This window comes from Rattus norvegicus, chromosome 1 (genome assembly GCF_036323735.1).
Source record: "Rattus norvegicus strain BN/NHsdMcwi chromosome 1, GRCr8, whole genome shotgun sequence".
Classification (NCBI taxonomy): Eukaryota; Metazoa; Chordata; class Mammalia; order Rodentia; family Muridae; genus Rattus; species Rattus norvegicus.
Window position 1 is genome coordinate 191,214,369 of NC_086019.1, and position 138,065 is coordinate 191,352,433.

Consider the following 138,065-nt stretch of genomic DNA (forward strand, 5'->3'; position numbering starts at 1 on the left):
GGTTCCTCAAAATGCTAAAAGCCAGGCTGGGAAGTGGCTTGGGCAGAGAGTTTGCCTTGCATGAGAGGGTTTAATCCCTAGGAAAAAAGAAAAGTATCATTTGAAAGGCCTTGGGATAGTACTCAGAGCTGAAATGATATGGAATGAGAGCCAGGCACAGTGGAACACATCTGTAACTCCTGCACTAGAGAACAAAAGCAGAGGGAAGTTCAAAGCCAGCCTGGTCTGGATTATTACCTGTCTGGGAACAGGTACAGTCATGGCTCCACAGCTTAAACACGAAAAGCAGACAGAGTACCATTTGATCTAACAATCTGGCTACTGGGTAAATTGACAGGGGAGAAAACCTGGGTCTAAGAGCTTTCTGCACTATCACACCGTCACAGAAGAGGGGATTTGCCTTCTCCAAATGTCTAGCAGCCTTGGGGTCTGGTTAGTTTTGTGTCACAGGCTAGAGTTTTCTGGAAAGAAGAACGTCAATTGAGAAAATACCATTGCAGGCATAATGGTAGGAGAATTTTAGAATTCTTGTATCTCACATGAATCTGAAGTGATGGCACGTAAGCTTTGAAGTAACCTTTTGTTGGTAATTGTCGTCTGAGACTTTATAAAGTTGTTCTTTTGAAGGATTCTCAGAGCCTTTGCATAACCTAGTCTGGGTATGTGCGGGGCAAACCAGGAAGTGTGACTGAGAATTGCTTAGGTCTTTCAAGACAACTGAGGAGATCAGATAAGACGTTTTGGTGTTTGGAAACTGACTTGCTAAAGGTGCCTTTTGAATAACAATTAAAAAGAGCGAGGACGCGCTCAGTCCCTGCTAGGCTGGTCCCCCTGCCGCTGAGAGTGTCATTTCTTTTTTGATCCATCCTCCCAGTAATCCAGAACACTGACGCAGTTCTGTAGGGCATTTTCTCGGTTAAACTTTAATGTGGAATGGCCCATCTTCCAGTGGGTGGGGCCACCCCTGGACAAGTGGGCCTGGGTTATAGAAAAAAGGCTGAGCAGGCTGTGCGGAGCAAGGCAGTGAGCAGCAGCCCCTCCCCCACCCCCACCTCCCCTCCCCACCTCCCCCCCACCTCCCCCCCACCTCCCAACCCCCCACCTCCCCCCCCACCCCACACCCCCGACCCCCACCTCTACTACCGCTCCTGCCTTGAGTTTCTGCCCTGACTTCCCTCAGGGATAGACTGTGATGAAATGAACCCTTCCCCTCCCAAGCTGTTTTTAGCCATGCTGTTTACCACAGCAATAGGAACAACCAGGGCCCCAGCCCAGCTCTGCCTGTCGGCACGTTGCTCAGCCTGTCCCGGCATTTGTCCATATGCTAAGGCTCTTGGAATTCTATTTTCCTGTTGCTAATACTCCACAAAAGGAAAACTGATCTATGACGTTTCGGTTTCCGTAAAACCCCACAGCAGTTGTGGTGGTGCACGCCTGTAATCATAGCCCTGGGGAGGCAGAGGCAGGAAGATCTCTGTGAGTTTAAAGCTGCCCTGGTCTACCTAACAAGTTCCAGGGTGGGAGGGCTACATAGTGAGACCCTGTTTCAAACAAAAAACAAACTCACAAAACATTTTCCCTGGTTGAGTTTGGCATCCAGGGTCCTGCAGCCGGCCAGCGTGAGCAGTCCCTGAGCAGGAAGTAAGGGTCTCCACTAAGGACACCACATCATGACTCAGAGGGCCCAGTGCTCCTGGTCAGAGCCCAGGGGGTTTTCTTTACACCTTGGGATCCTGTGTAATGCTTGGGGAATGAGGCCAGGGGAGGACAAGCCTTGAGGACAGGCAGCATCCTTTAGGTATCTTTCTTTCTCAGGGAAGGGAAGGGGCAGGGGCCTCTGCTGGCCTGTCAGGGTCGGAAAATCCGTAGGTTCTGGGATCTCATCATTTCTTCTTAAGTTTCTGGGTGCTTTGACTGATATCTCCCCCCCTCCTTGTGTCTATATATCTGTGTATCTGTGTGTGTAGGATAGTAAAGGGCATAAGAGCTCTTGGAGCTTCAGTGATAGGCAGTTGTGAGGCATCCCATGTCGGGGCTAAGAACTGCACTTGGTCCCAAGTCCTAACCCCCAAGCCATCTCTCCAGCCTCCCAGCTCAGTTTTACTTTCTTGGTTCTGGGGATGGAACTCGGGTGCTCTCACGTTTGTGCATCTAGCAACTTAGCAACCAAGCCATCTCCTCCCATTTTTTAAAGACTCATTTATGGGGTTGGGGATTTAGCTCAGTGGTAGAGAGCTTGCCTAGAAAGCGCAAGGCCCTGGGTTCGGTCCCCAGCTCTGAAAAAAAGAAAAAAGAAAAAAAAAAGATTCATTTATTTAGACATGTTAGTGCTTTATTTGCATCTATCCTACATGACAGACGAGGGCATCAAATCCCATTACACAGTTGGGAGCCATCATGTGGTTGCTGGGAATTGAACTCAGATCCTCTGGAAAAGCAACCAGTCCTCTTAACTGCTGAGCCATCTTTCTAGCCCCCAGCCTGTCCCCTTTTTCTCTTTTAGAAAACTTTTTTCTTTTTCTGACGTTAATATTAGAACTGACCCCATTCTTAATATCATCATCACTTTGAGCATCTTGTGCTGTGCATTTGGTCTAATGCAACTTATGTTAATTTGGTTCCCCAAATTCTCAGGAGTCCGCACATCTGCACATAAGCTGCCGAAGGACCTGCCCCCAGTTGGTTTTGGTAGGTAAATAAAGTTGCTGGCAGCCACTAGCTGGGCAGTGAGACAGAGGTGGGACTTCAGGACTCCCGAGCAAGGGACAGAAGGAGGAGGAAGAGGACATCTACTATGCGGGAAAGGAGTAGTGCCACACCTAGAAGGCAGAACAGAGAGACAACCAACACGGAGGAACTGGGGAAGAGCGGCCCCAGCGGGTCTGAGGCAACAAGGATAGAATATAGACTTTAGGAAGTAATAACTCAGGAGTATAATATTGGAGGGATGCGTCAGCAATCAGTCCTCTTAACCACTGAGCCGTCTCTCCAGCCCTCACATTCCTTCTTATGTGCGTCAAAATTCATACTGGGCGCTGGAGAGATAGTTTAACAGATAAGAAAATGTATTGCTGTGCATGGACCTGTCTTAGGTTTTCCATTGCTATGAAGAGACACCATGATCAAGGCAACTCTTATGAAAGACAACATTTAGTTGGGGGGGGGGGTGCTTACAGGTTCAGAGTAAGTTTAGTCCATTATCATCAAGACAGGAAGCATGGTAGCATCCAGACAGGTGCAGAAAAGTGGAGAGTTCTACATCTAGACCTGAAGGCAGCCAGAGGAGACTCTTCTGCATCCAAGGGGAGACTCCTCAAATCAACATATTCCATTCCCTGGCCCCCTTGGCTTATTCAAACACATGAGTCTAAGGGGGACCATACCCAGCCATAGCATAAATGCAAAATACATTTAATCCACCTTCAAAAGTCCTCATAGTCTATCACAGTCTCAACAGCCTCTAAACTGGAATCTCCTATAAAGTCAAAAGGCAGATTACACACTTCCGACATCACAGGATATACATTACCATTCCAAAACATAATAAGAAGGTGCTGGAGAGATGGCTCAGTGGTTAAGAGCACTGACTGCTCTCCCAGAGGTCCTGAGTTCAAATCCTAGCAACCTCATGGTGGCTCACAACCACCTGTAATGGGATCTGATGCCCTCTTCTGGTGTGTCTGAAGACAGCTACAGTGTACTTATAATAAATAAATCAATAAATAAGAATAAACTGGACAAAAGCAAGACCAAAAACCAGGTGGGCAAATACTAAACTCTGCATCTCCAGCTCTGATGTCCACCTCCTTTCATCTTTGACTGCAACGAATTTCTGTCTCGTGATCTGTTTGCATTCCCTGTTACCAGATATCCCATGGCTCTGTTATTTCTAACATATTGGAGTCTCCAAGGCAACTGCAACCTCATAGCTTCTTGTTGCAACAGCTGGAATGCACATGATCTTCTGGGCCCCTTCAAAGGGCCTGGGCCACATTTCCAGCTCCACCTTTTGTAGCACTCTAGGCTCTGGTTGACTCCACTTCCCTGATGCTGCTGTTCTTGGTGGTCATCCCATGGTACTGGCATATGCTGGGGTCCATGCCAGTCCATGGGGCATATGACTCCAATATGCTGGGGTCTTCTGCTGCAGCCGGGCTTGACCAGTAGCCTCTTACTGGTGCTCTTCATGGTTCCAAGACTCAATTTTTTCAGTCTTGCGATATCACCAGTAACTGAGGCTGCAACTTTACCAATGGCCTTTCCTGGCCTCTCACAGTGCCAAGCCTCAGCTGCTCTCTATGACCCCTTAATGCTTTCAAAACCAGTACCACTTGGGTAATTGTTACATGTTATCAAGTCTGGCTGCCATCATGATGTCTATCTCTGGAACATGGCTTCTTTGTTCAGAAAGTACCTCCTAGAAGATTTCTCCTCCACCAGGCTGGCCTCTTCCTATTCATTGCTAATTTCTTAGCTAATTTCTAACCAGCATCAATTGTCCCAGTAACTCCTCTATTCTTGGCTCTAAAGCCAGAGCCACATGGCTGAAGCTGCAGAATTCTGCTGCTTGCTGGGGTTGGGACATGACTCCCTTGTTCTGTTACATCATCACCAGCTTTCTGTTTTCAGTTCTTCTCTTCACTGCCTAAGCTTGGCTGTTCCGGACCTTGCTCTGTAGACCAGGCTGACCTTGAACTCAAGATGCCTCTGTTTGAGTTCTGGGATTAAACGTGCACCACCATGCCTGGACCTAAGCTTTTCGCTACCTCTACTTATGTCTAGCTTTTTCTCTCTCTGCAAGCTGTCTCTATAAAAACTCTCCTTCTTATCTCTCTCCCTCTGTGCTCTCTTAAGTAGCCTCCTTTTCCTCTACCCTCTAGTGAGAGTTGGGCATATCCTATTCTGCAACTTTCTCTGATTTGTCACTTAGTCTGCCACTCAATTAGACATCACTTTCAAACATGGGTACTTTCTTCTACAAACTAACTTGATCTTCATTGTTTGGTATTAAGGATGTGTACTAAGAGTGTGTTTGTATTCTAGACAGAGGGATTAAAGGTGTGTGCTAAGGCTGAGCCACCCCACAACCAATAACAGGGTTTTTCAGTAAATAACACAATTCTTGGGGTTCACAGTGTGATCCATTATCCTGCAACAGTAGGTGGTTTGAATGCTTGTCCTGGGTAATGGCACACTATTAGGAGGTATAGCGATGTTGGAGTAGGTGTGGCTGTTTTTTTGTTTGTTTGTTTGTTTGTTTGTTTTGAGCTGGGGACCGAACCCAGGGCCTTGCACTTGCTAGGCAAGCGCTCTACCACTGAGCCAAATCCCCAACCCCTATGTGGTGTGGCTGTTTTTAAGATGGGGTCTCACCCTGGACCAGGCTGACCTCTGACTCACCTCCGAGGTGCTGATGGTCATTGCTCATGCCCTGAATGAGATCTCCTGAACCCCACACTTTCTTCTTTCAGTCAGGACTCCCTCCCTCAACTAAGCTCATCTCCAAGGCACTTCCTAAGACAGTGTGACTCCGTAAGAAGCTGGTGAGCACTCCAAGGAACTTCGTTCAAACGTGCCTTTATCTTACCCTCTCCCTTACCTGCCAGGGGATCCTGCGGCTCCTGGAAAACTAGAGGCGTTATTTCATTCCCACGAGGATCTGGACACATAGAGCCTGGCTGGTGAAAAGTCTGACGTTGGCCACAGAATTGTTCTCTAAGAAAAAAAGAGGCGTCAAAACCTAAAATAGCTGTAGTGGCACACACCTTTAATCCCAGCTCTCAGGAGACCCAGGAGGGTGGATCTCTGTGAGTTCAAGACCAACCTGATTTACAGAGTGAATACCAGATCAGCTAGGGCTACACAGAGAAAACCTGTCTTAAATAAAAAACAACAACAAAAACAAACAAACAAACAAAAAAACACCAACCAGACAACCACAGAGAAGAATAAATGCAGTAAGTCCCTGACTGTGTAAACAAAGAAGCAAAAGCCCAGTTTGCCCTTCAGTGACTTCATTTGGAATCTGAGCTCTAGCACACGCCTGTGGTTGGTCCATGAGGTGGATGGGGGCTAGCTTGGGCTATATAGCAAGTGCTATCTCAGAATAAACAAACAAACAAACAAACAACGAAACACACCATCACCACTAAAACCAGAGGTGCAAACATTTGAAGGACCCCAAGCGTGAACCGAGAGCACCAAGACAAGCAAATCTCCCATCCTAACAGAACCCCAACATGTGCACCTCCACACACATTAGGGAGGCTGGCCCCTCCCTTAGCACTAGGAAGGGTGAAGCTTGATTAATCTTTTATTTGTGTATGACCCTGAAAGGCTTACATGTGGGAGTGTAGTCTGCAGCTGGTGATATACTTAAATGCAGTTGGACCATTGTGTCTGTCCCTCACTGAAGGGTGGGGGTCAGCTGCCTGTCTCTGTACTAAAGAGTCAGTTCAGCTGCCTGTCCCTGCTCTGAAGGATCAGATCAACCCCCTGTCTCCGTACTAATAGGTTAATTCATTGATGGAATCCAAGCCTAGGCCTGTTCTGTTCCAGTTTGGATTTGCTTGTTCTCCAGATGATGGTGACAATGCAGAAGGCTGTGGCGTATTTAGGACACGGTGTCTAAATGGTAGATTACCAGGGGAACGGCTTTGAAGGTTTTAACTCAGCCCCTAGTTCTGGCCTGGCTGGCTGCCTCCTAGTCTTCCACCATGTAAGCAGTCTCACCCTCTGCTCCTGCTGCCAGAGCTGGATTTTCTGCCTGGCACGATGGGGTGAAACCATGAACTAGTGTGCTTTCCTCTCTGGAGTTGTTTTTCAGGGCTTCCTCCCATCAGTGGTGTGAGAGCAGCTAGCACAATGGCTGACTCATCTATGGGATGAGACCCGATTGAAGGAAATAGGTCAGTGGGTGTCTCTAAGATATGTATGTCCCATCTGCAGTTCCTCCAGTTCCTTGTGGCCTCCTTCTGTTTTCAGACCGCTGTGAAGTGAAGCTCTTCCCTGACAAACCCTTCCTACCATATAAGTCTGTGAGGCCGTGGAACTGTGGGGCAGGGAGAAGCAGGCCTGGAGTGGGGTCGAGGTGTGTCCAAACCTTGGAAATCTGGAACTCTCCTCCTGAGAGAAGCAGGAAGTAGTCTTTCTCCCCGCCCCCGTCCCCCCCACTCCCCCACCGCCCCACCCCGTGTCCCAGGCCCGCCTGTCCTTGCACGGGTAGCCCTGTGCTCCTTTCTTTGTCTCACCAGAGGAGGCCATGTAGCCCTGTAGCCAAGTTAAACGTCCTCTCCCCTTAAAATATCATGTCCAGGAGCATCCTCCTCATGGGAACGGGGCATCCCCAGCACGCTGGCCCCTGCCAATGACAATGATGTGTGCTCACCCGAATAAACCCTACTCACCTCAAAAAGTTTAAATAGCGCCCCCGCCCCCAATAAATGGAACAGGTTCTCCCACACTGTTCCTGGGTGCTGTTCCTGGGTGTGTTCTCTGCCCTGTACTCACTGTGGACCAAGACCGCACTCACCTGCCCCCCTGAGTTCCTCTAGTCTGGTGCACAGTGGGCTTGACTACCCTGAGGGAGAGGCAGATACCAGGCAGCAAAAGTCCACAATTGGCCTCATCCTAGACCCCAAGCAACAAGACCAAGAAACCAGGGGCTAAAACAATGAGGCAAATATGTGTTTTGTCTTTAGCATTTTAAAGGGTTTTGTTTCATTTGGAGTCATTCCTTCCCTTTGACCCAAGGTCCCGTATAACCTAGGCTGGCCTCAAGCTGCAGTGTTGCCGAGGCCGGCCTTGGACTCCTAAGCTTTCTGACTCCACCTCCCAAGACTGGGACAGATCATAGATGCACACCGGATTGACACTGACCCCTCTCCAGCCTTCTTTTTTTTTTTTTTTTTGGTTCTTTTTTTTTCGGAGCTGGGGACCGAACCCAGGGCCTTGCGCTTCCTAGGTAAGTGCTCTACCACTGAGCTAAATCCCCAGCCCCCCTCTCCAGCCTTCTTTGCGACACTAGCACATCCCCCATGACATCCCCAGCTCCAGCCCCTGAGACGGAGGAAGAGACTTCTTGCCAAGTTTGTCTACTCTGAAGAGAATGAAGGAGGGATGCCTTCTCCCACCAGACATGACTAAATCCACATCCTGAAACTCTGAGAGGAACTAGCCCAGATGGATTGTGGGTGGCAGCGCAGGGAGAAAGAGCACAGACACACTGAAACACTGCCTCGACTCCTACCTACCTCTGTCTAGGGCTTCCTAGAAGGGGAATTTTTTAAGTTATTTAGCCAAAGGCATCCTCAGTACCCTAAGGGAAGTCGAATAGAGGGAAAACTAGAAAAATCTGATATTTTTGGAGAATTCTGTAAAGTTGCTTGCTCCATAGTGAGAGTACAGGTGACAAGGCACTGCCCACACATAAGCATGGCGACCTGAAGCTTATCTCTGGAACTCGCATAAGAGAGCTGGATAGAGTGGCACCTGTAATCACAGCAGTGTGGGGACAGGGACAGGAGGCTTTCTTGGCCACCAGCCTAGTCTACTCAGAGAATTCCAAACTGGTAAGGGACTCCTCAACAGACAAGACAGACATGCACCTGTGGACTGTCCCGCACCCACAAGTATCTGGGCAGCAGAAACTGGAATTAGTAGGTTTTTAAAAATGAGGACACAGCTGAGTGGTGGTGGTCCATGCTTTAATCCCAGCACTCAGGAAGTAGAGGCAGGTGGATCTCTGCGAGTTAAGGCCAGCCTGGTCTACAGAGTGAGTTCCAGGACAGCCAGGGCTACACAGATAAACCCTGTGTCAAAAAAAGAAAGAGGGGGGCTGGGGATTTAGCTCAGTGGTAGAGCGCTTACCTAGGAAGCGCAAGGCCCTGGCTTCGGTCCCCAGCTCCGAAAAAAAGAACCAAAAAAAAAAAAAAAAAAAAAAAAGGAAGGAAGGAAGAGAGGGAGGGAGGGAGGGAGGAAGGAAAGAAAGAAAGATGAGAAAAGGAAGAAAAATGAGGATATGAACTTGCGAGAGGCTGGGTGTGGATCTTGAAGAGCTGTGGAGGAAGAATGAGGTCAAATGAATATGGAAGAATATGGTCAAAATACATTGTGAGGAGCTGGGGGTTGGGGATTTAGCTCAGTGGTAGAGCACTTGCCTAGCAAGCACAAGGCCCTGGGTTTGGTCCCCAGCTCCGAAAAAAAGAAAAAAAGAAAAAAGAAAAAAAAAACATTGTGAGGAGCTGAAGAGATGGCTCAGTGGTGAGGAGTATTTGCTGTTCCTCCAAAGGACATGGGTTCAATTCCCAGCAACCTATATGTTGGCTCATAACCATCTGTCTGTAACTCCATTTTCAGGGACTACACTACCCTCTTCTGGCCTTTATGAACACTGCATGCATATGGTGCACAGGCAAACACTCATACATTTTAAAATAAATATAAATATTAAAAAAAATACATTGTGTACATGTATGAGATTTTAAAAGAATTAATAAAATATTATATTTTTTAAAAGCAAGATGGGTGCCCTGAGGAATAATACTCATGAATGGCTGTGTACTAGTTATTTTTCTATTGCTGTGACTAAACACCATGACCAAGGCAACTTACACAACAAAGTGTTTAATTGGGCTCATGGTTTCAAAGGTATAGAATCCATAATGGTAGAGCAACAGCATGGTGGCAGGATTAGCTGAGAGCACACATCTTGATTTCAAGCAACAGGTATGGAGTTGGTTGGGAAGGGGAGAGAACACAGAGGAAATGGCCTGAATCTTGACATCTCAAAGGCTGGCCCCAGTGACACAATTCCTCCAACAAGGCCACACCTCCTAATCCTTCCAACTACAGACACTATATTCAAATATATGAGTCCATAAGGACCATTCTCATTCAAACCATCTCAGCCTTTGTCCCCACTTAGACACACACTTGCATGCAAGAATGTACACACACACAGAGATGATAAATATTTAAAAAGAAAGAATGCTAGAGTTGCTAAAAATTAAAAATATAATACTAATTACTGAAAGTGTTCCTACAAAAAGTCAAAGGACTGCCCTAGAAATAGAACCACACCCCTAACACACACACACACACACACACACACACACACACACACACACGTAAGAATAGGAGATGAGAGAGAAAGAGAAAGCGAGAGAGAGAGAGAGAGAGAGAGGAGAGAGAGAGAGAGAGAGAGGAGAGAGAGAGAGAGAGAGAGAGAGAGAGAGAGAGAGAGAGAAAGTGAAAGCCAGTTATGGTGGTTCATGCCTTAAATCTCAGCACTCAGGAGGCAGAGGCAGGCAGATCTCTGAGTTCGAGGCCAGCCTGGTCTACAGAGCTAGATCCAGGACAGCCAGAGCTACACAAAAAAACTCTGTCTCGAAAAACCAGTAGAAACAAAAAAACAGAGAGAGACAGAGAGACAGAGACAGAGAGACAGACAGAGACAGAGACAGAGAGACAGAGACAGACAGAGATAGATAGACAGAGAGACAGAGACAGAGAGACAGACAGAGACAGAGACAGAGAGACAGAGACAGACAGAGATAGACAGAGACAGAGAGACAGACAGAGACAGAGATAGACAGAGACAGACAGAGATAGACAGAGACAGACAGAGACAGAGACAGAGAGACAGAGACAGAGAGACAGAGACAGACAGAGAGAGACAGAGACAGAGAGACAGAGACAGAGAGACAGAGACAGACAGAGAGACAGACAGAGACAGAGACAGAGACAGAGACTATATTATCCTAGGTAATCTGCACTTCAGGACATACTAAAGTCCCAATAAGGTTGTGGCTCTGAAAACAAACCAGACGGCCCCCTGCACCACTCTTCAGTGTTTGGTTTAAGCTTTCGGAGACAGTTTCTCTGTATAGCCCTCGCTATCCTGGAACTTGCTATACAGGCCAGGCTGACCTCTACCTCACAGGCCTGCTCCTGCCTCAGCAGTTCCGAGGTTGAAGGCATGTGCGGCCATGTCTGACTTCAGATTACTTCTCTTGATGGAGATGTTAAGTGGTGGCAAGGAGGCAGCTCCTGCTTCATTCATGGGCTCCAGTCTCTTCGTAGTAATTTCTCTGCTACCCAACAGGGCCCTGTAGTCGTCTGTGAGAATCTGCAGTCTAGAGTTCCACAGCAGGAAGGGAAGGATGAGCACTAAGGTAGCTGAATCTCTTGAAGCCTAAACCTGGAAGTCGCGCTCCAGTCTTACAACCTGAGCTCCGTCCCAGGACTCCAGTAGAATTCATTCCTGAAGTTCTGACTTCTGCGCCATCTTCCCTACAGAGTCACAGCAGCTCGGGCCAGGACCCGACCTACAAATGTACTAGCAAGAGAGAACTGAGAAAATGGAAGGAGAAATGATTAGAGACATATCCTAAGAGATCTTCAGGAGGCTAGATCCATCTCTGGTCTAATCATCATGTTAGTGCCTGCCCAATGCAAGAACCACACCCCAAGCCAGCAAAACCACAAAAGTGTCATTTATAATTTAGCATCCACAGGAAGCAGCTGGTGACAGAGTTGACATAAACAAAACACACATTCACAGATACACGCCCAAGCCTGAGAAAGCGCTTTTAGAGTCATAGGCTCTATGCTCAACCTCCAGTTTCCTGAGACTAGCCTCTGAAGGGAGACTGACATGAATTATCAAGTCAAAAATCAAGAAACTGGCTGTGTGGTGGTGGTGGTGGTGCACACCTTTAATCCCAACTCTAGAGAGGCAGAGAGCTCTGTGAGTCTGAGGCCAGCCTAGTCTACTGAGTCAGTTCTAGGACGGCCAGAGCTACAGAGAAACCCTGGGTTAGGAAAAAAAGGAGCAGGGTGGAGAGGAGGAAAACAAGGAGAAGGGAGAGGGGGAGAAGGGGGAGGGAGAGGAGGAGGAGGAGGAGAAGAAGAGGAGGAGGAGGAGGAAGAGGAGGAAGAAGAGGAGGAGGAGGAGGAGGATGAAGAAGAAGAAGAAGAAGAAGAAGAAGAAGAAGAAGAAGAAGAAGAAGAAGAAGAAGAAGAAGAAGAAGAAGAAGAAGAAGAAGATCTTGTTACCAAACAAACTCCAGTTTCACTTTGTTTCGGGTGACTTCAGAAATCACTGATTGGGGGGTAGGAGGGCAGGAGAGATGATGTAGAGAACCTTGTACATTGTTTGGATGTATCACCTATCAATTAAAAACCTATGGTTCGGGGCTGGAGAGATGGCTCAGCAGTTAAGAGCACTGACTGCTCTTCCAGAGGTCCTGAGTTCAAATCCCAGCAACCACATGGTGTCTCACAACCATCTGTAATGGGGCCTGATGCCCTCTTCTGCTGTGTCTGAAGAGAGTGACAGTGTATTCATATTACATAAAATAAATTAAAAAAACTTTTTTTTTCTTTTTTTTTTTTCTTTTTTCTTTTTTTCGGAGCTGGGGACCGAACCCAGGGCCTTCCGCTTGCTAGGCAAGCGCTCTACCACTGAGCTAAATCCCCAACCCCAAAAAAACTTTTAAAAAGAAAAAAAAAAACCTATGGCCTATAGAAAAGGGTAGAATAGAAGGTGAGACATCTGGAAGGTAGAAAGAATTCTGGGACAGAGCCAGGCACAGAATTCTCAACCAAGATGTGATGAGGCAGACACGTGGTACCCAGCCACATGGCAGAATGTAGGTTAAAATAAATGGGTTATTTTAAGTTATGATCTAGTCAGAGTAGAGCCTAGCTATACAGCCAAGGTATTTGTAAATATATTTTGAGTCTGAATTATTTCTGGGAGCATGGAGGGGGAAGAACCAAACCAGACTTTTATAATTGGCACCCAACATGGGGCTTGAAACCATGACCCTGAGATTAAGATTCTCATGTTCTACCAACTTAGCTAACCGGGCTCCGTGTAAAAGCTTCTCCTATTTTATTGTAACCACTGCTCTTGTAGAAGACCCTGGTTCAAGTCCCAGCATTCACATGGTGCCTCACAACCATCCAAAACTCCAGTTTCAGGGCTTCTGACAGCCTCTTCTGACCTCCACGAGTACCAGACATGCATGCAGTGCATATACGCACATTCAGGCAAAGCTTCCATACATATAAAAATAAGACCAACAAATCTAAAAGTAACTATTAAGTACTAATTTTGGACATCTCAGAGCCAGGCAATATATAAACAGCTTCTTATTAGCTTTGTCGTAGGGAGCATCTCTGCTGTGTGGACTGTGTTGCCAACACGTGCCTAGGTCAGTCTTCAGGGATTCGAAGGCTGCTTTTACTAGAAATGCTGTGAAGGGGAAGAGACGAACAGACTGGCCTCTCTGTCTGAGTATCAGGTCTGTGTCTTTTGTTGCCTCTGCCCTTCGGTCAGATTCTGTTCAGCTTTAGATCTGTTGAGCCCTGTCTGGAACTAGACTCAGACTTGCCCAGTATCTGCTCTCTTCGCCCTTCAAGGCTAAACACACTTAGCAACTGCATGGCTGGACCTCCAGGCCATCAGAGGATTGGAAGGAGGCCCTCCTGACCAGAACTCCTCCACCTGACCCCAGGAAGAGCTCGAGTAACCTTCCCTTTCCCAGCCTGCCTGCCTGCCTGCCACTCTTGAGGCCTGCCTTCTGGAATGCCTGATCTAGAAGCCGAGGTCTCCATCAGCCCCGGCCACTGTCTCCAGAAAAAGAAAATCATAGTTCTCACCTCAAGGAGAGTAAGTGATATACTACAGCTGAATTCGAGTGAGTGAGTGTGGCCTGCGGAACATGAGACTAGGTTACCTCAGGTTCCACATCCCCAATGGAAGCAGATTCATGACATTTATAGTAACATGTCAAAGAAAGTCAAATCCAGGCAAGGTTAAAATCCGTGGGTGGGAACGTCAGAGAGGCGTATGAGGTAGGGGAAGTCAAGATGCCATCTGATGACGTTCTTATCTTTTGGGTTGGTGGAAGCTAGTGGTCTGCTAAGTTACTATATCCCGAAGGTTTCTATCTATCAGTCACAGGGTGTTAGTTCAGAGACGGGCAAAGGTTGTTGTTTAAGGGGCTAAAACTTCTGTCTCTCCACCTTGCTGTAGCCCTTCCTTTTTTTTTTTTTCCCCCGGAGCTGGGGACCGAACCCAGGGCCTTGCGCTTGCTAGGCAAGTGCTCTACCACTGAGCTAAATCCCCAACCCCCCCCCTTTTTTTAAAAAGATGTATTCACTTATTATGTATATAGCCTTCTACCTGCATGTGCTGGAAATTGAACTCAGGACTTCTGGAAGAGCAGACAGTGATCTTAACCTCTGAGCCATCACTCCAGCTCCCCCACCCCCCTTTTTTTTAAAAAAGCAAGATCTTTTCAGTGTATCCCCTGTATGTATTGGAACCCACTGTGTAGACCAGGCTCAAACTCACAGATATCCACCTGCCTCTGCTTTCTGAGTTCTAGAACTAAAGATACATACTTTCTCCTCCCCCCCTCCAAATTTTATGTGTATGAATGTTTTTGTCTGCTTGTGTGATGTGCATATATCATACTGTATATCATTTTGTATATATCATACTGTACTGGTATGTGTACTGTACTTACGTGCAGTGCCTGAGGAGGCCAGCAGGAGGTATCTGATCTCCTGGACCTGGTGTACTGAGTCCTGCTGTGCCTCAAGGTGCTGGAAATCAAGCCAAAGTCCACAGGAAGCGCAGCCAGTCCTTTGCCGCTGCACTCACAGCAGTTCTAATCAGTCTTTGCAGACACCGTTTCTTTCCCAGAATTCTCACATCCCTGTGACAACTGTCCCTTGGACATTCCCCCGCCCCCACCCCCTGACTGTGGGATGAACTTTTAGACCTCAGTCGCACTTGTCCTCTTAGGACTGACTTCTCCTGAGACAAATCGTAAACAAACATGCTGCAGGCACTGTGGAGCAGGTAGGAAATGTTCTTTCCTGTAGGCCAACCAGAGAAGGTGAGCCCTGACAGAGGGAGGGAGGGAGGGAGCCCTGACGGAGGGAGGGGGCCAGCCATGGGGTATTAGGAAGAAGGAATGGACTTCTGGAGGAAAACGACTCCAATTCACAGCTCCTAAAATGAGTCAGGCTTGGAGTGATCTGGGAAACCCTAAAGGGGTGTGCAAGGAAGGGGGTATATGGAAGGAGGGGAGGGGAGAGGTTGACTAGCCAGCCTAGCTGAAGGAGTGACTTCCTCAGCCAGTGATAAGAGTTCAGAGATGGTTGTGTGGGTAAAGGAGCCTGCGACCAAGCCTGACAACGTGAGTTCAATCCCAGAACCCACAGGGTGGAAGGAGAAAAATTAACCACTGCAAGTTTTCTGCCAGCCTCGACATTCACATTGTGGCGATGTGAGCTGTACTCATGCACACACATCTTCCAAATAAATAAAGATGGAAAATAAAAAAAAAAAAAGTTAGAAAAAAGGTTCCCCAAAAGCTGGCGCTGATCACAGGGCTCTACACCAAAGACAGAGCTTGTGGGGCGACAGATGGGATGCTTGCCTAATTAAGGGCGTAAGAGCACTTGCGGGTCCAAAGTTTGTTATTGCCAGAATTTTTAAAAATTAATTGAAACTAATGCTGTTAAAAAAAATGGTGGTGAATCCTTGGGGAGATATTGTTGCCAGATATGGTGGCACATCTCTTTAATCCCAGTACTCAGGAGTCAGATCTCTAGGACTGAATGAAGAGGGCGGAGAGCTTTTGCAACAGCCCTGACCCTGACGGCAGGGAGGACAGACAACTAACGGCCAAGTTCTTTTTTATTTGCTTGTGTTTTAAAGATTTACTTATTTCATGTACGTGGGCACACTCTCTCTGTCTTCAGACACACCAGAAGAGGGCATCAGATCCCATTACAGAAGGTTGTGAGCCACCATGTGGTTGCTGGGAATTGAACTCAGGACCTCTGGAAGAGCAGTCAGTGCTCTTAACCACTGAGCTACTCTCTCCAGCCCCCTAACAGCCAAGTTCTTCTTTTTTTCCCCCCCTGGAGCTGGGGACCGAACCCAGGGCCTTGCGCTTGCTAGGCAAGCGCTCTACCACTGAGCTAAATCCCCAACCCCCTAACGGCCAAGTTCTAACCTAAGTTCATACAGCTAGAATATGCTAGACCCAGGTTCAAAACTCAGACTTAGGTCAGATTTCTTTTTAAAGATTTTTTTTCCTTTTAACTCGTGTACAGGTTTGTGTGTTCCTGTGATTGTACTCCCTGTGTGTAGTGTGTCCAGCGGAGGCCAGAAGAGGATATTGGCTCCCCAGGACCTCTGGGACCTGTGTCTTCAGCAGTAGGGACGAACCCTCCATCTCTGGAGGGCAACCAAGGGCAGTACTGATAGCCTAGACGGCAGTAGAGGGCTTCTCATGCCTGGGGGCAGAGTTTTGTTGAGAGGCATTGTCTCTTGGACAGCACTGTCAGCACAAGTGGGAAAATTTCATTTGAGATATTTTTGTATATGTGAGCCACATGGTTGCAGGTGTGATCCGCAATTTTAGCTGGATATGACTTTCTTCAGATTCTCATTGTTATTTTGCCTTCCTCCTCAACATGGCTGCCCAAACCTGAACTGGATAAGGAGGACAGCAGGCCCGCTAATGCAGATAAAGGAGAGCTCATGAGGCCTCAACCCTAGACAAAGAACAGTAAGGATGCAGAGGGCAGAGAAACAGCCTCACCTGGGTAGAACACAACAACTGGCTATCCAGTCCCAAAGGGTCAGCCTCGAAAACATACGTGCAAGAAACTTGTACGGAATGAGCAGGTTGCATTTATGTGTTTGGGAATATCTATTACAGACATATATGTATGTAACAAGAATTACAGACAAAAGAGGCCATGAATTTGAAAGAGAGCAAGGGAGAGTACGTGGGGGAATTTGGAGAGAGGAAACAAAAAGGAGAAATGATGTAATTATATTGTAATCTCAAAAATATGTGAAAAAACAACTCAATGCTAGTGTTTTTATGTCAATAATACTTCCTGAATAGAGAACTTTTCTAGTTCACAGGGCTGTGTGTGGGAGAGCAGACTCCATGGAAAGCCCCTTCATTATTGTCATCTTCCGCAGAAACAAGGTCACATCCCTAGGTTCTCAAAGAGCCCTGGGGCCTTATGCAAAAAAAAAAAAAAAAAAAACCAACCCAGGAATCTTAATTTGTTTGAGAGAAATATAGAAATCAGGGGAAAAAATAATCCATGTGCATGGATTGGTACTTCCTCTGTTTCTTTTTTTTTTTCTTTTTTTTTTTTTTTTGGTTCTTTTTTCCGGAGCTGGGGACCGAACCCAGGGCCTTGCGGTTCCTAGGCAAGCGCTCTACCACTGAGCTAAAGCCCCAACCCCTCCTCTGTTTCTTTTGCTTTTGGTTCATTGAACTTTCCTGATGGGGCTCTATGGAATGTCACTTATTTCTAAATAGACCAGCTTACTTTTTTGTTGCTAGATGACAATATCCTTGCTACAGTCAGATCGTGAACAAGGCCTTGGGTTCCATCTGGGGCGGAGGTGGTAGCGGGAGTTGAATTTCCTGATTTAGGCTGGCATGACATTTGCTTGTAATTGAAGCCAGGCCATGTCTCAAGCAACAGAGAAACGGAAACAGGTCTATACCTCTTGCTGCATAACTCTTGGCCCAAGCAACCCTTATGTCCACCCCCCTTCTTCAGTTACCTCGCCATTCCCTCAGGAAGCACTCCTGAAGGTCCCACACTCCAACTACTAAGAGGGTAACATTCGTGTAACAATCCCTCCTCACCACCAGAGCAGAAGTGCATGAAAAGTGACGAAGATGTCTAAGTGCATACTACTAGGTCTACATACATGATCACTAGGGAACTTTCCGGAACAATCCTGTCAGGAGAATTGGCTCAGTGGTTAAGAGTTCTTGTTCTGGGCTGGAGAGATGGCTCAGTGGTTAAAAGCACTGACTGCTCTTCCCGAGGTCCTGAGTTCGAATCCCAGCAACCACATGGTGGCTCACAACCATCTGTGATGGGATCTGATGCCCTCTTCTGGTGTGTCTGAAGATAGCTATGGTGTACTCATATACATAAAATAAATAAATAATTCTTTAAAAAAAATGAAATAAAAGAGTTCTTGTTCTTTCAGAGGACCCAGGTTGGATCCCTAGAACTTTCATGGCCACTCACAGTTGGCTGTATCTACAGGGTCTAGAGCCCACAGACTTCATACTTCCCGGAGTGAGGGGTCCAAACCTCCACATCTGTAAGGACCCAGATGAGTCGGTGACAGGAGGGCTCCACACAAGCCTTCCACGGTGGTCAGATTTCCCAGAATTGCCTTCCTCTCCACATCTGTCCCTAGCATACACTGTATTCACAGAGAATGGAGCCCCCTGCTGACCTCCACAGAGAACTTCAGAGATGTCAGTAGGAAACCTAAGGATACAACTTGGGGACAGGGTTGGGGACAAGTCAAGCATGGTGGCTTACACCTTTAATCTCAGCACTCGAAAAGAGGCAGATAATCTCTGTGCGTTGGAGGCCAACCTGGTCTATACAGTAAGTTCCAGGCCAACCAAGGCTAGTGAACCCTTGTCTCAAAAACGAACAGGGCTGAGAGATGGCTCAGTGGTTAAGAGCAGTCAGTGCTTCCTGAGGTCCTGAGTTCAAATCCCAGCAACCACATGGTGGCTCTCAAGCATCTAATGGATGTGATGTAATGGGACCTGATGCCCTCTTCTGGTGTGTCTGAAGACAACTACAGTGTACTCATATATAATAAATAAATACATAATCTTTAAAAAAATAAAAATAAAACAAGCAAACACCCACCCAACCAAAACAGTAGCAAATGGCAGGTGTGGTTTTTTAGGCCTTTAATCCAAGCATCTAAGAGGTAGCGGCAGGTGGATCCCTGAGTTTGAGGACAGCCTGGTCTACAGGGCGAGTTCCAGGACAGCCAGGGCTACACAGAGAAACCATGTGTCTCGAAAAAAATGGAAAAAACAAAAAGGCACGGGGAGTGACTATGACTGAAAGCATCTTGTCAGGGTCATCCGTACAGAGGGTGTGTTTGCCTGTGGAGAGATACAGCCTGAAGAATGGGCTTCATCTTGGACTGTCCTCAAAGTGTCCTGAGATCATTCATGTTTCCCTAGGAGCCTGCCCTGCATCTTTAGGGATAAATATTTCCACATCCTCACATCTGGCCGTGCCATTTAGTGCACACAGTGCACAGGGTTGCAGCACAGGATCCAACTGGTGGGTGTGTAACAGTTCTAACACTCTATACTGCTGGCACGACTGTATAAAAAATCAGAAAGCAATCACCTAGTACCATGTTGCTCAGATGGTGTCCCCCACTTTTTTCCATTTTACTTTGTGTGTATGGTGTTTTGTCTGTTAATATATCTGTGTTTCTTCCACATGTACCCCTACTGCCTGAAGAGGCCAGGTTACATGTGCCCAGATGGTTGTGGATCTCCATGGGAGTGCAGGAATTGAACTCAAGCTCTCTATAAGATCACCCAGTGCTCTTTTTTTAAAAAATTTTTTTTATTTATTTATTTTATGTATATGAGCACACTGTCGCTGTCTTCAGACACACCAGAAGAGGGCATCTGATCTCTTTACAGATGGTTGTGGGCCTCCATGTGATTGCTGGGATTTGAACTCAGGACCTCTGGAAGAGCAGCCAGTGTTCTTAACCAGCCCGACACTGCCTCTTCTTAAGCACCATGTGACTATAAAACTGAACAGAGTTGTGGGTTCAGCTTGCCTATCACCTCAGTATGCTGAGGGCCCTAGATTTCCCAGCAAGGAGAGAATCAGGTGGAGGCTGAGAGGGACAGACACAAAACAAAACAGGAGATACTCATTTTTAAAACTGAAAAGAAATTGCAGGGTTGTAGTGGCGCATGCCTTTAATCCCAGCACTGCAGAGCCAGGCAGCTCTATGTGAGTTTCAAGGCCAGCCCAATCTATAAAGTAAGTTCCAGGACAGCAAGGACTACATAGGAGACCCTGTCTCAATAAACAAACAAACAAACAAACAAACAAACAAATTAATAAATAAATAAAAGTAAAAAGGGGAGGGCTGAGGATTTGTTTCAGTTGGTAAAATGTTTTCCCAGCATTCATAAAGCCCTGAGTTCAATACCTGGAATCACGTAAACCAAGTATAACAACACATGCCTGTAATTTCAGTATTTGAAGACAGTTGTAAGAGGAACACAAGTTGTCTCAGAAAAGAAGAAGGAAAGAGGAAAGAGAAGTTACTGCCTGAAAACACTTGACAGCAGCGTCTAACCATGACTCATGTTTGGAATATAGAAATGTCTCTCATATCTCAGTAAAAGGAAGATAACCTACTTCTAAAAATTATAGTTAATTTGATACGGGGCTGTGCTATGTAGCACAAAATAGTCTCAAACTCATAGTGTACCCCAGTCCAGACTTGAACTCATGAGCCTCCTCTTGTTTCAATTTCTGACTGTCCGGATTACACGCATATGTCACAGTCTCAACTACAATTTTTGAAAAATGGGCAAAAATATAAAGAAAAAATTTAGTTTTCTTACTAAACTTTAGGGACAGGCAGATTGATTAAGATCTTTTTTTTTTTTTTTTTTTTTTGGTTCTTTTTTTTTTTCGGAGCTGGGGACCGAACCCAGGGCCTTGCGCTTCCTAGGTAAGCGCTCTACCACTGAGCTAAATCCCCAGCCCCAATTAAGATCTTTTAAGGCTCACAAGCTGAGGAGTACTGGGCTTGTGGCTTCACTTCAGCATTCTGCCTCTCATCTGCTTCCTCCGCAAGATGCGGAAAGTAGGCATTAAACAGAGTTGGGACTAATGTAGGTAGGGATGCCTCAATGCCAGACATCCTCGTCTTCCTTGTCAGATCACAGGTTGAGACTCTGAGGAAGGACAGGGTGGACTGGGTGAGAAACTCAAGCCCTTGGCAAGCATGGGATGGCAGAGGTAAATGTGCTCAGAGCAGGGCACTGGAGCTGGAGAGCCTGAAGCCACTGCAGGGCAGAGGCTGGCCGGCAAAAGTGAGGGTGGGAACCAGAAAGTCAGAGCGAGACTGACGGCATCAGAACAGGAAAACAGAAACTGCCCCAGCACCTGCAGTATGGCAGCTGAGTCTTACCTTAGAGACAGTCTAGGCCAGACAAGCCTCTGAAGAACAGAGACCTGATAGGGAGAGGCCTGCATTAGCTTGGATTAGCTGACTGTAAGTAGATTGTATATAGGTACTAGTGGTGGCCTGGGGTTGCTGAAACCTTGTTTTTAACACCATAACCTTGAGCCCAAATAGGACCCAAATAGCCTCCAGGGGGAGTTCAGAATTGACCTCATACTCCCCAGAGCATCAATGCCTCCCATCTTGTGTACACCTGCTTATAAATCAGACCTGAGTCATTCACTGGGTCTCAGTATCATGAGAAGATGGACATTCCCAGATAATCAGCTTGGTGCTGACTCCATGCAGACAACCATGGCCTAAAACCTAGGATCAGCAGCAAAGCAAAACGGCTCACCTCGACAGCAGAGGGTGTCAGACGCTGTCACCCACAAAGATACCAGTGCTCAGAAGGAAATGCGAGGGTGGGGCGTTTGAGGCCAGTTTGTTGTCTCAACAAAACAAGAAAAAAGACAGCTCAGCAGTAAAGAACACTTGCTTCTCTCTCGGAGGACCCAGGTTCACTCCCCACTCACAGGTGGCTCACATCTGTAACTCAAGTTTCCAGGGCTCCAACATCTTCTTCTGGCCTACGTACACAGTGCACATACATACAAGAAAACATGGAAACAAGTAAAATCTTAAAAGACAAATAACCCCCTCACACACATACACACACATGCAAACCAAAACCAGCAGATATGCTGTGGCCTAATTCACGTCAGAAGGAATGGTGGGTCAGACACTCTTGCAGAACGAACCATTCGTTTTTGTCTAGTTGGGTTTTTGTTGTTTGAGGGGCTAAGACAGACCTCATGTAGCCCAGGCTATCCTTAAACTTGCTAGGTAAACTAAGAATGATTTGAACTCCTGATCCTCCCGCTTCTACCTCCCAAGTGCTGGGATTACAAGCAAGAGTCACCACTCCTGGCTTGATTGATCTGGTTCAGTTTTCCTGAAGTGCTAGAATCATGTGTGTCCCACCTCACCCCATCTGGTTTATTTTAGCAGCGTTTGGACATCACTCTACTCCTTGTCCCCATGAGTCCCCAAGATGCCCAGGGCAGAATCCAGCACCCTGAACCTCACCCAGAGAGTCCAGACTCCCTGCCTTAACCTGGCTCCTGTTACCTCTTTGGAAACAGACAGCAGTCAAATCAGATGTATTGAATGTGATGTTGTCACCTATGGCTTTGACCGGAAGGCCTTCTTGTAAGTATGCCCATGATACAAGGCTTCTCCAGAGTAAGAATGCAAAGTCACTTGGGAAGAGGGACTCTCAATTAAAAAGCCTCTGTAAGGGGGTTGGGGATTTAGCTCAGTGGTAGAGTGCTTGCCTAGCAAGCGCAAGGCCCTGGGTTCGGTCCCCAGCTCTGGGGGAAAAAAAAAAAAGAAAAAGAAAAAGAAAAAGCCTCTGTAAGATTTGCCTGAAGGGTGTCTTAGTTAATGTTTTCCTTGCTGTGATAAGATGTGACCTAAACCAGGTGGAGGCACACACCTTTGATCCCACAGCTCAGGAGGCAGAGGCAGGAGGATTTCTGAGTCCAAGGCCAGCCTGGTCTATGGAGTGAGTGCACCTTGACTGATGGGAAGGGCTCAGCTCATTGAAGGGCTGAGTGTAGGCCATTCCATGCCTGTGCTGCTGGTCCTGGGTGCCAGCAGAAAGCAGAAAGCAAGCTGGCAGGCTAGTAGACAGCATTCCTCTATAGCCTTTGCTTCAGTTTCTGCTGGCTAGCTCCTGCCAGCTCAACAATGAACTAAACTCTTTCCTTCCCATGATGCTTTTGGTCATGATGGTTTTCTGGGTTTTTGTTCTGATTGAGACACGGTTTCTCTGTGTATTTTTGGCTGCTCTGGAACTCACTCCATAGACCAGGCTGGCCTTAGACTCAGAGATCCTCCTGCCTCTGCCTCCTGAGCTGTGGGATCAAAGGTGTGTGCCTCCACCTGGTTTAGGTCACATTTTATCACAGCAAGGAAAACATTAACTAAGACGCCCTTCAGTCCCTCTGAGAGACTCTAGGCTCAGACATCTACATCCCATTATCCTAACAGCCTTAGTCAGCATCTTCATCAGCAAACAGCCCCAAAAGAACTTCAGTTGCTGACGTCCTTGAACGTCTGATGGTCCTGCTGGGATTACAGGCATGAGCCACCCACCCAGCCATGGCACCCTCACTCTAGTCTAGTAAGGAGAGGGCTTGCCCCTGTCAACAGGACAGGGAAAAACCGGCTTGCTTTGTCTTAGGCGCTCTGCCTCTAAGGCTAACTAGTGGAGAACACTGTGGGGAAGGTAGTTCAGGTGCTGGGTCATACATCTGTGGTACAGACTTAGTGGAAGAGTCAACCACTGTGCTAACAAGCAGGGAGTGGGCACCCAGGAGGCCCTGAGGGAAAGGAAGCTCAGTAAGTCTCTATTGATTGGTCTTTCTCTGACAGCGGGAGGAAGGCGCTCCCAAGGTGAGCTGTTTTCTTCCAGTCTTCTTTCTGCAGCACGATGCTCACTTCACTGCAGGCCCACAGCAGGGAAAAGAGGGAAATGGCTGGTACATGGTGAAGTAAAAAGTAAAAATAAAAAAGGTGGCTGGGCTGGAGAGATGGCTCAGTGGTTAAGAGCACCCGACTGCTCTTCCAGAGGTCCTGAGTTCAATTCCCAGCAACCACATGGTGGCTCACAACCATCTATAAAGAGATCCGATGCCCTCTTCTGGTGTATCTGAAGACAGCGACAGTGTACTTATATATAATAAATGAATAAATCTTTAAAAAAAAAAAAAAAAAAAAAAAAAGGTGGCCTTCCCAAATGGCAGCTGGGCACTGTGGCACACCTCACAACCTTAGCAGGAGGGGCTGAGGCAGGACTCCTGAGGCCAGATTGAGCAATTTATAGAAATCACCAAGAAATGTTTAAGAAAGGGACAGGGAAATAGTTCGGCTGGTAGAGGTAGTCGCTGTCAAACCTGACCACCTGAGACCAATCCCCAGGATCCACTGACACCTGTTCTGGCCTCCATGTGTAAAACATGACCTGGGGCTGGGGATTTAGCTCAGTGGTAGAGCGCTTACCTAGGAAGCGCAAGGCCCTGGGTTCGGTCCCCAGCTCCGAAAAAAAGAACCAAAAAAAAAAAAAAAAAAAAAAAATGACCTGTGAGTGCACACACAAACCAATGTCATTTCTTTTCTACTTTAAAAGGTTAGGAATGCAGCTCAGGGGTGGAGTTGCTTGCTGCAAGGCCTTGAATAGAATTCTCCCAACCCTCCCCTACCACAAACACACACAAAGCAAAATCAAAAGTTGGACTGGGATAGTCCTTGTTAAGAGTGCTTGTTCAGCAGCTGCAAACCCCTGGGTCCCGCTGCACTCCCAAGAGCAGTAGCTGGACAAGTGAGTGGCCTCAATGTGGAAAAAACACTCAACTTTGGGTGAGTGGGAGGTAAGGCTGGATATGAGGTGCTGGGGAACGGAAATGAACGGAGTTAAGCAACAACAAAGAACAAGGTATTTGGGCTGTCTGTGGTGGTGACGCATGCCTTTGATCCCTAAACTCCACAGGCAGAAGTGGGCAGATCGCTAAATCCAAGACTTGACTGGTCTAGACAGTAAGTTCTATCTAGGCTAGTCTGGGCTACACAGAGACCCTATCTTTAAAAAAGAAAATAGTGACATGTTAAGCCATAAACCTTAAAGACACTGTTAGGTGTACGAAGGCAGACAGAAGAAATCACACTGTATGGTTTCCACTTATCCAAAACACCCAGTCACAGGATATCAGCAGTGGTCACCAGGGCTGGAGAATAAGGATTTGTCAGCTAAAGTGAAACTCATTTCTTTTAATTAAGAACTATCTTTACATGTGTGTAGGAGCTTTGCCTTTCTATTGTCTCAATCATCTGGATGCCCAGTGCCTGAAGCTGGAAGGTAGGAGACTCCCTTGGAATTATGGGCGACTGTGAGCCGCCCATGTGTAAGCGCCGAGAATCAAGGCTGAGCCCTTTTAAGAAATGACATTGTAGTTCTGTTCCTGGAGAGGGAGTGGAGAGGAAGGCAGTTTGCCCAGCCTTTGGGAGGCAGAGGCAGAGGCAGAGGCAGAGGCAGAGGCAGAGGCAGATGGATCTCTCTAAGTTCAAGACCAGCCTGGTCTACATAATCAATTCCAGGACAGTCAGGGTCTAAGAAACCCTGTCTCAAAACAACAAAAACCCATCCAATTACTGGCTTTGTATTTAGGAAGTCCATTGGTTGTACCACCCACAATATACCCAATTTTGAAACCTAAGCAGGATTGGGCCAGGTTAGCACTTGGCTGCGAAGACAACAAAAACTCTGGTGAAGTCCTAAGAGGGGTTGGTTCTAAAGTGGCCGTGGCTCTCCAGAGTGGGTGGGTGTATATTCACTTTCTTCCAGTGCTTTGTTAAATCACCACAACTTAAGCAGCTCGACACAAATTTATTATCATACAATTCGAGAGGGTACAAGTCCAAAGTGGGTTTCACTGGGTTATCAGTGTGGGGCTACACTTGGCTGGGAAGGACCTGCCTTCTGCCTTCCCGGCTCTCCAGGCCACCGGCACCCTGACACATACTCCTCTCTTCCAGCTTTCAGTTCTCTGATCTTGTTAGGAGTCAGTTCCTTTTCCAGCGTAAGAACCCCGAGATCACAATGGTCCCAATAATCAAAGGTAATCTCCCAGTCTCAAAATTTCTCAATTTTGCTCAGCATCATGGCACACACCTTTAGTCTCAACACTTGGGGAGGCAGATCTCTTGTGAGTTTCAGGCCAGCCAGGGCTACACAGTGAGACCCCACCTCAAAAAATTAAAAAACAAAACAAAACAAAACAAAAAACAACCAAAACCAAACCAAACCTCAACGTCACTTCTACATAATCCCTTTCCTACACTTTCCCTCTGCCACATAAAACATAAGTAATATTCACCCAGTCTGGGGCTCAGATGTGTGTATCTTCAGGGATGTTCTGCCCTTCCTGGGTATTATCAGGAAGTGCCTCAGAGAGCATGAGGAAGAGATCAGCTTTAGATCAGCTAAGTCTGAGGAACCTGGAGGGCACCTCGGTGTCTCTCTCACCAAACACTTGTGAACAATCAGTCAGGCAACATGACTGGATGTTACTCATCCCAAGACACCAGGTTTTCACTGCTAAGTATCTCAGAAAGCTGGTTCCTCTTTAACCAGTAATACCTTACAAATAACTACAGGGTTATCGCTGTCTTAGTAACATACCAAGTCAGATGTCTTTCCACTAATGGGCTTCTTGAAGTCAAAGAAACCATCTGTCCCTACACTGGCAGTAACAGGTCTAATTGTTAGACAGGTCAGAAGTCTCTGCATCTAACATCTGCAGCCAAGCCTGAGCTGAACCCCACTTCCCAAGTCCTTAGCCTGGACCCACTAGCCTGCAGCTCTTGGGGCCTCCTGTACAGACAAGGTGAGCAGAAAGCAGCACTGGTGGGGTGAGAACTGTCAGGTCCCTGTCTGCCTCTCACACTCTGGATTCCTGCATGGGGACCAGACCAGAGGTTTCCTCAAGGCACTAGCCCCACGCCCAAGACGTGGGAGCCCAGGAAATGTAGACAATGCTTGAAAGGCTAAGCAAGAAAAGCTTATGCCAAGAAAGGTCAGGGAATAGGTGAATGGGCCACCTCTCTAGTTTACTGTGAGGTCTCCAGTAAGTCCCTGCCCTTTGCCCCTCGCTGTATCACATGGTGGCCCAAGTAACCTTGAAGTGCTACCAAGTTCATACTTCACCTAAGAGCTATGGAAACTACTGCAGGAGGGTGAGGGGTAGTAAAACCAGACTAGGGAGAAGGGGAGAATCCATGTTTAAGAGGATCTCCCAATAGGATTTCAAAGTCTTCCTAATGTCCCAGCTACAAAGGAGCTGCCAGGGCAGAGAATGTGAGGTCCTAAAAGCCAAGATCAGCATGACAGAGAACAGAGTGATAGAGGGAATTTTACACAGGACACCTGATGGGCCCTCCCTCTGCCTCCAAGGTGGGAAACAAAACGGAGGTGGTCCAAGACACCAGAGAAGCATGAGAGGAAGTCTCTTGGGAGGAAACTCAAGGACCCACCAGGTGAAGCCAAAAGGAGCTATGGAGAAGCCTTGGCTTTTGGCCATTAGCCCAGTCAAGGCCCTGATGCATACTCAAGGCTTTTATTGACAAAGAGACACTGGCTTTAGAGTGGCCTCCAATATCCTCACTGCCCAGGGCAGTTGGGACCTCCTCTGCCAAGTTCAAGAAAGAAGGGGCTGCCAAACGGGGCCCTTAGCGGGCTCATGTGTAGAGATCAAAATCAATGCGCTTGGAATTGTAGAACTGACCGCCTGGAGGGTCCAGCTTCCGGCAATAAACACCATCCGGGAAGTAACCTTCGCTCACCCAGGTCTGTAAGAACAGAGGACAAAACTGAGGCAAGATGACAGAAGCTGGGGTGGACAGCCAGGGCGGGAAGGGGCTTACCTGCATCTGGGCACTGGTAAAGGGTCCGTACAGCTCAGCATCCCCCGTGTTCTCCCATTTATACTCCCACATCACATCCATCAGACCATCTCCAGCTGAATCTGCTTCTAAAACAATGAAGAAACTTGGGCCTCAAGCACCCGGTCTCCTGCCCACACTGCCCCTCTTGTGCCCTTCTTACCTTCTCTATGGGTAGGGGTTGGAGTTTCCAGTTCCCCCTCTGTTACTTCCTCAGCAAACATGTCCAGGGAGGGTGGAGGTGTGGGGTCATGGGATCCCTGGGTCCGACACCCCAAACCCTTCAGTCGCATAGCCAAACGCTCCCTTGTTTCCTGGTATACACCAAGGTTGCCTCGAGCCACCATTTGATCAGCCAACCCAGATAGCCGGTCTAGACGCTGGGGAGAATTGGGCCGTCCAGTCCCCTTGCTGTTCCCTTTGCCTCCTCCTCGGGCCCCCAGACGCCTAAGTGCCCCAGCCACTGTCTCTCTTGGCAGTAACAACTCCAGAAGTCCCTCCAGGAGGGCTTGGACACTCATTGGAGTCTGACCCAGGCTGCCTTCCTCCTCTGAGTCCGAAACCTGCTGCTTATCAGGTGGCCGTTCCTTGATCCTCACCTATAAGTGAAAGATAGTTATCGTTTCTTACAAACTCCACCAGGACCCAGGCCCAGCACCAGCATTCCCAGGCTGAGCTCAGCCAGGACAGATCCTGGGCCACACCCAGTCAATGTTGTCCAGCCAGCTGTCTCGGATCTGCGAATCCTGGTTCAGGAAATAGTTGCCATCTGCATCAAAGTGGCCTTCCTCCATCTCCTCCTGCAGGTTGAAGGGTGTGATCCTCACACCCCCCTCACTAGGGAGAGTAGCTGCTTCCTGACCTGCACCAAAGACATGGGGGGCCCCATGCTAGACATGCAAAAAAGAAACAGGCAGTACACCTCCCACCTCCCTACTTAAAACCTGTCCCTCCAACACAGTTAATGCTTTGGAAATAGCTCACCTTCGACATCCTCTGAGGCCAGGATATCGTATTTGCTGGACCCCTCGTCATCATCCTCTTCATCACTGTCTAAAGAGTGTTTGCCTTTGAAGCGGCTCCCAGGACCACCTGCTCCAGCCACAGGGTCCACCAGCTATGAGTAGGACGAAGTAAATGAGAAAGGAAGACTGGCTAGTTCCTCGAATATTCCAGGATCTGTACATAAACTCGAATCCTTCCAAACCCAGTGACTGGGAAAAACTAACCCTTCCTTGGCTTCCAGCTTTTCTCCCGTTGGACTGCTCCCTCTCCTTTCCCCTTAGGCCTCCATAGAACTTAGAGATCTGGCCATCTCACCTTCTTTTTGGGAACACTGATTTCATCTTCATCATCCTCATCTCCAACACCCTGAAAAGTCACTTTCCTCTTTGGCATGATTGGCAATAGATTTCCTCCAGCTGGACCTCGGGAAAAGATAGGAAGTGAGGAAATTAAGTAACAAGAGAGGGCCGCGAGAGTGTACAGGCTCCACAAAGATTTTTCCTGGTAAATTTGAGAGAGGACCGATCACTAAACCATCTGAAAGAACTAGCAGGTACGACGTCCGGAATTGATTTGGCAATGCAGGGGCCCAAAAGGGAGAACATGTGAAGGATCTCCGCCCCCGCGTGGACCCTGTGGGTACTCCCACCTAGGTGTGTGGGAGGGTAGGGAGCAGGTTCCCCCCACGTCATCACTTCCCTACCAGTCCGAAGCTACAGAGCTCAACCACCTCTCCCACCCGAGTGCCCTCAGAGGCCGGTCGGACGCAAGAGCTGGCGCCTTAGTAGCCTCGGAACCCGAATTCCACATAGCGACCTGCTCGGCCATGTCCAACTCGGCGTAGAAGCTAGAAGCGAGGCAAAGCCGCAGGGATTCAAACAATCTTACCCGCTGACGCTCACCTAGGAATCCAGGGTCAGACGGGAAAGAAAAGGAAAGATGCTTTCGCCGGTATTACATCCGGGGCATCCGCCTCCATCACCCGGAAAAAGACTGTGAAGACTGCCATAGGACCCGGAAGTGGCTTCACTTCTATCCAAAAGACTGGCAGAACGGGCGGATGTATCCCTTTAGCCAAGGCCGACTCTCCGCAGGAAGTAACGTAAGACCTGCAAAGACTCGCGTGAACTCCGTACTTGCCTCACGGGATTTGAAGATGGCGGGAAATGTTTTATTATTCCTCTGCAATGGAGGAGACGGTGAAGACGTGGCGTTCTGTTTGCTAAAAGAGGTTCCCAAGGCCCGGTTGGAGGGACACAGACCGAACAGGGGCCTTGGGTTTCAGTTTGCATTTATGGATAGGATTATGTACGCCTAATGGCATTCAGTAGAAACTCGGGTTTCCGAGTTTAACGCAATCCCAACACTCAGGAAATTGAAACAGGATTGTCGCGAGATTGATGCCAGTCTGCGATACAACATGAGACCATTTATTTTTTTTTAAATCTTTTTCTCCCTGAGTCCTGCTTCTGGTTGTAAGCACTCGGGCACTTTCCAAACCAAATCCTTTTAGAACCCAGGAAGTCATTTGCACCATGTCTATTCCCCCACTTAGTTCCTAGTTTCTGTAGTGGGACAGCCGTCGCAGGAGGTGGCGCTGGCATTGGTGCTGAGTAATTAGGCAGAAGCCCATGGTGCCCTGCTCTCAGGTGTAGGTCCCAAAAAAGCTCTTGAATTAGTTACAAGATGAAGCCTACCCCGACCCCTTAGCAAACTGTCAAGGTGCTGAAATTCAGCTCCTGCAAAGGTGGGACCAGTGAGATCTAACTTAATAGTGAGGTTTAGATCTGGAGCTCTGGGAAAAAACTCAAAACCTGAACACCTCTGCCCCACCCCCACCCTCAGGCTAGATAGCTCAGGTGATCCTACTAGAGCTGGAAGAGGGTGGCCAAACGGACACCACCTTTCTCCTCCAGGGTTTTCTCCCATTCTGAATCACTGTGAAACTTCATTGAAGGTGTGATCTTAGTTTCTTCTGTAGGTAAAAGAAACACAAGTCCTACACCAAGAGAGCATCTTGCTATAGACAGGACCCTGAAAAAACACCAGCTCTCAGCACTACTGGTTCATCTGGAAGGAATTTTCTCTTCTACCTGGAGACCACACCCTGATCCTCATCCTGAAGAAGATCTGCCAAGTGGAACTCTTGCTTTATGGCCACAAAAGCTTTATCAGAAGACTTTATCATCCTGACCCAGACTGGAGGGCAAAAAGCTTGCCACAGAAAACAAGAGCTGGACAATTTGGTTGTGTGCACCTGCTGGGATGAACCAAAAGCAGTCTGTCCACCCTAGAAGCCCAGTACCAGGAGCTGCACCATGCTGCTGACCAAGAACCCAGCCCAATCTAAAGATGGTGGTCTTGCACTCGAAGCCCCTCCTTCAGCTTCCAGGGGGCCGAGGCTGTAAGCTGTGCAGAGGGTCCCAGGAGGCCAGTGACAGTGGAGGCAGCAGATCCCAGGCAAAGCTGAGGAGGAGCTGGACCACTGATTGTTGATGAGAGATGGAGCAAGGGTTTACTGTGACTCATTTTGGGGGTCGAATACTATTCACAGGGGTTGCCTAAGACTATCAGAAAACACAGAAACTTATATTATGATTCACAGCAGTAGTAAACTGTTATTAAGTAATAATGAAAATAGTTTTATGGTTGGAGTCACCACAATGTGAAGAACTGTATTAAAGGGTCACAGCATTAAGAAGGTTGAGAGGGGCTGGGGATTTAGCTCAGTGGTAGAGCGCTTACCTAGGAAGCGCAAGGCCCTGGGTTCGGTCCCCAGCTCCGAAAAAAAAGAACAAAAAAAAAAAAAAAGAAGGTTGAGAACCAGTGGTCTAGATGTTCCTGCCAAGATCAGCAGACTGAACCTATGGAGAGTCAGACTTTCTTCCTGGCTCCTTCCCCCTTACTCTATAGCACTCTTCAAATAACAAGGCAGGAGACAGATCCAGATAGAACAGCAGGTTCTTTTTCCGGTTCCTCAAAGCGCCACGAAACTGCCACTGGGGTGGGACCAAGACAGAAGAGAATGTAAACATTGGGTTCCACCCCCTGGACTCAAGGGAAGACCCTTATTCAGAGAGGGGCTTGATGGCTGGAAGGGAACAAAATGAAAGATAGGCTTTCTGACTCTCAGCAGAGAGGCCTGAACATACAGAGCAAGTGGGCTAGGAAAGAGCAGGACATGGGTGGGAAGGAAACGGAGGACACTTCCTAACATATCCTCTTAAATAAACTGGAGCGTAGACGCACTGTGGAATGGGGAAAGGACAGAGCACCCACCCCAGGCCAATCTGACCTTCTGTACATAATTACAACACAAGGATATCCAGGAGAGAAAACAGCCTTGGCCCCCAGAAAACAGTGGGATGACAGGCAGGGCCCCAAGACAGGAAAAGGAACCTAGCTCCACCATCTAAGGGAAGCCACTGGAGTGTAAGAATCTGCTAACTGCCATTGCCAAGAGTCACTGTGGTGACCAAAGGCAAATTAAGACAGCACCCCAGAAGAACTTCATAGGCGTGACAGAGACCCAAGCTGAGCCTAACTGGACGAAAGAGTCTCCAGACTTGGTCACTGTTACCCTAGGAAATGTAGCTGTCCCATGCACTGTGGCTGTCCCGGCCATGTAGGGATCAGCAGCTGGCAAGGAGTCAGGGGAATCAAGCCACTTTCCTTAGAAAAAGGAAGAGCCTGCCAAGGGAGCTGGGAGAGCCCTGCCAGGGCTGCTGTTGGCTGAGGGAGAGGAGGAGGGTCATGCCATCCAGACCCAACAAGAGGTCAAAAGTAAGCATCCTGCCGGGCCTCAGCTGCTGACCTGTCCCCACCATCCTGGGGTGCTGGGGGCCCATCTGCCTTTCGACGCAAGGAAAGTTTCCGGCCTTGGCCCTTCTTCTCCAGCTTCTGCCGTTCCTTTTCCTGCTTCTGCTGTTCCTTCTCTTGCTCTTTCTCCCACTTCTGCCGCTCCTTCTCTTGCTTTTCCCGCTCCTTCTCCTGTCTCTGCCGCTCCTTCTCTCGCTCTTTCTCCTGTTTCTGCCGCTCTTTCTCCTGTCGCCTGATCTCCTTGCTGGTGCCTAGTGGGGTGCTGTTGCCAGTAGGTGAAGGAAGGGATGGATGCAGTCCCTCAGCAATGACGACAGCCCCAGGGACAGGCCCAGCACTAGCCCTGCGGACAGGAGGTGGTGGGGAAGGAGCCCCTCCAACTGCCCGGGAGCCTCTGCTCTTGAGACTAGGGAGGCTGAGGAGGCTAGAAGAAGGACCCAGGGGTGGCTGCTGCCGCCTGCGTTCCTCATGGATGGCTCGGGAGCCATGTAGTCGCCTGGAGGGCCGATACTGCAGCTCTCCCCTAGTTTCTCGCCACTTCTTCAGTTGGGCTGCATTCTCCCGCTCAATCAATGCTTCTGTCACAGGGAGGGTGGTTACCTAGACAGAGACATGGGAGCCAGAGTATAGACCTGTGTGGGAATGGGCTTAATCAGGTCAGGGTGTGCTGAGGCTTGTGGCCTACCTCATGCACTAGGAAGTCCTCCTGCATACACTGCTGTGGCAGGTTCCGAAGCTGCTCCATGGTTTCATACATGCCTTGACATGAGCGCAGCTTTTCCACAGAGCCCAGTGTGTGTCGCAGTAAGACCAGAGCCACTCGGAAGATGATCTTAACGCCTACAGGGTCAGGGAGGAATGCAAAGAGAGATCAGGTCCAGGATCTCAACCTGCTATTTACTGCCAGCCTTACAGGTGAAGAGTTGCTATGGGCTGCAGATTTCTTGGAGGGCAGGCAGACTCTAGGTTGGTGGCTGAACAAGATGGGTCCTGTTTTCCCTCTTACAGACTGTTTATCATGAAGCCTAGACCCAACAGTACTCCTGTCTATGGGATACCAGTAAAGTGACAAATCCTAGCCTTCCCCCTCAGCCTGGCCAGCCTCTGAAATACCTTCACAGAAAAACATGTCCCAGACACGCAGCACTGAAGCCCAGGGGAGGGTGCGGGCAAAGATGCACATGAACCACTCTGTCATGTAGAGTACTGGGTCAATGCGCTGACGCCGAAGGTGACGATGTGCCAGCGGAGAAGCCCGGCGCAGGAGTGCAAAAAAAATTTCTCCATCCAACTGAATGGCCTCCTAGAAGTGGTAGGAAGAGCATAAGAAGTGGGTCTGGTTTGCTACGGTTCCCTCAGGATATGATCAAACCTAAGAGGCTGTCTTAACCTCAGTGGTAGAGGGACAGAAAGACAAATGAGGCAAGGCAAGGACCTAAGGCAGCCTTGGGGAAAGTCAGAGCCCCAGTGCACCCAGCTTCTAGACACTCACCAGCCCTGCACTGTAGTAACCTGGGAGGTACTTGTCGCAGATCTGTACCAGGCACCAAAACGCTTGCTAAGAAGGGCAAGAACAAAAGGCAGGGCCTGAGAAGTAGGGAGTATGAAGCTCTCCCTTCACCATGGTATGTCTAGATCTTCTCACCCCCACCCCAAATGGGTCCATTTATGCTGACCTCAGCAGGCATGTGCATGAGCAACACAGCAGCCACTGGGGCCTGGGCCTGACAGTAGCCCTCGTCAGGCCTGTAGATGGTATAGGCCTTCAGGATTCGGTACAGGTCCTGTTGCCTAAGGGAGTACAGAAGACGGCAATCATCAAACCTGCCCTAACCCTGGACCAGCATCCCTTACATCAAGTCCAAGCTAACCCAAGAGCTTTACTACCACAGAGCCATCTACCTTCCTTGTCCTGCCTACTAGAGGCTCAGCATCCCAAGCGTTCTATGTCCTGGCCTTTCACCTTAGCTGCATATACCATAGACTTCCTACCCATTTCCTCTTGCACCTGTAACCAGCCATAAAGCAATCATGGTCATTTTCTTCAGGAACCTGTCCATTCCATAGCACTGTCCCTCCTCTGGAAATAAGTGTTTTCATCCTCCAGGGCAGGCAATCTTGAACTATTATGTTTTACTGAATTTCAGCATATCCACTGGTCCTGGTTCTTGGTGAAGGCCAGGAAGCCAGCTGTACCTCACATCTTTTTCTTATCTCTACATCAAGTCAGATCTGTGCCCTAGCCCTGCTCTTTTTCCTTGTTGAGTTCCATCATATCTGAAATTACCATCTACTCAAAATCATCCACCAAGTCTGAGGCATACTATATCCTGAACTTGGTTCTCTAATCTCTTTTCTCCTCCACAGTTACTTCCATCTCTGACCTCTATCTCTACCTCCCAATCTTCCTGCCTGAAGTCACACTGCTAATACTGCTTATAAGTACCGCCCCAAACCCAGTCACTCAGATGATCACTTATATCTGCATCTACTTCACTGTTATTTAGTAAGTTCTACGATGGGGTTTCATGCAGGGCTTGCTGGATTCTAACCTCAATACTCAAAAGTGACCCTGACCTTGACCCTCGTGCCTCCATCTCTCTGGTACCAGTATTAAAGGCATGCACCATCACACTTGGCTTTCTGTGGTGCTGGCAATCAAACTCAGCGCTTCCTGCATCCTGGACAAGCGCTCTACTGAGTGAGCTACATCCCCACCCTTGATTACTTACTTTGCTATTTACTTTGCAAAAGTCCTAATGAGTTAACACGTCTGATGATGCTGGTTATTTTACCTAAAATCCATAATAAAAGTAATCCACACCAAACTAACCCTAACAATGTACTGGAGCCAGAGAGATGGCTCAACAGTTAAGAGCATCTGTTGCTTTGCAGAGGACTTGAGTTCAATTCCCAGCATTCACACACATGGCAGCTCACAACCATCTGTATCTCCAGTCCAGATGACCTTCACACCTCTTCTGACATACCTGGGTACCAGGCATGAAAAAATGTAGCTTCTGCCTATGACTGGACCCCAGCCTTCCTTTGTGCTATGAATGTGCCACGTTCTCTGCTTCAGCAGTTCTTCTCTTGTCTCTTAATCATTCCTGTCAGCATACTAACAATCTGCATTTTAAATCTTTATTTCTTTTGCAGTGCTAGGATTGACCCTGGGACCCTTGTACATGCTAGCCAAGCACTCTACCATTGAGCTAAATTTCCAGACTTGCTGGGTTTTTTTTTCTTACTGACGTTGTCAAGCTTGTCAATCAAGTACTTTTATCCACTGAGCCACTCCACTGGTCCTCACTCTGTTTAACCGTATCCCTTAATCCCACTCTCCCTTCCAAAGAACAGGGCTTCTTCCCTGGTCAGCCAAGCTACTCTAGAACATACACTGTCTTCCATGTTGCTCCTCCTACACTCTTGGCAGGCATTTCCATATGCCCCCCACAAAAGTGTTCTTATCAAGTCACTAATGAGACAGACAGTGGCTCACACTTTTAACCCCAAGACAGACAGGCCAAGACAGGAAGATTTATTTAACTCTGAGTTATACTATAAGGGTGTCTCAAAAACAAGTCCCTAATGACTTAACCTAGTGGTATGTCAATCTAGCTCTCAGAGTTGATTTACTCATCCCTCAGTACTATTTCCTGAAGCTGATCCTTGAGGCTCTTCTTCACTTTGCTTTTGAAATCAGACTTTCCCCTCTACCTCTATAGCTTATAGTCCTAGTATCCTCTGTAGACTGTTCCATTTTCTCAATCCTAAAACATCAGTACTTCAGGGCTCGAGGCTTGCTTGCCTATCTTACCTATCTCCCTTGTTTCTTGAGACAGGTCTCACTATGAATGCCCAGCTGGCCTAGGACTCACAAGGATCCACCTGCTTCTGCCTCCCCAGTGCTGAGAGTGAAAGATGTGTGCTACCACACCAGGTCACATCTTCCCTTTGTACCTATAATTGCTGCTTGGTGATATCTTGTCCAATGAGTGAGCCTAATCCTTCCATAAACACACTTCCAGTTTCCAATTTATCACCAATTTAAACTTCCTTCCTGAGCCAGGCAGCAGTGGCACTGCACACTTTTAATCCCAGCAGAGGCAGGTCAATCTCCAAGTTCAAGACCAGGGTGGTCCTCAGAGTGAGTTCCAGAACAGCCAGAGCTACACAGAAAAACCCTATCTCAAACACACAAACAAAAAGACCCTCTTTCTTGAAATCCAGACATAATATACTGGGTACCCAACCTGCCTACATCCCCAGGATGTCCAGTTCAAAAGCTCCACCTAGTTTGAGATGGGGTCATCCTCTAGCCAAACTGTTCTGAACTCAACATGTATGTTAAGACTGGCCTTAAACTCAGGATAATCCTGTCACAGCTTCCTAAGGGCTGGTCTAAGCCACAGTCCCCAACCAAAGTTCACCTAAATACCTGAGACTGTAGGCATAAGCTACCATGTCTGACTCTAGAACTTTCAGCGTAACCCAAACCTACATTTCCTCCAGTTCTCTGCTCTTTATTAGTAAGTAGCAAGTCTCTTGTACTCTGTGCCCTTGGATTCTGTCCCACGCACTCTCATCCTCCTTTACTGTTTGCCCTCACAGGGCTGGCCACTACTTTCCACATTTCACAAACTTGCCTCTACCAAAGATTGTCTATTCCCACAGGAAGACAGCTCCTGGGTTTTGGTTCATTGCTGTCGTCTGTGACTAGACCTAGGAGAAGTAGGTACTCGATAACTGTTAAAAAATGAACATATTGATAAAAATGTTTATTTAAGCTAGGCATGGTATATATCTATAGAATACTGAGTTCAAGACACTCTGGGCTGCCCAGCAAGTTCAAGGTCACTCATAAAAATAATAAATAAATAAATTAGCTTGCTATGACTGTGGTGGCACAGCCTTTAATCCTAACATTTAGGAGACAGAGATCTGAATTTGAAGCCAGTGTGGTCTACCTAGTCAGACCATTATCTCAAAGAAAAAAATATATACATATTGTTTTGTTACATAAAGAAAATATGTATTTTATAAAGATAGAAAAATGTCCATCTAGGGCTGGGAACTAGCTGAATGATCGAACACTTGGCTAGTGTGTTACAGGCCCCAGGTACAAGCTCCAACACAACAAGGAAAGGCCATATGACTACCTAAGTAAGATCAGTTACCTTACACACTAGAAAGAGTGGCACTCATTTCCTCTGAAAGAAGCTTAAACTACAGAATAAAACCCAAGTGCCTTGGCTCTTGGTGATCTGGCCTGAACTTCTCTCCAGATTGAGCTCTATAAAAACCCAGTGTCCAGACACTGCTTATACAACCTCCCAGGAAGGAAAACCCTAGCTTGTCCCAGCCCCAACTAGCTTTTAAAACCCAGTACAGGGGTTGGGGATTTAGCTCAGTGGTAGAGCGCTTGCCTAGCAAATGCAAGGCCCTGGGTTCGGTCCCCAGCTCCGAAAAAAAAGAAAAAGAAAAAAAAAAAATCAGTACAAATACAACCTCAGTTAGTCCTTAATGTGCCTATACGAAGTCCCAAATTAGAATCTCCCTCACCAGACACTTAACACTGCTTGACATTCAACTGATTAACGATCACTCTTCTAAGAGCCCTAGAGGGCATGAATTGCCTGGACCTGGTCTTCTATCTACCTGGAACCTTCAACAGATGTTTGCCAACTAATCACAGTCAGGCTCTTACCCATGCCCTCCTCGAGCAGCAAACATCTCATGGAAAGGGAACTGGCGGTGCAGGTCTTTTTCAATCACATCCAGCCACTTGGGGTCCCCAGGAGCCCGTTCCAGCTCCTGCAGTGGACAGCAGGGATTACCTCAGGGTCTGGGAGAACTGATTTCTCCTGCAGAGACAGTGCCACATAGCCCCACACCCTGGAGTTGCACAAACCTCAAACTTGCCCGGGTTCTGCTCCAGGAGTTCCTTGCTATTAGACAGGTACTGCCAGGCCTTGGCTCTGAGAGAGGAGGGGATTCCTTTCCGGCAACGTAGCTTTACCTAAGGTAGAGTAACATCTAGGGTGAAAGCTTCAGGCCTGGAACATTCTCTAAGCTTTCCCCACCAGCCATCAGGCTCCCAGAGACATTCTTCCCACATGCCAGATGTGACAACGTTGGACCTGGTCTGGCTACAGTTTAAAGTTCCTCCTCCCAATGCCCAAGTCCCACTGATCCTCAATGTGCTAGGAGGGCAGACAGTATTAGTTTCCACTCCCCACCCTTGCACATTGCCCAGCCCACTATACAGCCCTCAAACCTTCTGGAAACGCCGTGACAGCCACTTATCCCAGTTACTGAACATCTCCAGCCACTTGAGCTCCCGCTGCCGAGCCACATCCACAGGAATAGAGCTCTCTCTGCAGAATCGGATCATGTATGGAAGAAGTCAGTGGCAGTAGTGTAGGGCCCCAGGCTGCTGGGGAATCTGAGCCAGCCAGTTCCCTCAGGCTCAACTGAGAAACTAGAAATTATGTGAGATCAAAATGTCTGAAGACTTGATCATCCAAAGCCTAGTCCATCACACTTTGAAGGCTTCTTTCCCTACAGAATCTCTACACAGATAATTTAAATCCCACTTCTGATACATCCAATTTTGGTCATACTAAAAAGACACATTGTGACTGAGGATGTAATTCAGTGGTACTGCGCTTTTCTTGTATGTGAAGGGCTCTGAATTCAGCCCCATCACTGCAAAAAAAAAAAAATTAACTATAAGCCACACTTTGTATTCAATCTGGATCTAAGTCCTAGTTTTACCATTTTACTCATTACGTGACCTTGAACAAGTCACTTAATTTTTCTAAGCCCCAATTTCCTCATTTGTAAAGTTGAGAGAGTAACAATATATACCTGAAAGAACCTGTAAACAACCTACATCAGGAGTCATACAAATGACCTTAGATGTGCCATTTTATTCTAAGACACATGAGGTTTCTTGGACCATCTGTGACTTTCTCTCCTCCTCCTCTTTGCAACCTCCCCAGATTCCAAAGAAAATGAATTTCTCTGCCCTGATGATATTCTGTCAGCTCCATGCTCAAGGTGCTCCATCTGTCCGGAAATGGTTGGTTACTTACAGGAGCCAGTTACAGGAGAACAAAATGGAAGAAAGACCATGGGTTTAAAAAATTCCATAGGGGTTGGGGATTTAGCTCAGTGGTAGAGCACTTGCCTAGCAAGTGCAAGGCCCTGGGTTCGGTCCCCAGTTCCGAAAAAAAGAAAAAAGAAAAAAAGAAAAAGAAGAAAAAGTAAGAAAAAAAAATTCCATAGACAAAGCTTAAAGCCCAGTTCTGTCCCTAAGAAGCTACGAAGTCTCAACATGTAAGTTCAGTCTCTTCCTCAGCTATAAATGGGATGTCACTACCTACAGTTATAAGGACAAGTAAGAAAAATACACCAAAAGACTTTCAAATAGGAGCGTAACAGATGTTAATTTATTCTGTGTAGAAACTCCTTAAACAGAGACATCATCTCTTATCACATTAATGTCAGTTCTACACTCTCAGGGCTGGAAAGATTAAGGTACTTTTCCTGTCCCAAGGAACATTACAGCTTACAAAGGAAGGGAAGGGCAGGAGAGGTGGCTCAGCTGTAAATGCACTGAAAGGTCTTGGAGAGAACCGGGGTTCAGTTCCCACATGGCAGCTAACTATGGTCTGTAATCCAGGTCCAGAGGATCTGAAGCTCTCTTCTTGCCTCCTGGACGCTATATGCACATAGTGCACAGACGTGAGTGCAGGCAAAACACCCATATACATAAAGTAAAACACTTTTAAATCTTAAAACAAACAGAAAGGGGAGGAACATCCACTACCAGATGAGAGAGGTAATGGCAAAAGATTCACGCAGTCACTATTACAAGGACAGTAAGTAACAGGGAAGGCTCCCTGGGAAAAAGGACATCAGAAGTGTACCAAAAGGAAGGAAGAGAAACTCCCTGGCAGGACAGGCCTGAATCCCACCCACTACTAATTTAATACACACTCTGGCACACCAAAGAGTCTAGCACAGTGGGGCAATGGGAGCAGTATGCTGGCAAAGGAGCTTGGACTTTACCTGTAGGGGCAAAGTGTTCAAACTAGTATGTGACAATCGGCCTTGCCTCAGAGGTAATGCCTCTGGCAGGGGAGACAGATTCTGAAGTGTCAAAGTTATAAAGCAGAAAAACAGCACCCAGCACAGTACCTTACACAGGAGTGACATTCTAAAACCGAATTTGAACCAAGTTCCTCTGGAGAGACCAATATGGAGGAATGCCCTAGTCACACATCCATGTTAGATGAGGGAGGCAACTCCAGTTTTGTTTCTTATGAGGTAAAAGAAGTGCAGGAGAAAAGACCAGGGTCAGACTTCAGTTAGAGTTCAGACTGAAGGTTGGTGCCCAATCAAGTCTTCTGAGTTGTCAGCTTACAAGCCCTGCCTGTACTACCTACCCTTCCTCCCCATCTTCCTGATTCAGATCCCCTCCAGCAGAATTTTCACATCCAGGTGCTCAAGGGAACCCTCTGATCTCTAGGCTCAACCAACCAATCACACTGAAGCTGTTTAGGCAACCCCTCCAGATGAGAGCCTTAAAAATGACTTCAGTCAGTGCTTAGTACAGAGCCTGGCTGCAGTGTCCTTAGGCGATGCTCCAGGCTGAGCAAACCAGGTTACAGAGTAGCAAGCAGGTTAGGGAGCACAGAAGCAATGGTCAGGATCCAGAGAGAAGGAAGAAGTCAGGCCAATCACACACACCCCCACCTTAGGAGTGACTCAGGCCCCTCCCTGGAAGGAACTAGGAAAGCTCGACTAGAGCAGGGGAGATGAGGAAATGGGGAAGAGGCCACCCCCACCCTTCCCCTTCAATGAAAATACAAAACTGCCCTCTCCCAAAAGTCCTGTCTTCAGGGTCTCTCCTCCATCAACCAGAATTCCTCACCCCACCATTCTGCCTATTGCCCACTGATACCCCGACTGCTATTCTGAAGGTGTCTGGCCTCAGAGACCTAAGATTTCTACTGGAAGAAACTTTCCAGAATGTCTGGCCCTTTTAGTAAAGTTTTAGACCAAGCAGCTGGTATCTTAGCTGCTTAGTAGGTACCACTTCATTCAACCCCTCCTTCAGAGGAAACTGAGGCACAGAAACAGGGACACCACTAGCTCAAGGACACCGGCCTAGGCTTAAACCGAGATAACTGCCTCGATCCCTGATCCTCAACTCTGAAGTCACAGAAACCCCAGGATGCTTTGAGCACTGCAGCTCCTGCTAATGACTCCCTGGGTCAGGGCTGGCCAGGTGCATCGCCTCCCCTGCCCCCACCTCCGCGGCCACAGGCAGCCCCACGGGTGCCCACTGTGTACTCACAGGCTGCCTGAGTACTGGCTGCCCCCAAGGAAACCATACTTGTCCGTCTTGCGCAGGGCCAGCCCATTTATCTCCGAGTCTGAACCCACGGAGCTCACATCATCCGTCAAGGACTCCAAGGTCCCAGACATGAGGCTCACGGAGTCCAAGTAGCTCAGGGTGTCCGGGGCCTGCCCTCGAGGCCCAGAGATGCCAGGTCCTAGACTGGACGTGGAACCCAGGTCTTGAAAGTTTTCAGTAGTCTCCGGAGCTGGGGTCACTGTCACCCTAGCCACCGGAGCCGAAGCCTCGCACGTCCCGGGAGGGCCTGTGACAGGCCCTGAAGGGTCCTCAGGCACCGGCCCTGCTGATGCTGATGTAGCAGCTCCATGTCCACCTGCCACCTGCCCTGCTCCACCCCGTGCAGTCACTCCTGAAGCCACTGTGGTTCCCGGCTTGGGGGCAAGCGGGGGTTTGGCAGTCAGGGCTCCAGACGCCGTTCTGGAAGGGGTCCGAGTGGGGGTCCCTGGTCCTGGGACAGGCGAGGCTCGAGCCTCTTCCGTCTTTGGAGTGTCTGTCCCCAAAACCAAGGCCACGGACGTCTCGGCTCCTGCCTCTGCCGCTGGTGCGGGGAACTCTTGCGTCTTCGCGGCTTCGGGTGAGGCCTCCAGGGTTAGCTCTACCGTGCTGCCTGTAGCTGTCGTGGGTGTCGAGGCCGAGGTCTGTAACGATCCTGGGACCCAGGCGGGCCGAGCCTCCCCGGGGACCACCAGGTCGACGGGGGCCGAAGTGGCCGTAGTCACTGGCGGTCCTGGTGCCACCACTAGGACCGACCCGGCCCGGGAACCCCGGGGCGGAGGCGAAGGGGCAGCGGAGGCGCCGTGACGGCGCGGCGGGGCCACAAGGGGCGCCGGGCCCGTCTCCATAGCTGCGGGCCGCCCCTCACATCCCCCCGCCGGGGAGGCCGCAGAAGGCGCCGCCCCTCAGGCCGCCCGGAGCAGCCCGCCCGGGCTGCAGAGAGGGCGAAGGGCGCGGCTCGGCGCGCGCCGGGGGCGGGGCGGGACCGGGCGGCAGGCGGCGGGCGGCGCGCGCAGGCGGGGCAAGGGTCGACGGCGCTCGCGCAGGGGTCTCCCGGCCTCTCACCCTACTCGCGCGCTCGCACCGCCTCCTCCCTGCGAGGGGCCGGCTGCCGACGTCGCGCCTGCGCAGATGCTGAGGAGCCGCCGATGTCTCGGCGAACTACGCCTGCGCGAGGGAAGGCCCTCCCGCGCCCCTCTTTTTTTTTTTTTTTTTTTTTTTTTTTTACCTCCCGCCCCCTCCGTAGGCCCAAGACAGATAATAGGGAGAGAGAAAATTGAGTTCCAACCAATCGATGGAAGGGTGGGAGGGATTAGAGGCGGGAAGAGGGTCGGTATTCTAGAAAGAGGAAATGAAGAAGGCGGAGGCAGGACGAAGAAAACAAGCAATAGAAAAGAGGGATTCTGAGCCTCCAGGCCAATAAACACATCTGAAGAGTGAGTGATCGCAGAAGGGCGGGGAATAAGACTGGTGCTGGGCAGTAAGAGGCAGGGACTAGGAACTTGTTAGCCAATGGAAATGGTGAAAAGGGAACCAATGAAAAGGGGGCTAGGCAGTAAAATTGACCGACGGTCACGTCTATTTCCGTAATGACAGCATCAACAGTCAATAGAAAGAGCCGAAGAATTCTTAGACTTCCTGAGATGGTCAGGAAAGAATGACAACTAGGGAGAGGCGGGCTTAATTTGTGATTAACTTGTTAGCCAATGACTGTCTTTCTCCACTTTGCATAAGGGTAGGAAGATAGATAACATTCTCAGCTTCGAGGGGCAGAGTTGCTGCCAGCAGGCGGTGCCAGAGCAAGAATAGTCAGTGACAACCAGAGACAAGCGCGAGAAGAGGTGACAACTGGGGACATCACTGAGAAAGGGCCTGGAGTGTCGGTGCGGCTCCAGGCCAATAAGAGTGCCGTGCTGGCCTTCTTGGGTTTCCAAAAGGCCCCCAGTTCATTCAGCTCCTGAGCTGCACCACAAACCCAGTGCCCTCATCAGTTCTCTCTACCTCGATGTGTCTAGTTAGACTATGGTCAGTCCTCTAAAAGACTCATCTCTCTGAACTCCAGGCAGGAACTTAGACCAGGTTTCTCAAAGTTCTCATATATAAACTGAACTTCTCCCCCAAACGCTGAAATTTCTGAAACTTTATACCTCTGAGTCCTACTTCACTCTCGGGGCATGTGGGTGGAGGCCCCACCTCAGAACCCAAATCCATGAATCCTCAATACCATGAAGCCTCCATATGTTCTGTGTTCCTGTTCTTTGGGGAATTCAAGAACAGCCAAGCCCTATTGTTATCACCTCTCTTACATACTCATTAGCTACTAACTTAGACTCCAACTTCATGAGCCCTCAAGGTAGCCCCAAGACCAAAACCACAAGACCTGACTTTATGAGCTCTAACCTTCTTCCAGCTTCTTCTTCTTTTTTTTTTTTTTTAAGTTTTTTTTTTTTTTTTCAATACAGGGTTTCTCTGTGTGGCCTTGCATAGCTGTCCTGGAACGCACTCTGTAGATCATGCTGGCCACGACGAACTCAGAGATCTGCCTGCCTCTGCCTCCTAAGTTTTGTGGCCTGAGCCACCACCGAACCAGGAACCTTACAACTTCTAAATTCTGCTTCCTCTGTTCTCTGTTTTCTTGAGCTCTAGGATGGGTGGACTACCAATTCCATAAAGCATCTGCCACTCTCAGAATTCTAGTGAGACCTAGCTCTCAATTTCCCTATCCCTTGTTGTCTTTTTAGCTCTGAAGCTCCTTAGTCTTGTCATCTTACTTTCCTGCTCCCAACTCAGAGCCAGACCCTGTGAGGATCTGTCAGATCTTCTTTTTAAAGCTTCTCTGTCTTCCATTTGATTCAAGTTTACCGAGAACTCCCCAAATCCCATTCCCTTTTGGAGTCTTTCTCACCTCCTAGAATCCACTAATGAGTGGGCTCCTCCATGACGTAGCCCCCCATGGTACCCATATAAGGCAAAACAACTGCCAACTAAAGCCGGGAGGGGCCGTGCAGAAGGCCAAGGGCAGCTGCTAAGTTTAGGGTGGCTCCTTCTCTCTTCTTAGAGACAACAGGTGGCTGGGTCCCAGTGCCCAGAAAAGAAAATGTCTTAGTGGCATTGGCATGGACTGGAGGACGGGAAGGGAGGGGACACATTCCTCAGGACATCAGGTCCTAAAGGGAGCAGGAGGAGATGTGTATCGTTGCCAACCTGGGGTTTCCTCTACTGCTATTTCTCTAGATTTCCACTTCATAGAGCAACATGGGCCACTGAGGCCCAGAACATTATGAAAGTCACAATGTCAGCCAAGCTAGCTTCTCCCCAGAAGGGAGAAGCCACTGGTTATGCTATGTGGGAGAGGGTCGTTGGGGCCTTTGTGTCTTCTCCTCTGAGGTCCTGCAAGAAGCCTATCTAAACCTCTCTTGCTTCAAGCCTTTCCAAGTTCACCATTGTCTCCACTTGTTGTTGGGAACCACATAGTATTTGGTCACCAACCTTAACATGCAGCCCCATCACAGTTCTTGCAAGCCCAACAGCTGACTTTCACTGTCCTGGCCTTTGCCCATGAGCTGCACCTTCTGTCTGCATGTCTGCTCGCCAGCCCTCACCTAACTCACTTCCTTAGCTTTCTGCTGAGTTTTGCTCTTGTCATTTGCCTGCCTGCTTGCTTGCTAAAGTGACCCACAAAACCAAGTATACTGTCTGTTGGCAATAAGTGCTTACTGAGGTTAGATCTATGCCTACCCCCTCAGGAGCTCAAACATCCGGTTCATCTCTTCCAGATCTATGGGCTTCCATGAGCCCCTCTGAATTCTGGCACACTGCAGTCCCCTTTTGGGAGAAAGAACATCCCTTCCTACCTAGGTCCTAACAGACTTGCATCCCAAGACCTCCTCCCCCCTCCCTTCCTGGACTCCAGCTGCTGCAGGCCTCCAAGAAAGGAGAGGCCCCTGAGCTGGGCTATTTTAGTATCTGGGGTGGGTATCCACAGGGCTAAGGTTACCACGGTATGTTAAGGGGCAGGACTATATAACCCCAGAAGAACTGCCCCAAGCAGATTCTCTGCCTTTTTCCATCTGGAGCTACTGCCTTGCCCTCAGAGGATCTAAGACATGGTGAGTGAAGACCCCCCCAACACACACACACACACACACACACACACACACACACACACACACACAGAGAGAGAGAGAGAGTTAGCTCAGGATAGCCTCACCCTTCAGAAAAAAAAAAAGTTGTTGCTTCTCATTCCAACTACAGGTAAAATGTGAACTGTCTCTCTTAGCAAACCAGAATAAGGCCAGATAGAGTGATGGGCTGAAGGGTTCAGTCAAGGTTAATATGCTCAGATATCCAACCGTGATGTATGGGGGTAGGGGGTAGACGTGCTCAAAGTCTGTTCCGTCCCTTTCTGTACTTTCTTAAAGTGCTCAGACCAGTGAGATGACCCTGCTCACATTTTGTAAGTGAAAACTTGAGGTTCAGATAGGGTCAACGAGTAGACTAAGCTAGCAATTATGGACGCCAAGTTGGCAGGTGGAGGGTCCTGAGAAAGGGCACTTGCCAGCCAGGATGAAGCGATCTGGGAGCTATAGTTGGGATTTAAAGATGAAGCCAAAATGAGGCCCCTTAGCCAAGAGGTACCAAGAAAAAGAAGAGTTGTTTTAGAAAAAGGGACTCAGAGAACTCTGAATCTTAATCTGACTAGGTATGGAGGGTATGCCCATAATTTCAACTACTTTCAAGCCTGAGGAGGTAGGGTCACTGGAGTCCTGGAGTTCAAGGCCAGCATGAGAAATGTAAGGAGACCCTGTTGCAAAAAAAAAAAGAGGAGAAGCCAGGTGTGGTAAGGAATATCTTTAATCTCAAAGGAAAGCCTGGGTCTACATAATAGGTCCCAGGGCTAAATCATGAGACTGTGTCTACAGGGGGTGGGGAGATTGGGGTCGGGGATGTAACTCGGTTGGTTGTGTTAGCCTAGCGTGCACAAGCAACCAAATAAAATAGGATGTGGCTGCACAAGATGCTAACCCTGGTACTTGCACAATCAAGGTTAGAGATGGAGGCAAGATGAGCAGATCAAGGTCATCCTCAGTTAAGTAGCAAGTTTGAGGGGTAGGTGAGAACCCCTCTTTAACAGAAACAAAAGTTTGGTTTGTTGCTCCCAGGAGAGAGTTACATGAACTGACCTGTAGACTCTCCTGCTCAACCTTTACCCTCACAGGCACCCAAGAAGGCCAAGAGAAGGGCAGCAGCAGAAGGGAGCTCCAATGTTTTCTCCATGTTTGACCAGACTCAGATCCAGGAGTTCAAGGAGGTGAGAGAGAGAGGCTAAGGAAAGCCCCTCCACCCTCCTCCCCACCCCTCCTCTCCATCCCTCCTCCCCACCCCTCCTCCCCAGAAAGTGCACCTGTTGAGGGAGAAGGAGGGTTTAGAATTCCTCCCCTCCCTGCGGAAGGGTGGAGGGAGACAGCTGGCTCAGGGCCAGAATCTGATCTGCCTTGGGCCAATTCCTGGCTTCATCTGTCCCCACCCCTACCCTTCCACAGGCTTTCACTGTAATTGATCAGAACAGGGATGGCATTATTGACAAGGAGGATCTTCGGGACACCTTTGCGGCCATGGGTGAGCTCCCTACTCCCATCTGTAAATGTTGAAAGCTATGGAGTCGGAGGGGAATCCAGTGGCTTCAGGCATTAATCTGCCCAGATGAAAAATGAATGAGCTGATATAAGTTTATGGAAAGCACAGCTCTGGTCCCCAGCATCCAACTGCAACCCCTGGTGCTCACCCCATTCAGGCCGTCTCAATGTGAAGAATGAGGAACTCGACGCCATGATGAAGGAAGCCAGTGGGCCTATCAACTTCACTGTCTTCCTGACCATGTTTGGGGAGAAGCTGAAGGGTGAGTAAAAGGTTCTCAGTCCAAGACCGTAGTTGCTCCTCCCAGAAGTTCAGGGACTTGCTAGACTCATGTGCCCTCTGACCCTGCAGGTGCGGACCCCGAGGATGTGATCACTGGAGCCTTCAAGGTCCTGGACCCAGAAGGGAAGGGCACCATCAAAAAGCAATTGTGAGTGGCTCCCTCTAGTGGCTCTACTGTAGGCTTCTAAAATCCTTGCATAAGGGTGACCGGTTGACAGACCGTGTGAGCAATAGGGGTCTGGGTGGCCAGGTTACATTTTCTTTTCTTTTTTCTTTTCTTTTCTTTTTTTTTTTTTTCGGAGCTGGGGACCGAACCCAGGGCCTTGCGCTTGCTAGGCAAGAGCTCTACCACTGAGCTAAATCCCCAACCCCCAGGTTACATTTTCATAATAACTAAGGGAAGAAATTCGAGACAGGCGGACACAGCATTTGGGAGATGCACCAAACATGTTTCAGGGAGGAAGGTTGATGGGAACAAGAGTGAAATGAGGGGGGACAGGACTCATGAACCCAATCTCACCTCCCTGAATGTCACCTTCTCAGCTTGGAGGAGCTGCTTACCACGCAGTGCGACCGATTTTCCCAGGAGGAGGTGAGCAGGGGAGAGCCCAGGGAGGAAAAGGACTCGGAGTGGAAGTAAGTGGAAGGGAGGAAAGCAGTGGGAGTCGGAAGACCCGTTTTAGACCTACTCCTGTCTTCCTACAGATCAAGAATATGTGGGCAGCCTTCCCTCCAGATGTGGGCGGCAACGTGGACTACAAGAACATCTGCTATGTCATCACACACGGTGACGCTAAGGACCAGGAATAGGGGACCCAAGGTCTCAGAAGACCCAGATAGGCTTGTAGCCGCACCAACTCTCACCCTGACCCCCCAATAAAAGTCAACTGGTCTTTGTTTCTTACTGTTGGCAATTTCAGTGGGTTCACGCACGAACTCAGGTGGGAGGCCGAAGCACCGCCCAGCAAGACAGGAGTGGCTAACAGGTGGAATGACTAGTGGCCAGGAGGCCTCCAAAGTGCAGTTCCATTCCTGCTGGGAAGAAGATTCGGGCAACTGGGGGAGGCAGGGAGCAGTTTTATTAGATGGAGAACTTGGAGGAACGCTAAAACCCAAGTGGAACCTGCCGTTAAGCGTTTGGAGGGCAGTCCTCTCAGAACAGTATAGAAGGCGGAGTCGGCTGGGCCTTAAACTTCCGGATTGGAGGCACCTGATTAAAGTGCAAGGGCCGGCCTACCCTCTGGGTCTTCGGATTGGGCGCTGGGCAGTCTAGAGCCGGGATGAGACAGATTAGCGGTAAGCAGACGCTAGGATAGGCGGCGGTGAGCATCTCACAGCACATCTGATTGCTCGCCCTGAGCCTGGCTCTGCTGCATCTGGGCTTGCATCTTCTCCAGCATTTCTTGCATGCGGCGCAGCTGTGCGGAGCAAGATTGCAGGCTGTGGGGCCCGGCAAGGCCGGAATGGGATCTAGAAGACGTTCTAGGGCACTGATTAAAGGGAAAGAGAAGTGCTTGCTCACCTCTTCGTCCTTCTCGCGAATCAACTTCTCAGTGTCGGCCAGAGGCAACATGGGCAGCGGGATCTCTGTGGCACTCTGCCTGGAAAGCTTGCTAAAAGGATAGAAGGAGAAGTTGTGTGCGTGCAGAAAACAGGGTGAGGTCTGATATTATGAGTCTAGCCTTAGGGTCAATTCTGAGTGTAGGAAGCGGGGCCTTGTCCCTGAGGTTAGGGACAAAGTGGGAGTGGCTTAGTTGGACCTGGGAAGCTGACTTAAAAGAAGGTAGCAGGACCAATCAGGAAGGCTTGCCCAAACGGTGGCGCCATGGAAGCACCAAAATAGCCCTGCTCTCACCTGCGACTGGCTCGATCCCGGGCCCCAGGTCGAGCCAGACTCTGTAGGCAGCGAGCCCGGTAGCCCTCGTAGAGCAGATCGTGGGTCACCTCTTTCAAATCCTGAAGGTGTGTCTGCACCAACATCCGCCTCAGGTTCAGGAAATCGCAGTGATGTGGGTTCTCCACTAGAGGGCGGAACAGGTAGCTTTCGGTTCAACTCCACCCTTATGGTCTGCTCTCTGGGAGTACTTCGCTATTCTAGTGAGGGACTTGCAGCCCAAGGACCCTTCTTGTGGCTTCTAGGAACTCCCAAGACTAGAGCCCACCTCAAGCTTCACATATGGATGCAGACTGAGCTCCCTCGCTGCTCTCAAAGCATGCCTGGCCTTACCCTCCACGGTACCCCAGGAATAGCGGCGTCCCCTCACTGGTCGGGTTCCTTCCCTCACCACTTCACTCGAACCAACGACTGCGAAAGGGATGTTTTCCTAAGGGACGGGAGTCAGGGTCACGTTGGCTCATCCTGGGCATAACCCGCTTTCTCAGCTTTCACCTCCACTTCCTGCTTCCTTGACCTTTCCACCACCACCTGTCAAACCTTCATTTCTTCATTCTGCTTCTTGAATTCTTCGTCTTCATCAGAGTCACATTCTGGAAACTGATAGATGTTGATCTCCTCCTCCTTCAACTGGTCCCGGATCTCAGAGCAGATAGAGGGAAAAACGGAGGTATGACCCTCAGACATTGCATGGCCAGAGACAGTGGGGAATAGTGGGGTGATCAGGAAGAAAGAATGATATGATATTGAGAAATGGTCACACAAGATGACCAAAATCAAAGCCTCAGAAATGTGATGGTGAGAAACTCAGATAGGACAAATATCATGATCCTAGGGAGTGGTACAGTGGGGAAGCACTTTGAAGACAGTGATACAGGCAATCGTCACTATCACAAAGAGATGGCAGGAGTTGGGGTGCCCTTCCCCCTTTCCTCAGAGTCAAACATCTAGTTCTAGGGCTATATGATCATTCTGTTCTGAGCTGTTAGGGACATGGCTGCTTGTGGCACGTTCATACACAACTTTGCTCACCCCATCCCTATCTAGCCTAATGACTCCTGCTCTTAAAAGGCCACTCCAAGATTTAAAAAAAAAAAAAAAGTCAAGACAGATGAGGTTCTGTCATGGTATTTGTTGTCACTTAGTGGTCCTTGTCAGTCACTCACACAGTCAGCCATACCTTCTGCTTGAGGACCTGAGTTTCCCTAGGCAACAGGGCATCTGCTTTGCCGATGACCGGGATGATATTGACTTTCTCGTGCACGGCCCGGAGGAAAGCCACATCTAGGGGCCGGAGCCTGTATCAGGAATTGATTGGTCAGGACTCAGTTTCAAGTACTGAGCTTTCTCCAGCCTCCGCACCATTCCACTTCCCAGGATGTTATCCAGACCCTCTGCCGAAGGGTGAGATGAAGTAGAGGCAGCAGTGGACTCTAGAATCCTGGATGTTCTTCCTGTTCAAGCCACTCTCGTCCCTGAGGTACTGCTCAAACTGCTCCTCGATGAAGCGAACCACAGGCAGCCAGCTGGAGTGTGGAGAGGAGATAGGTAGTCTAAGATCACAGGGCAGGGGACAGGATGAAGCTAGCCAGGGCTGTGCAGTGCAAAGTAACTTCTTTGTTCCTAACCAAAGCCATCATCAGGGACAGCTGGCAACGGAACATCAAGAAATGTGGTGGCTGCACACCTGTAATCTTAGCACTCAGGAAGCTGAAGCAGGAGGATTGCCACATTTGAGGCCAACATGGCCTACATAGTGAGTTCCAGGCCAGTTTGGGCTAATATGACACCATCTCAAAAAAAAAAAAAAAAAAAAAGAAAGAAAAAAGAAAACAAACAAAACAAAACAAAAAAACCAGAAAACAAACAAAACAAAACAAGCCACGATGAGAACAGAAGCACTGAATAAGCCAGGCATGCATAAACTTATAATCCCATGAGGAGGACTTTGAGTTTCAGGACAGTCTGGGCTACACAGTGAATTTGAGGTCCCTGAGGGACATAGAGAAACTTTGTCTCAAAACAAGAAACACTGGATACTTTGGGCCAGATTGTTACCAGAAACAGGTACCTCCTTTAAAGTCAAGTGCCTATATGACAACCTACAACTGACCCCTGCTCTTCCATAGTGGAAGAAAGGCTTAGCTCCACTCTCTCCCCTCCTCACCAGTCTGAGCAGTCCACAGAGTCCCCGAAGCCAGGTGTGTCCACCAAGGTCAACTTCACCTTGATACCTCCCTCCTCAATCTCCACACCCCGGCGCTCAATGGTCAGAGTTTGTGTGGTGCGAGCTATGGAGACAGAAGTTGGCTGCATGAGGCTCTGAAGCAGAATTCCATTCCTCGTGCCGCACCTGCCCCCATGTGTTTTTCAGGGGAGGAAACAGTCTCAGAGAAAACCATTGACCATCAAAGTCCCCAGATAGAAAGAAAAAGAACGCAGCCTGATGACACAGGAAGAGGCCTGGGACATGATAGAGGGATGACCAGGACAGCAATGGGTGGGCAGCCTGCAGGGGAGGAGGCAAGGAGTAGATTTACCACTGGCATCTGGCACCTGACGATCCTCATAGAGGTTGGTGAGGAACAAGCTGTTGATGAGGGTGGATTTCCCCAGGCCTGACTCCCCTGTGCACAGAACAGGCCCACTGGTCAGACGGGGGGCGGCCATGAGAACATCACCACCCTCTGAGTCTCTCTCCAGAACCCACAGACCTGCCACCATGAGTGTGAAGTCAAACCCCTTCTTGACAGATTTTCGATGCAGCTGGTTGGGTAGGGCAGCAAAGCCCACATATTCCTTGTCCTGTGGGGTAAAGAGAGACCATACGAGGTTCCTGGGCACGGCAGGGAATGCCCCAGTACCACTGGAGCCCAAAAGCTAGCAAGTCCACTTACTGTGGGTTAACTTTGAATTGGGGGCCCTCGGGGAGAAGGCTGGCCCCAGATGCCTAGATCCTGGGCCCAAGATCTCAGAGAACTCACCATGGCTCTGCTGGTTGTCGCTGCACCTGGTATTGCTCCCCACTTCCTCTGGTAGGGCAGGAAGTTGAATGTGTCAAACAAAGGGGGGGGGGTGAAGTGAGGGAGGGGAAGTGCAGGAAGCTGAGCTGCTCAAAGAGAGGTGAGAAACCCAGGCGCATCCCTTTTCTTTTAGTTCAAGGATTTTATTTTTAATTATTTGGGGAGCAGGAATTTGTGTGCACGAGTGGAGGCCAGAGCAGGGCATCTGATCCCCTGGACCTGGAGTCACAGGTAGCCGTGCGCTGCTTGACATAGACAATGGGAACTGAATTGAGGGCCTCTGTAAGAGTAGCACAGTCTTAATTGATAAGCCAGCGTACAGCCCTGATGCATCTCTTCTTATCGCCCTGTACGCAGCTTCAGCCCCTTTATTCTCCACATGCCGAGCCCCAGCGCAGCCCCCCCGTCATCATGGGGAGAGGTGGGTATGGACAGAAAAAAAGGAAGCAAGGTGTTCTCCTTTGCATGTCTGATGAGGGTTTAGCAAGATGATTTGAAAGAAGAAAAAAAGCTCCCGGGGTGTGAGCAAAAAAATAAAAATGGTAGGATTGGAGGTAGCCCTGACTAACAGCTCCCAGCTCCCAATGGGTCCTTTTGGAGGGTGGGAATACCTGAACTGAAGTCAAGTCATGGGTACGGCCATGCTTAAATCCTCTGCACTCCCAGCCTCCATTGGGTCCTTTTGGAGGGTGGGAATACCTGAACTGAAGTCAAGTCATGGGTACGGCCATGCTTAAATCCTCTACACTCCCAGCTCCCAACGGATTTTGGATATTTTGAGACAGGACCGGTCTTACTGCCTATCCAGACAGGCCTTGAATTTGCAAACCTACCACTTTGGCCTCCTGAAACCTAGGATTACAGGCCTGTGTCAGGGAACCTGAATTGTTGTTGTTTTGTTTTTGAGACTGGATCTCGAGTAGCCTAGGCTGGCTTCAAACTCACTTTGCAGTCTAGGATGACCTTTAGCTCGTTATCTGCCTTGCCCTGCCTTCCTCTCTGGCTGTCCAGTGCTGGGATTACAGGTGTGTGCCACCACCTGGTATCCGGTTATAACTATCAGAAAGACCTTCAAGGTCCAGACCCAGGAAGTCCCAACTCAAACTCAAGAGCCCCCCACCCCACCTCTGCCGCCCCACTAGCCTGGTGATACCAGAATACAGTCTGTACTCTGGCCTGGTGGGCAAGGTTTGCCCTTCTTTGCCTGATGACCTGTCTCACTCACTATTCAAGCATCTGTGGCTGAAATTTAATTAATTAATTTATTTTTATGTATATGATGTATATGAGTGATCTGTCTTGACACACATCCAGAAGAGGGCATCAGTTCCCATTACAGATGGTTGTGAGCCACCATGTGGTTGCTGGGATTTGAACTCAGAACCTCTGAGAGAGCAGTCAGTGCTGTTAACCGCTGAGCCATCTCTGAAGCCCTTTTAAAGGATCTTTTTATTTTATTGTTTTATTTGTATAGGTATTTGCTTGCACATATGTCCATGTACCACAAGCATGTAATGACCACATAGGTGCCCACAGAAGCCAGAAGGGATTTCAGATACCCTGGAACTGGAGTTACAAACAGCTGTGAGCTACCATGTGGCTGGTAGGAATTGAACCCAGGTCCTCCAGAAGAGCAACCAGTGCTCATAACCACTGGGCTGTCTCTCCAGCCTCTAAGCTTCCACCTTCACCCTGGCAGGGCTGGGTCTGGAATCCTGAGCAGGTCGAGTGTATCAGCCACTTTCTGTTGCTGTGATCAAACACTGTATGACCAAGGGTACTTTATAGAGGAAAGGATTTTTATTTTGTTTCATGGTTCCGGGGGGATAAGAGACTATCATTAAGGGTATGGTAGCGGTCAGCCAGGGCAAGAAGCTAAGAAATCACACTTTCAACCACTGAAAAACAAAGAGAGTGAATTGGAAGTTGGGACAGACATCCAAAGCCCACCTCTGGAGCCGTCTAGATTGTACTTCCTCTAGCAAGGTTGCCCCACCTCCCCAAGCAGTGTGACTGGGGCAAACGCTCATGGATGACATTTTAATTCAAGCCAGCATACCAGGCAGGGCTCTACCACTGAGCTATACTATCAGCTCTAACTTCTTTCTCTGCACCAGTTCTGCAGTGAAATCTTCCTCCACTGACTCATACAGAGCCTTTTCTGTTTTAAACTAACATCTTTCTCAGGCCCCTCCATGCTTACATTGTCCTAGGTAGGTATCTGTGTCTGATGCCCTGGGAATAGGGGCTATGTCTTCCTAATTTGTATGTTCTGGGTGCTCCATAACACTTTGTTTCTTAGGCGCATGTGCACAGGAGATGAATAAATGGGCTGGGTGGTGGCTCACTCCTTTAATCCCAGCACTCAGGAGGCAGAGGCAGGTGGATCTCTGAGTTTGAGGCCAGCCTCATCTACAGAGTGAGGTCCAGAACAGCCAGGGCTACACAGAAAAACCCTGTCTTGAAAAAGACAAAACAAAAAAGAATGAGTAAATGAAATTAGGCAGAATGAAGGCTAAAAGTCTGCTGAACATAAATAAAGACTTTTGCTTTGGGGTCAGAAGGAAGCCCCCACAAAGTCCAGATGTACCCCTGACTTGCTGTGTGACCTTGAGCAAGTCATTTGACCTCTCTCAACTCCTGCTTTCTCAAGGTAAAAGGAAATACACCACATGTATTTTAGCAAGTCCTCAGGACCGTTCCAGGTTGTCTATGACCTACAAACTTCGTAACATTTGAGCTGGGTGAACTTGGGCATGGAAATTAACTCCTCTGAACTTTAAAAACTAGTCATCTTATAGTCTACAAGACCCTATGATCTGGAACCTGCTCACCCTCCACTTTAATACTATTTTAGTGTCTCCCTAAGTAGCCCAGGATGGCCTAGAACTTTCCGTTGTTCTCTCTTTCTCTTCTTAAAAAAGTATTTATTTTTTTTTAAATAAATGCATGTATACCTGAAGGCCAGAAGAGGGCACCAGATCTGACTATAGATGGTGATAAGCTACCATGTGGCTGCTGGGGATTGAACTCAGGACCTCTAGGAAGAGCAGACAGTGTTCTTAATCACTGAACCATCTCTCCAGCCCAACTTCCCATTCTCTTGTCTCCATTTTTTTTTTTTTTTTTTTTTTGGAGCTGGGGACCGATGTCTCCATATTCTTAATGCTGGGATTACAAGCCCGTGTAGTCTAGCCTGGCTTCTCTATTTCTTTTTGCTTTATTTACTATATTCCTTTTTAGTCTCTAACTATGGACTGGACTTTATGACTCCGCTCCTCTCCCCCATTTTTTTTTTTTTTTGGTTCTTTTTTTTCGGAGCTGGGGACCGAACCCAGGGCCTTGCGCTTCCTAGGTAAGCGCTCTACCACTGAGCTAAATCCCCAGCCCCCTCTCCCCCATTTATACATTGAAGCCCTATGTGACTATATTTGCATATAGAGTAAGAAAGGAGGTGATTAAGTTTGGTGGCTTAATAAAATAGAACTAATGTCCTTATAAGAGGGGAAAATATGCTCCTCCCACCCATGTACAGAGAAAGACTCAGTAAGGCTATAGCAGGAAAGTGGCTATCTGCAACTCAAGGAGTGAACCTCACTAGATACTGACCCTGCTTACACCTTGATCTTGGAATTCCAATCTGAAGAACCATGAGAATATAAATGTCTGTTGTTTATGCCACCCGGTCTGTGATTTCCTGTTATAAAGTGTGGTGGTTTGACTAAGCATGGCTTCCATAGGCTCATATAGTCGAATGCTTAGTCCTCAGAGAGTGGCACTATTTGAGAAGAATTAGAAGGTGTGGCCTTGTTGGAGGAAGTGTGTTACTGGGGGGGGGGGCTAATGAGGGTAAAAAAGCCCACACTATACAGAGCATCACTCACTCTGTGGATCAGGATGTAGCTAACAGCTACTTCTCCAGTACCTTGCCTGCCTCCAGGTTTCCTGCCAGGATGACAATGGACTGAACCTCTGAAACTGTAAGCCAGGACCCAGTTCAATGGTTTTTTGTTTTTTGTTTTGTTTTTTTCTTAAAGATTTATTTATTTAATGTATATGACTGCATTGTCCTTTACTCACCAGAAGAGGGCATCGGGTCTCATTATAGGTGGTTGTGAGCCAACATGTAGTTGCTGGGAATTGAACTCAGGACCTTTGGAAGAGCAGTCAGTGCTCTTAACCATTGAGCCCTCTCTCCAGCCCCAATGTTTTCTTTTATAAGAGTTGCCTTGGTCATGGTGTCTCCTCACAGCAGTAGAACAGTGACTGAGACAGTCTCCAGGAGACTATCTACCATGCAGCTCCCTCCATTCCCTATCCGTGTCTAAGGTGGCTTCAATAGCATGTTCAAAGTGTCTTTCTTTTCATTTGTTGTGGCTGTGCATGTTGATGGGTTTGTTGTTTGTTTTATTTTGGTATTTTGTTGCGGTGGTTGTCTTATTTGAGATAGGATATCAGTATGTAGCCCAGCCTGGCCTCAGGCTTGCTGTGATCCTCTGCCTCTCAAATTCTTGGATCACAGGTATGCCCCAGTGCTGTGCGCAGTAGAGGGAGCCTCGAATGAATGTGTAGAGAGTAAGTGGAGTCCTGCGTGAACATGTTGATATGGGCACTCTGTGTCAAAGACCCAGTGCTTCGGGCTTCTGGATTTGGCATCATAGCAACGCTGGGCAGTGGAGACAAGTGAGTCCTCAGAGTCTGTTAGCCAGCGGGGGCAAGGAACCAGTTCAGTGTCAGACCCTGTCTCAAGGCAATAATGTGGAGAGCAATAAAGACAAACCAGGGGGTTGGGGATTTAGCTCAGTGGTAGAGTGCTTGCCTAGCAAGCGCAAGGCCCTGGGTTCGGTCCCCAGCTCCGAAAAAAAGAAAAAAGAAAAAAAAAAAAAAGACACACCAGGTCAGGTCTGGCCTCTGCACACACACGTGGGCGCCCACACCTGCATATTCACGTACACACATCTCAAAGACACATAATGATTTTAGAGGGTTGGGGAGGGTTCTGGGATGGATTCCAGGGTCTTGTGGATGCTGGGCATTGCAGTTCCTTATGATGGAGTTATATCCTCAGCTATCCTGTGCATACCCGATTACTAGTGCAGCCACCTATCTGGCACTATTCTCCTTACATAACCATAGAAAAACTGCCTCAGGGTAGCAGGTATAGCACAACAGAGTCACTGCTCAGTCTCGCTATGGAGAAAACATTAACCTCCTGCCTTGACTCCTGAGTGCTGGGATAGGTGCTACCACACCTGGCTAATGATGGGATTTCTTGTTTAGTATTAGTGAGGACCCCGGTACAATTCCCATGCACATGCATGTGATTGTGAGTACACACACACACACACACACACACACACACACACACACACACAGAGGAAGGAGCTCTTCGCTCCTTACCTGTCAACGGGATTGAAGACTCTTGCCATATTCACAGGACACAGGTCCTGGGCTGTGAATTTGGCTTGTATGTCCCAACCATAGTCCACCTTTGAGGGAGGTCAAGTCAGGAACTCACACAGGGCCGGGCTGGAAGGCAGGAGCTGAAGCAGAGGCCGTGGAGAAGCCGCTCCAGGCTCACTCAGTTTATTTGTTTCTCTTTCCTTTCTTTTCCTTTTGCTGTTTCTGTGTCTTCACTTTTGTTTTGATTTTGAATTTAAGACAGGGTCTCTCTATGGAGCTCTGGCATCCTGAAACTCACTATGCAGGTCAAGCTGGCCTTGAAATCACACACATCTACCTGCCTCTGCCTCCTGAGTGTAGGGACTAAAGGCACAGCTTGCTATCTGATACACCTCTGGTGGTTTGAATAAGAATGACCCCAATAAACTCATATATCTGTATGTTTGTTTCCCAGTTGGTGGACTCTTAAGGAAGGATTAGGAGGTGTGGCCTTGTGGGAGGAGGTGTGGCCTTGTGGGAGGAGGTGTGGCCTTGTGGGAGGAGGTGTGGCCTTGTGGGAGGAGGTGTGGCCTTGTGGGAGGAGGTGTGTCAATGAAAGTGAGTTCTGAGATTTTGAAAGCCCTGGCCAGGCCAATTTGCTGTTTGTGGATCAAATGTAAGCTCTAAGTTACTGCTCCAGTGCCATGCCTGGCTGGCTGGCAGGCAACACACTACACACCATGATGGCCATGAACTAACACCTTAGAACCCACAAAGCTGAATTCTTTCTTTTATCAGTTACCTTGGTCAAGGTATCTCTTCACAGCAATAGAACAGTAAGACAATTCCTCAGGTCCTCCTATCCTTCCACATCAATCATTATCAAGAATATACTCCAACAGACTCACCTACAGGCCAATACGATGAAGGCAAAACTGGTCATTCAGGGCTGTGTCACCCTGGACATCTTTCTGTAACACCTCAGTGACTTCATTTCTATATCTATTCAGTGGATTCATTAATAATTGCCCCCCACAAAGACATAATGAAAACTGGGTGGTGGTGTCACATACCTTTAATCCCAGCACTCTGAAGGAGAGGCAAGTGGATTTCTAAGTTCAGGGTCAGCCTGGTCTATAGAATGAGTTTCATGACTTCAAGGGCTACATAGAGAAACCCTGTCTTGGAGAAAAACAAAACAAAACAAGACCACGCTTAATGAAATTGTTAGCATATAGGCTAGTGCACACATGAAGCGCTCAGAACAGTGCCTAGGGTATGATATGAGTTCACAGAAGTCGCTCATCCTCTCACAAGCTCAGCGGTACAGTGGGGTATCAGCTAATGCTAGGAACTACTCTTCTGTGAGAACCTCTGACGTCCCAGACAACAAAGCGTGAATTAAGTTAGCATCACAGTCATTGAGGAGAGAGACAGCTGTGAGCGTGACTTGCAGCACCCATGATGACAGTGTTGGCAGAGAAACCATACTTAGATGCAAAAGAAAGAAAGGGGTAATTATATCTTTCCACACGACACCGCTATCCCTCCCCTTTATTTCTTATCAGACAGAGCAGACTTGTGGGGAGCTGGAGTGTGAAGCGTGACACGCTGGATTCTATTCCTGGCACTGAGAGGGAAGGGAGGAAGGGAGAGACAGAAAGTGGAAAGAACAGGCTATGAATGTCTGTACTTGTGTGCAATCCTAGTACTTAGGGATGCTGAGGCCAGGACATTTCAAGTTCCCAGCCAATCTGAGGTGCATATGAGACCTGTCTTTAGATTAAATTAAATTAAATTATAGAGAGTGAGAGAAGTAAAGAAAGAAATCTAGACTCTTCTTATTCTCATCCTCCATGAATATGTCCAGCTGATTTCCAAGTCCCAGCTATCCTTTATATAAGCAGGTCTCCTTTCCTCAGTGAGGGATTCAATAGTTTCAAAAAGCAAAATGTAGCCGGTTGTAGTGTCTTGCACCTATAATCTGAGCACTGGGCAGGCTGAGGCAGGGAGATTGTCCAAAATTTGAGACTAGCCTGGGATACATAGTGAATACCAGACTAGCTGAAGTTATACAAAACTATCTCAAAAAAAAAATCGCGAGGCAGAAGAGATGGGTCAGAGGTTAAGAACACCAGATTAGGGCTGGAGAGATGGCTCAGTGGTTAAGAGCACTGACTGCTCTTCCAGAGGTCCTGAGTTCAAATCCCAGCAGCCACATGGTGGCTCACTACCATCTATAATGAGGTCAGATGCCCTCTTCTGGTGTGTCCGAAGACAGCTACAGTGTACCCATGTTTAATAAATAAATCTTAAAAACAAAACCAGTTGCTCTCCCAGAGGACCCAGACAGATCTTGTGGTCAGACTGGTGTACATAGTGAGTTCCAGGACATCTATATAGTGAGACCCTGTCTCAAAATAAAACAAGACAAACAATAGGAAATGGTACACCTTTAATACCAGCACTCTGGAAGCAGACAGGGAGACGGCTCCGTGGTTAAAACATTTGTTGTGCAAGCATGAGGACCAGAGTTCAGATTGGTGGCACTCGTGTGCTTTTTGGACTGGCAAAATGGTCTAGTAGGTAAAAGCCTCCGTCCCAACAGTAGGTGGAAACACACACACACACATACACACACACACACACACACACACACACACACACACAGACAAAATGGTCTAGTAGGTAAAAGCCTCCGTCCCAACAGTAGGTGGAAACACACACACACACACACACACACACACACACACACACACACACACACACACACACACACACACACACACACACTCCCAGTGCTGGAAAGAGGGCAGGGCAGAGACAGGAAGATCACTGAGGCTGGCTGGCAAATGGCACATTCTAGGTTCAATCAGAGAGCAAGTCTCAAAAGAGTAGGGCAGAGAGCCACAGAGGAAGGCATGCACGCACACCTATGCAGCGAAGTGTGGATGATGGAGGGGAGGGACGGAGAAAGTGAGGGTGGGAGAGAGGAAGTTAGGGTGATCTCTTTCAGCACTGAGTAAAGGCTGTCTTTGTATTAGTATGAAGCATCACCTGCCTCAGTGTTTTGTAAACTTTCTCCATCACCTTCTGATTGGTTTAATCAAGACCTGAACGGCCAATAGCAAAGCAGGAGAGAATGGGCGGGACTTCCGGGCAGAGTTAGGAACTCTTGAGAGTCTAAGGCAGGAGATTTGCCAGTAAGACTCGGAGGGAGAAGCAAACATTGGGACTAAAGGAGAGGTAACCAGCCACAAGTCAGAACTTAGAGTAGAGTAAACGGGTTAACTACATTATAAGAGCTAGTTAGGAACAACCTAACTAAGGCCAAGCTTTCATAATTTATAAAAGATCTCCATGTCATTATTCGAGAGCTGGCACCTCAGAGACGATCCGGTTATAGAGACAGAGCACTCTAAATATTAAGCCCCAAAACTGCCAGTCAACACACAGAAGAATGCACTAAGCAGGCTGTTCTCAAAAGAAGAAATACATATGCCAATAAATACTCTTTTTTTTTTTCTTTTTTTCGGAGCTGTGGACCGAACCCAGGGCCTTGTGCTGGCTAGTCAAGTGCTCTACCACTGAGCTAAATCCCCAACCCCACTAATAAATACTCTTTTTTTTTTTTTAAAGATTTTATTTCTTTATTATTTATAAGTACACACTGTAAGCTATCTTCAGATACACCAGAAGAGGGCATCGGATCTCTTTACAGATGGCTGTGAGCCACCATGTGGTTGCTGGAATTGAACTCATAACCTCTGGAAGAGCAGTCAGTGCTCTTAACCGCTGAGCCATCTCTCCAGCCCATAAATACTCTTAAAAGTGCCCAGCATCCTAGCCATCAAGGAAACGCAAATGAAAGCTGCTTGGAGGAGGCAGGAGAGTGATACTCGCTGCTCGCAGGGAGTTCAACCCCTGGGACCCACAAAAATATGAGTGGAGAAAGACAACTCCGTAAAGTTGTCCTCTGAGTTCCCAGCATGCCTTGGCGTGTCCTTTCCATCACACACACACACACACACACACACACACACACACACACACACCAATAAATTAACAGATATTTCATTTCACCCCAGTCAGATGGTTATCATCGAGAAACGGAGAGTGTGAAGTGGTACAGCCACTATGGAAATCAGTGTAGAGATGTCTCAAAAAAACTAAAACTAGAGGCTGGAGAGATGGTGCAGTGGTTAAGAGCACTTACTGCTCTTGTAGAGGACCCAAGTTCAGTTCCCAACACCCACATGGGTGGTGCCCAACCATCACTAATTCTGATTCTAGGGAGTCTAGGGTGGGCTTCTAAGCGCACCGGGCATACCCGTAGTGCACAGATGTATATACAGGCAAAACACTCATGTAAATAAAGTAATAAATTCTTTTTAAACCCTAAAAATAGCATGTGTGTGTGTGTGTGTGTGTGTGTGTGTGTGTGTGTGTGTGTGTGTGTAATGTGGAGGTCAAGCAGACAAAAGCTATCTTAGAAAACATCAGGTGGGGGTTGGGGATTTGGCTCAGTGGTAGAGCGCTTGCCTAGCAACCTCAAGGCCCTGGGTTCGGTCCCCAGCTCTGAAAAAAATAAAAGAAAACATCAGGTGTTGGGCACTTCTGGGGGAGCCCCACAAGAATTTGCTAAGTAAACACCCCATTCTAGAAGTGTCACAACCACAATAGGGGTGGGATCTCCCACTACCCCCCCTACAGGGCCAAAGATATCTCCCTGCCGGAGCTTGAATGTATGTCATACTTACTAGCCAATAGATTTAAAGGTCAATATGCTTAGCCAATAAGTTTAGACTGTAACTTTACTTATGTAATTTGTACCCCTAAAATGGTATAAAAAGTATGTGCCTTTGTTCCCGGGGGTCGCCTCTGCCTCGGTTGCAGAACAACCCTAGTGTACTGGACTAGGAAAACCTCTTGTTTGTTACATCGATCTCCGTCTCTGTGTCTGTGGGTGGGACATCCTGGACACAGGGCTCGGTGGGCTTTTCTCGAGTCTTACATGTGGTAACCACTGTCTTTACTCAGAACATTAGGAAGGCAGAGGCACAGAGATCTCTGTGGATTCTAGATGAGCCTGGTCTACGTACCAAGGTCCAGGCCAGGTGGGACAACTCTAGTATGTATGTCATAGAGAAACCCTGTCTCAAAACAAACCAAGAACAAAGATCCCGCCTACGTCCCAACTGCACCACTCATGGCTGCATTCTGAGAAGACAAAATCCAACCAAGCACAGGGATACCTATTCCCTGCACGCTGTCTTTACACGTGGGGAATGAGGTTGGACGGTGAACGGGGCAATGGGAGTGTGGGGCTTATACACAGTGGTGTTTTATGCAGCTCTAAGGAAAAATGGTTGCCTAGCAAGCGCAAGGCCCTGGGGTCGGTCCTCAGCTCTGGAAAAAAATTAAAAAAAGAAAAAAGAAAAATGGAACCATGAAAGTTTCAGGAATGAGGGACAGAACTGGAGACATTACATAATGGAAGAAAGCCAGACTCAGAAAGACAAACACCATTTGTTCTCTCCTATGTAGATCCTAGCGTCTAATTGTTAAATGTGTGTATCTGGATGAGTGGGTGAAGGCCTGGAAGGTAGGAATGGATCCAGGAGATGAGGGGAAATGGTTTTAAGGGAAGGGCTGGGGGCGGGAGAGGTGGCTCAGCCATTAAGAACACTCATTGTTTTTGTAGAGGCCCTAAGAACAGGTTCTAGCACTCACACAGGGTGACTTACAAATGCCTGGGGGGTTGAGGATTTAGCTCAGCCGTAGAGCGCTTGCCTAGCGAGCGCAAGGCCCTGAGTTCGGTCCCCAGCTCCGGAAAAAAAAAAACAAAAAACAAAAAAACCAAATGCCTGTAACTCTAGCTCCAGGGAAATCCCTCACCCTCTCCTGGCCTCTGTGGTAGTCATATCACAAACCCACACAAAGATGCACATATACACACCTAATTAAATAACAATATAATAATAACAATAACAATAATATCTTTTCACCTGGTATGGTGGCGAACGCCTTAATCCCAGCACTTGGGAGGGAGAGGCCGGTGGATCTCTGTGAATTCAAAACCAGCCTGATCTACAGAGTAAGTTCCAGGACAGCCAGGGCTTTGTAGAGAGACCCTGTCTAATAAATCCAAAATAAAATTAAATTGTTTCTAAAAAGCCAGAGGGTGGAAAGCTGATGGAATACACGAGCTATTAAAGCGGAAGGAGGGCACTGGAGTCAAAGGGGGAGGGGCACTAGGAGAAGAGACAGTGAATTTGTAAGAGAATCCACCAATGAAATGTATAAAATAGGAACATTAGGAACCTGTCTTAGTCAGGGCTTCTATTCTTGCACAAACATCACGACCAAGAAGCAAGTTGGGGAGGAAAGGGTTTATTCAGCTTACACTTCCACATTGCTATTCATCACCAAAGGAAGTCAGTACTGGAACTCACACAGGTCAGGAAGCAGGAGCTGATGCAGAGACCAACGAGGGACGTTTCTTACTGGCTTGCTTCCCCTGGCTTGCTCAGCTTTCTTTCTTTCTTTCTTTCTTTCTTTTGCGGGGGTGGGGGCTAGTATAAAATGAAGTTTATTTAAGACATGAGAAGAGGGTCTGAGAGAGGGAGTAGAGGCAGAGAAAGAAAGGGGACAGAGAAGGACACAGAGAGAGAGAGAGAGAGAGAGAGAGAGAGAGAGAGAGAGAGAGAGAGAGAAGAAGGGAAGAGGCTGGTCCAGGATCAGGTGGGGAGAAAGCAATGATGGGGAGAAGACCGGGAGGGGGAGGGGGAGGAGGGAGAGGAGGGGGAGGGGGGAGGAGGAGGGGAGGGTCAGCTTGAGTTCTTATAGAACCCGAGTCTACAAGTCCAGAGACGGCACCGCCCACAATGGGCTGAGTCCTCCTTGATCACTAGTTGAGAAAATGCCTTACAGCTGGGTCTCATGAAGGCTTTTCCTCAACTGAGGCTCCTTTCTGTGTGATAACTTCCGCTTGTGTCAAGTTGACACACAAAACCAGCCAGTACAGAACCTGTCAACTTATACACTATCAGATATTAATCTAATATCTTGTATTAATATAATACCATTTTACTATGTATTCTTCTAGATTTTTCCTTTGTCTATACATAGGTATTTATTGTTTATTGTTGTTATTGTTCTATTTTTTGTTTGTTTGAGATAGAGCTTCTCTGTGTAGACTAGGCTGGACTCGAACTCAGAGATCTGCTTGCCTCTGACTCCTCAGTGCTGGAATTAAAGGTGTGTGCCACCACCACTCAGCTTTTGTTTTGCTTTTTGAGACAGTGTCTCACCGAGTGTATCTGGCTGGCCCAGAGCTCATTCTATACAGACCAGGCTAGCCTAGAAGTCACAGCGATCTCCCTGCCTCTGTTGCTCATGATTAAAGGAAGGAACTAACATGACTGCCTTGTTTCTGTTAAAATATTTATTTACTTATTTGGTTTTTTTCAAGACAGGGTTTCTCTATGTAATCCTGGCTGGCCTGGAACCAGGCTGGGATGGAACTAAGAGACCTACCTCTGTCTGCTGAGTGCTGATATTAAAGGTGTGTGCCATCACTGCCATTCCCCGTTTATTTATTTTTATTTATCGTGGGGTGTGTGCAAGGCACAGTAAAAGGAAAGGGCGGGGGGGACCAACGTCAGAGTCAGCTCTCTGCTGCCACCATGTGGTAGTACCTGGGATCAAATTCCGGTTGTCGGACTTGGTGGTCAGTATCTTTACCTGATGACTCATCTTGTGGCCCACAGTGTTGCATTTTTAAGGTGAAAGTGTTCCTTTTTGCTGTATTATCTGCATCTCCTACCAAATGCTTTGGGCTGAATGATTTTCTTATCTATGTGCTGATTGTGTGCACTCCCCTGTGCAGATAAATGACCAAACCACAGTGCAGATACATGACGGATGCCCCAAATAACCATGGATGTCTTCCTCAAACTTTTTTTTTTTAACCCTGCATTAGTGTTTTACCTGCATGTATGTCTGTATGAGGCTGTCAGATCCTCTGGAGCTGGAGTTACAGTTGTGAGCTGCCAAGTGGATGCTGGAAATTGAACCCCAGGACCTTTGGAAGAATGCTTAACCATCTCTCCAGCGCCTTCTTCAACCATTCTTACCTTACTTCTTTTTCTTTTTTTTTTTTTTTGTTCTTTTTTTCGGAGCTGGGGACCGAACCCAGGGCCTTGCGCTTCCTAGGTAAGCGCTCTACCACTGAGCTAAATCCCCAGCCCCCTTACCTTACTTCTTGAGACAGGGTCTCACTGAACCAGGAGAACGCTGCTTTAATTAGGCTGGCTGGTCAGTGGGCCCCCAGCATCTGGCAGCTGCCTGTCTCTCTCTCAACACTTGGGTTAGAGATGTGCTGCCGCTCCTGGCTTTACCATGGTTGCTAGGAGCTAACCCCAAGTCTTCTTTTTCTTTTTTTTTTTTTTTCTTTTTTTCAGAGCTGGGGGCCGAACCCAGGGCCTTGTGCTTGCTAAGCAAGCGCTCTACCACTGAGCTAAATCCCCAGCCCCCTAAACCCAAGTCTTAGTGTTTGAACTCTGGGCACTTCACCCAGAGAATCATCTGCATTCTGAAGGTTAGCATTCTGAAACTTTCCAGACTTTGATTCCACCCAACTCCAAATCTGTCATTGTAGCTTGGGGATTCAACTGAATTGGCTCAGCTTTCCATTAGAGTCCCAAAACTGGCTTTTGGAGACTGTGGGTGCCAGTAGCATAGCTCAGTCCAACAGCAACAGCCTGGCCTCAGAACCAAGCTAAACGCCTAAGGACCTGTGGTCTAGAGCACTAGTGTAAGAACGGAGTCTGAAAGCCAGTCTGTCTGAAATCCTTTTGTTACTGTGAGCTAGGGCTTCTCTGTGTGGGCGAGGGTTGGGGTGTTCCTATAAACTCCAAGAGGGAGCAGAGAGATGAAGCTGAGGGGCTACGGGCTGGAAGGAGAGACAGCCTAGAGTGCAGGGGGAAAGTGAACTAGTACTTCAGTAAAAAGAACCAGACGGATGTAGCAGGCCAGAGCTGAGAAAAAGTTGATGTCCAGTGGTGAGCACCCCAAGGGCACGGCAGGCTCCAGGATCCTGAGAGACACTTATGATGTAGATCAGAAGTGGATCAGTTAAGGGTAAGGGAGAAACAAGCAGGGACTCCAGAAAGGGAGGGTTCCACCATCACAGAAGCCACAAGGGTGAGGAGAAGCTGAAAGACTTAACAGGCAGCTCCTAGGGAAGACAAGGAAATTTGCAAACTATAGGCCCAGGAAGGCATAAAGAAAGACAAAGTAGGGCTGGAGAGATGGTTCAGTGGTTAAGAGCACTAACTGCTCTTCCAGAGGTCCTGAGTTCAATTCCCAGCAACCACATGGTGGCTCACAACCATTTGTAATGGCATCTGGCACCCTTTTCTGGTGTGTCTGAAGACAGAGACAGTGTACTCATATACATTAAATAAATAAAAAATAATAATTTAAAAAAAAAGAAGGGGTTGGGGATTTGGCTCAGTGGTAGAGCGCTTGCCTAGGAAGCGCAAGGCCCTGGGTTCGGTCCCCAGCTCCGAAAAAAAGAACCAAAAAAAAAAAAAAAAATAGACCAGGTAGCTCCGAGTAGAGGGGAAAAGGAAGATGTCCACGTGGGCGTAGCAGGCTAGAGTCATAGCAGGCTGTGGGAGCCAGAGAGAGGTACCCACCAGAGGGGCACAGTGGGTAGAGGAAGCAGCAGATGAAGATCTATAGACCCATCAGCTGTAACTTAGAGACAGGACAGTTACACAGCGTGTAGGGGAGACTAGACCAAAACAACAGGCTTGGAGCAGAGAACAGAGAAACAGGGAAGGACTCTCTTTTCTACTCCCCTCCATTGCTTGCAGTGTTTGAATACTGAGGTCTAGGATACCACAGGTTGGCTGCACTTGGATTGACTAAGGGATATGCAAAAGCCAGTATGTTTGGAGTCCTTCGGGTGCCAGGTAAAGAGAGGTCAGATGTTTGGCAAGAGGCATCCCAAAGGCGAGCCAAGAGGTATGCAGAGCTATTCCCATGGGTGAGGAAGAGGGGGAGGTCCTAGGCCTGAAGTTCAAAGTGTCCTCAGTATACAAGGAAGACAGAACTGGGAGACAGCTGTCCAGTGGCTCATGATCTCACTGAATGGGGGCAAGGGTTAAAACCCTGAGAATAGTACCACACTTTTGAGGGAACCCACAAGGCAGAAATGGGGAGCTCAGAAATAAACCCTGACCCAAAGGGAAAGGGTCCAAAGCAGGATAGGTACTTCTGCCTCCAGGAATACCAGATATTTGGTGAAGCATTTATGCCAACAGAGAGGGATCATCTACCAATCACCGGTGATAGTAGGGCCAAGCATCAGTGGGCTAGAAGGTGGATCTGTTGCAGGTAGAGCTAGTGAGTAAGGTCCCAGAGTGGCTTTGACCCCTGAAAGGGGTTCCAATGTTAGGGTTTTTTGTATTTATCTTGGTGGATGGGGCCAAGGAATGTGCAGAGAGCACACCACATAATCGACCTATAATAATGAGATTTATTGGAGGGCACAAAAAGGCTGATTCTGAGCAGGAATGAGAGCAAGAAAATGTACCATCGATGGCATGGGCTTTTTTTTTTTTTTTTTCTCGGAGCTGGGGACCGAACCCAGGGCCTTGTGCTTGCTAGGCAAGCGCTCTACCACTGAGCTAAATCCCCAACCCCTGGCATGGGCTTTATAAAGGGTATGGCAGCTGGTGATGACAGGGCTGCTGGTGCTGGGTTGCTGAAGGCAGGCTGAGTTGTTAGCATTCTGTCCAAGCTCCACCCTCATAGTTACTTGGCAACAGCCAGGTATGCTCTGCCCCACAGTTAAGTGGCATAGCCAGATGTGCATGACACAGTAAAAGGGGCTACTTGCCCCCTCCTCTCTCTCTTGCTCTTGCCTTCCTGCCCCCACTCCCCATTCCCTTCCCCTCTCTCTCCAAGTGCTCATGACTGGCCTCTACTCTCTCTCTGCCCCTACTAAACTCTTAACTCCCCTCCCCATGCCCTGAATAAACTCTATTCTATCACAGTGTGGCTGGTCCCTCAGGGGAAGGGAATGCCTCAGCATGGGTGTGCAGAGGCATCCCCTTCCCCGACACCTCCATGGAACAACTCCATATCTCCTCTCTCTTTATCTTTTCATAAACACATCGCTGAAGTTCTGGAATGTGGGCAGTTCCTAACACACGTCCCACCTGTGACCTCAACTATAGATGGCACTATACTGCCTGTTCCAGAAAACAGCAACCGTGTCTTTGTTCTAAAAAGTTACGACCATCTGGCAAGCTTACACTTGTTTCAAATGATTAGCCACCTGTTGTTATGACCACCTTGTTACGTTCACTTCCGTAACTCCACCTACTTGCAACTCCACCTACTTGTAACTCCACCTACTTGCTCACCAAATCCCCCGTTTGGACACCCCCCACACCCGGAGCTATAAAAATCTTATCTTCCCTAGTCCAATGCTGACCTCTTGGATCCATCTTAGGAGGCATCCCGAGTACACGAATAAAAAAGCTTGCTTTAATTAATTTGGCCATGATGATTTGGGTCAGTGGTTTTTCTCCCAGCTTTGGGATTAACAGGACCCGCAATCTTTTTTCTTTCTTCTTCTTCGTTTTTCAGTTAAAATTTGGAGCAACGGGGAGGGGGCGCAGTGCACCAGTGCATGTGGAGGTCAGAGGACAACGTGCACTTTCCTTCCACCACATGGGTTCCTTGGATAGAACTCAGGTTGTCAAGCTTGGCGACAACCACCTTTCCCCACCGAGGCATATCATTGGCCCGATTCTCTATGTCTAATGATTTGTATGCTTTTCTTTAAAACTGACAGCACTCAAGAGACAAGACGATGCGTGTTTAAATTTTTATCTCTTAACTTCTGCTTTAATGTGAGACGCTAATACATAATGAATTAATAAAAACCCCGATAGCCCTCGCTTTAGTGGACTAAAGACTCTGGGTACTCACCTCTATAAAGGAAAATCTGCCTACAACATAAAATCCCTGGATTATGGCTCTAGGGCCTGGGACCCTTGGAACATGGCCCCACCAAGATGGAGGCAGGGTTTTATTCTTCAGTCCCTCCCTGGGCATGGCCTTTGCAAAGCTGGCAGCCAGTCTTTGTTTCTCTACCTTTGTCTCCGCCTGTCGTCCTTTGTTCTGTCTCCCGCCTGTTTCTCTCCAGGATCTCTGCCTCTTAGGGCCCCTGACTCCACTTGGGTGACTCGACGTTTCTTATCTGTTTCTATATCTCTTTGTCTCTGGTACTCAGTTTCTTGGTCCTGTCCCTGCGCATCGTCTCTCGCCGACAGTGCCCTGACTCGTGGCTCTCAGGCTAGAACTTGGCAGGCTCCTGCTCGACCTGCGTGCCCCCAGCCCCGCCCCGCCCCCACTCCGAGCTGTGCTTTGTTTCCCCCGCCTCGGCGCCCCGCCCCGCCCGCCGGCTCTCCGTTTCCCTTTGTCTGCTTCGGTCTCTCCCACTTCATCCCTAGGCTCTTTCCCCGTTGTCCCACGCGGGCAGTCGGACCCCGCCGCGCCAGTTGACCAGCCGAGGAGGCACGCCACTAACGCCGCAGGGCACGGCTAGAACTGGTGCTGGCCGCCGCTGCCACCGCCGCCGAGCCCCCGGCTCCTCCGGGTCCTAGAGCGGTTCGCCGAGGCCCGTGCTTCCGCTTCCCGTCCCGCCCCGCGGCGCCCGGGACGTGGGCCGAGCCCCCTCCCGGCGTGGCGTGGAGCCCGTACCCGAGCCGCTGGCTGCTGGGTCCCTGTTGTACTGCAGGGAACAGGGCAGCGGGTGCCCTCGGAGTCACCAGGGCCGCGTCCCGGTCGTGGGCGGACGGTGCAGCGCGCTACACAGCCCTGGGGCGCCGAGCTTCGCGGCGCAGCGGACTTGGAGCGGCCGAGAGCCAGCGGCACAGGTGAGGGCGGCGGGCGGCGCCGCGCTGATAGGTAATGGATGCTTGGGGACTCCGGAAAGTCGGACGTGGGCGAAGGGACGCGGGCGCCAAATCCGAAGGGAAGAAGCCAACGTTTCTGAGCACCTACTGTGTGCCAGGCCGTGAGGGGCATCCTCCCTAACGCTCTCCCCTCCCCCTTCACTCAGCCCTACTGCAGGCCTCCAGGCTCAATTGTGGTAACCTCCGGTGCTCTTTCCTCAGCGTCGTTCTGCAGCCAGTCTGGTATAATCCAGCTCTAATACTGGCTCCCTTCTCAAAACCTTCCTTAGCTTTCTTATTTTTATTATTTAAAAGCTTTTGTGAACCTAGTGTTAAGTACAGACCTTGTGTGCGCAGACTAGTCTCAGTATCCTTTTCCAAATACCCGCGATCCTTCCCTTAGTTTTGTTTTTGCTGCAGAGTAATGCCGGTCCTTGACTTCTTATCGCTTGCCTCTTGTGACAGCAGGGTTGCTCGGAATCCACAGTTAGAATCATTGCTACTTTGTCTTTTCTCCTACACCCCATATCTGTATATCTGTAGGGAAGTAAGTACATACAAGATCGTTGAAGTTACTGGGACAGAATAGAGTCAGTGGGGTGGAGAATTCAGAGTGGGCAGCAGAGTAAGACAGTCTCAAAAACTGGAGAAAAAAAACACGGAAATTCAATCAAAAAACCACATACAAGGTTTTCTAAATAGAGATACTGTAATATAACACAGGCTTGGGTAGATAGGAATTAGAAGCTTGGTCATTTTCTAACTTTCATGTGGTGGTGGCACATGTCTTTAATCCTAGCACTCAGGAAGCAGAGGCAGGTCCACCTCTATGAGTTCTAGGTCATCCTGGTCTACAGAGTTCCAGGACAGTCTCTCTACACAGAAAAACCCTGTTTTTGGAGAAAAAGAAAAAAATTGCTTTAATTCTCTTTGTTTCCATGAGTGTAAAACAAAGAGACTAATATTACTACTAGGACTTTGAAGGTCCCTTATTGTTTTGTTTACTGATTATTGGTTAAAAACTGTAAGCCAGGATGCTGGTGCATACCTAGTGTCCCAGGACTTGGTAGGCTCAGAAAACTTTGAGACAGGTTGTTACTATGTAGCTGACCTTGAAGTCAGATCCACTTGCCTCTGCCTCCCCAGTGTTGTGATTAAAAGCATGTGCCATGGCGTGGGGCAGGACTGAGAGTTGAAGGCCAGCCTGGGCAAGTTATCAACGCCCCTGTCTCAGCTGAGGATTGCAGCACAGCAGTACATAGGAGGAGTGGGAGACAGATAATCGTGCTCCTAAGTTCAGCTCCTAAGTTCAGCGGAGGGAGAAAATTCAGGAGGTCATGCATCATTAAAGAAGTCTTACTGAGGAAGTTACTGGAGGTTGCCACTAGGGGTAGTGCTCCAAAGGCAATAAAAGGAAAGGTGAGGTTGAGCCAAAGGGTGAGATTTATAATTCTGTTTTCTTTCTCTCATTCTAGGATCTGAGAATATGGAGGCTTCTCCAGTGGATGAGTTTGAACATACACCACAGGAGAGGGATGGCCCAGAGTTCAAGGAAGAGGAGCAGTTAGGCCCGGGTCATGAAGTAGGAAATGCTTCTCTAAAACCTGAAGGCATTCAGAGCTGGGATGACTTATGGGTCCGCAGAGAGGGTCTTGGAAAGCATCAGCCTCGAGATGCAGTTCCCCGGGTCCTGGGAGAACCCAGATGGGGACAGGGCAGTAATGACCGAGCTGCGGTGTGTGGTGAGTGTGGCAAGAGCTTCAGGCAGATGTCCGATTTGGTAAAACACCAGAGGACTCACACAGGGGAGAAGCCCTACAAGTGTGGTGTCTGTGGCAAGGGCTTTGGGGATAGCTCAGCCCGAATCAAACATCAACGAACTCACACTGGTGAGAAGCCCTATAGGGTTCGGCCACCAGCCCCAGGTCCTCCCAAGATGCCTCGGTCTCGGATTCCTGCTGGTGAACGCCCCACTATCTGTGGTGAATGTGGCAAGAGCTTTCGGCAGAGCTCTGACCTGGTAAAACACCAGCGGACACACACAGGAGAGAAGCCCTACAAGTGTGGCATCTGTGGCAAGGGCTTTGGTGACAGTTCTGCCCGAATAAAGCACCAGCGAACACACAGAGGGGACCAGCTCCCCCGGCCAGTGGTTCCCCGACGGCAGCCCTCTCAGGCAGCTCCAGAAGCTACACACAGACCTAAGGCCCAGGACAAGCCATATATCTGCACTGACTGTGGCAAGAGGTTTGTGCTAAGCTGCAGCCTACTGAGCCACCAACGCAGTCACTTAGGACCCAAACCCTTCGGGTGTGATGTATGTGGAAAGGAGTTTGCACGGGGCTCGGACCTGGTGAAGCATCTGCGGGTACACACGGGTGAGAAGCCCTACCTGTGCCCTGAGTGTGGCAAGGGCTTTGCTGACAGTTCTGCCCGTGTGAAGCACCTCCGCACCCACAGTGGCCAGAGGCCTCACGCCTGCCCAGAATGTAACCGCAGCTTTAGCCTCAGCTCCACTCTCCTCCGGCACCGCCTCACCCACATGGAGCCCCAGGACTTTAGTTTCTCAGCCTACCCAGTAGCCCCGCTCATCCCTAGCCCACCTCCACCTCCTCTTGGCACTAGCCCCTCACTGACGCCTCGAAGCCCCTCACAGTCCAGCGATGGGCCTTTCGGCCTGCCTGGCTTGGAACCAGAGCCTGGGGGCCCGCAGGCTGGGGAACCACCCCCACCACTGGCAGGTGACAAGCCCCACAAGTGTCCTGAGTGTGGCAAAGGTTTCCGCCGAAGCTCTGATCTGGTGAAACACCATCGTGTTCACACAGGGGAGAAACCTTACCTCTGTCCTGAGTGTGGCAAGGGTTTTGCTGACAGTTCTGCCCGAGTCAAGCACCTCCGTACCCACCAGGGCGAGCGCACTAGACCACCACCACCACCTACTCTCCTGCGGCCTCATAATCCACCTGGTTCTGTACCCATAGTCCCTCAGTCTCGAGTGCAGGGCCAGCCCTCTGGACCCAGCCAGCTTCATGTGTGTGGCTTCTGTGGGAAAGAGTTCCCCCGGAGCTCAGATTTAGTCAAACACAGGCGTACACATACTGGGGAGAAGCCATACAAATGTGCCGAGTGTGGCAAGGGCTTCGGTGACAGCTCTGCTCGGATAAAGCACCAGCGTGGGCATCTGGCCTTAAGGCCCTTTGGGGTAGGGGATGGTCTGCCAATGCCCCTTCAGGAGGAGTCACCAGCAGGAATGGAGTGACGGGGAGGGTAGGGAGGATAGAAGCCCAGGGTTACGGTGCGGGGGTGAGGAGGACGTGAGTAGCTAGAAACAGATTAGAGACTACATAACTTTCATGCTCAGGAAACTGTGTTAGGTGTTGGGACCTTGCCAGTATGAGCTGTGTCACAGCTTCTAGCACAGATTAGGCCCTTGATTGTTGTAAAATTGATAAGCTGGCCTCAATTCTAAAATCCTACTGCCTCCTGTTAAGAACACACCCCTCAGCTGGACAGATTTGTGTCCAAACTTTAGTTCTAGAATTCAAGAGGCAAAGGCAGGCAGCTCTCTTGAATTCATGGCCAGGCTGATCTAGAGAGTTCCAGGTAGGCCAGAACTTCATGGTGAAACAGAAAACAAAAACCTTGATCCTCCAACCTCAGTCTGGGAGAACAGATTGTTGGAATTTTAGGTGTCAAGACAAGGCAGAGGCATCTTGACGCCCCTGAGGGTGAGGTATTGCTGTGGAGAAAGCAGTTTTCACCTCTGCTGTGGGTCACAGGACATGGTTTTATCCAAGAAGGGCACTTTGGGAAAGAGCTTATACCTGTATGCTTTTGCGGGTCCTTCCCACTCAGACACTGGGACACTGATGAAACAAGAGCCAGCAGGAGCACTCAGATTCCCGTCTGGATGCAAAGCCTAGGTCATCTTGGACATCTGCAAAGACAGCCTGCTGAGCAAGAGCAGGGCCAGTGCAGGCCAGAGAAGCTTCAAATCTCCACGGCTAAGTGTTTGTCTGTCTCCTTATTAATAAATAGCCCCGTGTCTGAGGTTTGCTGTGCGTGAATGTATATATGTGGTGTACGTGGGTGAGTACAAAGTCCAGGAGGCTGAAATAGGTATAGAGGCTGCCATAGGCAAAGCCCTCAGCCATGATATTTAAATGGGTCCCATGCCTTAAGTCTGTTAAATAAAAGAGATTGTCTTAGACAACTAAGCTGCTTTCATTGGAAGGTGTCAGGGGTCATACCTGTAGTCCCAAAATTTAGGAGGATGAGGCAGAAGGATCACTGGGGTCTGAGACAGGCTGGGTAGTCTTCAGGTCTGTCAACTGATTCCCTAATCCAAGGTCTGGTCACCCATAAGAACCTAGCTACAATATGGACCCTTGAAAAGGTTGTAAGGTAGGTGCCAAGGAGGGAGGACCAGTGACTGGGAAGCGGGAGACTGGTGATCAGTGAGCCTGGCAAAGCGATGCTAATTCATCAGCAAGGGATGTTGGGAGACCCCAGACCTTTAAAAAGTCAACTATTTCCCCAGAAGTGGAGCTTCCTCAGGAGCAGGAAGCAGGTTCCTGTCTAGGCAAGGAAAGGAGCGACCTAATTGGCCAATAGCAGAAATCATTAGCTCCAGTCATCTTATTTGGCAAGTTCGTGCCAGACCTGGTTACTCAGCTAATTGTTCAGGAAGTCACAGGAGTTCTCCCCAGAAATCAGGCCCTTGAGAAGCTGAATGCATCCCTGAAATCCTGGAACTTTGTCCCAGGGGCCTTAGAGACTTGTGTATGTCAGTGCATGGGCATCCTGTTGGCCCTGAATGGAGCCCTTTGAGGGACTTTAGGAAGGTTCTCCCTGATGCTTTGTCTCCTTTCTCTAACCCCAGTGAACTTTGTGAATTTCTGTTAGGCCGTGCCACTTGACTGTTCCACTGAAAACTTGCTGCTTACACACTGTGTAAAGCACAACTCCTGGGCCAGATGGGTGGCTCAGTGCTGAAGAGGACCTGTCTGTCTCCAGCACCCATACAGTGGCTTACACACCAGCCGTAGCTCCATTCGGGACCTGGCACCCTCAATTCTGTTGCACCAGACATGCACGTGGTGTGTGTAGATACATGCAAACATACACACAAAATTTTGAAATATTTCTTTTTAAAAGATGGAAACCTATGCTAATTCCAAAGACTAGAGGAGGAAGACCATCAACCCAGATCACCGTGGCCAAATTCAAGCAAGCAAAGCTTTTATTTGTGTACATGGGTTGCCTCCCCCTAAGGCAGGATATGAGGAAGACGAGGTTTCATAGTTCAGGAGTTAGGGGTTTCCAAATGGAGGATTTGGCAGGTAAATGGGTGGGGTCACAGAAGCATTACAGAAGCATAAGAAGTCCTTAAGGACCTCTTGAACCAAAGAAACAAGGTGGTCATAGGTGTCCTACAACCTTTTGAAACAGGCATGATTGCCCTTCCTGGAACAGGCAGCACAGAACCATTTGTAGTTAAGGTTACAGGTGAAGCAGCTGAATCCTTGAAAAACAGGTTTAATCAAAAGCAGGAATGGATCTAGTTGGTCTTCACTATAAAATGACTTTTAAGCCTAAAGTGGAGGCAGGGTAGTAGTCATAACTCCAGGTAGTCATAACAACCTTTTGAAACAAAGGTAGGGTTCCAAAATGGTGATAAGCAATTTTTTTTGCAACAAAGACATAGTTGCCATTTCCTGGAACAGGCAGTGCAGAACCATTTGTAGTTAAGGTTACAGGTGGCCCAGTCCTTGGAAAACAGATTTAATCATAATCAGGAATGAGCCTAGTTTTGTCTTTACAATGGCTTTCAAGCCTAGGATGGAGGCAGCTGGTTCATCAACGCCCGTTAGCCTTAGGCCTTCCACTTACATCGCTTTTTACAGAGTAAAAGGCTGAGAATTCAGCTGAGACAGTTAAAACTCAGACTTAGAGATTTGAAGAGGACTGATCCAAAACAACTGAGATAAACAGCCCACTGTGTCCTGTCTTGTGGATTTTTAAGTTTTAAGGAAGATTCTGAGGTGGAAGGTGTATTATATTTATGGGTGTAAGACGTCTCCCTCTCCCTTCCCTAGGATGAGTCATGTTGGGGTTCAGGAGTCCCTCCAGAGTAACTTGGATTCCAGAGATGAGCCACCACGCCCAATCTTCAAATTTCTGTTCTCAGTCCTATCAGGAGCTGATGCCCACAAACCACACGGACACTGACCTCAAAGACAGGGATGGTAGGTTGAACGCACACCCTCAAACTGATTTTTCTCTCTCAACTTACAAAGGCTAAAACTGCAAAACCCACAATGGGTCCATATGCAGGTGCAGGAAGGGCTACCCAGTGGTCAGCTCTGACTCAAGCCACTTTAGACAGAAGAGTTCATATGGACCTTTGATTTGATGGGTCCTACGTAAAGCTTTGTGGAATCCCTCAAGGTTAACAACCTCATACAGAACATAACAGATACGTGATCAGCACAACCTTGCTGTGAGTTTTTTCTCTGTGTCAATGACTGGCAGGCATATTACAGCAGCAATATGAAATAGTTGGCAGGCATGGAACAAAATGGCTGCAGCTCTGCTGGGGAGGGGACAAGCCTCAACAGATCAGATCCTTTTAGGTTATTTCTTTCCACGTTACTCTTGAAAAGCCCACAAACAGGGAGGGGGGAGGAATCAAAGCCACAGTAATGAAGAGAGTCTTTGAGAAGGCAGACCTTCCTTGGTGCACATGGATGGCAAAGTGGTGTAGGGCTATAGTTTTTTATAAACCAAACCCTAACTGCCACTTTAAGAATATTTAACTAGAGTTGGAAAGAGGGCTCAATCGATAAGAGCATTTACAGCTCTTGCCGAAGATTTGGTTTGGTTCCCTGCACCCATATGATGGCTCACAACCATCTGTTACTCCAGCTCCAGATCTGATGTCTCTCCTAACTTCGTGGAGCTCCTGCAGGAATGTGGCACACAAACATGTATTCAGGTGTGCACAGATACACATTAAAAAAAAAAAAAAAAAAAAAAAAAGACGGGTTGGGGATTTAGCTCAATGGTAGAGCGCTTGCCTAGGAAGCGCAAGGCCCTGGGTTCGCTCCCCAGCTCTGAAAAAGAGAAAAAGAAAAAAAGAAAAAAAAAGACATTTTTTTTTTTTTTTTGGTTCTTTTTTTTTTCCGGAGCTGGGGACCGAACCCAGGGCCTTGCGCTTCCTAGGTAAGCGCTCTACCACTGAGCTAAATCCCCAGCCCCTAAAAAAGACATTTTAAGAAGCTGGAGTGGGATTGGAGAGATAGCTCAGCGGTTAAGAGCACTGACTGCTCTTCCAGAGGTCCTGAGTTCAATTCCCAGCAACCACATGGTGGCTCACAACCATCTGTAATGAGATCTGATGCCCTTCTCTGGTGTGTCTGAAGAGAGCAACAGTGTACGTATATAGAATAAATAAATCTTGGGCTGGGGATTTAGCTCAGTGGTAGAGCGCTTACCTAGGAAGCGCAAGGCCCTGGGTTCGGTCCCCAGCTCCAAAAAAAAAGAACCAAAAAAAAAATAAATAAATAAATCTTTAAAAAAAAAAAAAAAAGCCAGAGGGCTAGCTGATCTGTCAGAGGCACAGAGTTTGGTTCCCAGCACCCATGTGCATGTGCATTCCTCACAATTGCTCTAGAGTCCGCCTCAGGAGGTCAGACATCTTCTTTCAGCCTATTTGGGCATCTGCAAGCATGAGGGCACACATAGACATGTATCTTTTTAAACAATAACCTTAAAGCATCTAACTGCAAAGGAGGTTCTGACCATCAGAAGGCAGTTCCAAGCCTCTTCTGCTACCTCATGCCCTGCTCCCCTACCCAGTCTGTTTAGTCCTCCAACTCTTTCCTTTTGAAATGGAAGTTTTTATCTTTTGCCCAGGCGGCTTTGAACTCAGGATCCTCTGGAGTAGCTTGGATTCCAGATGTGAGCCACCACATCTAACTTCAAATTTCTGTTCCCAGTTCTATCTGGAGCTGATACCCATGGGAGGGAGTCACTAGACACTATTGGTAGTATCAGAAGTGTGTCTTATGAACACAAACTGTCCTCTCTGCTTTTATCTTCCTGCCCTCTATTTTTCTTTTTTTAATTTTCTTTTTAAAGATTTTATTTATGTATATGAGTACACTGTTGCTGTCTTTGTGCACACCAGAAGAGGGCATCAGATCCCATTACAGATGGTTGTGAGCCACCATGTGGTGGTTGGGATTTGAACTCAGGACCTCTGGAAGAGCAGTCAGTACTCTTAACTGCTGAGCCATCCATCTCTCCAGCTCCTTTACTATTTTTTCTTTCTTTTTTTTTCTTTCTTTTTTTTTGGGGGGGGGGGAGCTGGGGACCGAATCCAGGGCCTTGCGCTTGCTAGGCAAGCACTCTACATCTGAGCTAAATCCCCAACCCCTTACTATTTTTTTATTAAAAAAAAATTATATAGACTCTCACTACGCAAGCCTGCCTGGCCTTCAACTTACAAAAATCCACCTGCTTCTGCCTTCCCTATGCTGAGTGGCACCATGCTCATTAAAAATAGAGTGATAGGCAAGATAGTACGGTAATATTGTGAGTGGATTTGACCTTGGGCTATTTCCACCCACACTACCAGTTGTCGGAAAGGTTTCCTTACTGTATAATTTAGGCAAATCAGTCCTCTCTGAACTACCTTGAAGCGCGTATGTAAAGTGAGGCCGTGATCCTTTGTGCTGAGCAAATGTGCAAGTGTGTAAAACAGTAAACTTACAAGAACAGGTACCCAAGCCAGGCGTGGCAAGTCCTGCCTATACCTCGGGATTGAGGGTGGGAGTGCAGAACTAGAACTAGGTTTACATCTAGTGAGCCTTTGACTCAAGTCAGAAAAAACACACGGTAAACGAAAGCGACAGATTGGGCGGTGGTGGAGCTGGGCCGCAAGCGGGCAAACAGCAAGCTGCCAGGAAGGCCAGTGGACGGGAAGGCGACGCGAGAAAGAACGAAGAAGGAAAAAGGAGGGGAAAGAAGAGAGGAGGCGACAGGGCCCACTCTCCAGGCCGGGCGCCAGCGAGAGGCCCAGACCCGCGGGAGCGCACGTGGCCAACGCGGGCACAGCAATCTCGGTGGGGCGTCGAGACCCAGCAGCGGCGGAGTCCGACTGAGGGTGGTTAGAACTTGGTTGCGGGGCCTTGAAGGCCGGGTTAGGCATCTTCTGTTCGTTAGGAGTTTCCGGGTCGCCGATACCTCAGAGTCCCGGCTCCCCCTCCCGGGGCGGTTAGGCACAGAAGCCCAGGCCTCAGGCCTCTCCCCTAGGGGCGTGGCCAGATGCTCTAGCCAATGAATGGCCGCCCCTGGGGCCCCGCCCCGCCCCCGCCTCCGGAGCCGCGGCCTTCGCAGAGCACCCAACCGCCCCTCGCCCAGGCCCGGGGCCGCACGAGCACCGAACCTCGGGCTGGTGAGTGCGCACTCCACCCCAGGGCTTCAGCTCCAGCGGGCCTTCAGCCGGTCCCTTAGCGCTCGGGTCGCCGACCCAGGCTCCGGGGAGTGACTCAGCGCGAGGAGGGTGGCAACTCGCGGGAGCTGGAGATTCGAACTGTTCAGGGCCCTGAATGTCGGGATGAGTGGGGTGAACGGGTGTCTTCCGAGCTGGGCCCTGGGCAGTGCCGTAGCGTGGGGCTGGGTTAGGGTGGATGGGAGAGGACTAGACTCCGAGCCTGGGCAGGGCGGGGGAAGCCACGGCTGCACCGCCTTGTCTGGGCCGGGGCCACAGTGGGGGTGGGGGTGGGGGTGGGGGGCGGGTCCTGAGCCTCTGATCCAGCGCCCCGCCTCAGGACACCAAGATGCCTGGCGAACAGCAGGCAGAGGAGGAGGAGGAGGAAGAGATGCAGGAGGAGATGGTGCTGCTGGTGAAGGGTGAGGAGGAGGAGGGTGAGGAGAAGTATGAGGTGGTGAAACTCAAGAGCCCTGTGGACAACAAGGAGGTACGTGTTATACCCTGATCCCACCCCCACCCTCGAACCTGTACTAGGTTCACGGTCCCTCAGATAGAAGTCAGAAATCCTGCCCCCCCCCCCCCCCCCCCGTCTTCTCCTGGATCCGAGATCTAGAAACTCAGAATTGGCCTATCCTTGTGCCCTCTGCCCTCCGACCTGATTGGATAGACGTTTGGCCCACCGTGAAAGCCAGACACCATGCTGAGTCCTGCTTGAGGCACTGTGCCACTTGAGTGGTTTCAGTCTCTATGCAGCTTGACGTCTGTAAACTCACAATCCTGTATCCTGAGTCCAGATATAGGAGTAGCAAAGGCCAGAGGTCAGGGAAGACGAGGTCAGGCGACAATAACAACAGCTACCTTATGCATAGTTTACCGTGTGCCTGATGCTATTCCAAGCACCTCAGTCTAGTTTGTAGGTAGTATTCACTCCATTTTATAGGTGAGGAACTGAGTCTTAAGACATTTGGTAACTGACCTAAGTGACTGCCCCAGACAGAAAGAATGGCTTTGTCAGTCGGGAGCTATGGGACAGCAATTCTCTCATACTGCTGCACAGCTCCAGGCAGGTTGGTTGGCAGACCATGCTGGAACCTGGGTTTTCTTCTGAAGGTTTTCAGGACATCAGAATGAATTAGAGCCTGCCTTTTGAGACCTTAACTTTCACCAGCTATTTTACTTCCCAGAGCTGTCAGAACCCTGGACCGTCCCTGTGTCGTGTCAGTAGACTTGAGTTCAGTCGGAGGGTTCTGGCTGCCTTGGGTTTTAGGGCCTACACCTCAGGGGATTAAAGTCTAGCTCCCCCTAGTGGACTTGATGAGTTGTTGGGAAAGGAGACCTTGCTAGGCCTCTTGCACTCTTAACTGTGAAGTACTATTCTTCTCAGCCTTCTTGTCTTGTCATCTTCACCCAGCTTGACTTTCAGACCCTGTGTACCCTTTGGTTTGAACACTAAGGACCTAGTGCTCTAGAGCTTAATTAAGATGGACTTCCATTCCCATCACCTCCCTGTCAGCTGACAACGTTTTGGCCTTCTTAATTCTTCTTGCAGTACTAAGGATCAGACCAAGGCTTTATGTACGATAGCCAAGCCTTTTCTATTGAGACAGGGTCTCAGCCAAGCTGCCCATGTGGGCCTAGAACTTATTCTATGGTTCAGGCAGGCTGTCCTTTGACCTTGGCCTTCCTATTAATTGAGTGGGTCTCAGGCTTGAGCAAAGCCACTTGGCTTCGTATCGTCTCTGTGCCTCAGTTTCCTCATTCGTCAAAGGCCAGCATAGCAGCACTTCCTCTTGGAGATGTAAGGATTGAGTGAGTTAGAGCTATGCCTTGCACATAGCAGTGTGTAAGTACTTCCATTTTGTCTTTGTCCCTGTGGGTTTGTGGTATATGTGAATATGTGAACCTACCTGTTCTGAAGCTGGGCAGGGACAGCAGGCACCCGCTCCAGTACTGTCCACCTTCTTCCCTTGCCAGGCTCTCTCAGTGAGGGCATTCAGTGTGGACCTTGAAGGTTTGTGTGGGGAGGGAGGTGGCTGGTAGAGGTGAGGAAGGGCAGGCAAGAGCCAAGGCTCACAGAAGGTAATGCTAGAAGATTTTGTTGGGGCCAGAGTGTGAAAGGCTGTTAAGCAGGACAGGGTAGCAATTTGGGCATACTGTGTTCTGTCTTGTGACACAGGAAGTCTTAAGCCAACTGATAAAAATGATTAGATTTTCTGTTGAAAAGAACCCGTGGTAGGGAGCCAGGGATGTATTGTCTGTAGAGCAGTTACATGCAGAAAGTGCTGGTCCCAGGGCCACATCATCAGGCATGGTGGCATAGACAGAGGCCTCAGGACGAGGGATGTAGAGGAAGGAAGATTAGGAATTTGGGGTAGGGACCACGGAGATGGCTCTGGAGTTAAGAGCACTTGCTGCTCTTCCAGAGGACCCAGGTTCAATTCCTAGCACCCATATGATGGCTCACAATACCTGTAACTCCAGTTCTGAGATCCAGTGCCCTCTTCTGGCCTCCAGGGACACCAAGCATATAGGCAAAATATTCACACACATCATGAATTGTTTTTATTTATTTATTTAATGTAGGAACATACCGTTGCTGTCTTTAAACACCAGAAGAGGTCATTACAGATGATTGTGAACCACCATGTGGTTGCTGGGAATTGAACTCAGGACCTCTAGAAGACTAGTCAGTGCTCTTGACCACTGAGCCATTTCTCCAGCCCAGAATTTTTTTTTAAGGTCTAAGTTACCCTCAGTTATGTAGTGGGTTTGAGACCAGCTTAGGCTACATGAAACCCTGTATCAAAGATAACAACAAAACCCCCAACCAACGAAAAGCCCAACAACAACATCAGCTGTGAAGGTTGGAGGCTTGCTTTGAAGTAGCAGCAGTAAGAGAGAGAGGTGTTTGGACACCACCACTGAAACAGCTTAAACGGAGGGATAAAGAGAAGGTTCATCATGAAAGTCATCAGAGCTCTGTTGGGTCAGATTGTATAGTATCAGGTAGTGAGCAAATCCTAGCTCTACCAACTTTGCCTCAGCTTCTTCAGTAGTGAGCACAGAGTGTGCTGGCACGGTGATGATGCACACCTTTAGTGCCAGCACTCAGGAGGCAGAGACAGGACGCTGTCTGAGTTTAAGGCCAGCCTGGTCTATGCATCAAATTCTAGGACACCCAAGACTGTATAGACAGCCTCTGTCTGAGACAGACAGATGAAAGCGTCAATCTGGAATCTGAGTAAGTGGATATGGAGGAGGGTGAACCAGTGGAGGTTATAGACAGGCACAGTTGGCCCTTGGCCAACAAAATAGCACAATGACCTGCCTCGTGGCTTCCCTTATCCTCTTTTGTCCATGCACATGTTAACTATCTCAAAAGTGCCTTCCAGCCAGCATCATACTGCATTCCTGTAGGAGGACTACAAGTTCCAGGCCAGTATGGTCTACATGGCAAGTGCCTGTCTGGGTTGTGGCATCCAGTACCAGTAGATGGTGATTATTACAGCATTGACAGTGTCAACAGTGGCTGTTCTTTGTTAAGAATAGGCGTCAAGGGGCTGTGGGTATAGCTCATGGGTAAAGCTGGCCTTACTGTGTGGGTCAGTTCCCAGGCCTAGAGGAAAATGGTCTCTAGTGATGCTACACTCAGAGTGTGGAGTAGGCTTTGTCTGCCTGTAAAACTATGATCTGTCTGAACTTTCAATTATATGTATTTGAGTTTGAGTATGGGGTACAGTGATTGCCATGGTATGGGGTTATCATGGCACCTGTGGCACCCAGTGGACAACTTTCCTTCTACCAGGGTGGGTCTTAGGGATTAGACTCAAGTCATCAAACTTAGCACCAAGTGCCCTCACCAGCCTGACAGCCACCTCATGCTCAGCTTCAGAAACACGTGACCCTGAACCAAACTGTGGTTCAGCCCACAAACTTTTGTCCGCTGTGCACCTGCTCTCTCTGGCATAGCTCTTCTCACCTGCAGACCAGACGGCTTCACTTTACACTTCTTGTTTATTGAGATGGGGTCTCTTCCTTATGTATGGTGCTTAGACTGACTCTGGACTTGTGATCCTCCTGCTTCAGCTTCCAGATTGTGAGGCTTGCAGGAGTGCGCTGCCACTCTCCACCACAGGGGGATGGACTTAATGTTAAACATGCAGGCAGATCATGGGAACTTGATAAAGTAAACGTTTTTGTTTCTGCAATGCTGGAGATTAAACTTAGGGTACCACTGAGCTATATCACCAACATAAGATGAAATTTTAAAAATTCTTAGGATTTATTTTTATTGCGAGGCAGTGGTGGCACAGCCTTTAATCCCAGTGCTTGGGAGGCAGAGGCAGGTGGATCTTTGAGTTTGAGGCCAGCCTGGTCTACATAGTAAGGTCCAGTCAGGGAAACACAGAGAAACCCTTTCTTAAAAACAACAAACAAAACTAAAACCAAAAAGAGATTTACTTTTATGTGGACAAGTGTTTTGCCTGCAAGGTATGTGTACCACATATGTGTGTCCCCATAGAGGCCAAAAGAGGGTGTTGGAACTCCTGAAATTGAGGTTCTAGATACTTGTGAACTACCATGTGGTTCTAGGAACTCATTCTAGGTCCTGTGTTACAGTGGCCAACACGCTTAACCACAGAGCAATCTCTTTGACCCCTAAAAGGAGGATTATGGCACAGTAAATCTTGAGTGAGGCATGATATTCACACTGTCCTTGAACCCTATATAACTGAAGAACTAGAATTCCTGATTCTCCTGCCTCTGCCTCACAAGTGCTGAAATTATAGACTTGGAGCTGGCTGGAACTCACTATCTAGTGGAGTCTGACCTTGAATTTCTGCTTTCTGTGTCTACCTCCGAGTGCTGGGCTTACAGTCGCATGCCACCATGGCTGGCGCATGCAGGGCTGGAGATTAGGCCTAGGATTCCTGTACGCTAAGGAACTACTGTGCCAGGTGAGCTACAGCCCCAACCTGAGACCGCCTGTCTTTCACAAGTGCCCAGGGGTTCTGATGTGGCTAGTCTTATAGAGAGCTCACTCTCGGAGGTTGTGTTTTATATTCTGTAAGAAAAGATGAGGATTGGTGAAGGTTTGGGGAGGAGACAAGCTCGCCATGTGACCTCACACCCATGGCTACAGTTGCATCATAACAGACAAGTTCAATCCTTGGTTCTGCCATTTATTAGCTGTATGGGCTCAGGTAATCAGTTGATGTCTGTGTCTTATTTCTTCATCTAAGTGGCTGGACCACTTAACACAAAGGATTGTGAAGTTTTCATTTGCTCATTTTGAGGTGGGGTCTCTCTATACAGCCCAGGCTGGTCTCAAGGTCATGATCCTCTTGCCTCAGCTACCCAAATGCTAGGATGCTGGTCACTACCCTGGCCTTATCCATGTCTGGGGGCTGCTAGACTCAGACCATTACCAAGATTCTTCTCCAAGTGCCTAAGACCCCTTCTCCTGGGCTGCAGACAATGGGGATGACCAATGGGAAGGATTTCTTTCTCAGAAGTCAGTGAAGCTAGTGTGAGGAGGTCCCCAGGCTGGGCAGTGACAACTTAGAGAAGGTGCTGGGGAAGGGTCTACAAGAAAGGTCATCTCCACTGTGGTGTTGTGTTGAACAGACTCAGAGATGTCACAACCTGGGCAAGGGAGAAAGTGTGGCCTTGGAGTACTTCAGACTGGACCTCCCCACAGTATCTACTTTAATGGGGAGGCTTTCTTGGAGAAAGATAGAGACTTAGAGAGGAGCTTCTGTCCCCCCTGCTCTGAATTCAGGGGAAAGTTGCACCTTGTTATGCTTTGTCAACTCAGTCTCTCTAAGCCTTGGAGTTCTCTGCTGTCTGGAGATAACCCTGTGATCCCTGTACTCAGCAGGCAGAGGTAGAAGGATTTCAAGTTCCAGGCTAGCCTGGGCTATTATGGCAAGGTAAGAAACTCTGAAAACAAAACAAAACAAAAAAGCAAAAACAGAATAATCCTGTGTAGTGGAACACACTTTTAATCCAGCAGTCAGGTGGCAGAGGCTGGATTGTCTGTAAGTATAAGGCTAACCTGAGCTAAACATTAAGATACTGTCCCACCTGACTGAGGGGTGACAGGAAGATTTACTGTGCTAGCATACATAAAACAATTACATACATACACACACACACACACACACACACACACACACACATATACACACACATATATACATGTACACATATACATACATATACACACATACATATATACACACATATACATGTACACATACATACACACATATATACATACACACATACATACACACATATACACACATATACACATACATATATACACACAATATACATGTACACATACATACACACATACACACACATATATACATACATATACACACATACATATATACACACAATATACATGTACACATACATAAACACACATATATACATACATATACACACATACATATATACACACAATATACATGTACACATACATAAACACACATATATACATACATATACACATACACACATACATACATACACACATACACACACATATATACACATATATACATACATACACACATACATATATACACACAATATACATGTATACATACATACACAGACATACACACACATATATACATACATATACACACATACATATATACACACAATATACATGTACACAAACATACACACATACATACACATATATACATACATATACACACATACATACACACATACATACACATACACACATACACACACATACATACATATACACACATACATTCATATACACACATACACATACATACATATACACACATGCACACATACATACATACACACACATACATACACACATATTTTAATTATGTTGTTGTTGAGACAGGTTCTTGCTATATTCTCTAAGCTGGTTGAGAACTTGTGATCCTCCTACCTCAGTCTGAGTGCTGGGATAATAGGCATGTAGTAATACTTAGACTGTGTTTTTTTTCCTTTAGGTATATACTTATAATTTAATTTCTAAATTAGGCGGCACAGTAAGAATTTAACAATAATAAAATAGAACCATAACTATATGCTGTAATAAAAGTTGTTTTAAACTTACAAATTGTTTATTTCTGGAATTTTCCATTTAATATTTTCAGACCATGGCAGCTGGCAGTCGAAATAAAGCCACAGTTAAGGGAAGATTATTATTATTATTAGAACCAGAGTTTTCTGGGCTGATTGCTAATTTCCCAAATTGTCATATCTTCTAGTTCAAAGCCACTTTCTTTTTGATTTGTTTTTTGTTTTGTTTTGAGATAGGCTCTCACTATGCAACCCTGGCTGGCCTGGAACTCTATGTAGATGAGGTTGTCCTTAAATCCACAAGAGATGCACCTACCTGCCTCTGCCTGCTGAGTGCAGAGATTAAAGTAATGTGCCACCTACCTGGCCCCAGTCTCTTATGACAAAGGGCTGATGGCCTTCAAGGTGCTCGACAGCTCCTGAAAGGGAAGGTCCTACTCTTTGTCACTTAACGTTTTCCGGTGGTATGTCCTTCTCTGTAAAAGGACGGTTTTGGACTGAATACAGGAGAGGCAGCATGTGTCTTGTCCTGTGTGTCAGGTGGTTTTTTAGTCATGAATTAATGTTTTTGTTTGTTTGTTTGTTTTCTGTGTGTTTGTTTATTTTTAGAGGTCTTTGTAATCCTGACTGTCCTGAAATTTGCTTTATAAACCAGGCTGGCCTTAAACTCACAGAGATCCTTCTACCTCTGCCTCCCAAGTGCCAGGATTAAAGGTCTGCACCACCACACCCAGAATGAATTAATGTTCTTAACTGCTTGGTTGACAATACTCATCTGTTTTACTAGGGGATCACTTCACTGACCACCCCACCCCCACCTGTTTCCCCCAGTCCTCCTCACCGTCAGAAAGGAAACTGCACCTCATTCACAAACTTCCTTCATGGATAGAAAGTTGTGCCATGCTCTCAGCTATGTAAACATGGCATTTCTCCTTTTATGAGAAGAGGGTAATGTGGCTTTAATATTCCTCATCATTCTTTAGTTCAAAATGTTTCCCCTTCACCTGTTTTTTACACAGCATTCTTTCCTTTTCCTGAGTTTATTTCTTGAAGTCCAGACTGACTCAAGCTTCAGAACTTCAAGCCTCAGAGCAACATTTGGCTTTTTCTGCACAGCTTAAAGTGCTTGCTCGAAAACCTGAAGAGTCTGGGCCTGGCCTAGCTGTCCCTGTCTTGGCTTCCGCCCACACTTGCCAACTGGCTGCTTATTCCAGCTTCCTTCTGCAATTCCCCGGGAGACCTCTTCTGTCTCTAGGCTTTAATGACCATTTATAGGCCAAACACCTCTCATCTCCACCCTGGCTCCTTCTGAGCTCCAGCCAGCCAGCCCCAAGCATACCTTTTTTTTTTTCTTTTTAAAAGATTTATTTATCATGCCTGAATACACTGTTCCGCCTGCATGTACACCTGCATGCCAGAAGAGGGCACCAGTTGTCATTACAGATGGTTATGAGCTACCATGTGGTTGCTGGGAATTGAACTCAGGACCTCTAGAAGGGCAGTGCTCCTAACCTCTGAGCCATCTCTCCAGCCCCAGATCTTACTTCTTACCTGTTTCCCCTCTGTACATGGCAACTCCCATCTGGGCAGTTTCTGAACCTAAACACCTTAGTTACTTGGGGTCTGGGATGGTGGCCCACACCTTTAATCCAATAGTCATTTTGAGTCTTCATACCTGGAAGCCAGTTTGTTGCCATCTCTTATCTCAACCTGTAAAGTGGAGAGAGAAACCAACTTCTCACTGGCTCTACTTTCTACTTGCTTCCTGGGCTTAGACCAACTAGTCTTCCATCATATGAATCAGTAGCCTCCTCATTCTGTCTTCTCCTTCATTTGGGTTCCCAAAGAGCCTTTAGAATGTGTGATCGTCATTTTCCTCATCAGAATTATCAGAAATCCCTCATAGTGTTTCTCTATCTCATTTATACTGAAAGCTTAAGTCCTCCTTCCCAGGTCCTTGACTACTACCTCCTGTTTCCCCCCCTCCCCCCATACCTTACGCCATCACAACAGTGTCTTCCCAGCCTATGTGTATCTGCAGCATTCCAGCAATACCTGCATTAACCCATTACTCTCGTAGTAGGTAGGATTTCTCCAGGGCTGAGGAAATTTGTAGGCAAGCTCTCTGTCACTGCTACATTATCAGCACTTGGGTTTTGTGACAGGGTCTCCATATGTAGCCTAAGTTGGCCTGGATCTCTCTCTCTCTTTTTTTTTTTTCTTTTTTTCTTTTTCTTTTTTTCGGAGCTGGGGACCGAACCCAGGGCCTTGCGCTTGCTAGGCAAGTGCTCTACGCTGAGCTAAATCCCCAACCCCTGGCCTGGATCTCTTGATCTGCCTGTCTCACCTCTACGATGCCAGTATTACAGACACCTGGTACTTTATATCTAATATCAAATCCCCAGTGTCTCTAACTATATAACCTATAACGTGCCCAATAAATTTTGTGAATTAATACAGGTAACTGTAATGTCAGCTGGAAGTGATGTATTAAGTCTTGTAAGGCGCACTATCACGGAGGCAGGCACAGTTCCCTGTTTCACAGATGAACTGAGGCTCAAAGAGTTTGCAGTTTGCAGGGGCCTTTTAAGGCTGACCTATCCTCCCTTTGCCTGCAGGTTGCCAGCCAGATGCCAGTGCCGTCGGCCGACCCGGCGCGCCCCCACGCGTGCCCAGACTGCGGCCGCGCCTTCGCGCGCCGCTCCACACTAGCCAAACATGCGCGCACGCACACGGGCGAGCGCCCCTTTGCGTGCACGGAGTGCGGCCGGTGCTTCTCGCAGAAGTCGGCACTGACCAAGCACGGTCGCACCCATACAGGCGAGCGACCTTACCAGTGCCCGGAATGCGACAAGCGCTTCTCCGCCGCCTCGAACCTGCGGCAGCACCGGCGGCGTCACACGGGAGAGAAGCCGTACGCATGCGCACACTGCGGGCGGCGCTTCGCGCAGAGCTCCAATTACGCGCAGCATCTGCGCGTGCACACGGGCGAGAAGCCTTACGCGTGCCCGGACTGCGGACGAGCCTTCGGCGGAAGTTCGTGCCTGGCGCGCCACCGACGCACGCACACGGGCGAGCGCCCGTACGCATGCGCCGACTGCGGCACGCGCTTCGCTCAGAGCTCGGCGCTGGCCAAGCACCGGCGCGTGCACACGGGCGAGAAGCCGCACCGCTGCGCCGTGTGCGGCCGGCGCTTCGGCCACCGTTCCAACCTGGCGGAGCATGCGCGCACGCATACGGGCGAGCGGCCCTACCCGTGCACGGAGTGCGGCCGGCGCTTCCGCCTCAGCTCACACTTCATCCGCCACCGTCGCGCGCACATGCGGCGCCGTCTCTACATCTGCGCGGGCTGCGGCCGAGACTTCAAGCTACCCGCCAGTGCCACAGCCGCCACGCCCACCGAGCGCTGCCCGGAGTGCGAGGGCAGCTGAGCCACGGCGGGGAAGCGAGGGGCACTTGGGACTTGCACCTGAATTGTTCCTTCCATGCCTGCACCTGGGTCGGGGTGCTCTGGGACTGGGCGATAGGGAATGTCCCACCGGGGATCCCTAGAACCATGCCTCGTTCCCAGCTACATTTCCTTGGCCCTTCTGAGTGAATAAAGTATTCTATCCTCACTTCACGATGCCTGTAAGTGAGGTGGGTGGGAAGGGGAACACTAGGTATAGAACCAAATGGGGCTATAAAATAGCCTGGAACTCGGAGACACACACACCTGGCTGGCTGTGCCTCAATCTCAGTTCTGAAAAGAGGCATAAACAGGACATGTTCTTGACTAGATTATTATGTTTTGCGGTCCTTGAGGGTCGGTGTGGCAAAGGAGAGAAATGGGGCTGTGTAAATAGGTTTAAGTACTTCCTTATGTAAATACACTAGTGCCCCACCACCATTTAATTTTCTTTAAGATTTATTTTTATGAGTACACTATAGCCATCCACAAGCCATACCAGAAGAGGGCATCAGATCCCATTACAGAGGGTTGTGAGCCCCCATGTGGTTGCTGGGAATTGAACTCAGGACCTCTGGAAGAGCAGTCGGTGCTCCTAACCACTGAGCCATCTCTCCAGCCCCATTTAATTTTTTTAAAAGATTTATTTGTGGGGCTGGGGATTTAGCTCAGTGGTAGAGCGCTTACCTAGGAAGCGCAAGGCCCTGGGTTCAGTCCCCAGCTCCGAAAAAAAGAACCAAAAAAAAAAAAAAAAATTTATCTGTCTTCAGTCACACAAGAAGAGAGTATCAGATCTCACTACAGATGGTTGTGAGCTACCCAGTGGTTGCTGGGAATTGAACTCAGGACCTCTGGAAGAGCAGTCAGTGCACTTAACCACTGAGCCATCTCTCCAGCCCTATTTAATTAACCTTAAGCTGACCCAGTACTCACTATATACACCAGGCTTGCATTTTCAGGAACCTTCTTTCTGAATTCTGGGATTACAAGCGTGCACCTTGCATCACCACAGCTAGCTCCAAACCTCATCTCCACTTTTGCAGACAGCTAGTGAATGGTACAGCAGGAAATAGACCATTGGTCAAGGAAACTGATGATCACAGGATTTAGGGGAAAAAAAAAAAACAAAAACAAAAAAAAAAACACTTGCAGAGGATCTGGGCTCCATCCTAAGCACCCATGTGGCTTAACAGCCATCCATAACTCCAGTTCGAGGGGACCCAAAGCCCTAACTTCTGACCTGGTACACAGACACATTATTGGCAAAACATACACACAAAAAATAGTTTTGGTTTGTAGCCCAAGCTATCCTCAAACGTATGTTCTTCTGTCTCAGCCTCCTTAATGCTGGTGTCACAGGTGTCACAGTATCCAACACCATGCCCCAAAGTAATCTTAAAAAGTAGGAAATGGGATGGGGGCATGAGCCATGGTTATGTGTGGAGGTTAGAGGGCAACTTGCAGGAATTGGTTTTCTCCCTCTACCATGTGGATCTCTGGGATAGAGTTGGGACACTGGTCACTGGACCATCTCATAAGCCTGGAAGTAATATTTGATAAGTGTGTGGATTTGTATAAATGAATGCAGGCGCCAGCCAAATCAGGAAGATTTGGAGCTAGGGTTAAGGCATTTGTAAGCTGCCTCTGCAAAAGCATTAAGTGCTAAGTGTGACAGTGCACGCTTTTAATCTCGGCACTTGAGAGGCAGAGGCAGATGGATCTCTGTGAGTCCAAGGTCAGCCTGGTCTACATAGCAAGTTCCAGGTTAGCCAATAATATATAGAGACCTTGACTTAACAAAGACGAGGAAAAAAAAAAAAAGACCAGGAAGTGCACTTAAGTGCTGAGCAATCTCTCCAGTCCCCAGAAGATTTTTTAAGATTTGTCTTGGAGAAGGAAAAGGAGCTGGAACTCCAGAGAAAATCAGAGAGGGGGGTTACAGATTTGATCAAATACAGGGACAAAGGAGGGGATAAAAGATAAAAAATTAAATGTTATAATATTCAGTGGGCAGGAATGTAAAACAGCCATTTTTAATCAGATGAATTCTTTTACCTGGGAAGGCATGAAGGGTCATTAGAGAAGGAGGCAGACAATCACCACATCGTGACCACTGGTTTCTCATCATTACCTCACTTTCTGGGAGGACTCTTAGGTGCCTCAGGGGACATAATGTGCTCACACACCATATCAACTGTTCACTCAACACCATCTAGCTAGAAAGGAAGAACAGAGATTGGCCAGGTCAGAGAGGTGGGTGGTCTTTCCTTGTACACAGGGACCAAGGAACGGAAGCTGTATTCTGTACTTATCAAAGACTTGCAGCCCATATTTACTTCCTGCTCTCTGCTTTTGCAAGTTTTAAATTATGAAAAGGCAGAACAGCAACTGTGAGTTACACTGGACAGAGCCCTGCTTCTCTGCAGGATTTGAGATATTTTGTCTAGGTTCTCAAGAAAAATCCAAACATTGTTGCCTTACGTTATTTTAATGAGAGAGAAAACACCAGGCCCAGATCTATGACTTAAAAAAGACCAGACTAGCACTGTTTTTCTAGGTGGAAGCCTGGTTTCCCAACTCAGAGGCAGGGTCTCCAGACCCCACAGCCTCGTTTTCAGAGAGGGTCCCACGGGGCAAGTCTGTGTACTTGCAGGCAGAGCCCCGGGACAGATGGACTGGGTAACGTTGGCGGTTGGTGTCCATTTTGGAGATTACTGCTCGAGGTAAGTCCACATGACAACGGGCTGCTAATGCCACCAGGTAGATGAGGACGTCACTAAGCTCCTCCTGAAGGGCTGCTCTCTCCTTTGGCTGCCATGCCTGAGGACCAGGCTCTGCGTCAGACTTCCACTGACTAGGAAGAGAACAGATATACAAGCTTACTAGTTTCTTGGGCCTGTCTATAAAGTTTCACACTACCACAGCCCAGAAAAATCTCTCCAGGGATAATCTACTTGCCTGGGCCCTGGGCAGAACCATGTGTGTTAACGGATAACAGCCAGACCCCCCATGACTTTACCTCAGCCACAGAGTGACCAAGAGAACACTTGCTGAGACACTCCGAGGTTCAGTTCTACTTTTCACTAGTGCTAGCTGCTGTCACTCCATACTAAACCCCGGACCTGAGTCAGTGCAGGAATTCACCTTCCTGTTAACTCCTCTCTACCCACTTGCTCTCCCACCCAAAGCCACCATTACCTCTTCTGTTTGTGGTCACTGTTCCTTCTACTATGAACACCACCCCCCATCCTCCTAGATTTCCCTTTCTTGATACTTCGGTCTCAATTCAGAGCTTATCATCTCAGAAACCCTTTCTCTCTCATCTGCTTATGTAATTATCCCCTTCCCGAGACTGACTCCTGTGTACCTCAGGTTTCAGTCTCCCTGTGGCCGAGGACGACCACCTACCTCCCCAGCCCTCAGCCTCTGCCTCTCAAGCCCTGGGGTTACATCACACACCACCACATCTGACTTGATTTTCCCTTAGCCCTTGTCAGAGTTCCAGATCACTTAAAACTGTGTTCTTACTCTTCTTCTACCAGGAGTGGAGGCTGTGTGGTCCACGGCCTCCCAGCCTTTGTTATAGATAACCTAGCTCACAACTGATGCTAACTCATCTGTACAAAAGGAATGGCCCACCCTCAAGTGCATTTTATATGCCCTCTAGACTTCATCCCACAATGGCTGCCCAGAGTTAGGTCCACACCAGCCTGCTCACTAGCCTGCTCTAATCCAATTTTCAGGTGTCCAATCTGCCCTGCAGGCACAGAAATCTTTCTGCTACTGAGGTTAGACCAGGCCTTCTGCCTGAACTCCAACACCTTCTAACTCCAATCTTATCCGCCTGGGCTTGCCTCACACCCTATCTTCCACAGTTCCCACTTCTATGTAAGGCCTACAGTGGGCTAGATACTTGGGCCACAAAGAGAACAAAAACAGATACAAAACCCCCCCTTTTCTTGGGAAAGCTAATTTTGAATTAGATTCTCCCAGAATCTAACTTGCCCTTTCTCATCTCACTACTACTTTTTAAAGGACAGATTTATTTATTCTGCAGATAGATGTAAGTGCCTGTTTGTATGGGCACTATGTATATGCAGAGCCTCCACGGCCAGAAGAGAGTGTGGGATCCCGTGAAACTGGAGTTATAGGAGGTTGTAACCTGGCACAGGGGTGCTGGGAACTGAACTCGCACTTCTGCAAGGGCAGGAAGTGCTCTTAAGCCCTGAGAAATCTCAGCAGCCCCACTGCCTCTGCAAAGGAAGTTCCCTGTCTGGCAGGCTACCTTTTAAAATTCCTTATTTCAGCTCTACACAGAGGTAAAATGCTTGTGACAACTGTCTGCCACCCCCAACACACACACACTCACTCTTTTTCCTTTGAGACAGGGTTTCTCTGCATAGCCCCAGCATCTTGAAATCCGCTGTAGAGCAGGCTGGCCTCAAACTTACATATCCACTGCCTGCCTGACTCATGCTGCACCACTACAGCCCTGCTGACTGTTCTTAGACCTCAGTCTACCTCACTGTTCTACACTTTCATTCTCTCCCTGGAAACTTCCTGGCACCCTACAGGGACTGTGGCCCTTGTGACTTCAGCAGCAGCACAGAATACAGCTGTAAGGAAAATAAAACAAACCCCAGTTTTTGAGGCTCAAATACATTCTCTCTCCACCCCCAAAACAGCCTCTTCCAGGAAGCCTCCCATCTACTCACAAGAGTTCTGCCAGCTCGCCCACTTCTCCCACCAAGGCTAGGAGCAGGTTCCGAGGCTGGTGGAACTGTTCCCAGTCCCGCTCAGCAGCAAACTCTGCATGGAGGCGTCGGCTGAAATAAAGGAGTGGAGGTTCAAGTCTCAGGGTTAGAGGACAAGATGCAGGTACCCAGCATACACCTATAAGGACACAGGCCTAGGAATTTTAACAGTCGATTTCTTGGATGTCCTTAAGTTACTACCTTTTTTTTTTTTTTAAAGATTTATGTATTTTATGTGAGTGCACTGTAGCTGTCTTCAGACACACCAGGAGAGGACATCGGATCCCATTGCAGATGGTTGTGAGCCACCATGTGGGTGCTGGGAAATGAACTCAGGACCTCTGGAAGAGCAACCAGTGCTCTTAACCACTGAGCCATCTCTCCAGCCCCAAGTTTCTACCTTTTAATAAGACTTTCTTATTGTCAGGAAATAAACGTGCCCCTGTACAGATTTTACCCTCAAGTCAAATTTAGCAACAACACCCTTTATTATTCCATTTTTTTTTTTACTGCTAGTTCTTCTGGTACTCAACCTTAACGCCCCTATTCCCGCACACCTAGGTCTAACTAAATCACAGGATGTAATTTTGAGACATTGCCCACTGAGGCCTTCCTTGACATTCTGCAAGGAAAAAAAAAAAATAAAACATTTCTATGCTTCAGCTTCCCCTGTTCAACTGCCCATCACTCCTAGGGTGCAGAGGTACTATCCGACCTCTGTAACCTCTCCAAGGTTGTACTAAAAATTGGTACTAACATGCCCAGGGGCGTCACCCAATTTCCCTGGCTTCAAGTGCGCACTGTACACATAAGGTTTGGCTGGGCTCTCCAAAGAACTGCCAGGAGGGCCTGGGTGGACATGGGTATGTTGTTCTTCTTGTGGACCACGTGGAGGGACCCTCCCCACTACAACAAAAAGGTCAGTATCTCCAACCGAGGCTGGACAAGGACTGCTTACATGTCCTCAAGCGTGGGCTCTGGGCTGAAGCTGAACGGGCCGGCAGCAGCAGAGTCTTCTTGCCCCCCATTACCGCACACACCGGTACCAGCTTGGGACATTCCGCCCACCAGTCCCAGCCGCGCGGGAGCAAACTCCGCGCCACGTTCAGAGCCGCCTCTAGGGTTCCGACCAATCACGGTTTCTCTGTTGCGTCCCCGGGGCGGAGCCGGAGGGGGACCCAATCATATAGACGGATTTTTGCTACGCACCGCCTCTTCTCCGGCCTAGACCAATCTGAAGGGAGTTTCAAGTGTATTTTCGGTGCCCTCGAGTTCTTTCGCCCAGGCGAAACTCTTAAAGGGAAAGGTACGAAATCAATCTGGGAAAGAGACAGAACAGAAGCCTAATGTGACGTTGTTTGCTTAATGGGCGCCAGATGGCGCCAAAGTGAAATAGCAGACGCGGAGGAGGCGGGTCCACTCAGAGCAAAAACCCTACAGTTTGTGCGTGGTCACTTAGTTACGCTGTTTAAGGTTCCAGTCTTCACACAATTTGAAAAAGGTTGATGAGAAAAAGTGCAGGCTTCTAGAGAGGAGGAGAATCCAGGCTTTGTAACCCATTTCAGCGTCCTACCCCAGTGGATTCCAATGATTGGAAGCAATTGATCCATCCTTGTCCTACAGGGAGAGGAAGACATTCCTCCTCTTTACCTACAGCATAGAATACATGACACCGCAATTGGTGGCAGGTAGATAGGGTATGGCCGCTGCCCCATGGGTGACTATAACAGCCTTACACAATGCACAAGAGGACACCAAACTCGTTTACATAGGCTAGTTTTTGAAGCATTTTTTAAAAGATTTGTTTTATTTTGTTTGAGTACCCTGTAGCTGTCTTTAGACACACCAGAAGAAGGCACAGGATCCCATTACAGATGGTTGTGAGCCACCATGTGGTTGCTGGGAATTGAACTCAGGACCTCTAGGAAGAGCAGTCGGTGCTCTTAACCACTGAGCCATCTCTCCAGCCCCTTTTAAAGATTTTTTTTTTTTTTTTTTGGTTCTATTTTTGGAGCTGGGGACCGAATTTTAAAGACTTTTTAAAAGACTTGTTTTTTATTCTCTCTCTCTCTCACTCCCCCTTCTCTCTGTCTCTTTCTCCCTCCCTTACCCCCCTGCTCTGTGTGTGTGTGTGTGTGTGTGTGTGTGTGTGTGTGTGTGTGTGTGTGTGTTTCCAAGTATGTCTTTGTACCACTTGTGTGCCTGGTACCCAGGGCATCCAGAAGAAGATGTTAGATCCTGGAACTGAAGTTACAGACACTGTGAAATGCCAGTGGGAACTGGGAATAAAACTGTGGTCCTGGGGTTGGGGATTTAGCTCAGTGGTAGAGCGCTTGCCTAGGAAGCGCAAGGCCCTGGGTTCGGTCCCCAGCTCCGAAAAAAAAGAACCAAAAACAACAACAACAACAAAAAAAAAACCAAAAAAAAAAAAAAAAACCAAAAAACTGTGGTCCTCTACAAGAGCAGGTGGTCTTATCTTTGGAGCCATATTTCCAGACAGGTAAAATTTTTCTTCCTCAAGATCTACAAAAAGATTATGTGTATGCATGTGTGGGTATGTGCATTGGGTGTGTGCACATGAGTGCAGTTGTTGGCAAAGGAATCTCCTGAAGCTAGAGTTATCAGTGGTTCTGAGGTATGAAACCCTGATCCCTGAGCAAGAGAAGCAAAACTATTCTATACAGTGAACTCACTGTAGACCAGGCTGGCCTCGAGATCTGCCGACCTCTGCCTCCCGAGTGGGCCCCCCCATTGCCAGGCAAGTAACAAAGGTTCCCAACTGCTGAGCTGTCAGCACAGTGTTCCCTTTCCCGTTTTTAAAAAGTTTTTTTTTTTTTTTTTTTTTTTTTTTTTTTTTTTTTTTTAGTGTGAGTACTGTTGCTGTTTTCAGACACCAGAAGAGGGCATCAGATCCCATTGCAGATGGTTGTGAGCCACCATGTGGTTGCTGGGAACTGAACTCAGGACCTCTGGAAGAGCAGCCAGTGCTCTTAACCACTGAGCCATCTCTCCAGCCCTCCCTTTTCAATTTTTAAGGGTTCCAGAATTGAACCCAGAGACTTGACTGTGCTAGGCAAGTTCTGTACCTGGTCCACAGAGCTACCCTAACGCTTTTCAGATTTTCCAATCTGAACAATCACGGAGTCACTGACCATGACAGGAGTGGAGTTACTTGAGAAGAAGGGTTGTTTTGTTGGTGTGATTGGTTTGAGTTTTTGAGGCAGGATATCACCCTTAACCCTGGAACTCACTACGTAGCTCTGGGTCCTGTCAAACTCATGCCAACCCCCCTGCCTCGCTTCCAAGCACTGATATTACAGGCTCCAGGCACGGCGCCAGCTGTTGATGTGTGTGGCCAGCTGCACAGAGGGCTGTTTGTCAATTATAGTCACTCTTCCTGTTCTTCACTTCAGAGAGGGCTTGCATTTTTGTAGAAATGAAAGAAAAAGGATGGGGAAGAAAGAGTCAGATGGTAGACACTGAGATCAGAGAGGAGGCTGGGTGTAGCTCAATGGTAGAGGTTTGCATGTAGGAAGCCTTGGGTCAAGCTCTAGCACCAAATTCCTAAATAAATCCCAAAGGTGTAGTGATTCCCTGGTACAGAGGGATCCTCTGGCAAGCCAGTGCATATATCTAAAGAAACAGAGGCATGAAGGTCATGCAGTTCTGTTTGTGACCGTGAGAAAGGTGAGAGCTCTCAGTACCGAGGCATGGAGGGCTGCGTACACAATGGGCATTGTTAGCAGTTCACAGAGTGCGAGCCACAGAAACAATTCTGAACTGGTTTAAACAAGGCAAGGGAATCTGAAGCAAGCGTGGGCATTCCTGTAATCCTTATCACCTGGGAGGCTGAGACGGGAGCATCAGAAGTTCAAGGTGAGCCTCAGCTACACTGAGACAATTTAAAGCCAGCCTGGGCTACTTGAGACCCGGCCTCAGCGACACAGAACAAAAAAAGAACAGTTTACTAAGTAAACAAAATTTGTTATAAGGGCAGAAGAATGACTCCTGGGTAAAGATTGGCCTGGGGAATGGACTGGATGGCGGCAGGAGATCCAGCAGTTCACAAATCTAACCACGGCAACCCTTAGGAGGAAGGTAATGTGGTCATCCCTGCTTTACAGAGAAGGAAACTGAGAGATTAAGCCACTTAAACAATTAGTAACGTAGTAACGCCAGACTCCAAACTCCTCCCTTTCGCTTTGAAGGCTGTGTTGTTGGTACCCATGCATGCAGCGCCTGCACAGGCCTTGGACTTGATCTTCCACGCTGCCTCACAACCACAACTAAAAACTCTGTGAAAAGATTGGTGCTGGGCATGGTGGGGCGCCCCTTTGGTCCTAGCATTTAAGAAGCAGAGGCAGGTGAATTTTTTTTTTTTTTTTAATTTGAGGCCAGCCTGGTCTAAATGGTGAGTCCAGACTAGCGACGTCATAACTTGTCTAAAATAGAAAGGTGATTGGTTAGTTGGGTTAGCAGGGTGTGATGACTGCAACAGGCCCCCCAGACCTTAGCATGACTGACTCCATTCGGGCTGCAAAACTTAGCAAGTAAACAGTACCACCGGGGCTGGGGATTTAGCTCAGTGGTAGAGCGCTTACCTAGGAAGTGCAAGGCCCTGGGTTCGGTCCCCAGCTCCGGGGGGGGGGGGGGGGGGGGGAACAGTACCACCTGCCAAACTGAAACCGGAGGCCTAATTTGGTGGAAAAGTCCATAGACCTGGGGAAGTCTCTAAATGTACTAACCTTTCTCTTTGGCTTCTGCAGTTCTGCTGCTTGCTAACCGTTCTTGTTAACTGAGGTCTGTCAGCCCAGGATATGTTTTCTTGTGCTTAAAAGCTCACCCTACCTGCCACTCTGGGAGCGCAGGCTCCAAGTCAGGAGGCAACAAGTTGTTCTGCCTCAAGAAGTAGAACACAGTAGCTGTGTGGAGCTGGGACGTTGAGTGTGGTACCTGCCCCATCTGCAGGGTCCAGGTGATGGATGCCTGTCTTAGTTGTCAAGCTGAAAAACAAACGGAGCACTGTGCTGTGGTCTGAGGATAATGTAACCATTCCTTCCATAACTGCTGTGTGTCCCTGTGCGTGAAACAGAGCAATTGCTGCCCTCTGCGCCAGCAGGACTGGGTGGCCCAAAGAATCAGCAAATGAGAGGTGGTAGTGGCTCTCCTGGTGTGGTTGGTGACCCTGGACAACCTTGCCATCAAGTTATTGGACAAAGACTGGACACTCTGGGGATTCATTCTTCAGATAGAGAGGATGTGTGCGGCCTTTGAGACTCATCCAAGGCATGGTTTATCATTTTGTCTGTTTGATTTTGGGAAATTGTCTACAATTCAGAAGATAATTTATTAAAAGTCTCAGGGCTACACTGGGATCCTGACAAGTCTTTTTTTTTTTAAAGATTTATTTATTTCATGTATGTGAGCACACTGTCACTGTCTTCAGACACACCAGAAGAGGACATCGGATCCCACTACAGGTGGTTGTGAGCCACCATGCTGTTTCTGGGATTTGAACTCAGGACCTCTGGAAGAGCAGTCAGTGCTCTTTTTTTTTTTTTTTTTTTTTGGAGCTGGGGACCAAACCCAGGGCCTTGTGCTTCCTAGGCAAGCGCTCTACCACTGAGCTAAATCCCCAACCCCGCAGTCAGTGCTCTTAACCACTGAGCTATCTCTCCAGTTCATACACTGGGATCCTGGACACCCAGTGTAGTTGCTGGCTGGCTAATAAAGACTATAGACTATAGGCTGAAGCCGATGTCTGAGCAGTGTTCCCTGCTTTGGGGGGTACCACCACTGTGACACACACTTGTAATCTCATTGTGGCAAGAGTGAGTCTGTGGCCAGCCTGAGCTCCATAGTGAAGATACTTTTTGTGGGGGTAGGGTAGGGGACAGGGTTTCTCTGTGTAACATACCTGGCTGTTCTGAAACTCACTCTGTAAACCCGGGTGTCCTCAAAATCAGAGATTTGCCTTCTGGGATTAAAACTGTGCACCATGACTGCCCAGCTGTGAGATCTTGTCTTAAATAGAAAAAGCCCACAATATTTCCACTACATTGAGTGGCGTGCGGGTTAGTAGGCCTTAACCCTTGGCATCATGGTCAAGCTTTCTAAGTTGCAGAGTCGCACAGTTTTAGCATTTAGCTTCTGGAAGGTAATAAGAGCCTTTGTTAGTCAAGCCCCTTTCCATCGATCTTTCTCCTTTGTTTTTTAAACAATATTTATTTAATGTATACAGGTGTCTTGTCTGCATGTCTGAGAACAGGCTGGTCCTCAGAAGAGGGTGTCTGGTCACCAGGGACTTAAATAATGAACTGCCATGTAGGTACTGGGAATCAAACCCAGGTCCTCTGGAGGAGTCTCAGGGGTCATCTCTGTATCCTCCCCAGGAGACCCCACCTATAAGTGGGTCTGCAGTGGGCACATGGAGGTTGGAGGACAACTTTGTGGAGTTGGTTCTTGCCGCTCTGGGTCCCAGAAATTGAATTCATGTCTATGGGCTTATGGGGCAAGGGCCTGCCCACAATGAGCCATCTGTAAAGCACCTGGCAGAAACATCCATGGTCCTTGGTCCACATCAGCATCCTCTGAAGAACAGGCCGGTCCTAAACAGATGGAATGGGTGTGCATGTACACGTGGCCCCATTAGCTGGTCTTATTCCCAAGCCCTTCCCTCCACCCCTCATATCCAGTTGGTTTTCTCCAGTCTTCTTAGCCATGCTGTGGCAGCGCGGCCGACCTAGGCTACCTACCTAGTCTCCCAGGAGATTGTGTCTTTTCACAGCCAGGGTGACTCTCCCACACAAGCCAATGAATATTTTACAATGTATGGCTTGGGTCAGGCAAGCATGTCCAGGCTTACGTCTCTCTACTGCTCTTTCCAGGCTGTCTTGCATAGCCTTCCCTTCTGTTCTGTCCGTCATTCTCCTATAAGCACCATTTTCTCCCTGCTCTTTATCTCTCTTCTCCTCCAGAACCTGTTTGTTCCTGGGCTTGTTTGTTTGTTTGTTTGTTGTTTGTTTGTTTCTCAATACAGGGTTTCTCTGTGTGTAGCCCTGGCTGTCCTGGAACTGTGTACACCAGGCTGGCCTCAAACCCAGAAATCTGTTTGCCTCAGCCGTGCTGAATGCTGGGATAAGGTGTGCAACACCACCTGGACAACTTGCTTGTTTGAAAAAACTGAGTGTTTGGTTTGCCTGTCTGTGTACCACACATGTGCCTGGTGCCCACAGGAGTTACATGGGCCGATCAGAAAAGGGACACTGAAGGATGAGTTCAGGCTTCTCAGCAGGAGGGGGATCAGTTCTGAATGAGCACCAGAGCTTCCCAGAAGCACGCTTTACTAATTGTCACACAAACAGCAGTTTAGCAACTCAATTCCTACATACCACAATATCTTGTCAGAGCTAGGAGATGTCCTGAGGAACCATTACACAGGCATTAGAAGATTCCAGATGTGCCAGGAGTGTCTTATGACTGAGGTTATGCTAAAGTTCTGAAATTCCCAAGAAAGAGCAGCCCCATAAGTTCCAGAAAACAATTACTGATATTTACAAGAGATTACTTCAAGGCTAAGTGGCCATCACTCCAGAGTAAACCCTAGGTGCAGTGGCTTTTCAAAACTTCTGCTGCATCCACGGAGGTCAGAAAAGGACATCAGATGCCCTGGAACTGGAGTTATAGCAGCTGTGAACTGCCATGTTGGTGCTGGGAACTGAACTCAGGTCCTCTGGAAGAGCAGCCAGCGATCTTTCTGAGCCATTTTTCCATTTCCATGTGTGACACTGTTCCCCCTGTCACCTGCTGCTGTCACATGTGTGTCCAGCCTGTCCCCAAGGCCGGCTTGGGTGCTGCTTTATCACCAACCTTTAACTCTGCCTAGGTTAAGTAGAGGACCCACGCACCCAGAGCAAGCCTCTAGCCACTTCTCTTTCCTTTTCCACTGTCAAATGCAGTCTGGGAAATGAACCAATGAGAGCTTTAAGGGGTGGGGGAGGTGACTCAGTAGTTAAGAGCACTCGTTGCTCATGCAGAACAACCGTGTTTGGTTTCCAGAACCCGCATGATGGCTCACAACTGTTCCAAGGGATCTGACATCTTCTGTTATACATCGACCCCAAGCGTACATGGGGTGCACATACTTACATGCAGGCAAAACACACATATACATAAAACAAAAGAGATCCAGAGAGAGATGGAGACAGACAGAAGGATGGATGGACAGACAGATAGGGAGGCCCTTTAAGTGGACAAACAGGTCCAAGACTTGAATTTCTTCTCCAAATATTTGTTTTGTGGATAAGTGGTCCTGGCTTCCACTGCTAGGAGACAGCCAGACTTAAGCACTAGAAAAATGTAAAAGGGTGTTGGGTTCTCAAGCTCCCTCCCTCTTTCCCTCCTTTCTTCCTTTCTTCCTTTTTTCCTTCCTTCCTTCCTTCCTTCCTTCCTTCCTTCCTTCCTTCCTTCCTTCCTTCCCTCCCTTCTTCCCTCCATCAGTTCTGAATCCTACTCAGGCACTGATCAGTCTGAGGGTGTGACTGTTCCTGTCCTCTCGAAGGTTATACAGACTGGGGAGCAATTCTGTTTTATTTTAAGTGTTTATATTTACTATTGGCGTGTGAATGAGTGAGTGTGAGTGAGTGTATGCATTCGTACACACAAGTGCAGGTCAGAGGACAGCTCTAGGGGGTCTGTCCTCTTCTCCCGCCATGGGTTTGTTTTTTTGTTTTTATTTATTTATTTAGTATACATCATATAGCTTTCTGCCTGCATGTACACCTATAGGCCAGAAGAGGGCATCAGACCTCACTACAGATGGTTGGGAGCCACTGTGTGGTTGCTGGGAATTGAACTCAGGACCTCTGGAAGAGCAGTCAGTGCTCTTCACCGCTGAGCCATCTCTCTGACCTGCTTGTCTGGTTTTTATGGTGCCAAGAACTAAACACAAGCCCCAACACACACTAGATAAACACTCCACCACTGAAACACATTCTTAGCCCTTCTAGTAGTTGCCTGAGAAAGTCTGTCTGAGATGAAGCCATTTTGATAATTTGCATGTTTCAAAAATGTCTTTGTTTTGAGAAAGGATCTCACTGTATAACTCTGACCACCCTTGAACTTGGGATCTTTACCCTGGGAATTTAAAACTTAAAAAAGTTAAAAGTTAGTAGTCCCTAAACTAGAGCATGGCATGGCGGTTCAAACCTATAATTTTGGTCCCTGAGAAACTGAAGCAGGAGGATTGTCACAAGTTCAAGGCTATCGTAGTGTTCATAGTGAGTTCCAGAGTAGTTCTGGCTATCAAATCTGACCCCTGCCTCAAGGCAAACAGTAATGACAAAATGTAGTATGCTAGAAATTCAAGAGGTATATGATTTTCAACTCATTTTCTGTTTTTGTTTTGTTTGTTGTTGTTTTTAAAGACAGGGTCTTATATAGCCCTGGCTTGTCTGGAACTCTCTACACACATGTGGGTGCCTGAAGTGGAAACTTCTGGTTTCTTTGGAAAGTCAGTCATGTCAAATGACGTTGTGGTGGGGCACGCAGGTGAAAGGATGTCTTGCTAAAGCAGACACATGAAAAGATGTGTGACGTAGGAGGAATGTGAATATGACCCATAGATGGTGGCAGCTGGGGCAGTGGTTAGCCTTGCTCCACCTTGCTGACTACAGGCACTGGTTCACCTTCCATTGCTTTGCTGAGGTTTCCTTGTGGTAACTTCATAGAGAGAAGCTCATTAAAGACTTTCCCGTGAGATTCCTGTGGCTTATTGTGGTTCCACAGACTTGGTCCGACTGGACTGAACTGCCCTTGCAGATTTGTGTGTGATGTCTGCCAAGTGGGCTGGACTGAGAACAATGAAGATTGGAACTGTCCCGAAGAAGTATTTCTAAACAGGTCCACTTCCCCAGTAACCTAATCTTTTTTTCCACTACCGCTGTAGGGTGGTGGGCTAGAAGGGAGGCTGAACCCTTATTAAAGTAGGCTATGAGAAATATAAGCCTACAGGTGACTTTGGACCCTTGATCTTCCTGTCTCCACCTCCCAAGTGCTATAATTACAGGTATGTACCACCAGGCTTAGCTTCTTTCTTTCTTTCTTCCTTTCTTTCTTTCTTTCTTTCTTTCTTTCTTTCTTTCTTTCTTTCTTCCTGTCTGTCTGTCTTTCTTTCTTTCTTTCTTTCTTTCTTTCTTTCTTTCTTTCTTTCTTTCTTCCTGTCTTTTCCTTTCTTTCTTTCTTTCTTTCTTTCTTTCTTTCTTTCTTTCTTTCTTTCCTCCTTATTTCCTTCCTTTCTTTTTAAAATTGTTTTTACCTCTCTGTCTCTCTGTCTCTGTTTCTCTCTCTCTCTTTAAACTAATTTTTATTTATATAAGTGCACCGTAGCTGTCTTCAGACACACCAGAAGAAGGCACCAGATCCCATTACAAATAGTTGTGAGCCACTATGTGGATGCTGGGAATTGAACTCAGGACCTCTGTAAGGGCAGACAGCACTCTTAACCGCTGAGCCATCTCTTTACCCCTGCTACTTTCAACTTAAGAAAAATAAAACCAAAACAAGAAACCCCCTTTTTATTTTTAGCTTTTTACATGTCTGCGTGTTTTACCTTTGTGTATGTATATGCACAATACATATGCCTGGTGCCCTCAATTTCGAAGAGAGCGTCAGATCTCTTGGAACTGGAGCTGCGGATGGTTGGGAGCCACCGTGTGGATGCTGAGGACGGCACCTGGGTCCTCTGAAGAGCAGTGCTCTTAGCTGTTGAGCAGTCTCCAGCCCGCGTTCAGCTTTCTAAGTTTGAGAACACTTGCATTATTGTCTGATACATTTCTTGCTTCCTTTGGTTTTTCACACAGAGAGTCTTTCTCACAGCCCTGGCTATCCTGGATCACTCTGTAGAGCAGGCTGGTAGGTTTCTTTCTTCCACCAGCGTTGTGACTGGAGCTCCCCGGGGCTGCTGGACTTCCTGATTTTCATGTTTTCCTTGTCTGTTACACATCTACTTTAGGAACTTTGTCTTCTGATAGCCTCTCCCATTTATCATCTCTTGCTGCACTGCGGGTTCAGCTTTCCAGATCCTGGTATTTTGTCTTTTATAAACACCCTTTTGTAGATACCTCCTCTTTCCCATACATTACCCCTGAATTGTCTCTTTCCCTTGAGTTTTTTTCCCAACTTGGAAGCTTGCTTCAAATGTCTGGTGATCCTTGATTGCTCAGACATTTAAATATTTAAATATAATTTAAAAATAAGAATGAGCCTGGAGGCAGTTTATTCCCTGCACTTGGGAGGCAGAGGAAAGCGAATCTGAGATTCAGGCCAGCCTGGTGTACAGGTCGAATTCCAGGACAGCCAGGGGTTACACAGAGAAACCCTGTGTGGAAAAAAAAAAAACAAAAAACAAAGAAAAGACTGATCGGCCTACTTGGATATAGTGGTGCACACCTTTAATCCATACACTTTGATTAAAGCAGAAGCAGGTGGATTTCCATAAGGTCAGCCTGCTCTACATCAAGGAGTTTCAGGATAGACTGAGCTACACTCGTGTACCTCTCTCAAAATAGGAAAAAATAGACTGGGGGTAGGGGTGGGTGGGGGAGTGACCTGGATGTAAAGTGAATAAAATAAATGGAAAAAAATAAAACAAGAAGAAAAACAGCAGCAGCAGCATGAGGGGCCAGAGCATGGCTCAGTGGTTCTTGCAGGAGACCCAGGTTCCTTCCCTAGCACCCACGTGACAGCTGACAAGCATTTGCAACTCCACTTCCAGGGGATCCAAAGCCCTCTTCTGGCCTGAGTATGGGGCCCACTGCAGGTGCCAGGTGCGTGTGATACACACATATACTCAGACCAAACATTCATACACATAACAATAATAGAAAAACTGGAAAATAAGCCGGGTATGGTAGTACCTATGGCACATGGGAGGCAGACGCTGGCAAATCTCTGAGCTCTGGGTCAGCCTGGTCTACCTAGCAAGTTACAGGCCAGACAGGACTATATAGTAAGACCTTGTCTGAAACAATGCCAAAGACATGAGGGAGCTAGGGAGTGTGGCTCAGTGGTGTTTGCCTGCCATCTAGTCTGCAGAAGGGAAGCAACATGAATGCACTGAATCAAACCTCAAGTGGGAGACTTCAGGATGGTGTTTTCCTTATAAAGAGCTCTGTGAGGGTTGGGGATTTAGCTCAGTGGTAGAGCGCTTGCCTAGGAAGGGTAAGGGCCTGGGTTTTGTCCTCAGCTCCGGGGGAAAAAAAAAAAAAGAAAAATAAAGAGCTCCGTGCTTGTATTTAAACATCTGGTTACTGGTCATTTTTTCTAGAGTATCTCGTCTGTGTCATGCTACTGATGGCTGCTTCCTGGCTAGGGTTTTTTTTTTTTTTTTTTTTTTTTTCTGGTGGTAGAGATTAAACTAGGACTTTGCCCAAGCTACGCCACTGCAGTACTGAACTACATACACCTCAAGCCCTGCCCAGCGTTTTTAAAACTTTTCTTTCTCCTCTATCACCATCTCTACCCCCAACGTCCAAAGTACTAGGCACTGAACCAAAGCTTTTATGCACGCTAGGCACTTTCCAGCAAATCCTAGGTCAGAGCTTTCTTTTGTAGGGGGGCTGTTGAGAAAGTGTCTCACATAGAGGTAACCCAGGCCAGCCAGCCAAGGACCAAGGATGATCTTGAATTTCTGAGCCTTTGCTTCTACCTCCCAAGTGCCAGTGGCACCACCGGCCTTATTTGGTGCTAAGGACTGAACCTGTGCCATCAGGTATGCTAGGCGAGCCCTCTACCAACTGAGCCACATCCCCAGCCCCTGGCTGATTTTTAATGGTTAAGAGGAGCTTTCAATCAGGCTTCCTTGTCTACTGCTGTGCCTGGAGTTTGTCTTTTCCTCCTGGAGGTAAAAGGCAGTCACCTACCTCAAAGTAAGTGTGTGTGTGTGTGTGTGTGTGTGTGTGTTGGGGGGGGGTTGCAAGTGTAAGGGCATAATTGCCCTGTATTACAAGCTTTTAGCCACCGTCTCTTCTCATGCCAACTCCTTGCCTTCACCTCACTGAATCCTTCTAGAGCTTTTGGTTATCGTCCCCATCTTCAGATGGCCTCTTCTATGCTGCTAAGCCATCTTTTAAGTTTTTTTCCCCCTAAAATCTCCAGAATTTATATCCATTCGAGTCCTCTTTTGTCATCTCGGGGGACAGTGCAAACCCAAATCCCTTGGCTCAGGGGCAAGGGCAACATCTACTTTCTATTCTGCAGGCTCTGGGTGCAATGTCAAGGGATAAGAAGTCAGAGTTCCAGCTGGTCCTGGCAGCAGATTGGAGGCAGAAGCAACATCAAGGGTTCAAGGCCATTCTCCAGGACCCGAGAACCTGTCTGAAACAAGATAAAGTGACCCACAGAACCAAGCATTAGCCACAAGAGTTTTCCAACAAAGTCCCTTTTATTTAGTTAGCTGTTAAGAAATTTTTTTTATTAATTAAATCTCTGGAAATTTTCAGTGTAAGATTTAGTATCTTAACGGCCGCCAACACCTGGCTCTGAGGTTTGATCAGCCTCTCCCAGTCCTTATTAGGAGTTAGAGGGAGAAACATCATTATCAGAGACCAAGTAAGGTGGCTATGGCCTTCCTTTCCTGGCTGGACAAGTTGCTCAACTCTTGCTCAGAACAGGAAAAGAGGCAGTTGCTCAGAAAAAAAATTAATGACAAATTTGACAATAAATCAGTAAGAGTTCTCCTAACAATTTAGACTTATCAATATGTTGGTCCAGATAATTTTTTTCATGTTGCAGTTTACTTTTTTCTGTATGTAATCTTAATAATCTTACTCCCTGTGCAGAAATGAATCAACTCAGTGCAAAAAATCCCTAAAACTGGAATAGCCTCATCTTGCTTTGGGAAAAGGTTTTTTTACTCCTCATTCTCTCAACAGATGAGCACACATCCCCTGCACTTCTGGGTCTGGATGTACACAGGCAGCTTTTGATGGAACTAGCAAAAGTACCTAGAGGCACTATGCCGGCAGCCTTTGGAAAGGTCTTAAAATCAACCCTGGCCAACAGTCTGTGAGCGTGTAGAATGGCTCCGAGTTCCCAACAAGGGCTATTCCATTTCAAGAACTAGGCTCAGAGGCTGCATTGGAATTGTCAGGAGCAGCAGCAGCAGAAGCAGAGGCTCCCCGAGGTAGAACTTCAATAACGCGAGGCTTGTCAATGATCCGGGCTGTCCGGTTTCCCTTCTCCACGATGCCAACAATCCAAGCTTGGTGACCCTCTCCGTACTTGGAAGATTTGATTTCCGAACAAAAGCGGGCCGCCTGTTCTCTTGGCAGACAGATCAGTAATCCCCCAGAGGTTTCAGCTGATGTTCCTTGGAGGAGGCCAAAGCGCCCACTGGCTTTGCTGATCGCAGCCATCTTGGCAATGATTGGCAGATTGTGAATGACAAAGGACACTTCATTTTTTTGCTGTTTTGCGAGGTTCTGGGAGTGTCCTAATATGCCAAAGCCTGTGATATCCGTGGCTGCGTGAGCATTAAAAGTGTGCATCAAGCTAGCAGCAGTCCTGTTCAGAGTAGCCATGTTGAACATAGCTTCCTGATAGGCTAGCTCTACTTCCTCTCTGGAAACCACCATCTTGATTTTATTCCATTTCTCAGGATTATCCAGCCATTGGTGGGCATTGGCAGCAACCTGGGTTCCTAAAGGCTTGGTTAATACCAGCACATCTCCTACCACAGCGCTGTCAGGCATTATGAATTCATTTTGCTGACACACCACAGTGGCAACCCCACCGATGATAATCCAAGGGTTGACCACTGTCTGTCCACCAGTCACTGCAGTTCCTCCCTCTTCCGCAGCGTCACGAAAGCCTTTGATCATGAGCGGCGTTACCTTCTCTCGTTCCTTTTCACTCATGCTCTGGCTCACACTGAGTAACATCAACATGTTGTCACACTCGGTAATGCCCATGGCATAGAGGTCACTGAGCACATTGGCACAAGCTATGCGCCCCATCATATAGGGATCTTCCACCAAGGGGTAAAAGAAGTCGGTGGTCTGCACCAGCGACAGGCCTCCGTGCCTCAGGGGGATGACGCAGGAGTCCATCCCAATGCTCAGCGAGGGGAAGGCTGAGCCCGGGCCGGGCCTGGTGGTCAGGCCCCCTTCCTGCACCGTCTCTTCCTGGCCCCCGACCAGACCCGAGGTAAGCGGGGGCTGCAGCGCGGGCCGCGTCAGTCCCTCCAGGAGTTTGAGCAGGGTCTCCTGGGGGACCTTGCAGCCTCAGCCTTTCATGCCGGAGAAGCTCGTCAGCCGCCAGCTCGGGCTGAAGCCCAGTGTCTGGGGCTCGAACGGCCGGTAGTTGGAGAAACTCCGGCCAGCAGACCAGCCCGCCGGGCCCAAGGAACCTTCCGCGGCCACTAGTGCCGCCATGGCTTCTCCGCTGGCGCCTGCCGCCGCTTCCGCCATCGCACCGCCCGCCCGGGAGGCCGTGCGAACCAGAAGGCCCTGGTACCTGCAGGCGATTCTAATTGCCACGGTGGGTAAAGGTTAGGCCTGGAGATGATCTACCAAGAGAAACCGATCGGAAGACTCAAGCCACGCTGCCTGTCCGAGCGCCGAGCGGCCTGTATTTATATACAGCATGATTGACAGTCGCTCCATCCAATGATCATTCTCGTACCGAGAGGCGGGCTTCCTTTATTCAAAAAGGTGTATAACAAATTAACCGTCTGCTTGCACCACCGGTCCCCGCGAGGTCGTCACGTGAATCCCTTGTAACTGGCCTGGAACGCAGTTCTCTGTATAGATCAGGATGAACTCGAACTCGCATCCATCTGTCTGTCTCAGATTCCTAAGTGCTGGTGTTACAGGTGGGAGCCACGTTACCTGTGCGTGTCGTGTTCCCTTCCCCCCATTCCACTGTGAACCTGGTCTTTGAGTTGGCTGGGGGGAAGTCACCTCTACCAAAGTCATGGAATCGCTTTACCGAAGAATAAGTTACTTATAGAAGGAAGCTCTGGCACTTGGCTAACCCCGTAAAAGTCAGAACAGTCCTAGGGGTCATTTGACAGGACACAAAGCAATCTAGGCTAAGAAAAACTTTAAGGGGAGGTTTAGGGGAAGAAAAGGGACATTGCAAAGTAAGTACTATCATTACGTAAGCAAATTGCAGAATCGATGTTGTGAAATTTCACATGGACTTAAAAATTCTGCACAGGTTTGGGTACTGCTTTGGCCATTAACTGCCAGTGGTGAGTTGCTGTCTCCTGTGCAAGTTAACTTATTAGTGCAACAGAATAGTTTACTTGGCTACTCTGTGCTAAGATGTTTATATTTCTTGAAGTTAATATATATGAGAATTCAGATCCAGGCAGGGAGGTTTGCCAATGTCTACTAAAATTATAAGTGCTAAACCCAGAGTAGTGGCTTCATGCCTGGAATACCACCATTTGGGAGACTGTGAGATAGGATCACTGTGAATTCCAGGCCAGCCTGGACTACAGCGTGAAACCCTAAACCAAATAAATGAATAGATTTTTCCACTGTGTGATCCCAGCACTTGGAAAACTGAGGTAAGAAGATGATGATGTCCCTGCTTGCTTGGGCTACACAGTGAGAGCATGTCTCAAAAAGCCTAAAATGGGTGCTGGAGAGATGGCTTGGTGGCCAAGAGCACCTGCTGTTCTTGCAGAGAACCTGGGTTCAGTTCCTGGCACTTCTATGGTGGCTCACATCCATAATCCCAGTTTCCAGGGCGTCTGAGAACACACAACACACAGTCAACACACCCCACACATATAAAATAAAAGTGAATAAATCTTATCACTGTTGTCTTTGATCATGTGTGTGGCTGTGCAGGGATGACCGTGTAGTTTGGTTCTCTCACCTTTACAAGGATTCATGGACTCTAACTGAAGTTGTCAAGATTTTCCCAGCAGTTGGGCGGGGAGGTACACACCTTTAGCTCCAGCACTTGGGAGACAAAGGCAGGAGGATCTCTGTGTTGAGTTCCAGGACAGCCAGGGCTACACAGAGAAACCCTTTCTCAGAAAACAAAAACCAAACCAAAGATTTTTCACAGTAAATGCTTTTACTCACCAGCCCCAGATTATAATTTTTAAAATAAGAACTATAGCTTTAGTTGCAATATCCTAATGTATTATTTTATGTGTTATTTTAATTTTCATACAAATGTGAGTTAAACTTCTATTTCCACTGTATAAGAATATGTGGTGTGGGGGCCGAAGAGATGGCTCAGTTGTTAAAAGAGTGGTTGCCGCTCTTCCAGAAGACACACATATGTTTGTCATTTCCCACCAGGTGGCCCACATATCCTTATCACTCCAGCTCCAGGGTATCTAAGACCTTCCTCTGGCCTCCTCAAACACATGTGTCATAGAGACAGGGTTTCTCTGTGCAGCCCTGTCTGTCCTGGAACTCACTCTGTAGACCAGGCTGGCCTTGAACTCACAGAGATCTGCCTGCCTCTGCCTCCTAACTGCTGGGATTAAAGGGGTGGGCCACTACTGCCTGGCTTAAAAGAAAGCATTTATTTAAAAGGAAGACTATCAAGTTCAGGTGATACTCCAAGTTCCATATCAGAGTGGAACAGAATCAGAATCCAGCAGCCTGCCCCAGAGACCACTCATTAAGCCTGTCTGGAATACTTCAGAAGGACAGAAGGACATATTGACAACATTTAGGACTTGAAGACATGATTTTTTTTTTTTTTGAGACATGGTCTCACTGTGTAGTCCAAACTAATCTTGGACTCACAGAAATCCATCTGCTTCTGCCTCCTGGGTTCTGGGATCAAAGTTGTGCACCACTACACCCCACATTCAACTTTTATAATTTTTTTTTTTTAAGAAATAATTTCTATGTGAGTACACTATTGCCGTCTTCAGACACTCTAGAAGAGGGCAGCAGATCTCATTATAGATGTTTGTGAGCCACATGTGGTTGCTGGGAGTTGAACTCAGGACCTCTGGAAGAGAAGTCAGTGCTCTTAACCACTGAGCCATCTCTCCAGCCCCCTGCTTTCACCTTTTAAAGAAACACTGATTGCTCTTTAATTTGTGTGTGGGTGTTTTGCCCACATGTTCGCAGGGGGAAGTAGAGTTACAGATGCCATTCGGCTGCTGGATCGGAACCTGGGTCCTCTGAAGAGCACACACAGCTAAGTCTCTGAGCCATCTCTCCGTTCCCTCCACTTTTTAAAAAGAGGAAAATAGAAAATAAAAGGGGGGGGGGCTGGAGAGATGGCTCAGAGGTTAAGAGCACTGTCTGCTCTTCCAGAGGTCCTGAGTTCAATTCCCAGCAACCACATGGTGGCTCACAACCATCTATATTCAGGTCTGGTGCCCTCTTCTGGCCTGCAGGCATACATGCAGGCAGAAAGCTGTATGATGTATACTAAATAAATAAATAAATAAATAAATAAATAAATATTCTTAAAAAAAAAAGAAAATAAAAGAGGGGTTGGGGATTTTGCTCAGTGGTAGAGCGCTTGCCTAGAAAGCGCAAGGTCCTGGGTTCGATCCCCAGCTCCGAAAAAAAGAAAAAGGAAAAAAAAAAAAAAAAAGAAAAGAAAAGAAAAGAGGAAAAAAGAAAGCTCAGGGTAAAGCGGCTGGCCACCAAGCCTGAGGACCTGGGTTTGATACCAGGGACTCAGAAGCATCAGAAGGAGAGAATTGACTCCCACAGGGTCCCATACATGCATGCACACATACACTGCTTATTATACATACCCATGTAGATACACTCACACCCACATAGAAACATACATCATATGCACACACTAAATACAATGTAATTTAGGAGAAGTAAAGTATATTTTAGAATTTATATTGCCCAGCACAAGGCCCTGGGTTCGGTCCCCAGCTCCGAAAAAAAGAAAAAGAAAAAAAAAGAATTTATAAAAGCAAATCATGGTGCAGTGATAAAACAATAGATGTGGACACAAAAGACCTTTTTTCAGGGATTTCGTAAGGCATTAATTATACATAATTTATTTCCAATGACAGTTCTCGAATATATACTGTGTCATATTTAGTCCTGTAGCTCTTTCCATCCCTCTCCACTCTGCTGGCCTCCCTCTTTTCTAGGCTTGTCCTCCTCCATCCTCTTGCCTTGGTCTTTAGGGGATGTAGGGCTAGCCTACCAATGAGCTTCACGATCTCCCACCCTAACCTGACCTTTGATCTTGGCCTAGCTTTTACACTCAATGTAATCAGGCTGTGACCTTGAGGAACTGATAGAACATCCTGCCCCTCCATGCCACTTCAATAAATTGGGACTCGTTATTCCTGATTAGGAGTTTGCACTCGGACAGAGTCAAGCATAGAGGCCTTTGCAGCTTCTCAGCATATGGTACACCTGAAGGAGCCGCCTGTGTCAGAGGGAAAAAGAAAGTCTGGCGTCAGCTGGTAAGTTAAACAGTGTCTAGTCCAGGAGGCCTATTGTTTACTTTCTCTCTTGTCCTTTGGACTTTCCCCTCATGATTAAAATTTGTCCTATTTGATGACAGTCATGTAGGCTCATGTCTGGGTATGCAATGTCCCCAAAGGCTCATGTGTGGGGCACTTGGGCCCCAGTTGATGGATCTGGTTGTTTTGAGGTTGTTGGACCTTGAGGGCTCTGATCTAATCAATAGACTGATTCAGGAATGGATTCGTAACTTGGGGTATTGGAGGGGGTGATAAACTAGAAGGGGGACTAGGTCAGAAGACATAGCCACCGAGGTCCTGAAGGGCGTGTCTTCTCTCTACTCCTTTCTGCTGCTCTGGTTTCTTCCTGACTGCCACCAGCTTGCAGCTCTGCCACACTCTTCTGTGGTGACACTCTGCCTCTCTACAGGCCCACGGCAATGGGGCCAGCCACTAGGATCAAAATCACAAGGTAAAAGATAGCCTTCTTCCCTGGAGTTTGTTTTAAATTTAAGTGTGTGTGTGTGTGTGTGTGTGTGTGTGTGTGTGTGTGTGTGTGTGTGTGTGTGTGTTTCTCTTCACAAAAGCAGGGTCCAGTTGTGCAGAATGCTTAGAATCATGATACCCCACTAGTACACATAACTTTTAGGTTTTTATTCCTCAGTTAAAACAAACAAAAGTTTGGGAACCAGGAGAGGTAGCACTTTCCTATAACCCAGGCACTTAGGAGGTAGAATCAAGGTTCATCAGGAGGCCAAGTCATGCTTGGCTATACAGCAAGTACCAGACTACACTGGGCTCCATGACACCCTATCTCAAAAATTAAAATTAAAAAACACACGTATGACCTCCTCTGTGCCAGCCACTGCACTAGTCATCAGAGACACAGCAATGAGCATGACAGACAAAGCCCACTGTCAAGCTGGCAACTGTACATCGTGTGATGACTCTTGCTGCCAACCTGCATTTCTGAGTTCAATACCTGGGATCTACATGGTAGAAAGAGAGAGCTGATTCCTACCTGTTGTCTTCTAACTTCCACATGTGTGTAGTGGCTCACATGCATGCCCAAACATGCACGAATGCACGAGGGCATACACACACACATACACACACACACACAAAACCCAAAAAAACAAAAACTAAGGCCTGCTGTCCTTACACTAGTGGGACCAGACAGCAACCAAGAGCAGCCTCTCGAGATGAAGGCTACGGAGAGATCTGAGGGGGAGATGTGGTTTATAAGTGAGTGTCCTGACGGTGACTGAGAAGGAGCCTGAATGAAATGACTTGTGCCTAGTGAGTGGGAAAGTGGAGCTGAAGGAAGAAGTCAGGCAACTCAGAGCCTTACAGGAGGGCAGCAGGCAGAGCCCAGGGCTCCCACGCTCATCAATTGTTGCATGACTAACAATTTCAGTTTGTTACAGGAGTCTGTGTATTGGGCTACACTAGCTGGCTTCTTTGTTAAAGAATTATTCTAGACGCCTGGAGAGCTGACTCTGGTTAAGAGCACTGACTGATGGCTCTGCCAGAGGATCCAGGTTCAATCCAGCACCCGCATAGTGGCTCACAAACATCTGTAACTCCAGTTTCAGGAAGTCCAGTGCCCTCTTTTGGCCTCTTTGGGCACCATGTGCACACGTGGTGCACAGACAGACAGACAGACAGACAGACATGCAGGCAAACACAGCAGTTAAACCTGGAGACCCACAATGATGTCTTCTCTCCCTGCACTTTGACTCTTCTGGTGTTCCTAGGCCAGGTTCAGCCTCAGTTTCAGCCCCCACCTTCCTGGAACTTGCTCTGTGGGGGCTTCTAACAACAGGATCTGCCTGGAAAGACTTGAGATTGACACCCAGAACCACAGCCCTCACACCCTGTCCACCATCACTGTCAGAAGGGGGAAGAGCTTGAGTGACAGAGTTGGGTAAATTCGAGTCATCGCCTGCGGGGAGTGGGGGTGAGGGGTGGAGGGTTGGGGTGTGGGTAAGAGTGGAGGGCTAGGGTGGGGGAGTGGTGGAGAGGAGGGGTGGGGTGGGGGAAGGGAGGAGGGATTGGAGGGGTGAGGGGGAAGAGGGAGGGGCAGGAAAAGGAAAGGTGAGGTGAGGGGTGAAGTGGGGAAAGGAGAGGGGGGGTGGAGGGGTGAGGGAAGGGAGGAGAGGGGTGGTTGGGGTAGAGTTGGGGGAAGAGAGGGTCAAGTGGTGTTGGAGTAGAGGGGTCAGGTGGGGATGGAGGGGTTGGGGGCAGACAGGTAAAGAAAGAACCAGAGAGAGAAAGGCTGTCTCTGAATCCCAGAGGAGTTGCATAGGGGGAGCTCAGAGATGGCAGGAGCAGGATGGGTTTGAAAGAGGAAAGTGACAGTCTGGGGAGAGGCCTTTAGGGCAGAGGCAGCACAGCGCCTAAGGCTGCTGTAGAGTGAACCTGGTGTGGGAGAGAAACATCGAGAGACAGGTGTGCCCGGCAGCAAGGGGTGAGGGAGAGGAGGAGGCCTCGTCAGGGACACTAGAGAGGGCCAGGATGTGCTGCGCTTTTAGAAAAGAGGGCTGACTGAGGGTGGTGGGGTGGGAGGTTGAAACAGAGTAATAGCTACAAATGTCCTCCAGAAACCCAGGGAACAACAGTGGTGTGCCCTGCATTGGGCACTCCACAAATGTCGAAAGGCAGAGTCTGGAAAGATTTTGAAGGTAAAGCCAACAGAACTTCCTGTGTGCAAGCTTCCATGGCTCTTGTCATGCTGGCATCTACTAGGAGTCCTAGCACTTAGGAGGTAGAAGCAGGAGGTTTAGAAGTTCAAGACCATCCTTAGCTACATAGCAAGTTGAAGACCAATCTCAGCTACATAACAGTTTGTCTCAAAAACAAAAGACAAAAACCCAAGAATTCTCTTTCTCTCCCTCTGCCTGCCTCTCTCTCTCTCTCTCTCTCTCTCTCTCTCTCTCTCTCTCTCTCTCTCACAGAAGAGAACAGAGGAGGATTTTTAGCTGTGGAGGGCATGGCGGGGTTGTTGTGGAGGACTGTTCAGGCTGCAGGATGAGCAGAGACTGCAGGAGCAGTAGACAACGGATGCCCAGTGAGGACGGGGTGACTTGAACAACGGGGTGTGGGGAGGGGATGGACAATGCTCATCTGCCTCTGGGTCTTGGCACAGCCACTCAAAGCCCTTTGCCAATGTTTTTTTCCCCTCTGCTCAGAAAGCGCTGTCGTCACACAGAATGAAGTTCACACCATGGGGTGCCAGGCAACCTTGGGCTCTCTTAAGCTTGTATCACTCACTGGGTTCTGTGATCCCAGAGCGCAAAGAGAGCCTTGTGTCCCTGGATATCTAGGAACAAGATCAACACGCCTGTAGATGACGACACCACCTCACAACGTGGAAAGGCCGGAGACCCCTTCAAGTGTTTGCTAGATGTGTTTTCCATACGGGAATGGGGAAGAGGACAATACCGACATTGTTGTTTACAAAACTATTGGAAACCTTTATTATCCTTTCCTAATTATAAAAGTAATATGGAACTGAATTACGACCCTGAAGGGACAGCATACAGCATAAAGGATGAGACCACACAGTGAAGGGTGGGCTGTAGTAATGTCCAATCATTTTTGATATAAGGTGAAGGGCAGGGGAGTTTCCACCAATCAGGTTAGGAGGAGGTTCCTGGATCTGGGAACATGACCTTAGTTTGACCTTGCCAGTAAGCCAGAGAAATTATCCTTGTGTCTGAAGTGGGACAACTGTCTCCTTACAAGTTGTCCTGAGGAGTCTGGATCCAGACAACTGTGTCCTTATAACAGAAGCTGCTCAGCTCTTGAGAAGTCCCCAGCTCCCCTAGGGCCTGAGATCTTGAATTTCTCCCTGTGATTACATGGCGTCTGCAAAGGAAATGGTAGTACTTCGAATGTTTCTTTTGCTTGTTCCCAACAGTCCCGAGCCCAGCACGCAGGCATGGTGGGACGCATCCGCTCTCAGCAGCACTTGGCAACTGGAGGCAGGAGAACCAGGAGTTCAATGTTAGCCTTGATCGCAGAGTCAGCTTGAGGACATCCTGAACCACAGGAGACCTTGTCTTAAACGAAACAAAGATGAAGAATGGGTTTGTGATTTAGTACAATGGTAGAGTGCTTGCCTTTCAAACGTAAGGCCCTAGGTTCAGTTCCTACCACAGGAGGAAGGTACTTTTAATTTAAAAATGACATATCTCATTTAGCTCAGTGGTAGAGCGCTTGCCTAGGAAGCGCAAGGCCCTGGGTTCGGTCCCCAGCTCCGAAAAAAAGAACCAAAAAAAAAAAAAAATTACATATCTAGCAGCACACAGAAGTTTCTTTCTTGTTTTATAAAGAGGCTTTCGTGAGTTGTTTTTTTCCCCTCCGGAGGTGAGGACCGAACTCAGGGCCTTGTGCTTGCTGGGCAAGCACTCTACCACTGAGCTAAATCCCCAACCCTCTTTTGTGAGTTCTTAATTTATTTTTATCTAAAGGGAATGGTTGATTTGCCTGCATGCATATCTGTGTGCACCACCTGTGTGCTAGGTGTCCAACCCTCTGGCAGAACAGTCTGAGCCAGGTCTCCAGACATTTCTTAAAACTTCATCTTCTGGGCTGGAGAGATGGCTCAGCAGTTAAGAGCACCGACTGCTCTTCTCAAGGTCCTGAGTTCAATTCCCAGCAACCACATGGTGGCTCACAACCATCTGTAATGGGGTTGGGTGTGTCTGAAGACAGCTACAGTGTGCTTATATACATTAAGTAAATAAATAAATCTTTAAAAAAAAAAAAAAAAACTTCATCTTCTGTTTCTAGATACAACTCAAGACATCCCTATGATTTAGAAATAATAACAATGCCACCTTAAAAATATCCCTTTTTAAATACATTTATTAAGGAGAGTTTAAGACTAGGTAGGGTGCAAGCACTTTCCCGGCATGTGCAACAGGGTTCTCTCTCCAAGGTTTAAAAAAAAGGGGGCAGAGGGGTTGGGGATTTAGCTCAGTGGTAGAGTGCTTGCCTAGCAAGTGCAAGGCCCTGGGTTCGGTCCCCAGCTTCGGAAAAAAAGGGGGGGGGCAGAGAAGTGGCAGGAAAGAATAACTTCCTGTCTAGGAGATAGGCAAGCTGGCACCTCTGTTCTGTAGCTTGTTCACTCTGCTTCCGTCATCATGACAACCACGCTAGCTAATCCTCCATTGTTAGATATCAAATAGTGCTCTAGCACACACGCATGCCCATGCATGCTCATGTTCTCCTCCTCTGTCTCTCTCTCACACACACATGCACACGCACACACGCACATGCGCACACATTTATATTGCAATATGAATTATGTTGGTAATTGTTATATGCTGCTTCTGTTTGTTGAAAGCAGGTCTCAAGAGCAAGAAGGTGTACACTTGTCTCCTCCAAGCCCTTGGTGCTGGGTCGACTGCTCCTCACGTGCTATAGCAGGAAAAAAACAACAAGCAGGTATGGGTATTAAAAACTCGATATCTGGGCTGGGGATTTAGCTCAGTGGTAGAGCGCTTACCTAGGAAGCACAAGGCCCTGGGTTCGGTCCCCAGCTCCGAAAAAAAGAACCAAAAAAAAAAAAAAAAAAAAAAAAAAAAACTCGATATTCGGGCTGGAGAGATGGCTCAGCAGTTAAGAGCACTTGACTGCTCTTCCAGAGGTCCTGAGTTCAAATTCCAGCAACCGCATGGTGGCTCACAACCATCTGTAACAGAGATCCCATGTCCTCTTCTGGTGTCTGAAGACAGGTACAATGTACTCACATACATAAAATAAATAAAATCTTAAAAAAAAAAACCCAAAAACTCGATATCCTTGTTGGCAATGGTGGCGCACACTTTGAGTCCCAGTACCCCGGAGGCTGAGGTAAGCAGATCTCTGAGTTTCAGGCCAGCCAAGGATCCATAGTGAGACCCTGTCTCAAAAAAGGAAAATGAGACAAAACCTTACTCCAAACCCACATAGGGATGTGTTCTTGAGAACGACTTGTGGGTAAATCCTTCCCAACAGACTTTACCACGTATAAAATGCCTACGGTGATAAAGAGATGGGAAGCTCATCCTCAGAGAGAAAGCTCAACTGGGAACTTCCATTTATTGCCTCGACTTCCTAGTCAGTCCCAGCCTCACCGTGAGACCCCATCTGATGATGTCTGCTGTCTGCCTGTTACTGTGCCTCCTTTTGCCTTTATTTCAGTATAGAATAAGAGAAAGTTCTGGACTTCCTTTGGTCATGGCTTATGACTATGAGGTAGACATTTGCCTTCTTCTGGACTTGGAGGCTTCTTTCTACTCAGGCAGGAGATTGACTGTGCGTGCACACATTAAAACATTTGCTGTGAGGGCTGGAGAGATGGCTCAGCGGTTAAGAGCACTGACTGCTCTTCCAGAGTTCAATTCCCAGTGACCACATGGTGGCTCACAACCATCTGTAATGAGATCTGATGCCCTCTTCTGGTGTGTCTGAAGACAGCGACAGTGTACTTATGTATAATAAATAAATAAATCTTAAAAAAAAAATTTTTGCTGTGCAAGCATGAGGACCAGAGTTCAGATTGGCGGCACTCGTGTGTTTTTTGGACCAGCAAAATGGCCCAGTAGGTAAAAGCCTCTGTCCCAATAGTAGTTGGAAAGCACACACACACACACACACACACACACACACACACACACACACACACACCACACACACCTGCCTTGAAGGCCTTCTCAGTTCAGTGAATGTGAACCTGGGGGCTGAGGCTGCCGAAAGAGACGTCTCCCATCACTCCATTTAAGAGGTGTGCTGGTAAGGCAGTGACAGGGCTCTCTTCCCATATGGATGCAGGCATGGCATGTTTTGTAGGATCAAAGCTGTGGGTAGCAGAAGTCCCAGGCTCCCAGAGGGAAATGCTCAACAGTACAGCCAAGGCAGAGCCAGTCACTGGCTCTCAGGTCACTGGCTGTAAACCCCAAGCTCTTTTGGCCATACACAAAACCAACCACATTTTGACCATTCACAAAATCAACCACTGTTGTGCTTTGCCCTGAAGTTATCTGTATTTTGATGCTAATTCCACTGCCCCGAGGACAGCCGCCTAGTCACATAATCAGGAATCAGGTGACTTCACCAGAACCTTTTCCGCATTGACTTTGTAAAGTACAGGTGAGGGGCAGGTACAGGATAGAAGGAGGCCTGTCATTGGAGGAGAAGGAAGGATGGGCGGGAGGGGAAGTTTGAAGGAAGAGAAGAGAAAGGGAGAGACGAGACGGAGAGAGGGGAAAAGCCATGGCAGGTGATGTTAAGATTCTGCTCTGTGTATTTACAGGTTGTTATTAATGTTCTCAAGGAATGGATGGTACCGGGCTTTGTATGTTTAAGTGGGCAACTATATCTTACCAATTGGGTCAAAGATTATTGTGTTGTGTGTTCTTTTATGTGAGGGTTTGAATGTAGGAAAGTGTGCGGCTGGGATGTGTTTCCTCCAAGATAACTAGCAGATATCTTGGGGCACTGGGGTGTGGACCTAGTGGGGTAAAAGACAACAATACCTTATTTATTTTTATATATATATTTTTTTTGTGGTTCATTTTTTCGGAGCTGGGGACCGAACCCAGGGCCTTGTGCTTCCTAGGCAAGCGCTCTACCACTGAGCTAAATCCCCAGCCCCTATTTTTATATTTTTACAACAACAAACCACAGCTCAGAGGTTGGGAAGGAATGCTTGCCTGCTCTGTGTGAATACAATCCCCAAGAGATACCATCCTGACAGAACTCTTACCTATGGTATATTCAGCTTAGCCCGCCCTCAGAAATTTAAAGAGACAACTTCCTAGAACTTGAGACAACCATGTTCACTTACTCTCAGATCTGTGATGTAGGATATCTTGGAATATGGTGGTGGACGTGTAGAGACACACTTTCTCTAAGACAGCGTCTCCTTATCTCTTGAAGCACTGAGGTGACCCCTACACTACTGTCAGATGACCAAAGCTCCTGTGTCATCACACTGGAGAGGAAGTGGTAGGTGTGGAATGTAAGCCAGAAGACACCAGCTGAGTGCCGCCAGTATGCCCATCCCACGTACGTGCTTCTGCAGAGACATTTAACTGGTTTGTCTATGGCCTGTGGATGATCAGTCTGGTGGGACTGGAAAAAAGCAAGGAGGCCCCACCTGGCTAGCGGGCCAGAGTTCCTGTTCAGAGGTCCATAGACCCCCAGAGCGGCCAGAGGCTCCCTACCTGCTACACTTTTGCTGATGCAAGATTTAAGAGCCACAAAAGTGACACAGCAGCACCTGGAATGACTAGGGCAGCCATTAGCTGTGGAGACTGTTCAGTTGTTACTGTTAGCCTTTTCTCATTCTTTAGTATCTACTTATTTTATTTGTTATGAGTGTTTTGTATGCATGTGCATGTGTGACCCGTGTGTGAGTGCCTGGTGGTCAGAAGAGGACATCCAGTTTTCCCAAACTAGAGTTAGGAATGGTTGTGAACCATGCTGTGGGTGCTAGGAACTGAGCTCAGGTCCTCTGTGAGAGCGACAAGTGCTCTTAACCAGTGAGCCCACGTTTCAGCTAGTGGTCTTTGTAGATCCCCTGGGCCGGAGTACAAGACATTGGTGACTGTGTGCATGTACTTTCTCTCAGTTTTTAAAAAAAGATTTTAGTTCAGTTTTTATTTATTTTGTGTATATGAGCACACTGTCGCAGTCTTCAGACACACCAGAAGAGGGCATCCGATCTCATTACAGATGGTTGTGAGCCACCATGTGGTTGCTGGGATTTGAACTCAGGACCTTTGGAAGAGCAGTCAGTGCTCTTAACAGCTGAGCCATCTCTCCAGTCCTTTAGTTCAGTTTTAATTGAAATGTGTACATCTCTTTCCTGTCTCCACTCTCCAACCACCCTCTGTTTGTTAGTCTTACTGGTGGTGTTGGGATCCGCCCCTAGGCCCACCAAGGCACACTAGTCAGGGATTGACCAGGACTTCCTTTCACCTCTATTTCATTTGAAAAATATTTTTTTTCCAACAGTTTATTTGACTATTCTTTATTATGCACGTCGGCTCAGGCCCTAAGTGTACCCGGTGAAGCCGAAGTTGGTGTTCGTGTTCTCCATCTCCTCCTTGGTGCGTAACCCATAAAGCTCGCCGATGAGGGGTGGCACCCATCGTGTGGTATGGAACATAGACTCCCCCACCTTCCAGTTGGGCACATCTTTCATGATGATGGCCTCCTCCTCCAGATTCTCCCGAAGAATCTGCAGGGTCCTGCGGTCTTCTCTGCCTGGAGGAGTGGCATGAGGGCGATCCTGGCCTCCAAGTCCTCGATCAGCAGGTGCCTACACTCCTGGTTCCACCTCATTATTCTCCAGTAGCCAAAGATCAAGGCCCCGATGCCCAAAGCAAACATGCTGTATCCCGACAGTCCCCAGCAGGGCAGGTTCCGCTTGTAATCGATGGGGCTGTAGCCCCCTGGTGGGGGCATGTCCTGCTTCACCTTCGACGCCGACATACTTTCAGGATCCCTGAAAAATATTTTTAAAAAAATTTATTTCATATGCATTGGTGTTTTGCCTGTATGTATGGCTGGGTGAAGGTGTGAGTTACATACGGGTTTGTGCTGCTCTGTGGGTGCTGGCAATTGAACCTAGGTCCTCTGGAAGAGCAGTGGTGCTTTTTTTTTTTTTCTTTTTTCTTTTTTTCGGAGCTGGGGACCGAACCCAGGGCCTTGCGCTTGCTAGGCAAGAGCTCTACCACTGAGCTAAATCCCCAACCAGCAGTGGTGCTCTTAACTGCTGAGCCATCTCTCCAGTCCTGATTTGAAAAGTTTATGTGGAGAGATGGCTCAGCAGTTAAGAGCACCGACTGCTCTTCCAGAGGTCCTGAGTTCAATTCCCAGCAACCACATGGTGGCTCACAACCATCTGTAATGGGATCTGATGCCCTCTTCTGGTGTGTCTGAAGACAGCTACAGTATATTCATATAAATAAATAAGTCTTTTTTTTAAAAAAAGAGTTGTCGTGATCATGATGTCTCTTCATAGCAGTAGAACCCTAACACAGAATGTCACTTTGTGGCCATGCCGGCTTTAAACTCGGAGTCCCAAGTGCTAGTATCACAGGTGGGTGGCACCATGCTTAATGGAGAATTGTAGACCTGTGCTGTCTTTGACTGATAAATGCAAGGAGAACAGTCCTGGTGGTGACAAATTTTGCAAGTCATGTTGCCATTTCCTGATCACCCTGTTGACTTCTGTCTGAGCATTGAGGTCACCTTAGAAGCAGAGCTTTGCAGAGCTGTCCTTACCTCACTAGTGTAAAACAGGAAGGAAGAGTCACCCTAGAAATGGGTTTCCAGCTGTGCCCTGTCAGCACAGAGACCTGGGCCCTCATCCCTCAGGTCCTCAGCAGGCAGGGCCTTGCCTTCAGAGAGCAGTGAGTGGATTTGGTTTTTCCTTTTGCAGGAGTTTTGCAAATGGGGAGACCTCTGGTCTTCCTATTCTTGCCTTTGCTTTTGATATTGAACCGTGAAGGTCTTAGGGCTGCATGTGGCAGCAGTCATTTCATTGAAGCCACAGTACGGAAATTCACCTGGCATCTCTTAGTGTCGGGTTCTGCTCCAAACAGAAAGTGCGTGCATAAGGAGAGTGTGCTGTAAATCCAGGTGCGTGCCAGTGGTGGTGACTCCCATGGAGTTTCGAAGAGCACCTGTGCTGGCACGTGTCAAAGTAGTTTTCGGAAGTTAGTCTTGATTGCCATCTAAACTATCTTTAAAAGTGTCTCACCTAAATTTGTGGTGTGTTTTCAAACTTTTATTTTTCTAAGTCAGCTAACTGTGCTTTTTTTTTTTTTTTTTTGGTTCTTTTTTTTCGGAGCTGGGGACCGAACCCAGGGCCTTGCGCTTCCTAGGTAAGCGCTCTACCACTGAGCTAAACCCCCAGCCCCGTTAACTGTGCTTTTAGAGAAAAAAAAAAGTTTGCATCTACTTCTTTTTGTTTGTTTGTTTTTTGAGACAGGGTTTCTCTGTGTATCTCTGGCTGTCCTGGAACTTGCTCTGTAAATCAGGCTGGTCTTGAACACAGAGATCCCACCTTCTTCCACCTCCTGAGTATGGGAATTAAAGGCGTGCTACACCATGCCTGGCAATTTGGTCCATTGTTTTCCCCCTTTGGTTTTGGTTTTGGTTTTGGTTTTCTGAGACAGAGTCTCTTTTAGCTTAAATAGCAGTCTTCCTGTCTCTGCCTCTTCCCAAATGCTAAGATTAGAGGTGTTTGTCACTATTCTACATTCTCCCCTCCCCTCGCCTCCATCTCTGAGAAAGAGAGGGTCTTGCTATGTAGCCCAGTTTGGCCTTAGCTTTGAGCCTGGACCTTGTAATCTTCCTGACTCAAACACTCAAATGTCAGGATTACGGTCGTGTGCCATCATGCCCAGCTGTCAGAAGTTTACAGAGCTGACGAGGGCCACACTCATGTTTCTGAAGTTAATATGGCAGTCCCTTTGAGGGAGAAGACTGGGGGAGAAGAGCTTTGTTATGACCACTAGTTCCAGGGAGGATCAAAGAAAAGTCTGAGGAGAAGGAATGAGGATGAGAGATAGTTCAAAGGACTTGATAACTGACCAGGAAGATGTGTGTGTGTGTGTGTGTGTGTGTGTGTGTATGTGTGTGTGAGTGTGTGTGTGTGTGCACAAGAGACTGTGTATGACTGTGTATGTGTTAGTATGTGTGTGCATACGTGTGTGTGTGTGTGAGAGTGTGAGTGTGTGTGTGCACAAGAGACTGTATGACTGTGTGTGTGTGTGTGAGAGCGAGAGAGTGTGAGTGTGTGTGTGCACAAGAGACTGTGTATGACTGTGTATGTGTTAGTATGTGTGTGCATATGTGTGTGTGTATGTGTGTGTGTGAGAGTGTGTGAGTGTGTGTGTGCACAAGAGACTGTGTATGACTGTGTATGTGTTAGTATGTGTGTGCATACGTGTGTGTGTGTGTGTGTGTGAGAGTGTGTGTGTGTGTGCACAAGAGACTGTATGACTGTGTATGTGTTAGTATGTGTGTGCATACGTGTGTGTGAGTTATGTGTGTGTGTGTGTGTGTGTGTGTGAACGAGAGAGACACAGAGACAGAGATAGAGACAGAGACAGAGAAACACGTGTTGCCTCAGGACTTCCCCAATGTGGTCCCAGTCTAATATCTTTGTGGCCAAGTTCCTCAGGGGAATCACTCTCTTGACCACTGACTTCCTGTAACTCTTGAGCCTCACAGCTTCCTCAGCCTCGTAGTTTTGTTTTTTAAGATTTATCATTAGTTTATGCATTAGTCTTTCCTTTCCTTCCATACATGGCCTGCTTATATCTCTATGAAGGTGTCAGGTCCCCTGGAATTGGAGCTACAAAGTTATGAGCTGTGGTTGCTGGGATTGAACCTGGTTCTCTGGAAGAGCAGCCAATGCTCATAACTCCCGAGCCATCTCTCCAGCCCCAGCCCCACAGTTCTTAAACAGAAGGAAAAACAAACAATAAACAAACAAAGTATTTGCTGTGGTTCAAACACACATATCTCTCCAGGAACTGGAACTCAGATTCCAAGGTGGCAGTAAAAAGTGAGAAGCAGACTGAGGTGTATTTCAGTAGAACTTAGGCTGAGGCCCTCGGCTCAATTCCCAGAACAAAAGGTGCTGGTCACTATGCCCAGCTGTCATGCTTGCCCCTTCCTTCCCGTCCTCTTAGCATGGCAGCTACGAGGGCTCTGCCCTCACAGACAGTGTTGGTACCCCATAAACAGTCTCAAGGGATAGTCTGTCCCTTTCTCCTTTTAAAAAGGCTTTATTTAATTGATGTGTGTGGGGAGTCCAGGACGGCCAGATGGAGACATCAGATCCTTGGAGCTGGAGTAGTAGGAGTTTGAGAGCCACCAGCTTGGGCACCTTTATCTCCTGAGCCATTGCACTATGTAGCTCAAGTTGACCTTGAATGTCACAAAATTCCCCTGCTTCAGTTGGGATTACCCAGCTGTGAGGGCCTCCTTTCCTGCCCCTTACACTGGGCTTCCAACTTCCCTGTTTCTCTTTTTGTGATGAGAATGCTCATTCTATTTTTGATCCTCTGCTGCATTTTGGAAGCTCATAACTTGCTCAATGTGACAGATTCAAAACTGGAGGAAGATCTGGTTCCCTTCAGCCTCAGGATGAACCAAATGTTAAGTTCCGTCTTGTTGCATGTAATTATTAAAACACAATCCATGCTATTGCCAGCTACTCTCCGGCCGCAGCAGTCTCCCTGCCCCCATGGCTATCCCCATGTGGGGTCTGCCGGAATTCCCACTTGCCTCCAAACCGCTCACACTCCCAGTCATTCACCCCCTATGGCTAGCTGTCAGAAATCTCTGTAACCCATTAAATTCAAAACTCCAGAGACTTGTAAATTAAATTATCAGCCAGATTTATAACAGTAAGTTCTCAATCACAAAACGCTCACACAATGAACTCAGAGCCAATTAACACTGATGCAAGCTGCCCACCTAGACTGGACAAATTGCCCTATATTATTCTATTGCTCTTCTATGATACCCATAGCTACCTGTGGCTATTTCAAGCCGCGTGGATCTGTTTCACACTCTTCCTCCATCTTTCTCTGTCCTTTTCTCTTCTCTGTCTCTCTCTCTCCCTCTCTGTCCTGTCTCTAAAACTCTCAACCTGCCTTCCTTTTTCACTGCCCAATCACAGACTCTAGCCTTATCTTTTGCTGCCCTCACCTGCATACAGACAGCAATCCAAGCCTCCTGAATCCAGCTAGATGGCGGTTTAGGAGATGGGCATAGTGCTGAACCATTGTCTGGGAAGCAGGGAATGGCAGACCTCTGAGTACCAGGCCAGCCAAGGCTACACCGAGAAACCTTGGAGAGAGCCGAGAGCGAGAGAGATGGGAGGGGGCACCAGTGAGGAAAGCCTTGAAGGCTGAAAAGATTGCTCAGCACAGAGAATTAAACCGTAACGCAGCACCTCTGCGCTCTTACTCAGCATGGGAGAGAACCTGGAGCCAAGGACAACATGTCCAGTGCCGTGCCCTTGACCTACCGCCCCAGCTTCATCCTCCCCTTGCTTTTGAGACAGAGTCTTCCTAACTCAGTTACCAAGGTTCAAACTTGCCATTCTCCTGCTTCGGCCTCTCAATTAGCTGGGATTACAGGTTTAGGTGACACCTCGGCCTGTTTTTATGCTTCTATAAATAGTAAAATTACACATAAGGCTCGTGTCTTAACACACTCACTTATTTCACCAGCTTCATCTTCAAGATTTTTGAAATATACACATGCAAATATCGTTTTGTTCTGTCTCTGAGATGGAGTCTCATATACTCCAGGTTGGCCTTGGATTCACAAAGCAGCTGAGGATGATCTTGAACTCTTGATCCACCTGCTCTTACTGCATCAAAATTTTTTGTCCAGACAGAGTTTTCTCTGCGTAGCCCTGGTTGTCCTGGAACTCACTCTGTAGACCAAGCTGGCCTTGAACTCAGAGATCTGCCTGCCTCTGCCTCCCAAGTGCTGGGATCAAAGGCATGCGTGCCACTGCCCAGTTCCCTTCTTTGTTCTTTAGGCTTTATTCATACCTACACCTGCTCATACAAATACATTTGTACTTTAAAGACTAATTCCCGCAAATGATAAGCAACGTTATGTATTTGTCTTTCTGAGTTCGGTACTTCATTTAATATTATACTTTCCAGATCCATTCACTTTCCTACAAATCTCACAGCTTTACTTTCTTCACATTTGAACAGCATTCCAGAACGTTCTATACTACATGTGTCTGTCCGTCATCACTTGATGGACATCTGAGCTGCCTCAGTTTCCCTGCTACTGTGAGTATAGGATACACGTGGCTCTGTGATGAGGCATTTATCATGGGTACATGTCCAGACGTAGTGGAGCTGGGTCATGTGGTAGTTATAGTTTTAATTTTTTGAGAAATCTCCATATTGATTTCCGTAATGCTGTATTTGTTGGCATGCCCACCAGCAGTAAATAAGGGATCCTCTTTCTTCACATCCTCATCAGTGTTTGGTGTTGGATTTCATCACATCAGCCATTTTGACTAGGGTGAGGCAGGATGTAGAAGTTTTAATTTACATCTCTCTGACTGTGGATATTGAACACTTTAAAAAAAATACTTATTGATCATTTGTTCTATTTCCTCTTTCCCTTTCTGATGGATGTAGCCCTGTCTTGTCTGGGATTTTCTCTGTGGACCGGCTACCCTCAAATTCAGAGGTCCCTCTGCCTGCATGTGCCACCACAGCTGGTCTAGACTCTATCGTGACGTGTATTTCCCTCATGTTTTCCTGTACAGTTTCAGTATTTAAGACTTTGATCCACTTTGAGTTGATTTTTCTTCCCGGTAAGAGACATCTCTCATTTTTATCTTTCTGCAGTTAGACACCCAACCTCGTGAGCACAGTGCGCTGACTAAGTGTTCTTTCCACTGCACGCTTTTGACACTTATGTCAAAAAGTAAGTGGCTAATTCAGCCACTGTTAATATAGTCAAACCTAGTGTGTTGCTTCTGCAAGGCCAAACAGAAGATTGCTGTATAAGGCCAGCCTGGACCAATCAAGAGCCTATCTTAAACAAAAGTCAAACACGGGGCGTGTATGTGCACAGAGAGAGAGAGAGAGACAGAGACAGAGACACACACATACAAGACACACACATACAAGACACACACACAGACACACACGCTCGCACACACACTCATGTGAAAATGTTTCTCACACATATGCTCATGAAGTTGTACACTCATCTGTACCATCTCAACCCAGACTCTTAAGCATCACCTAAAGAACTTAACCCCTTCCATCAGCAGCATCCACTTTTCTTCCTCCTCCTGCTCCTTGACAGTCATTCATCCACTCTCTGTCTCCTTAGGCTTACGAGTCTGCGGGCTGGGGATGACTCGATGATAGACAGCTGAAACAGAGGCCTGAGGCGCTATACAAGTTCCAACACCACGTAAACAAAACATTTACTTATTCTGGACACATCACTCAAATGAAGTTCCCCTTGTGACCTTTGCACTTGGCTGTGTTCCCTGAGTCTGTTTTCAGGGTCTGTCTGCAGTAGCATGCCCTAGCCGTACCTCACTCACAACTCTCCACTCCCAGTTGCAGGACTCACAGGCTGCCATGGCTTGCTCTGCTCTTCCTGTCATAGCCAATTCTACTGAGCATTCTTTCATGTGTTTGTCAACCATTTATACTTCAGAGTTAAAGAACTGTCTGTCTGTGGTGGGGATGTACTCCGTGGGAGAGCTCTTGTCTAAACATACATAAATGGCCGGCACGATGCCGCAGGCCTTAATCCCAGAACTCTGGAGGCAGAGGCAGACAGATCTCCATGAGTTCGAGGCCAGCCTGGTCTACAGAGTGAGTCTAGGACAGCCGGGGCCACAGAGAGAAACTTTGTCTCAAAACAAAACGAAAAACAAAAAGACCCCAACAAAAACAAAGCCAAAAGAACCCCATAAATAATATGAACTGAGCGGGAAGCTCAGAAACAGAGCAATAATTTATCAGTTTGATGCCTGCACTGTGGGAAAATATTGTTATTTTTAATTTTGAAAAATTATTTATAAAACGTTGATTTTTTAAAAAAAAGTTAGCTGGTGAGGCCACTGCAGGGCTGAGAAAGAACTGGGAGGTGGGGACGCTCCCAGGCTGCGGAGTAGCTGGGAAGGGCCATCCCCCTACAAGTCTCATTGAAATTCTCCTGAACTGGGGCAGTCCCATGCACTCTTTACCCGACAGTGTCTCTCTGAACTCCCTGGGACACTTGCCATCTGCTTTAAGGGGGCGATGCTGTTGCTTAGTTGCAACTTGGAGGAGGATGGCCTTGAGAATTTGCTGGAGACAGGAGCATCAGTCAGGGCACACCCCACCCCCTCCACCTCCCCACCCCCGGATCCCAGGAGCAGTCACCTGTTCACCTAGCTGCAGGTGGCAGGCTTGCGTGCTTTCTTCTCTGGCAGTGCAAACAGGCTCTGACCTCAACCAACTGGGTGCGTTGGGACAAACTCCACTCCACAAGGCAGCAAAAGTCGGAAGCCTAGAATGCCTTAGCCTCCTGGTGGCCAATGAGGTCCAGACTGACGGATGTAATAAGAATGGGCAAATGGCTGAAGATCTTGCTTGGTCATGTGGCTTGCCAGGTTTCTAACAAAGATCAAATGTGTGCAGACAGCAAAATCATCAAGTGAGCAACCAGAGGGTGACCTCCATGCTCCCTCCAGCTCCCTCCAGCTCCCTCCATGCTCCCTCCATGCTCCCTCCATGCTCCCTCCATGCTCCCTCCAGCTCCCTCCAGCTCCCTCCATGCTCCCTCCATGCTCCCTCCATGCTCCCTCCAGCTCCCTCCAGCTCCTGTGCTGAGACAGAAGTGGAGTTTCAGAACTGTGGAGAGCAGAGTGTTGAAGAGAAAGTGTTGATGATGTCTTGGGCAAGAGGAGAGAAGAGGCTTGAAGACGGGATTCACTTCAGACAGATCTACAAGCCATTGCTTTGGCTTAACACATGGCTAAACTCTTGAGGAGGAAAGCTTTCTTCCAAGCGAAGGGAACATTCATCCATACATGAATTTACATGACTACGATATTTTGGATGTGCATGTTTTGTTATTTAACTCATCAAAAGAATATTCAAGGAAAAAAATTACTGTGTGTACGATGGGTGGGGCACATGTGGAGGACAGAAGACAACTTTGACCTTTGACCTTTATGTGGGTTCTGTGAGTGGAGTTTGGACTGTCAGGCTAACACCTCAAATCTTTTTATCCACTGAGCCATCTCATGGGCCCAGTAATTTTTTTAAAGAAAAGAAATAAAGAAAATAAGAAAAAAAAAAGCCCCAAAGTTGTTGGTTTTTTAAAAAGATTTATTTATTTTATATATGAATACACTGTCATTCTCTTCAGACACACCAGAAGAGGGCATCAGATCCCATTACAGATGTTGTGAGCCACCATGTGGTTGCTGGGAATTGAACTCAGGACCTCTGGAAGAGCAGTCAGTGCTCTTAACCGCTGAGCCATCCTCCAGCCCCAAAGTTGTCTTTTTAGAGTCATTGTTGTCTTTGTGTCCTGAGTTCTTTAGAGATATTCTTGAGCGCATCTGTATCATTGTGTATGCAATTTACAAATATTTCTCCCATTCTAAGGATTTTACTTCAGTTTTTAAGAAACAAAATTAGTCAAAAGTTGGTGGTGCTTGCACACCTGTAATCCCAGAGGCAGGCAGATCTCAGATCTCTGAGTTCCAGGCTAGTCTGGTCTACAGAGTGAGTTCCCAACACAGGGAAACCCTGTCTCAAAAAAAAAAATGCAAAAGAAGAAAAAGAAGGAGGAGGAGAAGGAGGAGGAGGAGAAAGAAAGAAAGAAAGAGAAGAAAAGGAAAAAGAAAAGAAACAAGATTAGCTCTGAAGCCTCTGTAGCTTGTTCCAGCCTCTATCTTTCCTGCATCCTTTGTCACCCACGTTCTTCCTCTGTGGTTCAAGCAGTGATGCTTTAGGGAGGTTTCCAGAGCAGCCCTCTATCTGGTTTGTCTCTTTTGTTTTAGATTATAATATAATTACAGCATTACTCCTCTCCCCCCTCAGACCCCCTGCTCTCCCTCCCCTCCCCCTCAGATCCCCTGCTCTCCCTCCCCCCCCCAGACCCCTGCTCTCCCTCCCCCACCCCAGACCCCTGCTCTCCCTCCCTTCCTCGCCCCCCCTCTTTTATCAGGCTTTGAAGAGTCTTCCGGGGCCTGGTGTGAGAGCGGAGGTTGCCTAGCTGAAGTGGCAGTAATTTAGCCACCTCGCTGTCTGCTCTTGGATGATGTGAAAATGCAAGTAGGCACAGGAAGTGTATCTAACCTGCTTATACTTCCTCTCTGAACAGAGAGGTTTCACAAGCGGGACAGGAGCACACCACTCCCTCCACCCCCACCCAGTGTCATCAGCCTGTCGGCCCTGAGAAAGTTCTACTGGAAGGGGCCCCATGCAAGAGGCACCACCATTTCCCTCTTCCTCCGGGTCTAGGTTGCCAGCAAATCTCAAGAGCTCTCTAAGATCCAGTCTGGACCATAGGTCCCTCCTAGGCGCAGATGAGTTTCCGGATCCCTGGCCCCAGACTTCTGCTATTGGGGCTCCAGCTGTTTGGTAGGAAATCCGGGAGGGATGGGAAAAGGGATGTTGTCTGTGACAGGGGAAACCAGAAGGCTCTGTGGAGCTGAAAAGACAAGGAGCTACTCCAAGGGGCGGATGGTGTAGGTGATGTGGGACCCAGGAATCCCCGGAGAGAGAGGTGGGAACTCACGAAGACTTGAAGCATGATATCGAAGAGCGTGGAAGGAAGAGTGGGTGGGAGGCAGAGTGGGCCTTCAAGGGTTTAGATAGATGGTTGGAGGGACCCAGCATGGAAGGAGAAGGCTGGGTCAGGTTACTACTCCACCTCTGTTGTATTTCCTCTCCTTGGAGTTTTGGGCAAGGGTTTTCCCCTTTGGAGACCTGCCCTCCCTTTACCTGAAGGAAGGTGAAGAGGGTATCCTCATCTCTGACATCCAGGACACAAGGCACTAAGTCTTTCTGTAAGGAAAGTTGGGCCAGAAAAGGACACTCTAGCCGCCTGAGATGGGGAAGGGGGAGGGTGTTGGATTCTAAAAGTTTAGGAGATACCTGTGTTTGGTGGGTAGAGTTGGGGAACTTAAGATCAGTCACTTGCTGGGTTCAAGGTATGGTGATTCCGTGAGACTGATCATTGGGTTTCTCAGGTGCTGGGTGGTAAGGTCCCCAGAGAAACTCCTTGTGTGGAGCAGCCATGGGGCCTCAGGGCAGACTCTTTTGGTCCCTGCTTGGGAACTTGGTCATTCTCTTCCTGGAGGCTCCTCCCCTGGCTTTTTTCTCATGGGTCTCCACCTTCTTACCCTTCCTTCTTTCCCAATAGGTCCATGGGGAAGTTTAGTACTCAGGGTCTGGGAGGAGTTGCCCCGGGAGACAGACTGTGTGGTATCCTGTTCTCCAGTCCAGAAAGTCCTGGCGCCATCCATCTCTGCTTGGGGCTCAGAGCCTGAGTGGGTTTGAAGGAGCTGGCCTCGGGGGCAGCACTGGTCTGTGGGCTTCCAGGTAGGAAGCCGCTGATCGCGTTTGCTTCCCACAGTGAATGCCTGGAGCTACAACCTGGACACGCGGCATGCGCAGAGCTTCTTGACACAAGCTGGAAGACATTTTGGGTACCAGGTCTTGCAGTTTGGAGATGGGTGAGATGTTATTCCTTCAACTACCCTCCAGCAGCAGAGTGCGCAGGGCCCCACATCTGCCTAGGGCCGCTCAGTTGGGGTGGGGATTGTCCCATGTCAGGGGTTGGCCTCCGTTCTGCTGCGAGTGCCTGCTAGGTGGAATCTTTGACACAGTAGCAAGGCTCTCTAGTACCACAGAGCGAGGGTGATGGGTAATATGCCCCAGGAGTATCTGAGGGCCATCTCCCTTCTGCATCCTAATTCATAGCCTAGCTAAGCACACAGTGGGGCAGACTTGGGCATCGATGGCTTTGTCGTTGTTGTTGGTGGTGCCGTTAGGCAGGTTCTCCATCGAGCTGCATCAAGGTTCGCTGTCTTTGTTTCCAGACAGGGTCTCTGCAGAGCAGGTTGCTCCACGTTTGCTGTAGCTGAGCACAGCCTTGAACTTCTGACCCCCGATCCTCTACCTCGGGGGTGCTGGGACCTCAGGCAGAGGCCACCAGACCTGGTTTCTCTTTTAATTTTATTTTGAGAGAGGGTCTTATTAAATCCCCACAGCTAGCTTGGGGCTACTGTCCTCCTGCTTCTGTCTGTCTCTGAGTAGCAGAGGTGACAGGCCCATGTCACCACACCTAGTCACAAACAGCTTTTGAATTGATGATTAAGTGAAGGAAGTTCTAAGGTGCCCATCTGACAGACGCTCTTTGGGCCTTGAATTTTCTAGAGCACAAATGAGAAGAAGCCTTAACTTCTAGAATTATGCTATTTGGCTACTAGGAAAGAAGGGGTACCGGGGAGCTCTCCTGAAGAGTAAGAACTGCCCTGCCTTGGCAGTGAGTTTCTAGCACACAGTTGTTATTGTTGTTGGGCTTCGTGTGTGTGCGTGAGTGCTACTGTGCACACACGCAAGTTAGGACAAACTTCTGGAGTCTGTTCTCTCCTCCTACTGCTTAGGAGAGCAAATCAGACTCAGGCTCTCAAGCTTGTTAAGTGAGCACTTTTGCCCACTAAGCTGTTACAACAGGCCTTGCATCACTGTGAAGGGCCTGTTAAGATACAGGGCTGGGTGATAGATGTGGGTCTATTTGTATTCTTCTGCAAGCAGACATCAATTCTACCGGATACCATTTGTTGAAGATGCTTTCTTTTTTCCACTGTATGGTTTTGGGCCTCAGTGGGTTCTAGAAGATGCACTTAGGCCTACAGTGACTGGATATTCCAGGGTGGGGTGGTACCCAAGGGGGTCTTCCCCTTCTCTGAGGTGAAAGGGAGGGGATAATGAGGGAAAGGATTTTAAGGATGAGACTTGGAGGAGAAGAGGAATGGGGATGGGGGCACCATAGGGATATAAAATGAATTTTAAAGAAAAGATATATAGCCAGGCAGGGTGTGCACACCTTTAGTTCCAGCACTCGGGAGGCAGAGGCAGGCAAATATCTGAGTTTGAAGCCAGCCTGGTCTACAGAGTGAGTTCTAGAGCAGCTAGGGCTACACAGAAGAATCCAGTCTCAAGAAGAAGAAGAAGAAGAAGAAGAAAAAGGATTGTGGTGCTCAATTTTAATCCCAGCACTTGGAAAAGAGAAGAGAGTAGGATTTGTCTGTGAGTCGGAGGCCAGTCTGGTCTACGTAGCAAGTTCTAGGACAGCGAAGGCTACCTTTATCGTGAGACCCTGTCTCAAAAAAGGGGGAAAAAGAAAGAAAAGAAGAAGGAATGGATTGGGAATAGGAGAAGAGGGACTGGGTAGGCAAAGGCCTGGGCAACTTCATTTCACACGTGAGATTCCCCATCAGGGTTGTCGTGGGAGCTCCAGGAGAGGGGAACAGCACAGGAAGCCTCTATCACTGTCACCCAAGCAGCGGCTCCTGCCAGCCAGTCCACCTAGGTGAGTAAGGAGGGAAGGCGAGGGGAAGTGGGCTCCTAGGAAACCCGAGGCTGACCCCAACACACTCACTACCCGAGTCCTCCCGTACTGCCTTTCCCATGCCTACAGGTTCTAACCATACCTCCAAATACTTGGGAATGACCATGGTGACAGATGCTGCCAAGGGAAGCCTTTTGGTAAGAATTTTGTATGATGGCCTCAGAGTCTGTGGAGCTGAATGCTAGAGAAGAGATTGTTAAAGGGGCTGGGAGGAGGAGCCAGACGCTGAGGTGTAGACCTGCAATCCCAGCACAGGGATAACGGAGACAGCCCGGGCTGCAGAGTTACAAACCAGCCTGGGCTGTATAATGAGTCCCTGTGTCAGAAAGAAAAAGAAAGAAAAGTCCGACACACTGTTGGTAGCATCCGAGAGTTGACTGAACTGCTGCTTACTGAGAACGGACAAGGATCTAGAGTCTTTTCTCACGTAGTCTGGACATACATAACTGATACACAGCGGAGGTTGGCCTTGAACTACTGACGTCTCCACTTTTTTTTTTTTTTTTTTTTTTTTGGTTCTTTTTTTCGGAGCTGGGGACCGAACCCAGGGCCTTGCGCTTCCTAGGCAAGCGCTCTACCACTGAGCTAAATCCCCAACCCCGACGTCTCCACTTCTAACCGAGCTGTAT

At 48.1% G+C, this 138,065-nt stretch overlaps 9 protein-coding genes, 1 long non-coding RNA gene and 2 pseudogenes across 30 annotated transcripts in view; 5 read left to right on the forward strand and 7 right to left on the reverse strand.

The window, feature by feature from the left end:
- Positions 1-25,530: 25,530 nt before the first annotated feature.
- On the reverse strand, positions 25,531-30,027 carry Cd2bp2 (Cd2 (cytoplasmic tail) binding protein 2). Of its 14 annotated transcripts, none has more exons than XM_039107471.2 (7): positions 29,512-30,027; positions 28,925-29,025; positions 28,589-28,721; positions 28,309-28,466; positions 27,768-28,203; positions 27,587-27,693; positions 25,531-27,532 (listed from the first exon to the last, which is right to left on the reverse strand). In XM_039107471.2, exons 2-7 carry the CDS (start codon positions 29,000-29,002, stop codon positions 27,401-27,403), a joined length of 1,044 nt encoding a protein of 347 aa, XP_038963399.1. In that variant the 5' UTR covers positions 29,003-29,025; positions 29,512-30,027; the 3' UTR covers positions 25,531-27,400. The 14 variants fall into 14 exon arrangements, with proteins under 14 accessions (XP_038963399.1, XP_063142332.1, XP_038963412.1 ...); XM_063286262.1 differs by having other exon boundaries at positions 25,531-27,511; positions 28,925-29,031; XM_039107484.2 differs by having other exon boundaries at positions 28,925-29,031.
- A 1,076-nt stretch (positions 30,028-31,103) lies between these two features.
- Tbc1d10b (TBC1 domain family, member 10b) lies at positions 31,104-42,760 on the reverse strand. The gene is made up of 9 exons (NM_001108921.1): positions 41,799-42,760; positions 38,709-38,808; positions 38,343-38,450; positions 38,139-38,245; positions 34,105-34,219; positions 33,921-33,986; positions 33,542-33,731; positions 33,114-33,268; positions 31,104-33,028 (listed from the first exon to the last, which is right to left on the reverse strand). The coding sequence occupies exons 1-9, from the start codon at positions 42,701-42,703 to the stop codon at positions 32,387-32,389; spliced, it is 2,388 nt and encodes a 795-aa protein (NP_001102391.1). The 5' UTR covers positions 42,704-42,760; the 3' UTR covers positions 31,104-32,386.
- A 303-nt stretch (positions 42,761-43,063) lies between these two features.
- Myl11 (myosin light chain 11) lies at positions 43,064-48,678 on the forward strand. Of its 3 annotated transcripts, XM_063280787.1 has the most exons (8): positions 43,064-43,291; positions 44,318-45,964; positions 47,074-47,166; positions 47,399-47,474; positions 47,650-47,754; positions 47,844-47,922; positions 48,318-48,366; positions 48,480-48,678. In XM_063280787.1, exons 2-8 carry the CDS (start codon positions 45,962-45,964, stop codon positions 48,582-48,584), a joined length of 510 nt encoding a protein of 169 aa, XP_063136857.1. In that variant the 5' UTR covers positions 43,064-43,291; positions 44,318-45,961; the 3' UTR covers positions 48,585-48,678. The 3 variants fall into 3 exon arrangements, with proteins under 3 accessions (XP_063136857.1, XP_038953516.1, NP_036737.1); XM_039097588.2 differs by lacking the exon at positions 43,064-43,291 and having other exon boundaries at positions 45,820-45,964; positions 48,318-48,410; positions 48,458-48,678; NM_012605.2 differs by lacking the exon at positions 43,064-43,291 and having other exon boundaries at positions 45,921-45,964.
- Positions 48,679-48,831: 153 nt separating this feature from the next.
- On the reverse strand, positions 48,832-52,718 carry Septin1 (septin 1). Of its 3 annotated transcripts, NM_001012460.1 has the most exons (11): positions 52,653-52,698; positions 52,383-52,473; positions 52,209-52,295; positions 51,836-51,959; positions 51,060-51,194; positions 50,849-50,966; positions 50,209-50,310; positions 50,002-50,098; positions 49,630-49,795; positions 49,297-49,387; positions 48,832-49,192 (listed from the first exon to the last, which is right to left on the reverse strand). In NM_001012460.1, the coding sequence occupies exons 1-11, from the start codon at positions 52,653-52,655 to the stop codon at positions 49,106-49,108; spliced, it is 1,101 nt and encodes a 366-aa protein (NP_001012478.1). In that variant the 5' UTR covers positions 52,656-52,698; the 3' UTR covers positions 48,832-49,105. The 3 variants fall into 3 exon arrangements, with proteins under 3 accessions (NP_001012478.1, XP_063142351.1, XP_063142353.1); XM_063286281.1 differs by having other exon boundaries at positions 48,832-49,387; positions 52,653-52,718; XM_063286283.1 differs by having other exon boundaries at positions 48,832-49,387; positions 52,566-52,699.
- Positions 52,719-64,450: 11,732 nt separating this feature from the next.
- Positions 64,451-67,670, reverse strand: LOC134483881 (uncharacterized). The gene is made up of 2 exons (XR_010061041.1): positions 65,613-67,670; positions 64,451-64,648 (listed from the first exon to the last, which is right to left on the reverse strand). It is a non-coding gene; the product is annotated as an uncharacterized LOC134483881 (long non-coding RNA).
- A 2,937-nt stretch (positions 67,671-70,607) lies between these two features.
- Positions 70,608-75,114, forward strand: Znf48 (zinc finger protein 48). The gene is made up of 2 exons (NM_001401773.1): positions 70,608-71,035; positions 72,529-75,114. The coding sequence occupies exon 2, from the start codon at positions 72,540-72,542 to the stop codon at positions 74,310-74,312; it is 1,773 nt and encodes a 590-aa protein (NP_001388702.1). The 5' UTR covers positions 70,608-71,035; positions 72,529-72,539; the 3' UTR covers positions 74,313-75,114.
- A 5,047-nt stretch (positions 75,115-80,161) lies between these two features.
- On the forward strand, positions 80,162-91,261 carry Zfp771 (zinc finger protein 771). 2 transcript variants are annotated; one of them, NM_001400761.1, is made up of 3 exons: positions 80,162-80,513; positions 80,890-81,039; positions 90,263-91,261. In NM_001400761.1, the coding sequence occupies exons 1-3, from the start codon at positions 80,400-80,402 to the stop codon at positions 91,073-91,075; spliced, it is 1,077 nt and encodes a 358-aa protein (NP_001387690.1). In that variant the 5' UTR covers positions 80,162-80,399; the 3' UTR covers positions 91,076-91,261. The 2 variants fall into 2 exon arrangements, with proteins under 2 accessions (NP_001387690.1, XP_008758155.1); XM_008759933.3 differs by having other exon boundaries at positions 80,410-80,513; positions 80,877-81,039.
- Positions 91,262-93,564: 2,303 nt separating this feature from the next.
- Positions 93,565-96,958, reverse strand: Dctpp1 (dCTP pyrophosphatase 1). The gene is made up of 3 exons (NM_138892.1): positions 96,805-96,958; positions 95,808-95,918; positions 93,565-93,946 (listed from the first exon to the last, which is right to left on the reverse strand). Exons 1-3 carry the CDS (start codon positions 96,903-96,905, stop codon positions 93,646-93,648), a joined length of 513 nt encoding a protein of 170 aa, NP_620247.1. The 5' UTR covers positions 96,906-96,958; the 3' UTR covers positions 93,565-93,645.
- A 12,310-nt stretch (positions 96,959-109,268) lies between these two features.
- On the reverse strand, positions 109,269-111,587 carry Sephs2 (selenophosphate synthetase 2). Its single transcript, NM_001079889.2, has one exon. The coding sequence runs from the start codon at positions 111,311-111,313 to the stop codon at positions 109,958-109,960; it is 1,356 nt and encodes a 451-aa protein (NP_001073358.2). The 5' UTR covers positions 111,314-111,587; the 3' UTR covers positions 109,269-109,957.
- A 12,697-nt stretch (positions 111,588-124,284) lies between these two features.
- On the reverse strand, positions 124,285-124,795 carry Ndufa13-ps4 (NADH:ubiquinone oxidoreductase subunit A13, pseudogene 4; annotated as a pseudogene).
- A 7,006-nt stretch (positions 124,796-131,801) lies between these two features.
- Ankrd37-ps1 (ankyrin repeat domain 37, pseudogene 1) lies at positions 131,802-132,730 on the forward strand (annotated as a pseudogene).
- Positions 132,731-134,055: 1,325 nt separating this feature from the next.
- Itgal (integrin subunit alpha L) overlaps positions 134,056-138,065 on the forward strand; it is a 37,805-nt gene continuing 33,795 nt past the window's right edge. The window contains exons 1-4 of one of the 3 annotated variants that reach the window (XM_006230269.5): positions 134,056-134,438; positions 135,436-135,535; positions 137,306-137,397; positions 137,506-137,573. In XM_006230269.5, the coding sequence (XP_006230331.1) occupies positions 134,384-134,438; positions 135,436-135,535; positions 137,306-137,397; positions 137,506-137,573 (315 nt within the window). In that variant the 5' untranslated portion in view covers positions 134,056-134,383. 3 annotated transcript variants of the gene reach the window in all.

What these genes read in the sequence shown, in the direction of transcription:
- Cd2bp2 (XM_063286236.1), bottom strand. Translation starts at nt 29,002, where the DNA reads ATGCCAAAGAGGAAAGTGACTTTTCAGGGTGTTGGAGATGAGGATGAT. An exon ending in GGCCTCAGAGGATGTCGAAG is followed by an intron (nt 28,467 to 28,588) that starts GTGAGCTATTTC and finishes TCTTTGGTGCAG; the next exon opens with GTCAGGAAGCAGCTACTCTC. An exon ending in GGCTGGACAACATTGACTGG is followed by an intron (nt 28,204 to 28,308) that starts GTGTGGCCCAGG and finishes TTTCACTTATAG; the next exon opens with GTGAGGATCAAGGAACGGCC.
- Tbc1d10b (NM_001108921.1), bottom strand. Translation starts at nt 42,703, where the DNA reads ATGGAGACGGGCCCGGCGCCCCTTGTGGCCCCGCCGCGCCGTCACGGC. An exon ending in AGCCAGTACTCAGGCAGCCT is followed by an intron (nt 38,809 to 41,798) that starts GTGAGTACACAG and finishes CCGATTCTGCAG; the next exon opens with AGAGAGCTCTATTCCTGTGG. An exon ending in GTTACTACAGTGCAGGGCTG is followed by an intron (nt 33,732 to 33,920) that starts GTGAGTGTCTAG and finishes TACCACTTCTAG; the next exon opens with GAGGCCATTCAGTTGGATGG.
- Myl11 (XM_039097588.2), top strand. An exon ending in GTTTGGGGAGAAGCTGAAGG is followed by an intron (nt 47,755 to 47,843) that starts GTGAGTAAAAGG and finishes CTGACCCTGCAG; the next exon opens with GTGCGGACCCCGAGGATGTG. An exon ending in GAAAAGGACTCGGAGTGGAA is followed by an intron (nt 48,411 to 48,457) that starts GTAAGTGGAAGG and finishes GACCCGTTTTAG; the next exon opens with ACCTACTCCTGTCTTCCTAC.
- Septin1 (XM_063286281.1), bottom strand. An exon ending in TCTGTGGACTGCTCAGACTG is followed by an intron (nt 51,195 to 51,835) that starts GTGAGGAGGGGA and finishes TCCACACTCCAG; the next exon opens with CTGGCTGCCTGTGGTTCGCT. An exon ending in CTCAGGTCCTCAAGCAGAAG is followed by an intron (nt 50,311 to 50,848) that starts GTATGGCTGACT and finishes ATCTGCTCTGAG; the next exon opens with ATCCGGGACCAGTTGAAGGA.
- Znf48 (NM_001401773.1), top strand. Translation starts at nt 72,540, where the DNA reads ATGGAGGCTTCTCCAGTGGATGAGTTTGAACATACACCACAGGAGAGG.
- Zfp771 (NM_001400761.1), top strand. Translation starts at nt 80,400, where the DNA reads ATGGCCGCCCCTGGGGCCCCGCCCCGCCCCCGCCTCCGGAGCCGCGGC. An exon ending in GAGCACCGAACCTCGGGCTG is followed by an intron (nt 80,514 to 80,889) that starts GTGAGTGCGCAC and finishes GCCCCGCCTCAG; the next exon opens with GACACCAAGATGCCTGGCGA. An exon ending in GCCCTGTGGACAACAAGGAG is followed by an intron (nt 81,040 to 90,262) that starts GTACGTGTTATA and finishes CTTTGCCTGCAG; the next exon opens with GTTGCCAGCCAGATGCCAGT.
- Dctpp1 (NM_138892.1), bottom strand. Translation starts at nt 96,905, where the DNA reads ATGTCCCAAGCTGGTACCGGTGTGTGCGGTAATGGGGGGCAAGAAGAC. An exon ending in GAGCCCACGCTTGAGGACAT is followed by an intron (nt 95,919 to 96,804) that starts GTAAGCAGTCCT and finishes CCTTTATTTCAG; the next exon opens with CCGACGCCTCCATGCAGAGT. An exon ending in GGCGAGCTGGCAGAACTCTT is followed by an intron (nt 93,947 to 95,807) that starts GTGAGTAGATGG and finishes TTCTCTTCCTAG; the next exon opens with TCAGTGGAAGTCTGACGCAG.